The sequence below is a fragment of the Rhipicephalus microplus genome, chromosome 9 (genome assembly GCF_043290135.1).
Source record: "Rhipicephalus microplus isolate Deutch F79 chromosome 9, USDA_Rmic, whole genome shotgun sequence".
Classification (NCBI taxonomy): Eukaryota; Metazoa; Arthropoda; class Arachnida; order Ixodida; family Ixodidae; genus Rhipicephalus; species Rhipicephalus microplus.
In genome coordinates, this window is record NC_134708.1 from 42,426,605 (window position 1) to 42,548,500 (window position 121,896).

The following is a 121,896-nucleotide window of genomic DNA, read 5'->3' on the forward strand; positions in this document are numbered from 1 at the left end:
GCATACCGTGCACCCACAAGCCAATGGCCTGACCGAGCGTCTAAATAAGACCATCGCCGGCCTGCTCGCCATGTATGTCGACGTCGAACACGAGACGTGGGATGCCATCCTTCCGTACGTGACCTTCGCATACAACACGGCCGTGCAAGAGGCGACGTGAATGACACCATACAAGTTGGTCTATACGGAAGGAACCCGGCAACGACGCCATGCTACCAAATGTCACTGGCGAAGAAAACCTCGACGTCACCGTCTACCTTCAGCACGCTGAAGAAGCTCGTCAACTCGCCAGCCTGCGCATAAATAATCAGCAGACTACGGACAGCCACCGTTACAACCTTCGACGAACCCCGCCGCGGTTGTCTAGTGGCTAAGGTATTCAGCTGCTGACCCGCAGGCCGCGGGATCTAATCCCGGCGGTGGCGGCGGTGGCTGCATTTCTGATGGAGACGGAAATGTTGTAGGCCCATGTGCTCAGATTTGGGTGCACGTTAAAGAACTCCAGGTTGTCGAAATATCCGGATCCCTCCACTACGGCGTCTCTCATAATCATATGGTGGTTTTGGGACGTTAAACCCCACATATCAATCAATCAATCACCACCTTCGACGAAGCTTCGTGGAGTACCAACTCGGTGACCGAGTTAGCGTGTGGACGCCGATTCGCCGGCGTGGATTCAGTGAAAAACTTTTGCAACGGTACTTCGGACCGTACAACGTAGTCCAACGTCTAGGCCCACTCGACAAGAAACTTATTTCCGACGGCGTTACGAACTCTCAAGTGCGCTGTGCTCGACCTGAAGTCGTCCATGTCGTGCGCCTCAAGCCATTCATGCGCGAACCACAGGACTGTACTTTAATGTCGTTTTTGTGCTTTATTGCTTGTACCTATTGTTTATTTTCTGTATTATACTTTCGTCTTTTGTTAAAACATTGAGACGATGGCTTTTTTCAGAGGAGGGCAATACCATATTCCCACCTCAAGTTTTGTTGCCGCCCCATTTCTCTGACAGTCATTCTCAGCGCAAACCACGCCTACAGAATTTGAGAAGCTTTAGAAATGCAGTAGATCGTTTTGTTAAGATTACGACCACTTCGTGAACATCACAGATCATTCTGCGAGTGGGAGTCTTTGGCGAGGTGGAGTCGAAGCAAGCGGACGTGTTTTTCTATGCTCCGGTCTACCACTGCTACGCGCTTCTTTGTGCACGCAGCCCTTTCAAGGGCTATCAATGCCACCGAAAAGCCGCCGCGAGGCGAAACAACAGAAAGCCGTTTCGGCGACAGCGGCATCCAACCGGCAGCAGCAGCAGCAGCAGGCACAGCCTAAGCCTGCACGATCTAAGTGCAAACCCCTGCTTCAGCAGAACAGCAGCCATGTCGCTGCCACCCGCTCCGACGCCCAGAACGAAGGGAAAGCAACAGCCGGCCCTTCCTCCTTCTCTGCCATGACCGTGGCTTCCAGCGAGAGACGCAGCTCTCACAAAAACATCGAGGCAGATCCTCGAAAAAATATCGTCTGTCTCCAGTTCGTCATGGGAACACCGCACGCCATCCTCGTCGACGTCCAACAACTTGGATAGAACGTGGAAAGAAGTCGGAGGCCCCAGCTTCCGCTTCCACGTCTTTTCCCCGCTCGCCCTACAAGCGGATGCCGACACACCAACGGCACCCCTATCACAGCCCCCGTCCCCTTCTGCGACAGTAGGAGAGAGCGGTGGCACCGCGTCACAGCCGGGTTTCGACTCACCAGTGGCGTCCGTGCCAAAGCCCCTGGCCCTTCCTGCAGCAGTGGGAGAGCGCGGCTGCACCATCCTCTTTCACCCTGTGGGGAAGAGGGCAAACCTCCTGACGGCAACGCGCGATGCCATCGCGGCCTTTCTGTCGGGCATCCCGTCCACTTGGCGCGTGCGCGTCAATTATCGACGCAACCTCGTCGGAGTGGACATTCAACCCTTCGCCAACCCGGCCCCTCTTCTCCTGGTCAGCCGGCTTTGCAAGATCCACGTCAGAGGGAAGGTTCTCGTGGATAACAATAGCGTCTGGATGACATCATGAGCAATATGGTCTCTTCCGTCACTGTCATTTCCTGTTGCGCCGAGGCGGCAGTCACACTATCACCTTCGAGGGTACCACCACTTCCCCTGGAGTGTTCCTCTACAAGCTCAGGAAGCCGGTGCGCCCTCGCCAGCCACGGCCCCTTCAGTACTCCTGCTGCGGTCGCTTTGCCACGCCACGGCGACCTGCTTGCGGGACGAGCGCTGCCTCCGTTGCGGTGGCAGACATATCACAAGGGAACGTGCTCCACGATGTCCCTACACTGCATCAATTGCAGCGGAAACCACACATCGGATGAGCCGAGCTGCCTTTCCTGACTAATTCAACGCAAGGCTGCCGTCATCGTTGCCTCCTCGGATGGCCCCATGACGCGCCGCCAAGCATTGGAGAAAGCCAGGGCTGCTGTAAACACCAACGACAAGCGTGGTAGCGCGGTGGTCGTAAAAGGTCGCTCCTTTCGCGACGGTGTCGCCGGTAGTGGCCGATCGACGCCGGCTCCTGCCCCTCGCCCTCCCACAAGTGCGCCCGTCACTTCGACGACCCCATTTCCTTCGACTGAGCCCGCTCCAGCCGTCGACCCGATGGACGCAGTGCTAGCTGGACTTGCTCAAGCAATTCGTGCAATACTCGCGACACTCCCGGGGGATGGTTTGTGCGCGGCAGCTCTGCTTGCCTATACGACGCCCTCAAGAAGGATTATGGATTAGCCTCTGGCGTGGCGCTACCAACGGGGCCAGCCGGACTTGCTCTGTGAGTTTGGAGGGCTCTTTTCTTCCTCTTGCCCGTGTTAAAACGTGCACATCACTGTACCCCCGGCTTCTCGGTGGTCTTCCCAGTCGACTGCGTTGGCGTGCGTGTGCTCTCGCACGCATACGTGAGGCAGATCGAATGGGTTTTTTTTTTCTCTACCCTGACCTTTTTCTCCTGTCCTTTTCATTCCCATTCTCCCATCCCCTGCGCGGTGATGTGGAGTTGTCCTCATAGATAGATGCAGTAACGGCACCGCGCTTACTTCTTCAAAAAAACACTTCGCAAATTATTCTTGAACCCACGCCACTGCTAGTGATAGCGCAAGAATATTGGATGTGAATTGTATAAATGCTGACGTGCTTCACCGCTTGTCAATTATTCGACGGCGGACGCTCTGTTCGCCTCTATAAATGCCAGTGGGCATCGCTGTAATCTGACCTTCAGTTTACAGGCCAAAATTTCAGCCGAATAGACAGTTCCATCTTGTAATTACAGTCTGCTTCCTCCGTCCGCGTCACGGCACCACGGCATTAGCGAGCGCAGCAGAACAAACACTAGAGACACATGAACAGGACGGCCGCTAGACATCAACTCAAAATTTGGACACAGGAGGAAGAACAGGGTGGAAAGGAAAGACAGTGATGTTAACCAGTCTGGAACGTCCGGTATGCTACCCTACACTGGAGATAGGGATGAGGGAGTTTGAAAGATGGAAAAAGGGAGAGAGAGGAGAGCACGCACATGCGTTGGGTCCACAAATGCTGATGACTTAAAACATGCTGACGCGCACTAACCGACGAATGTCCGGAAACCCCGCCATGGTGGTCTAGTGGCTAAGGCACTCGGCTGTTGTCCCGTAGGTCGCGCGATAAAATTCCGGCAGCGGCGGCTGCATTTTCGATGAAGGCGAGAATGCTGTAGGCCCTTGTGCTCAGATTTGGGTACACGTTCAAGAACCCCAGGGGGTCAAAATTTTCGGGGTCCTCCACTATGGCGTCTCGCATAATCATATGGTGGTTTTGGGACGTTAAGCCCCACATATCAATCAATCAAGCGCTGCGAGCGACTTCCACTCCACTTTATCTCAGTACCAGCCTGTTTGCAGGTCGCCCGGTTCAATGGACCAGTGATGCATCTATAGTTACTCGCACCCAACCGGTAAAGCTATGACAATCACGCAGTTCCCCTCACTTCAAGTTAGCTGATAGATCGCTTTACCATTGACCTTGGCTTTACTATCAACCGTTCATTTCAATGGTAAAGGAGCAACATCGCAATAGCTTAGGTGACGCGGCCCCATTCGCGCATACAGGTGGTGATTATAGCTGAAATAATTCACCCAAGAAACAAAAATATCCTTCTGTATGAACCTTTTGTTAGCACTCAGCCACCGACTATTCCTGTAAAGTGATGTTAGAGGTCCGAAGGACGGAAGTTTAAATTTTCTAGGGTCATGTCAGTATCTTTCTTTAGTAACCAATATAAGTACAGTTCAAGTTGATGCATTAACGCGCGCAGATAACTTTCGTGAGATTATAATTATTTTTTTCTTTGCCGCACCACACAATCCACGGCTTGACGGAGGAAGCCTTCTCTGCTTTCCTCACGAGCCGCGACTGGTTTGACCAACTCCGAGCTGTCCAGAAGGCCCACGATGCGGCAGTGAGGCTTGGCCTTTCTGTCCCAACGTGGGAGCGGCCCACAGTCTTGTCTTTATAAAAACGGGGTGAAGATTCTTCCGGACCCGAATAAAGTTAACTGCCTATCTATCTATTTGGTGGAAACTAGCGCGCGCCATTTTTCATTTGTGTGAGTGAGGGGGGGGGGGGGGTACACTTGGTGTACCGTGTGCATAGAGTACAGTGACCGTACGTTCTTTTTCTGGTTTGTCAGCTTTTATATTTTTTTATGCTGCACCTTTTCAGGCATGAAAGAGTTCTATGGTTTCATACAATATTACCTAGACAGGAATCTTACTGGCGCTGCCATCGTGTACCCGCGTGACTTACTGTACCAAGGAGCCCACATGATACACACTAGCGCAAAATTCCCCTCTAGGTATTATTTGCGCACAACCTCCGAGATTGCGGACGCGCGGCGTACCTACCGCGCATTTGCAATCTTGAAGGCCATGCTCTGTGGTGCCCATCATGAAGGTCACATTTTTTTTTTTTTTTCGTGTGTGGCATGCTTTCCCGTGCTTGCCGGATTATCGGCGGTCACTTGGGTAGTGGCGGTCGTCGGAACTACGGTAGTGGCGCCGCTCAAGTAGGGGGTGTTTTCAAATGGGTTTTTACGTTTTTGGAGCTTATATGCGACAAAACTAACGTTAAAAAGTTTTTAAAAGGCGTAAACGTAATTATATTTAACTCTACGTAAGTGACGCCGTCATTCAGCAAGCAACTTTTTAAACACGAGACATCCTTTGAAATTAGTAGCAAATGCCGAAATTGCCGATCTCAAAGGCCAAGTACAAAGATCCTTACCTTTACGTAGGCAGCGCCGTCATAGATGACCGGCGTTTCGCGCTCATCCGGCAGACATGAGAAACCTAAGAGGCGTTGGTATTGCAAGCAGAGTCATTCAATTCAATAATTTAGATTGTAAGCGTATTGTCAACCCTGATGTCAAAGTGTCTGTTTAAACAGGCATATGTACCTGACAGAAACTTAGATTGCACAGAATAAATGATTTATTCACAATTTTAGCATTTTTTATAATAATTGGCCAATACATTGTTTGCAGCGCCCTTTGCGCAACTTTCTACAAAACAGCTTGAAATAGTAGTGCTAAATTAGGCTGACTCAATGTTTTATGTTTACAAGGTTGCTCCTTGTCAACGCCTCTTCTAGAAGATGCCTGCCGCATGAGAAGAAAAACGACTGCCACACCCTTTCTCTCCTTTATTTTAGAATGTTCTCGGTCGCTAGCGTCATCTGTGGCGGATGGTGCAACAACGCAACACTTTGCATAGCCTAAAAATTAGCGGTGTTTAGTTGCAGGTCTCGAACAACTCTCGACTGACGCGCCCCTATGGGCCGCCGGTGAAAAACGTTTAGCAGACGACGTTCACGCAGCGCGCAGAAAAAAAGCGCACGGCGTGCGGTTCCGCTTGATAATTACTGCAGACGAACAAGCAAATATATCGTAATATAGCAAAATTGGACGCAGGAATGATAAATAATAAGTTTTAAGACAGTGGAAAGTATTTTGCATCGTCTTTTCAACTGTTTTTGTCGTTTCGTGCGAGAAATCACGACAGCTAGCAGACGTACATTGCATTGCAGCGCGAGTGCTAGGGGTGCGCACGCTTGCATTACTGGTAGTACTTGCATTTTTTTTATTTCGAAAGGTTTGTGCCTACTACTTGTGTTGTGCATGCGTCCGGTCCAACCATATACACTCGGACATGCGCTATTGTTGCGTGCCAAAGTGCAGGTCTGGTCAGCGGTGAAAGCAAGACGGCGTATCTTTTCATGAGATACCGGCTGAGAGCACTTCACGCGAGCGATGGTTAACGGCCATTTCAAGAGAAGAGTGGGTGCCAAACAGTACCTCAAACTACTCAGTGGTATGTAGTCTGCACTTTCTTGCATCTGACTTCAAAGACGGTTGCACAAGACGACTTCTAAAACCGGGTGCTGTTCCAAGCGTGTTTGACGACCCGACTGGCGAGACTGTGGACATCAAAGGGTCGCAGTAAAGCGGGATAGAAGAATACGAAAAAGAAAGCGTGAACCTTCTCCGAGCAACGCCGGCAGCCACGACGACAATGATACCGCAGCCTTGTCGACAGGAGGCAGCGAAATGGAGGCAAGTTGTCCTAAAGCTAACGAGTCTCCAACAAGCGAGAACACGAACCTGAGTGAACCCGTGCAAGAAAGTACCAGTTTACTGAGTGGCAACCACGACGTAGGTTTGCTCGCCATGACAGGGCCTGCAGTGGTGACCAATTTAACATGCACCCAGGATGCGAACAACCCAGATGTGCTTGTCGTGGTTAGCACAAGAAAGAGCACCAGAAAAAAAAGTGACCCTGCCCTACAAGCGCTTTGTGAAGACTCAAACAGCACCAAGCGTGCCTTCATCGCATTTTTTTGTTCAGCGCAAGCGATGGCGCGAAAAGGAACGCGCTCTGAAAGCTAAAATTGAAAGGCTGCGAAAAACTGTGGATGCCTACAAGAACGAGCTCCAAAAACTGAAAGAAGAGTGCTCTGTAAGCGCATTTTTGGAAGTTGTGGCCGATACCGAAGAGGGAAGCACAAAAGCTGTGTTACTGTTAGATCAAATGAAGAATTATAAAAACAAGAGACCGTCGTGGTCAGAAACAACGATTAGACACTGCATTGTCATTCGACATTTTCCCACCAGAGCATATGAATACATTAGGTCCCAGAAATTACTAACTTTATCATGCCGCACTACTCTTCAAAAATATATTGGCAGCAGCTCTAAAGAAGCCGGTTTCAGCGAGCTCGTTCGCCTGCGCCTCCAGACAGAACTGGAACGTTTAGACACGCCCCAGTCAAAGGTTTGCATTGCAGTCTCATTGTTGATGAGATGAGGATACAGCAAAACCTGCTGCTGTATCACAAGCAGCGGGATGACTTTGTTGGCGACTTGGATATGGGTCCTGGATTGGAACAACTAACTCCTAAATCAGGAGAGTATCTGGCCAACTCGCTATTGTGTTTCCTTCTGTGTGGCCTATGCGCCAGGTTCAAGATACCAGTAGGGTATTTTTTTACAAAAGGCTGCACCGGTCAGCAACTTGCTCTGGTCATAAGCCACGTGCTAAAAAAGACAGCAGACGCCGGTTTGGACGTTGTCCGCCTTGTGACAGATAATCACAAGATAAACGTGGCAGCCATGGACATCATGTTCAATGGCGAAGCAGTTATAAGAGCTCCACATCCCGCCGATTCTTCAAAAGAAATCTACCTCTCCTTTGACCAGAGCCATATCATAAAAAATGTCAGATCTCAGTTCTTGGCAAAGCACTTCGGTAGAAATAAGCAGGTGTCATCAAAGTATGTTAAACAATTGTACAGGATGCAGAAGCATTCTTCAATGAGGCCGGTGAGATTTTTAACACGCAAGCATGTCTACCCTTCAAATATCGAGAAAGTTAGCGTTAGGCCTGCTGTGCAGTTGTTCTCGACATCAGTGACTGCAGCTGTCAGCTATCTTAAAGACCAGGCCGGACACACCTGTGACTTGGAATTCGCGTCAGCGGGCCCTACCATCGAGTTCATGAAAATGATGCAAAAATGGTTCGCCCTCATGGACGTGAGCAACTTCCAAAAGTATATTCACTGCAACAACGAAGACTCTCGGCCGTTCACAGACGTCGAAGACCCGAGGCTTGAATGGTTGGAAACTGTCTTCCTCAATTACATCGAAGATTTGAAGAATGAAAGTTTGACAGGAAACTTTTTCAGTAAAGAGACGTATCATGCCATTGTCTTCGCAACTAAATAAAACGTGGACTGCATGCGCCATTCGCTCACCGTGAAGTATTTTAAGTTTGTGCTCACGCGAAAGTTTTCAAGTGATCCAATCGGGTCACTTTTTGGCTTTTTACGGCGAAGTGCTGGCATCGACGACATGTTCGACGTGAAGAGCATTGTGTGTGGTCTAGAGAAAATGTTGAAAACTGGCATTGTTGCTGCTTCCAAAGAAAGCAACGTTCAAAGCTCGACGTCCTTTGCATCGAGACAACTTCTTCTCTCTCGATTAAGTCCTACTACCAACCCGGGTCCAACTGAAAAGATCTTAGTCATGGCAGTTGCCGCATTAAAGAAGCACTGCCTTTCGGAAGGACCATATCGTTCAAATCCCGATGTTGCAAGCGTGGCAATGGTGGGAGGGTCTATTGTCCGAGCTGCAAGTGAGAGTATTTCCTGTCAGAATTGTGTCGCACTGCTGCAAGGGCCCAAAGCCAACACTCCCCTTCTTGGGCTTATCGCGCATCAGGACCGTGGTTGACTGCTATATCCAAGCCAAGAACTCTTGAAGCTTTTAGTAGGGCTCAGGAAGTTTGTAGACTGTTTTGGCGCACAGAAGAGACATCACAAAGCCCCTTGAAGTTTGCGTGAAGCGCACTGTTGAACTACTTGTGGTACTTCCAGTTCTGAGTTGTGGGAACGCAGACGTCGACCACCGAAAGCAGCTCTTCGAGCTCATTTCAGAAAAGTTCATAAAGCCAATGCTCAGTAATTATGCACTCGGTGTGACTGACAGAAATGCTGCTGTGAGAATCTTGGAGAACAAGCCTCTCTCTCGAAAAGTGCTGAAGTTGTAACACAGCTTGACTCATTACCTGTGCGTGTTAATTTATGTTGCTGCTTGTGTTCATTGCTGCTTGTGTTCATTGCTGCTTGTGTTCAGATTTCTGAACATTCTTATAAAAATCATTGCTTTCGTTTTTGAAGCTGTTTGTTGAATCTACACAAATTTCACCTGGTGTAACTGAAAAACATAGACACAAATACGTTCACTCCGATGTTCATTTCAAAGCAACGTATGCAGGCATTTCGAAAGAAAACCTTTTGTCAGTGACGCTGAAAATACCAACGTGGTCGCACTGTTCTGCACATATATTTCAGTGCTTTTTTGGAAGTTGCGTTGACTGTCGCTACGTGTACTATTTCACCACGACCGAGTGCTTGCTGCTCACAGTATGCCATTGCTTCTCCAGAGACATTTAAGCAACATTTAAAAAACGCGCTCATACAATCGTGCAGAGCACAGCGCGCGGCTGAACGTCAGCAGCAGCCGACGCGGTGTGGTACCGCCCGCTGCCCTGATAATAGTCTCTGTCGCGAGTGCCACCGCGCGGCGCTTGCTCAAAACTGAAGGCAGGCCAACTCCGCTGGGAGCGCGAGCCATTCCCCAGGCATTGTTTAGAGGAGGCGTTGGCTGATACCACCCGCGGCCCGCCGTCGTGATAATGGATAAATGAATGAATAAATACGGCTGTACTCTTGAAATTGGGCGGTGGCTAGCGCCATCAAGCCATAATACTTAATGAACCAAAAACTAGATTTATTCTTTCTCTTTAAAAAGTGAGTTTGAGGATTCGTACTTTGCAGTCAAGGGTTTAATTTTCACTCGTGTTTTGACTTTAGCCACCAATCAGATACCCTCCTTCTAGTTAAGTCTACCCGCTTAAAGTCTATTTTGCCCTCCCGGTCCCTAAACCCCAGTGCTTTGAAAAACTCAGCGCCATCATCCTGAACTATAGGGTGAAGCCCTTTACAGAACATTATCAAGTGTTCGGCAGTTTTTTCTTCCTCTCCACACGCACTGCATACTGTGTCTACCCCTTCGTATTTGGCCCGATATGCCTTGGTTCGCAGTGCTCCCGTCCTGGCCTCAAACAGTAGAGAACTACCCCGAGTATTATTATAGATCCTTTCCTTGGCAATTTGCTGCTTAAAGGTTCGATAGATCTCTAGTGCGGACTTCTAAATCATGCCCATTCTCCACATGTCAGTCTCCGTTTCCTTCACTTTCTTCTTAACCGATAGTTCTTTTTGGTTTGGCCACCTGCTGTTTTCTAAGTATTTACCAGTCAATTTCGTGGTTCGCTTCCTCCATTTTGTATCGACATTCTTCATGTGCAAGTAGCTGAAAACCTTCCTAGCCCAACGCTCCTCCCCCATTTCTCTCAATCGTTTCTCAAATTTTATCTTGCTGCTAGCTTCCCTGCCCTCAAACGATGTCCATCCCATATCACCTTGTACTCCCTGATTTGGTGTATTCCCGTGAGCTCCTAAAGCAAGCCTACCTATTCCACGTTGCTTAATTTCTAATCTTGCTTGATCTTCTGATCTCATGCACAAGACCGCATTGCCGAACGTCAGCCCAGGAACCATGACCCCTTTCCATATTCCTCTCACAACATCATACCTATTGTAATTCCACAGTGCCCTATTTTTCATCACTGCTGCATTCCTGTTACCTTTAGTCGTCACGTATATTTCGTGTTCCCTCAGGTACTCGGTCCCATTGCTTATCCATACGCCCAGATATTTGTATTTATCTGTTATCTCTAGCGTGACCTCCTGTATTCTAAGCTCACTACCTTCGTTATCATTGAAAATCATGACTGCTGATTTTTCCTTACTGAATCTGAAATCTAACCTATCTCCCTCATTACCGTAGATGTCCACCAATCTCTGCAAATCTTCCTTGTTGTGGGCCATTAGCACTATATCATCTGCGTACATTAATGCTGGTAGTGCCTGATCAATAACTTTTCCTTGTTTGACTAAAGAGAGCTTCAAGCCCAGTCCACTTCCCTCTAATTTTGCCTCTAATCCTTGTAGGTACATCATGAATAATAAGGGTGACAGGGGGCACCCCTGCCTAAGCCCCCGTTTTACCTCTGCAGGCTTGGATACCTGTTTTTCCCACTTTATAACTACCTTGTTACCTTTATAGACACCCTTCAAAAGATTAGTGACGACGTGTTCCACGCCTAGTGTGTCCAGTATTCCCCACAATTCCTCTTGAACCACGCTATCGTACGCTCCCTTGATATCCAAAAATGCTAGCCACATAATAGTCTCGGTCGCGAGCGCCACCGCGCGGCACTTGCTCAAAACTGAAGGCAGGCCAACTCCGCTGGGAGCGCGAGCCATTCCCCAGGCATTGTTTAGAGTAGGCGTTGTCCTTGTTTTGAAGCGGTTTCTACGAACGACGTGTGGTTTGTAGCATCGAGTTTCTTGTGGTTTGTAGTGCTTTCGCGTACGAAGCAAGTATCCTCGCAACGACAGACTAGCATGGCAGAGCCTGAGCAGTCATTTTCACAGACGGAACTGAAGTGGCCTTTCAGACAGAGAGTGTTGTTCAAGACTTCTATGCTCGATAAGCGTCGAGTGCCTGTGGACGCGATGAAAAGTGATTGTCGGACTCTTTTGCAGGTCGCCCAAGGGTGAGTTACGTCGATGAACTTTTTGTGAAGTGAAAGTGCGCGCTTTTAACTTGAACGGCACGCAGGACGTTCCCCAACTCGCCAGTGCAAGTGGAGCGTTGCTGAATGGGCATTTGTTCGGCGACAGTGCTTTCGGAGCCCACTTCAATGTATTTCTGGTAGTCTAGTGGAGCTCCATAGTTATAGAACAACCTAAGAATAAATACGAGCCCCGTACTGAGAACTGCGCCGCACATGTCATTCTTCGGCGCAAGAGCATCGTGCGAGTCGGTTTTCGTTCCTACCGCAACTACCTTTCGCTGCTAATGTCAGAGACCCGCATATTGTAGATACTCCCATTCATAAAATGTTATGTTGAGTACAGAAAGTCAATTTATTTGCAGTCACCACTATCACCACGCAGTTGACACCAGTTGTGTTAACTTAGCGAGAAAGTCACTAAATTTTGTGCATTTGTAGTCGTGCTAGCGACAATTCTACCTATTTGGAGTAAGATCTTAGCGACTTTTTTTTTTTGTTACTTCTTGAGGTGAATTTGAGGTAGAGTGTTCTAAAACGGACAGCAAATTACAAAACTGTGAGAACAGCGGAATGCTCGGAACGAGCTTCAATAAATGTGGCCAAAGCATACAGGATCAAGCTGTCAGTGGCGCTCATCGGTTCACCATGGCATAGCGAGAAGGTAACAGCGCAGTCTGACTAGCCTTAGAATATTGATTGAATAAAAAATAATCTCTTCACGTGCTTTATCAAGTCCAAAAGTGAGAACCCGGGAAAAAAAATTATCATCATAACTGTTTTGCGATTTTTGACCGAAATTGGCGACTTTTTAAAAGCCTTCTAGCGACTTAGCAAACAAAAAAAAAAAGTCAATACCACTGCTGACACAGCTATTAGTGGCCCTTGCGCTCCGGGTGGCTTCAACAATCATTCGCATAGTTTTGTCGCTGTTCCCATACACAGCAACGACCTCTTTTAACAAAGCTTCGCATCCACAATTGCTACAATTCACAACATGACCATCCCGATATTGGCCCATCTTCTGTTTGCGTTCTATTAGCCTGTCACTCACTCATATTCCCAACTATGTCTGTGCTGGCGCTATCACGCCTTTTGATGTGCACGACCAACTGGCCCAAAGAGCCACGTTGTCGCGATGCAGTCGTCAAGTTGCTTGTTAGGTTGACTAATCCTTTTTCACTGTTTCTTCTTTGTCTAGGAGAGTGCTCGCTGCAAATCCAGAAGCTGACAGCGAGACCAAACAGTGTCTCATCGACACATCAGAGCAGTAAGAGGCTCCTTTACTTCCTTGATTTTGAGCTGTTGATATGACTAACACAAAAGCGCACTACCTGCTGAGTAGAAACATGTAAAATGAGATGCTTTTATATATATCGTGATTGGTACCCTAGAAAGCTGAGCCTAAGATGTGTACACCTGTGATTGTACATTTAGAAGCTCTAGTCTCGTATATATAGGCCACGCTGACATCGTAATGCCTGCTATATTGGAGTAATGGCAAGTGAAAAAGGTCCGACACAAAGGCACACATTTTGCGAAACGGAAAAGAATGCAGCACGTATAATCTGATGAGATATACCCAGTGTCGAAGAGCAAAACAACTGTCGTTTCACAAGAAGCTGTGCTGACACCGTGGGCATGGTTAGAAATGTCTGTGGCATCACAGGAAGCGACTTCATGGTTCATTCAGACGACAGACCTAATCCGGATTTGGAGGGGAGAACGGCTTGTCACGAGACCTACCATCAGTGATTCTCCTCATCAGCTGGTTTTTCTTCCCATCCAGTCATTTTGCCTTCACGATTTCACCAAAACAAGTTACAGTCCTCGACAAGTTTCACGTTTGTTTTGTCTGCCTCGATGTTGATGAATACTCTCAATCTGGTCTGTTGTCAGTGAACACAGGCATGCGCAGAAGCTGCAGTTGCTAGTAATACAGCTCTCCTAAAACAATTTTCATCGTATCTATGCACCTGCTGGGGGATCATTCATAGATTAGCCGTTGGCATTTAAGACAAGTCTGGTTCAGTCCGTCGTCTGAATGCACTATTACAAATGAATGGTTTATATGTTGTTTTCTCAGCTCATTGGCTTTACCACTCATCACTTTTTAAAAGCCTGTTTTGTTCTTGTCTGAAATTCTGTCTGTCTGAAAACCCATAATTCCTATGCTCGCTGAATGATCACAGCACCAGAGTTCCCTCTAGTTAATTTTAGCAAGCTTCATGGCGCCGGCTACTGTTCTGTCCAGACAAGATGGCAGCTGAGTGAAACATTTGTATGTTACTGCTATGGTCGACCTACTCACAAGTAGACTTTTTTTTACATGCCTAACAAAGTTACGTTGTTTTTCATAGAAAACGAATGCATAAGGTAGTTAAGAAATAACTATTTTGTTTATTTGCCATAGCTTTCTCATGTCGCCATGAGCTTGTGTGATGCTGCACGGACGTCTTCCAGTCTCTCACAGACGTTGACAGTCGGCACTCGGTCCTGTGTTTTCACTGCCATTTTTTTTTTTCCCTCTGTCGCCACAATGCCATCTAGGCGTTTTTAATTATCCAGGCAACTTGTGCTTGGCAATAGCATTTTTTGTCAATGCTTGTTTACCGTTTGCTGATACCATACTGTCGTGGTTGGCGCATAGCTTTTTTTGATCTGCAAGACCTATATTAGCCACATCGATCACTTTACACATTGCTGCATTACTGCATCACACTGCTGTATACAATGGGTGTTAGGTGGCTAAAGATTTTTAATATGCTGCTACTTGCCAACCACGACATTATGGTATTTACAACCTTACTGCACCATAAACTGATGCTGCTAAAACACTCTACCATTTTCTAAGATAACAGTGGACTGTCTACGATGTTGACCAGAATTCAAACAAACCATAAGTAGAGAGCTGATCATAGTAGATGGGGTTGCAGCTTGCTGGCAGCAAAGCAGTTGACACCGTCTAGTGTGTAATAATTGAGCATGCAGTGCTCACACATAGATGAGCAATTTCTTCAAGCAAACTGCATCAAACCAGCAGAGCTGTACTGCTGTGCTTACAAATTTTAAATCAGTTAAAATGTAATCGCTTGCCTTCAACGTGTTTCCTGACATAAAACTGCCATGGAATAGTTTTCGATTGGACAGGATGTCGAGTCTTCTTCAGCACACCTACGTTTTCAAAACTTGACTGTATGAAATATGTGTTGAAGAATTGAAAGCAGTGATCGAAACTTTGCAAAATGAAATTGCATTCAGTCAAAGCTTCTCTCTATGTGACGATTGCTGCTCAGTTGTTCTTGAGCACCATGGAAACTGTGCTGCCGGTTTCTATGTCATGTGCCTGATCATTTCAAGCCCTTCCAATTTAACTTCACAGGATCCTTTCATGCTTGGACAAGGGTCTTCAGCTCCGGGTTCTTGACCCTCACAAACTGCCTGCTGTCGTGGTGAGTTGCTGTGTAGTGGTGCACGCAGTGTCCACATATTTACGTCCAAAGCACCCCTGTACTTACTATTTTTTTCAACATTTCAAGTAAATGTGCACACTGAGTTTGGAATAATATGAAAATCAACAGTGCCAAGCGCAGCTATGCTCTCTGTCGTGGGCACACCACAAAGTAAAAAGTGGGATCTTCAGCTCCTCTGCGGGCCTTTGGTGGCCTAGTGCTGGTCGCTACGTCACCTGTCACCAGAAAAAACCTTTTGAGGTTCGCAGGGTACCAATAGCAGAGTGACAGAGGAGGAAAGCTATTCAGACTTTGAGCACCTATCTGCACGTGCCAGGCTTGTGTACCGAGCTTGCACCTTGAGCATGCACTTCCCATCTCTTCTCTTCTTCAACAGCCGGGCCACAGGCACCAGCTGAGGATCTGGTTTTAAGGTGCTAAGGCACTGGCTTTGCGGTCAGTGCCTCAGCACTGTAGCCCTTTTTGCGCTGCAGCCCTTTTTGTCTGCCTCCAGACTCCAGATGCATGCGCTTCCAGATTAGCCTCCTCACAATGCGAGGAGAGACACTCAGCTAGGAGGAAAGACAAGCCAACAAAGAGGAAAGAGTGAAACGAACGGAGAGCACATTTCGATCATCAGACGCGCTATTCGGCGAATATGGGGCTCTTCAGAAATTCTAACGGATACATGTTTGTCAGGACTTATGCACAACCGCAACATTGCATCTAAATTTCGAACTCTGGGTGGTTCAGGGTCTCCTTAAGACCTCACACTTTCAGAGATTACTCTTGTTGGCTTAGGGGCTCAGGTACTGCGCAGCTAAGCCCAAAAATGCGGGCTTGGTTCTTTCTATGTGGCAGTGTCCACATTTCAGTGAGGGTAAAATGCTTAATTAAACACCCATGACTCAGCTTTAGGTGTACGTTAAAGAGCCGTAGATGGTCGTAATCAGATCGCACAGCTACAGTGTACATTACAATTGCATCGTGCTTCTGGTGTGTGGACCTAAAGGTGTTAAATTAGCATGGTATGGTATGGGAAAACTCTATTTGGGTCCATCGGGACGTGAGCTAGTATGTAGCGGGCTTCTCCCACATCGGAACAGATAGGTCTAACCTCTCTGCCACGTCGTGGGTGCGTTGGACTGCCCATAGCTACGTCCTTAAATCCGTACATGATGGCGCGGCATCCCACTTGGATGATAAAGCATCTTCAACCCATAACGCAGGGCACTGCCAGAGCATGTTATCTAAGCTGGCAAAGTCAGAGCAGAGCATGCTTGTGCTTCCAAAAAAATTAAAAATGCAGAAATGCTAGCCTTAAAAGTAAAATATGTTTAGTTAAGGCTGTAGTTCTCTTTTTGGTGATGTGTGGATGTGAATTGGGGACCTTGTGGGAAAAAAAAAAAAGAGGACTTTTTTACTTTTTTCCGACTCTGGTGCTGTCACAGTGGTGTGGACTTCGTAAACTGCCAAACACATCACTGTGCCATGCAACTAAAGTTTCACTATTGAAGTTTCACGTGCCTTCTTAACCTGTAAACATTTGTGAAGGTAGACACTGGGCTTTGCTACATACGGTACGTTAAGCACTGCCTGCGGCACTGAGCAGTGGCCTACCCTGTGAAATGCCTCTAAACGTGGTGGCTGCATATTGCCACATGGTCACGACAGTAAAAAAGGCGGTAATTTAGCTGTTAAGGGTGACACGTACTGTTCCATGTGCAAACTCGTGCCCGGGAAACGAAAAGTACAAGCAGATAAATAGCCACTGACAGTGGTTACCACAGTCGTCAGCCGTATCTAATTAATGGGCTGAGAGGCACATTAGCATTTATACACGTAGCGTCGAAGAATTCAGCGTTATTGTGGGTGGCCACATCAATTCGAGAATGTACTCTACTGTTCGTGTTCCTCATCTTACCAGAAAAGTCTGAAATAATCAAGAAGATTCTCGGACATTCTGGCTCTGCCACCACGAGTCAGTGGTTACATGTGTTATTGATCGGTTACATAACAACGGGAAAAGTTCTCATGGGGGCACTGTGGTGCTTTCAAGTGTAGTCATGTGCAAGCACAAAGTGGGGAGACCTCCCCACTTAATCCCAACTGTGGCGCAGTTGGCACTGTTATTTTGTCTTCAGCTCCCTTTCCTGCTTTTAAAAAAGACGACATAGCTGCCGTGACTTTTTGAACCACGTTAGCACTTCGCATGTACAGTCGCACTGACTTTTGCTAGTATTGACCCTCGGCCCAGTACTACTGCAATTTTTATATTCTTTATGACTGGCCGCAAGGTCGGCTGCAAAACACTGTTTGGATTCACCAAATTTCTTTCAACCTGACAACAAAACATTGTGAACCATCATCATTGTCGGTCTGGCTACATCTACTGCAGGGCAAAGGCCTCTCCCACGTTTCTGCACTTAACTCAGTCCTGTGCCTGTTGTGGCCATGTTATCCCCGAATACTTCATCTCATCTGCCTATCTAAATTTACGCCTCCCTTTAGTGCCCTTGCCTTCTCTTGGAAGTTAGTCAGTTACTCCTAATTGCCAACAGTTACCTTGCCTTCTCCCTACCCACCCAGCTCAAGGTCGTTTCTTTTTATTTCAACTGAGATGTGTGTGTATTAACACGCGCTTGTTCCCTGGCTTTTTCGTCCCTGAAGGTTACGCCTGTCATTTTGTCTTCCAAGGCTTGCTGTGTCAGCCTCAATTTAAGTTTAGCTTTTTTTGTTAGCCTCAAGTTTCTGCCTCATGTAAGGCTCGAGCATGATTGTTCTGCTTTGGATAAAGGGTCAACTCCACATTGTTGCATTCCGAATCACGTTGCGGTTGTGATCATCCAAAAGTGCCACCAGTGTCTATGCAATTGCACTGGTGAAAATATGCTTCGTAATAAAAAAATTTGGGGCAAGGTAGTGATGCGAGATGAACCACAGTGTAACTACCGAGATGAGGGGCGATCAAAACAAAGACATACAAGTCACTGTGATAAGGGCACGCAGCACCTCGCATGTCCTTCTTATCGTCTTCATTTCAGTAGTTCGCGCTGGGGTTCACTACCGCGTGGACGTATCTGTGGGTCCTCGCTGCAATTTTGTGCTTCTCCTCCCCTCAAGAGATACAGAGTTAACCCGCTTCCAAAACTTGTCGCTTCCTGCACTTATAAGTCCTCTCATCCTTGTGCTATGAACATAGTCAAAAGCTCTCCAGTGGCTTGGGCTGGCTTCTGGCATCGCTACTGTGGCACTGTGAGCCCTTATTATTGGTAGTTCGCCGGTGTGCAAGGGTCGTCTTGGCAGCATTTTGTCACTCGGCAGTGAGCGGTTCTCTCTGTCATGAGGCTTAAAACTAGCTCGGTACTCAGGTCCCGCTCCCAGCCTGTAGCGTAGGTAATCATGACGATGGCAGGTTTAACTAATAAGCCGAAACAGGCCAATTAAAATCATACATTTTTTGTTGCGTTCAAGGGGTGACGAACCATCTCGTGCACTTGGTGAAATAACGCACACGGCAAAAAGCAGGCGCAGCTCCAGATGAAGCCTTGGAAAAAATTCTTTTTGTGACTTTGTCTGGTATCTTCATTGATTGAAATTGCTGCACACATGCTCATTAAGACCAGTGGTAGTTTTTCCCTTGTCTGGGTGCACTGCCTGGAACAGGTGACATGATTTACCTATAAGGTAGAGCATTGCGAACAAGTCTCCCATGTGTGTAGCCGAAACGTCATTTTACGAATATATTTTCACTTTGGTCATTGCCACACAGTTTTTTTCTGCACTTGGGGAGTCAGTTGATGAAGTTGTTAGCTCACGGTTCTGGATGGGTGATCTCGACACGCCTGATGAGGGAGCATCTCTTCATCCGGTGTGTGCTTTCAGAACCATCTTTCATATCCATCTGGGATAGAACAGTATCCCTCTAGTAGACGCTAGTATTCCTTCTCGCAGGCCGAGAGATCAGGGGGAAGCATGTGGTACCAAGGGGGAAGTTGGGTGAACAGGACAGGTCGCTCCCTCTCATTGTGGCTCACTTGGCTCCCGCTGCCAGTTCGCGATCCCGCCATCCTTAACCCTTCAAATAGACACTAGAGAGGAAACCTCTTTTTTTTTTTTACTATTAAATCGCTGTTTCACAATACCTAGATTACCATGCTTGGCAGGAGAAGATGCTTGCAAAGCCTAAAAATGTATAAAACGAAAATGCAGGTGGCGACGGCCTATTGAGCGTCCCACATCAATTGTCATGATACCATAGATTTGGATGGTATTCACAAAGGCCCGTGTAGGTCCTAATCAGCACAAATGATGTAGACTGTCCTCTGAGGGGGCAAGATTTACTGCACTAAGCTTCAGGAGATTTTGTGAAGCCAAATGTCTCCGAAATTTGAAAAGTATCCTTTTAAGTCTGGGATGTCACGCATGGATATTTCGGCACAGTATTTTAAAATAAACCTTTCACCTTAGTTTTGTCCTCTATTAATTAACCTATAATTATGAAATAATGTCATTAGAGCTTTCAGAGTACAGTTTATCAATCTAAACTTGTTCGTTGTTTTACTTGAGTGTCCCTTATGGGAATGCTAGGCAAAGTGGCTATAAGGCACTTTGCATACAGTTGTCTGCACCACGTCTTTTTGCTAGTTCTGTCGACTGGTCACTAGAAGAGAGCTAGTGGCATTGCCCAACTTTAAATGTGTCTTCATTTAACTGTGATTTGCTAGCTATAATAACTCTGCTGAAGGCACAGCTATGTACAAGTCATTAAACCTACTCCTTTCCCCAACCAATGCCTAAAAAGTATGATGTTTCTTCACTTGAAATGAACGTACCCGAAAACCAATTTTCACTATATTTCTAGTCTAACGTTTCATTTTATTTTTACAAAAACAGAACTTCAATGTCTTTTGGATAAACAGATGGCTAATCTCAATTTAATTAAAATTATTTGCTTTAAAACACCTACATCAACATGTTAGGATTTACTTTTCTTTTTGCTATATAACATTGAGTGCCTTGAAATAAAGTTGTGTAAGTTCAACACATGTCTGTAAATGCATTAAATATACTCGCGGTTCTTTGTAAGTTACCCATGAAAAAACTAAGATAAGCTAATAAATGCACATTCTTCCCTCGATGTTGTAAGTGTCTGGTGCTTTGTTGTTTATCGTTTTTCTGGCTGTCTTGCAGGAAAATAACAGACCAATGTTGAAGCGACTCAAAGAAAAGAATGAACAACTTGAGAAGACCATCAAAAAGGCAAAGGCGTAAGTACTTGTTTGTTGTGCGCTCTATGGTCTCGGGCAGCCTGCTACGCAGTTGTGGCACTCTAAATTTGACACCTGTCTTGTTTGTCACTGGCAAGGACAACCTCTTTCCTCAATGTATCATATGTCCATTTGTTTTCCGCACTGGTGTGTGTGCTGTTTGCCATAGTTTTTTTTTTAGTTTGGCCACCTGCTGTTTTCTAAGTATTTACCAGTCAATTTCCTGGTTCGCTTCCTCCATTTTGTATCGACATTCTTCATGTACAAGTAGCTGAAAACCTTCCTAGCCCAACGCTCCTCCCCCATTTCTCTCAATCGCTTCTCACTCATCCGGTGTGCTGATCACCAGGATATTTTGTGTAGGGTTGGGGCAGATTGTGAAGATTTCGTCATTGCTAACCCCTGCTTCTTGGCGTATCGCTTCGTCAATGCTGGCTCTGCACGTGTGTCTAACGCTCAGCCTATCCCTTGGTCTGACGATTATCTTGATGTCATCTGCAGGTAGCCTTGGCATCTCGCTTGCTTTTAAAATCTTGCTCACGATGCTCTTCCCACCTCTGCGCTCGGGCTACTTGAGCGGGCGCCTTTCTGTGCTGTCTCTTGGCCAATGCTCACTTTTTCTGGTTGCCCTAAAATTGGTGTCATACAATTGAACCTCATTATAACAAAGCTGCATCTTACATGAAAATAAGTTTGTTATAACTGAAAATTCGTTATAAATGTATATTCCAAACACTACATCTATTCCAAAACTGTTCTTTCACTTATTTTATTATAACTGACATTTCGTTAAGTCCAGGTTCGTTACATCGAAATTTGGGTGTATAAATTGCGTTGCATGTGATCTGTCCGACATTCAAACGCGTTCAAACGTGGCACCTGGGGTGCCACGTTTGAACCTGGGGTTTATTGTACTCGACTGCTGACCTAAAGGTCGCGGGCTGAAATTCTGGCTGCAGTGGGTCAATTTAGATTCAGGCAAATTTGCATGAGGCTCATGTACAATCTCAGCGAAAAAAGATTAGCACAAGTGACCGCTGGCTGGAGTTGTAAAATTGCGACACAGGGCACCGCTTCTCACGAGCATGTGGACAGTGAGAGTGCCAAGCACATTCTATTTTCCTAAGCAGCGTTGGCCAGCGGAGCGATGAAAATGTGCCCATACGAAAACATATATCTTAAAGAAATGCTTGCTCATTTGCAGATGTGATTTCTTCTTTAGTATTTTTTTGCCACAGTTGTGAGCAGTCGTATCTTTATCACAGTTGCCCTAAAAAGCTGCTTGTTGCAGTTATTTCTGCCGGCTACCCACATTTAGAAAAACGGAATGTGCTTTGCGCTCTCGATATTGCCAAGCTTGGGAGCAACTGCACCTTGTGTTGTACGTCCCGTCTCCCCGGCAACTGGTTACTTGTGCCAGTATTTCTTCGTTGAGACTTTACTTTTATTTAGGTGCATTTTAAAATACCTCATGTAGTCAAAATTCAAGAAGCCTCCCACTATGGCATTTGTCATTATTATTGTGGTTCTGGGATTTTGAGCCCCAACTGTCAATAATATTATGCTTGCTGTTAGACAGCCTTTTCTGGTTATCCTGAAATAGGTGTAATACAAGTTGCATTGCCTGTATTATGTCACAATAATAAGGAGAACTAACTGCAGACAGTGATGTCAAGAAACATATTGGGGATGTTATTCGAAATAATTGTAATGTAAATGTGCAGAAGGAGAAGTGGACAAAGAGATGACTTGCCACCCGCAGGTACCCAACCTGCGACCTTTGAATAGCACATCTGATACTCTACCTCTGAGATAACCTGCCGCCGGTCCATACCAGCGGCAGGCTATCCCAGTGGTAGAGTATCAGATGCGTTACTCAAAGGTTGCAGGTTGGAGTCCCTGCCGGCGGCATGTTATTTAAGTGGCAGTTATTTCTGGTGTACTGCATGAGCGTCCGCGGGGGTGCAAAAGGGGCACTTTCCCCCTTCAAGCCTCGCCAGAACTTGTCCCCCCATTAGCTATACTACCAGCTTCCTACTCCTCCCAAAGCCAAGGTGCAACATGGGTTTGCACCCCCTTTAAAAAGCCTTGCCGACACCTCTGCCGTAGTGTGAAGGTTTCTAGCGAGTAGCATGGTGAAGGCATTATAATCTATGCTTTTCAAAACAAACATTTTCTCCTTATCAGACTTCGAAATGGTTGCTCTGGCTTTCTTGCACAGGTCGAGAATGTTTTCCTTGTAACTTGTGGAAGATTCGTTGGCCTGCTGAGCTCATTAGCTTAGACGCGGTTCCACTTGCAGCTTGTAAACGGCAGGGCTACCGAAAAAGTTGACAATGGTCGTCTTGAAATCAAACAATATCTCAAAATCTGATGCGGGGTTGTTGTACCACAGGCCTCCCACATCGACGAGCTAGAAAACCAGGTAGCTCGATTTTTTGACCTTGTGCCACTTGTTGGTTATGCATATACATGGTCACAAATCAAGCGCCACCTCTCCGCATCGCCACCGTCTGCGTCAGTTAGAGCCGTTGTGTTGCGCAGACGAAGGACACCAGGAGGTGTACTTTGTGCTGAAGGCGGCACTTGCTGGGCCGCATCTTGAAGCGTAGTAGATGGCAGTGTACGGGATCGAGGTTCCCTGGGCATCAAAGGGGAATCGAAGCTGTTTTGAGAGCACGGCGCTGCACAGAAGTTGCAAAGCTATTTATTGAACGCTGGCATAAGAGTCGACCATTATTGGTCAAATCACGGACTATGTGCACACTACAGGAATAACAAAACAAATTAAACTTTCTTTCCGGTGCTGGCGTTTGAAAACGGTACCTGCGGTCCGGAAGCTAGTGCCTTAGAACACAGGGCGACACTCCCATGCTTACCCAATGGGGACGTAAATGAAGCATGTTGATGCATTCTATCAACAGTGCAAAACAAAGTGTGACTAGTTTGCACAAAGCTTAGCGTAGTTAAGCTGGTTGGTCCTCAGCTTGTCATGGTGCAATCGCAATGCTGTTGGTGATTGGATCCAGCGGAAGAATCGGCAGCCAAGAGATGGCGCCAGGTGGATCCAGAATATGCACAAAGCGTGCAGTTGTTGATGTGTTGAAATTGCTGTTGCTAAGCCACGGTGTAAAAAACTGTGGCGGTTGCTATGACAGTGGCTTCATAGTGGTTGCTATATTTAGTTGCTATATTTAGCACGAGTGGTTGCTGTAGCTATGGCGCAGCAGGGGTTCTTTTTGACAGATGTCCTACCGCAAGCTTTAAGAGTGAATTCGCTACCCAGGGACTGAGGAAGATAACTTCCTTGGTCCCGGGGTATCTGGCTGGGAACCGTTGTTTAAAGGCTACGGACCATTACAACCGTATGTCCACGTGTCCAAATTCATCTTGGCACAATAAGGGTGAGTTACTTTCACGAAGCCCTGAGAAGTGGCGCCATGTGTCTACTCATTATCGCAAAACGAGCGAAAAAAAACGACTGAGTACTGAACGAGCACTCGGATGCATACGGCACAAGCGCTCGGCTGCATCCTCGTGATAAGTGAAAGCTTTTTTCTTAGTTGTAGCAGAGTCCTTCAATGCTTTCTGGTCACGAAACTCCGCGCAAAGGTTGATATAGGGAGAAAATCTCCCGCTAGTGGCGCCACCAATTGTAAGGGGGCCACAAGTCGCCGCCAGTGCTGGGATTAAATGCGCACTATTGCCGACGTTTCCACGTTATTATGTGCGTGCTGTTCTTCCTGTTACCTTTTATTAAACGTCACTGAACGCAGCAATGCCACTAGATCAGTATAAACGTGATTCAGTGTCGACGACGAATGAAAGCTGTTTACTTAAGAACGCCTGCGTAGTTTGCCTGAGAGGGGCGGACCGACCTTATAAATAGCAGCGCGTTTAAAGTGTTTTAACATCGCGCAATAACGCATTGTGTCAAGAATATAACTAATAGCCCAATTATATGCGCACTTACGATGCCTCGAAGCAGTACGTCGTTGCTCGCCAGTGTTTAAAGACGATGCTAATTGCTCCCGATGCGAGCAGCTACTGCTGGATCTGCTCGACAACGTGCTCGCGCCTGGTCAAAGGGCGATTCTGTTTATGCGGTAGTAAAGCTTTCTATTCTGGCAGTGCCGCAAATACGGGGAGGAAGGTGAACGGAATAAAACACGACTAGGTAAGACAGGGGCAATCGCATTGATTTATATACGACTCGTCTCTCGCGCGCTGCTATCCAAGTAATCGAATGAAAGGAATGGTCGAGCTAGATGTTACAATCTAGACCTTTCAATTGAGTCTGCACCCAAATACGCAGTTGTTCTGGGCACACGTTTGTGAGCGCCGATCGCTTTCTTGACGCGGGTACTTTCGATGTCTTGGTTATAGCAGCTCAGCGCTTTTGCGACCGCTCGCTTCGGTATTAAGGGTGCCTCTTAAAATAGCACGAGTTTCACGTGCCTAACATCTGAGTGATCCCTTTTTTACACGCAATTTAGTCGAGACACCCGTCTCTTGACGTTTCCTTATGTTTACTACTTAGAGCAGCATTAATTACCGGCCGACAACCCACGATTTCTTCGGGAAGGGAAGTACAGCAGCCTAATCTGGAAGTTCCTTTCGATGCCAGTGCTAGCTGCTCGGCGACCTTTGCCACACTACCTAGGTACCATACCACACTTTTTTATGCTTGGGGGAGGGGGGGGGGGGGTTACGATTTAAAGCAAGCCATAAATCGGAAATTTGGTACTAATGATACGCTGCTTAGTATTTACGCGTGTACCTATGAATGGAAGCTTCCAATCAGGTGCATTTAATGAGGAGCAAGTTTGAAAGCATGTTTTGTTTACACAAAATACACAGAGAACAACGCCTTGGAGAAGAGAAGCACTAGAAACTATTATGACTGTATTCAGTAATGTTACACTCTCAGTGCCTTGTGAGGGGAGGGGGGTGGGAACCAGTCAAGTTTTCTTTTTTCTGTCCTACGTCACCTGGATCCTGGGGCATCAAGGAATGGCGGGAAACGAAGCAACGCACGCTGCAGCCCGAGAACATACACAACCATTATGCTTAACACTACGGCTTGCGCCCCCCACTTGCTTGGCATGAACCACGCATGGTTGCCCGCGAGGCTTTGTTTTTTTCGCGCGTGAAGAAATGTAATCTACATTTCTCCCGAAGTTCGGTGCTACTGGGGAAACAGAAGAGCAACGCCTTTTCCTTGTTCCTTCTGTATCCGGTGCTGCAGCCCATCACACAGCACGTCTTAGGCATTGCTCCTTCGGATTTTCATGCCGTCGACCTTGAACGCGGAGAACAGGCCCTTGAAGTTCTCGTGACGCTGATGCAGAAACTTTGTTAGAAGGAATACCGCGAACTGCCTTTACACAACGCCTTCGAGCTGCCGTCGCTGCCAATGCTTTCCACCGGGCAATGGCCGGGCGCAACGGAGCGGTGGCCCCCCTATCCCAGCTTGCGCCACGTAGCGGTCGCTCTTGGCAGCATATCAAGCTCTCCCATAGAGTGACGGAGAAGTTTTGTGACCAGAACGGTATTAAAGGACTCTGGTTGTAGTGTGAACGGCATCGTCTATAGTGCATTGCATTAACTGTGACAACCTTGTAGATCCTATTGAAAGTCATTCGATCCGATATCTTTGTTGCACTCAATCTTTGAGACTTCGAAAGATGAGTAGCAGTAAATGGATACCATTACATAAAATAAAGAAAGAATAGCAGTTCATCAAGCACACCAATACCAAGCTTTGCTAGCCATTACTTTCCCGATTGGGGAAAAGCTCCTCACATGTTTTTTGGGGGCAGCATTGAGTCATCTGAAGTCAACGTAAAACCTTCAGGAGCCGTCTTTCGTTTTCACCAAGATGACTGGTACTGCCCACGGCCTACAGGACTCATCGATAACACCCTTTTTCAGCACATCCTGAACCTGTTCGACGATAACTTTGCGCTCCAACAATGACACTGAGTAAGGTTTTCGCTGGATACTGCGGCGGCTGCGTTTCCGATGGAGGCGGAAACGTTGTAGGCCCGTGTGCTCAGATTTGGGCACACGTTAAAGAACCCCAGGTGGTCAAAATTTCCAGAGCCCTCCACTACGGCGTCTCTCATAATCATATGGTGGTTTTGGGACGTTAAAACCCCACATATGGTTTTCGCTGGATAAGATGAGCAGTGCTTGTATCGATTCCGTGCCAAGCATGAGAACACAGTTGAGATATTGTCTTCTCCTCTTGACCAAAGTCAAACACAGAAGCACGTTGTCCTAACCAATGGAGTAATGTATGCCGCTCGTGTGACTGTAAAAACTTGCTAATCATGCTTAGAATCCTCGACTAGTTGGAGCTACTGCGCTCCTAAGCAACTGACGATTTGTCCCCTGCGTCATTGTTGATGGCATACATAAAGTTTTTTGCATCATCGTTGAGCAGGCCAAGCTTCATTTCTCGACAAAGTACAACCGGCATTGGAGAACAGTTAAGTGACCACAGCAAGGTTGCTCCCTTGTCGACCTATACAACACAAGGCACTAATATGCCTTTCTTAGCACACTCAGCTGTGGCAGGTTCAACGACAGCATCAAAGGCGAATGCGGCAGGGATGGAAGCTAATACCGCAACTGACCTGATTGACCACGGTGGCACTGTCGGTCCATCGTAAATAATCAAAGTGCCATCCTTGACCTGTAGCTCATCAACAAGAGCAGGAACACTTTCACCGCTGACAGAAAATTTACTGATTCTGTACTTGACAAAAGCGCAAGAATCTTGGAGAAAGTCCATGTCGAGAATGACATCATGGGTGCAATGCTTCAGTACCAAAAACTCTTGGGAGCACTTCCCCGGCCAACATGACGTTAACAGCACAAATTCTCAGAGGATGAGGTATTTCACCACCAACGCCACGAAATCTTGCTGATTCGCCCCAAGAAAGCAAGACTTTGTGAGCAAGGTGATTTTTGAAGAAAAGGCTCATGACTGACACTGTCGCACCTGTGTCGACTAAAGCACTAGCACGCTAAACATCTATCAATACATAGTTCTTGTTCTTGAATAACGTAACTGATGGAGGCATCTGAGGCTAATCCTTTTGTGCGACCTCGCTTCCATTGGTCGGGCCGGCTAGTTTCCCAGTGGTGGCAGTGGTGACAGCCATCATCCCGGCAATACAAGGGGAGGCGTCAAGCTACGGTCAGAAGCGGGAGAGCTGTTACATCAATTCTCTTGTCGTAAGGTGCTCCCAGAATAGCCGCGCCAAGGATCGTTGTTGCGACCGTTGCCAGCTCAAGGAGGCGCTGATGTCAAATCATATTGGAATTTCTCTTACTGCCAATGACAAAAATGAGCTGTATGTTCGCTGATACCACAACGGTAACACACGGGAGACTGGCGGTACGCACTGTACTGCTGGAACGCATTTCTCCGACGTGTTGGCACAAATGCATAGTCATTCGGATGCTGATAGGTGGTGACCAGCTTTCGGAGATAACTGAAGCGGTGTTTGTACCTTGACTCTTGGTGGTAGGGATTGCATTTTGGCCTCGAAGGTGTGCCAGCCCGACCGGTAGTTGTAGTCATCGACGCTTGCAGCAGCAATGCACACGTGATTAGGGAAGTGGCGTTGGCATAGCTTCGTACGAGCATGTTGAGGGGAAATAGGGCTAACGTGTCGGGTGAGCTTTTCACGAACTATTGCGCAGATGGTCGACGCGAGATCAAATAATGTATATTCGTCAACACTTGCAACAATTGTCACATTCGGCAGGCAGCCGAACTCTGGAGTAATGCGTCGCATCTTCAGGGTCTCGAATGTGCGGCAGTAGCGAATGACGTCGGCTACTCTGGTAAGGCTCTCCTGCCAGTGGGGAAGTGGTATACATCCTCTGCAATTACTTTTAATAGGTGGTCAACGTTGTCCTCCTCTGACATGGCAAGGTCGATGGTCTTGCAGAGCTCCAATATAGCCTCAATGTATGTCATATATGTCTTCCCGGGGATTTGGGCTCTTTGCAGCAGCGTTTGTTCCGCTTGCTTTCTCTTCACTATGGAGTCCCCGAAACACTCCCTTATTTCGCTTGTGTGGTTTTCACACTACACAAGCGCCGTGTTCGTCAAGGAAAGGACTACCGTATTTACTCGATTCTACCGCGCCCTCGATTGTAACGCGCACCCACTTTTCTAGCTGGCCCGCACGATCACACCACTCGAAAAAACGACTCCTTTCGGGAGCGTCTTCCATTTAAATATGAGGTACGGGCGAAGCTTGTGCCCATCTGACGTGTAACAGAGCATTGCCGTCACTGTTGTTTTACCGTGGACCGATGTCTGCACGCGAACTTGCTTCGCCCCCTTCTTCTCGACGGTTGTGGGGCCAGGCATGTCGAAGTAAAGAGGCGTCTGATCGGCATTCCCGATTTGCCCAAGCAGGTAGCCGTTGTTGCGCCGCAAGTTTAGGACGAACCTCTGAAAACTGTGAAGCTTTTCATCGTACTCCTCCGCAGAACTTTTTTTCGCATATGCATGTTCCCCTTTGGAGGGAAAAGCCTTTCCTCTTCATAAAGTAGTTAGCCAGCACCTGCTCGCTTTAAACTGGCTCCGCATGAGACCTTTTTCTAAGACTAATTGCATAGCCCGCACTTGGAGCAGTTCTGTCGTCACGGGCCGCTGTGCCGCTCGCTGCCCAAGCACATACTCGCCGAGCAGCTCATTAATTTGCGGAAACCGACCCTGCTGTGGTCCACTGAAGCCTTTGCGTGAAGCTTTGCTGTCGACAATCTTCTGCTTTTGTTTCCGCCGGTCCCGCACGCACGTTTCGGGAACTCCGAACGACCGCGATGCGGCCCGATTTCCGTCTGTTTCTGCACACGCGATGACTTTTCTTTTAAAGGCGGCATCGAGGTGCACTTGAGTTTTTGGAGTCAGCCCTTCCACGCCGTCGATGCTAATGCACTACTAGATGACGAACTCCTCAGCACACGTACGAAGTGTCGCACATGGGAAACGCATAGGCAGAAATGGCCGACGCGCCATGCTGACGCACGTAGGGGGCGGCCATTTTGGATTTGCCGATGGCAATAGATTGACCGTACTTTTTTTGTTCGTACTCGATTCTAACGCGCATGCGATTTATGAACTCGCTTAACCGGAAAAAAGGTGCGCATTAGATTCGAGTAATTACGGTACGTTTGACAGCTGGCTCACCTCGTCCCATTGATAGTATTCGCTCACCTGTTTACAGTGTTTGAGCCAGTCATCGACATCCTTGCCAGATTTGCCACCGGACGTGCTAGGCTCTATCAGGTGCTGACTCTGCTAGGGAGCAGCTATGGCTGAAGTGGGTACTGACAGTGCTGCTGGGATTGATACACGGTCTGCAGCTGTGGGAATCTTGGTACCGTTTTCGCCGAGAGACATCTCAGCCGGTAGTGGTAGTGGTGGCAGTCCAGTGAGGCGATGACTTCATCATAGATCGGGCATTTGCAGAACTGTGGTGCTTGGTCAGTCACCCAGCATCTCCACCAAAAACTATTACGTTTGAATTAAGGTTGAATGTGTTTATTTACGGGATGAGAAACGGCTAGGTCAGGCATTGGCAAGCAAAGATGGAGTTCACATGCCGCACCAGGCAACTTGGTCTTCCTCTTCGTCTTGCCCCTCTCGTACCACAATCTGGCTCATACCATAGCAATATTATCACTTGCGGGGGGCCTGAAATGTCAGTAAATATGCTTTTGCTTTGGTAGGCATCTGTTCTAAGTTTTCACCAATTGACCAAGCATAATTTCACCAGCTCTTTAACTTTATTCAGTGTCCCTGTGCTTGAAATTCCTCACGCGGTAACCAGCCTCCTCGAAAACTCAGGTGGCAGAGCAACTGCCTGCTCCGGCATGGAATTCTTCCTGGCTTCGAATCCCAGAACTTCAACTGGGAAACATTCTTTTGATAAATCTGTATAGACTTTGTTTCTAGTTTCACGCTAACAATAGCTAGATGACTGTTACTTATTTGGTCTTGGTGACTGCACCAGTGTTTTGATTGTACAATGTTCTTGCCGTTTTCTCTTTATCTTTACGGGCAGGCTTCGAGATGAACTCATGCGGCAGGGCAGGCATGAAAACGGGGACGTGTCTACGGAGAAAATTTCAAGCGATGGCCCTGGCGCATCAGGACCACCTGACAAAGTTTAACTAGCATCCTTCACATTATCTTCCGCATCAACTTAGTTTTTTTAAACATTCATCGGCGTCATGATGCGTGTTTTTCCAGGTCATCGAAAAGTGACTCATGGTGTTCGAACTAAGTGGTCGTATTCGGTTCAGACAGTCATAACCATTCATGCTGCTCTGGTTTTATTTTCTTTTTGTTATTTAAAGTGTATACTAGTACAAGTTGCTGCTTAGTTGTTGGGACATGGAGGTTTGCAAACAGTTGTCTCTGGCCACAAGTAGAATACAATTTATACTGTCAGAAATAAAAATATACCACTTAAACATTGAACAATTTTACATCCGGTATTGTGCTGCCAACTGCAGATAACATGAAATTGTGTTTACACCATAGTTTTGATCATTCTGTTGTTAATACCAAAAAGAGAGAATATAAGATACAAATGAGCAGATTCTTTGTGTGCATGGAACTCTTTCCAGAATTGGAAGTGTTGCTACCTAGTTGGTAAATTATGTCTGCCTGAGTAACATAGTCCTCTACACAATTATGTCTGTCCTAGTAACGTAGTCTTCTGCATTACTGAAGCACTTGCGTTTTTCAACTTGCCTGCTGAGGATTTGTAAATTTACTTCAGCATCTTCTTTTTATCTTGTTGCAGCCATGTTACTTGTGGAACACATTTGTCAACTATTTTTTATTTTTGAAAAATATTCATCTCCACAAACATCAATCATTTGACTCGAAAACAAGATCCAAGACTACAGTTGAATTTAACTATTAATGTTTTTCAAGTTCAGATGCTTCTATTGTTTTTTGCCATCATCAATATATACTACACTACTATTGATTTTATCTTGCCTGTGCTGTACTATGTTACTGCATTTTTGTACTTGTATAAGTGCTTTGCACATAAACAATGAAAGCTGGAGCCACTACTCTGTAAAGCTGGGATGGCCAGTGAAGCTTACAAATGCACTCCTGTCTTAGCTCTCATTGGCGTTCTCCGCAAGTGCACCACTGCTTAGGCATTCTCGCTATGAGTGCTTGACCCATACTTGCCACGCGCGACCGCACCAACATAGCGCCTAGACACGACTGATTCAATGAAAAACCCACAAAAGGCATGCCTTTTGCACATAAATTTTAAAGCTAAGATATGTGGAACGGTGCAAGCTGTGACCTCTCCTTCTCACACTCTCTCAGCAATCAGGTGATGACAGAGCATTGCATAGGAACAGTTGCGCCATTACAGCTATAGCCTCTCCCCCTTACACTCTCAGCAATCACGTGATTGCCTTAGGTGGCATAAAAACTTTATATTTATATATGTGAGGGAAAGAATTGTGTGCTTGAGGCCTCGTTTTTCTACGTTTTGACACAGTCATAATGAGATCTGATAGACAATAATGCCAAGAAAAGTAGGGGGGAAGCTGTTGAACCGAATAGTAATGCAAAACGTTAAAAAAGAAAAGTGGGTGAAAAGATAACTTGCCGTGGGCAGGAACTGAACCTGCGACGTTCTAATTCCGCAGGTTCGAAGGTCGCTGGTTTGTTCCTGCCCAGGGCAAGTTATCTTTTCACAGACTTTTCTTTCTTTACATTTTGAATTACAATATAGTCCAATAAATTCCCCTATACTTGGTGTTATTGTCTGTTAGATCTCATTATATATATATATATATATTGAAGAAGTTTTTCCAATGGGCCAAACGTACATGGGAAGAAAGGAGACACAACTTAGTGGTTGTCTTAATTTTATTTCCATCGGTTTCAACCGGTTGAAACTGTTGTAAATGAAGTTAAAACAATTGCCAAGTTGTGTCTCTTCTCTTCCTATATATGTATATGTATATATAGTCAAGTAGATCCTCCATGAGCAGTCACAACGTGGTTTATTTCGACGTTTCAGCCAGAGTCTGGCCTTCTTCAGGATTGAGGGTACAGTTTGTTGGTGCTCAGCTTTATATAATCTTAAATTAGAGGAAAAAAGAAACAGGAGAAAAAAAAAGTGAGAATGTAAGGTTGACTCCCCCGGGCGCCCCCAAGAAAAAAAAAAAAAAAGGTGAGAATATGAGGTGGACTTTCCCTGGCGCCCCCTTTCACTCTTTCTTCTCCTTCCCCCTCCCGCTTTTCTTCTTTTCACCTTTAGGATGTCTGCAGTGTGCATATCCTTCCTTTCACTAATGTATTGTTACCGACCAGATGGCACCGCATGGCTCTGGCGGTTCGGTCTGGGGGAAAAGAGCTTTTTTAAGAAGTTTAAGCCTTTAACTACTCAGCGCCTCTTCGACATCTCGTTGTTGAAAAGAGGGCACTGCGTATTGCCACAGAGGCTGGCAAGCGGGTGCAATCTCAATTGTTGCCCGCTTCTGGATTACGCATGCAGAAGGGGCCTCTCGATTGTGCACAGGGTTGCTGTTGGGCATGTCATGCTTGGCACAATGGATTGGATAGTAAGGTAAAAACAGAAACAGGCGACAGGTGTACTTAGCAAGAGTAGTTACACTTAGAAATAATTTGAGTTGTCCAGTGCCATTCGCAGCTGCAGTGGCGTGAACTCGGTTATTATTTTCATTATTGATGCTATTGTTTTCTAATGCTTTAATTGCTGCAAGTGTACCCAGATTCTCATTTATCGAGGGTGTTGAATCGGTGGATAAGGTATGACTCTCGTTGTTCACGTTCTTGGTTAGATTTAAATCCCTTCTCTAAGAGTGTTATTGATAGTTTGTCGAATGCATGGTCGGGAAGATTGAGATGTTTTGATAGAGGTAGACTTGGGGCTCGTTTCGCATGGGCTCTGTGATTATTGAAACGAATTTTAAATGGTGTTTCTATTTGTTTGATGTACTGCATACTGTACACGTTTCATTCGAGTAGGTATACCACGTTAGAGGAATAGCATGTTAGGTTTTCTCGTATGGTAATCGAAAAATTTAATTGTGTGCTTGTTGCTTTGTGTGTTTCTCGCATCGCTTTACATACAAGACATTGTGACTTTAACCAAGGTCGGCATGAATTATTAGGGGGTGAGGTATTATTTTGAGAGTGGACAAGTGTGTCTTTGAGGCTGCGTGGTCGTCAGTAAACGATGCCAGGAGTGGATGGGAATGCACGTTTCAGACGTTCACTATGTTCCAGAATGTTGTAATGACGTTTAAGGATTTTGTTTACATTGGGGAAGTTTGTGCTGTAAGTTAAGCAAAGATTTGTTCGTTGCGGGTCTTCTTGCGCTGGTCCCTTCATAATTAAGTCATCACGCTTCAGTTTTCTCGCTTTTTGAACGGTGTCATCAATTACATATGGGGGGTAATTTTGTTTATCGAGCATAAGTTTTAGCCTCTGTGAGCCCGTGTCAAAATCAGCGTATCTTGAGCAGATTCGCTTAAACCGGTGAGCCTGGCTGTTTGGAATACTGTTTTTACAGTGGCACAGGTGATCGCTTTGGTAATGGAGGTATTGTTGTCGATCCGTTGGTTTGCGATATCGCGTTGTAGAAAGCTTGTATTCTTCTATCGTAATGGTAACATCAAGAAAATTTACGGTTGCTTGCGAGTAGGTTTGTGTGAAGTGCATGTTCAAATGTACGGCGTTGTAAGTGTCGATAAAGCTGAGAAGTTCATCCTCGCTGTGGATTCAAATACGAAAAATGTCTTATATGCATCTTCTGTATAACAGTGGTTTCAAGGAACTTTGTTCAAGAAATTCTAATTCTAGCTTTCCCATAAATATGTTGGCATAATTGGGTGCCATTTTGGTGCCCATAGCGGTCCCGCTGATTTGTCGAAAATACTCTTGGTTAAATTCGAATAAATTTAACCGAGGACCATTCTCGTCAAAGTTGTGATGGCAGAGAAATATGGGGTGTTAGATTGTCTATAGTCTGTGTGCATGTTTTGTAATGCAGCTATGCCGTTATCGTGAGGAATGTTTGTATACAATGAAGAGACGTCAAAAGTAACCAGGTACTAGTTTTTCGGCACACGCAGACCTGCAATGTCTCGAAGAAAATGTGTCGCGTCTTTTATGTACGACGCGAGGGTGCATGAAATGTCGCTTATTAGTTTGTCCACGTACCCTGATATGTGTTCAGTTATTGTACCAATGCCTGATAGTAGTTTATGAATTTTTGGCAGGATGTAGAAACGACCTGGATGAGGGTATGCTGCTCACATTAGTTTGTGGTCAGTGTTGGTTATCTTTTCTGCATACAACAGCTTCTTTAGTTCTTTTGATACGATACGTTTGTATTCGTCTGTGGGATCACCTGGGAGGCGTTCGTGAAATTTTGAGTCGTCTAGCTGGCAGTATGCTTCTTTCAAGTAGTTGGTTGTATTAAGGACTACAATTGCTCGTCCTTTCTCAGCCGGTTTTATTATGCCTGTCCTAGATGCCAGATTCCTCATGCTCATTTTTTCAGATTTTGTCAAGTTTTCTTGTTTTCCTTTCTGTCTGTGGTATTCGTGTACTATATCTTTCCGTACTTCGGTGATATAAAGGTCAGGCACTTGTCTCGATTACTGTTCGGTGTCCAATCATTTGTTTTACCACGGTGAATTGTTTCGTGGGTAGAAGGCCTGTTCAAGAAATATTCGCGCAACCTGAAGCTTCTAGCGAAGTTGTCGAGGTCTCGGAGCAAGTGCAATTGATCGAAAAATTTTGTGGTTGTGCAGAAGCTTAGTTTTTTAGATAACAGTTTTTCTTCATCAGGTGACAAACTCGTGTCCGATAGGTTTACAATCACAGTGTCACAGGGTGTGTTCATAAATGGGTGCTCGTTTGTACCGTTAGTGGTTTTCTGGGTGGGGGTGTTGTAGTGATAAGGAACTATCTCAGGAAACGCGGGGTTGGGCACATGGTCTCTTTTGAGTTTATGAATTTTTGTGGTCATGATGGCTTGGTATTTATTCTGTTCAAATTCTGTTAACCGGGTGATTTTTTCGTTCGATAAAGTGTTGTGGCGGAGAATGGTTTGGTTATAGCGACCAGTTTTTTTATCTGCTTATCACTGTGATTGAGAGTGATTTCTGTTAATTTAAGAGACCTGCTTATCACTGTGATTGAGAGTGATTTCTGTTAATTTAAGAGATGCCTCAAGGAGGACATTTTTTCATGTTATTTGGTCGTGTTCATTTAGGTTTGTAGCGACTGGTGTGAGGAAGAGTGTCATACCCTTGGGGGCTATTCTAGCACAAACGTACACTTGCAATGTGGATTTATGCATTTCGTGTCTAATTCGTTTGTCAGCAATTTTTCATACTTTAAGGAAGGTAGCATTGCAACTGGGAAGCGATGAGCTGGACTTACATTTGAAAGGTCAATCTTCTTTTGAGTGCGGGGATGGCACCGATGAAGTCCCCAGATTGTAGTTATGTCTGGCAGGCCTTCCTCGTTGTAGGAACGATTATGGCATTGGGCTTTCGGCGAACGTGTTGGTAGGGAGTTCCGGTCCCGGGGTCCTCAATAGAGGGACGCAGCCTTGTAGTTCGGCAGGCTTTCTTTTGAGGAGTGGTGTAGTGGTGCTGTCACGTAGTGCTTTTGGTCTCGACATCCGCAATGAAGGGACGCCTGTTGGCTGTCCCGCAGACTTCCCCCCTAGTAGTGGTGCGCTGTTGATTATGGTGAGGGGGTGCTTGTGGCTCGCGGGATTCACAGTTTCGCTGATCGTTGGGAACTCGTCTGTGATGTTGGGTGGGTGCGGGGCTCCTGGAGTATGTTGATATGCAGAGTTCTTGTCGTGGGTGTCTTGTTGTGATGGACGGATATTGACGGGAGCTACTGGTTGAGTTGACTACCCCATGGTAGCTTCGAGGTCTCCGCGACCGAGTGCACTCTTGAGAGAACCGGCAATCAACGCGACACCCATAAAACTTGGATGAAGCCCATCCGCAGGAAGAAAGCGTCTTGGTGGCAACTGCTCGTATCGATAGTTGATGCATGACACTTTGCTGGGTCTTTGGCAGTAGGCCTTGACTGTCTCGTTGAATTGACGAGCGTCCTGGTTCAAGTGGTGCACGGATTGTTTGTTCGACCTTTCCAGGTGTTGGTTGAGATAACAGGGCAGCACACATGAAACAACGAGCCTTTCGTGTTCCTAGCATGTCCGAAGCATGTTGTTTACTAGGCGATGAAGGCGGCATAGCGATACCTCTAGTCCTTACGACGCCAGCTCGCTCGTACCAACGTAAAAAACGAGCGTGGTTACAGATCATGGTATGCCAGCCAGCTCTTTCTCGATGTCGAATGTGGAGGCTCCGCGGATGGAAATGATCGCAGGTGTCGCCTTCTCATGGGGGTTGAAATGCCAGTGCAAATACCTTGTTTGCAAGTTTACAATGATGGCTGATGTTGGTGCGTGTTCAGGGAACTTCTGTGAGATCTGCTCGACTGGACCTGCGCCTGTGGCCGGTCTTGTGTAGGCAGGCATGGTGGTTGAGTGGCCGTAGCGTTGCAAGTAGTCAAGTAGATCCTCCGTAAGCAGTCACAACGTGGTTTATTTCGACATCTCAGGCAGAGTCTGGCCTTCATCAGGATTGAGAGTACAGTTTGTTGGGGCCCAGTTTTATACAATCTTAAATCAGAGGAGGAAAGAGAAAGGGGGAAAAAAGTGAGAATATAAGGTGAACTCCACCAGGCACCCCGAAGGGGAAAAAAAAAAGGAGTGGACAAGTGTCTTTGAGGTTGCGTAGTTGTCGGTAAACAACGCCAGGAGCGGATGGGAATGCGCGTTTCAGACGTTCACTTTGTTCCAGAATGTTGTAATGCAATTTAAAGATTTTGTTTACATTAGAGAAGTTTGTACTGTAAGTTAAGCAGAGGTTTGTTCGTTGCAGGTCTTCTTGCGATGGTCGCTTCATAATTAAGTCATGACGCTTCAGTTTTCTCGCTTTTTTAATGGCGTCATCAATTACATGTGGGGGTTATTTTTGTTTATCGAGTGTAAGTTTTAGCCTCTGTGAGCTTGTGTCAAAATCAGCGTCTCTTGAGCAGATTCGCCTAAACTGGTGAGCCTGGCTGTATGGAATACTGTTTTTACTGTGGTGCGGGTGATCGCTTTGGTAATGGAGGTATTGTTGTCAATCCGTTGGTTTGCGATATAGGGTTGTAGAAAGCTTTTCTTCTTCTATTGTTATGGTAACATCAAGAAAATGTACTGTTGCTTGCGAGTAGGCGTGTGTGAAGTGTATGTCCAAAAAAAAATATATATATATATATATATATATATATATATATATATATATATATATATATATATATATATATATATATATATATATATATATATTTGCAATCGAAAATAACTACCGCAGTTGTAACAGCAGGGAAGGCACAAAAGAAAAATTTACCGCCCAAGCACTCTGTACAAATGGTTTACCAGCGAAGAGAACTGTGCGGTCCTGGTGTTTAGTAGCGGGTTCAACCGGACGCTGCGCCGAAGCCTTTTACAATTTTAGATGTGAAGCAGCTCGTTGACTAACCTGTGTGATGCTGTCCCTCCGTCCGCACCGCGCTTCCGTGGCCGCAGGTGTTGGGGCGGTTCCAAGTAGGCTACGCCTTCCCTCGCAGTGCGTGCGTGTTGACGTCGGACTCTACCTAGCGCTTCGCCGCTTGTCATCTCTCGCTTCACCCTCTCCACCGCTCGCGACGTTCGAGCGCACATCGAGTGAACATTGTTTTGTCTCAGCGCTTCAAACGAATCTTCTAGCGCTCAACCCGTGACGCCACTCGTTCGCAACGCTGCTGCTTCGCATCCCATTAGGGTTCCCTTTGGGAAGATGTCGTTAATTTTTGTTTACATGTTCGTGCTTCGAATTGAAGTTAGACACACGCTTGGCTTGAGTTTACGACAGTGTGTATATTTCACATGCCGCACATTGTGTCTCGCATGATCACGGTCATCGAGGTGTGTAATGAGCGGTAAATGTAAATGCGTTTCGCACTGCGTTAATCACAGTAGTTGTTCTCGAATCACAGACGTCGCAGCCGAAGCCAGAGTGCCGCTGGAGAAACTCCCGCCGAAAGCTGGCATTTCCCCGCAGTGAGCGTGCGCTCGCAATCATCACGTTGACGCTGTCGTGCCGGCAACGGCGCTTGTCCGGCGAGTGTTGCGTGCGGTTGACATCGCTAGTCAACTCGGTGTCGCGGTGTGCAAGATCCACTCTCCACCGTCGCTTGCATTCCGCTCGGGATTTAGCGCGGCTCGGAACGCTGCCCGATCATCAATACGCAGTTTCTGCTGGCACCCTGCCTCCGGGGACTTTTTCTTGTGCCCTGACTGCAGCATTGGCCAGGCGAATGCGAGCCCTCCCACGTTTCCACTGTCGGCGCTCTTCTAGAGTTGTCCGTGGCTTACCAATGTGGAAGGTCTCGGTAGAAACTGATGCACGCGTGCTCGGCGCCCCGGCTGCGACGGGATGTACGACGTCACTCGCAACGCAGCCAATGGCGCGTGTGCTTGGGTACGACGATGGGAACGAAGTAACTGGTAGTACAGCCAATGGAGACACCGCTGCCGAACAGTTTCTCCGTTTCTCGTAGCCATATACAGCTTCCGCTGTAAAATATTTTTTATGAGTACAGAAATTTTAGCGAGGGAAAGTGCGGCAAGTCTTGGTGGTATGCTCTCAGTGCTTGTAGTGCTTCTTCGGAAGTTAGGCGACGGCTGGTACCAGTCGTCTACAATTCTGGTGAGGAAGGAATAATTACATGTTCCGATACGGAATGCACTTGACGAATGAGTGTGACGATGCTCGTGTAGTTTTTTCCACATATATTTCTGACGCTTTTAATACAGTCGACCAACATTCGTAAGAAAGTTCCCTGGAAGCGTTTTTTTTATTTACGCACGCGTCTCGCATTGCCAACAACAGCGATAGCTTGCGAAGCTGAGCTGGGGCGCACCTCGAAAGCCAAGCCACGTGCAGCGGCTTTCGAAACGGTGCGCGTAAAGTTTGTTTTACAGTGGCACCGGACGCAAAAAAAAATAAACGCGAAGCCGGCTGGCTTTTCCGGACCGGCCGGCGCCCATGTCGGAACCACTGCTGACGCAAGACACTGTTTTGCTCTGTCGGGACGCGCCTAAGTTTGTGCACACAGCTCAACGCGGTGTTCAGGCGTTCGTTTCCTTGTTGTTTTTTTTTCTCCTGCCCCGCAATCCATTCTGAGAAGTCATTCTGTTTTTCTCGCTGAAGATTCCACCGCGCGGGGCCGCCGTACTCGCTGATTTAGGGGCAGGTGGGTTTCTTCAGTGTTTCAATACAAACAACACGTTTTAAGCGTGATTACGCGGAGCACAAGAACGCACCCATGTTTCTACCCGCCTAGCCCCACAATAAGCGAAAGGGGCGGGAAAAACGTACTCCACTTTTCCGTCGGTATTGCAGACTGGGACGTTATGGAATGATAAATAGTAATGAGCTATTTTAGAAAGTTCGCTTTATTCTATTGATAGTGCGTCCCCCGAACGTCAGGTTTGTAAGCGCAGAGGCAATAATGTGTTACAACCCTTTAGTAACTTTTGAGAGAAAAAAAAAGACAAGCATTTGTGTTGTCGTTCCTTCGATGTAATTAGGAGCAGCAAAACCACGAGCGAGAACACTGAAGGAGTATGGTAATACAAGACCGCATTCCCGCACAGTATGACTGTACCTTGCTAGGAAGTCATAAAAGCAGATTATTAGCTCTAAAGTGGCAGTGATAGTTAACTAGCAATCAACGGTGAGCAGACATCAATTATCAAATTGATGGAGATAACTGTCAGTATAGAGTCAAACATCAGTAGAACAAACTCCAAAGTACCCAAAAAAAATGTTATAGTGAAAGTTCGGTGCATTGAAATAGCTATGTGGCAACTTTTTATTCGGGAGCTAAAATAAAGAAGCAGCTGTTAAAAAATTTGAACCCCTTTATATACATTGCTGCTTATTTTTACGTCAATTTCTGCTAGTTTGGTTCGTTCAATTGAATAGTTCGTTTAAGTGACGTTCATTCAACCGGTATATTACTGTTCTCCGATGTACCGCTCATAAGTTGGAAGTGAGAAAAATAAATTGAAACGAAACATGAGGATAACATCGCTCGTTAAATAATGTGAACAATTCGGGCCTATAAGTTCTAATGTCGTGCGTTGATACGCTGGTGATAGTGGCCGTCGCCATTTCTCTGTACTCTACACCCCTCTCTGTCTGCTTCTCTGTAAGTGCAAAAGTTTTAAGGGGGTGCTCGTTTCTCTGTGAGACAAACCAATAGAACCCGCAGACAGTAAAGCAAAGGAAAGCGTAAGAAGACATTACTGGCTGTGTTTAACCATAGCGTTGAGATTACGACCTATACTGGAAGGAATTGAAGTGTGTGAAAAAGCTCCTTATTTTATCAGTGGCATTCTAACGCACAACGTTCGACTTACTTGGAGCATAGACAGAAAAGACACTTTGTTCTCCCACTTCGATTCCTTTCAGTTGAGGTCGTAATTGTCACGCCTTGGTTAAAATCAACAAAAACGCCATAATACGCTTTCTTCGGCCATGTTGTCGGTTTCTTTCATCGACTTCTCTGCAACAAACACGTGTCTGGTGATGCTTCTCCTGCGTAACACAAGGCCTGCGGTGAAGTATCTTTGCCGTTGTCGCTTGATTGTTTGGATGGCCAGGTAGCGCCTGCTTGCTTGAATGCTTATTGTTCGTGTATGTGTTTGTGTATGTGTGTGTGTTTTCATGCATGCATCAAGCTTTGTTTTCTGTGCAAAAAAAATGTTTTCAAAGGTCCGGTAAACTTGAACGCTTGTTCCGAATGAAAAAAAAAAAACGGGTATGGAGAATCTTTTTCTTTTACGCAAAAAAAAAAAATCATAGAGAGTATTAACAAAGCGCCAAGGTCAGAACCCGCGCATTGTTTTGGGAAGTGAACGTAACCGCGTGTCGATTGCTATAAATACTTCGTAAAAACAGCGAGTGTCTTATCGGTGCTGACAGCCAACGATGTTTCCTACTCTTGTTTTTTTTTTTTTTGTCGTAGTTCTTTCTTTTTCCGCCAGGCGTCTTTAAGAAAAAACGCCACACTTATGTGTTTGTGTTGCATAAATATGTTTTTCCCGTGTTGCTATGACACTGCTGAGGCACCATTTAACTCTCCTTTGAGACCTGTTCTCGTCTTCGTTTTCTGCCGTGCCTTCGAACATTTTACTTTCGCTTTTGTAAACGAAAAAAAAAACAGTTTAAAGCTGTTTGGATGCTTCATCCCGCATGCCACTAACTACCGTTAGATTGTATACCTTTTTCCTCTCTTTTTTTGTTAAATCTTACCTATGAGTGACTATGATCGTATAATGGTATGTATGTTGGTAAGATATGATGGGTCAGTGTTGTACAGTTAGGTTTCACAGTTTTGCGTAGATGTTTTGCATGTATGAATGTTTGTGTTTATATTTACATTGCCATTTATAAAAAAATAACTTGGTCTGTTAGTTTGCATGATTTTTTTCTTTCGTTTTTTTACTTTTATATATTTGTAGTTTTGCGTCCTTCCTGCAATAATCCTTGATGGTATTGGGAGTATGTACTGAATGAAAATGATGAATAACTAAATAAACAAATAAGAATCGTTGCTGTGAAATCAAGAGATTCCCCCAAATGCGCTCTTTCTTTGTCTTTCGCCCTCTTTGTACAACCTTTACGTCACCATCGTCTGCACGTAGCACATAATCGCAGTTGCTTTGAGAGAAGGAGAGCCATCTATTGTCCGCTGTGCTGTGGAAAGTCGTGTGTTCGATTCCGCTCGCGGCGGTCTCATTTCGATGGAGGCGAAGTCCCAGAGAACCCACGTGCACTGCGCTGTGCCAGTAAACACCAAGTTGCCGAAATTTCCGGAGTCTTTGACAAGCTGTGCCTAAAAAGCATATCGTGGTTTTGGCTCGCTCGGAACCCACGTATTGTTACTGTAACACTTTTTGTGTTTGCCCAGCATACGCACGTGAACGACAAACACTGATTTATTCTACTGAACTATATCGCAGTAGGTCATTAACTGATGAGATCATGTTGGGCCCTTGGCCAGACACCAACAGTGCAGCTGCGGTCACAAGAGCAGTTATTACCTTTTTAGAAACAACTGGACTATGTGCGCGGCTATAAAATGTGTCTCAGCTAGAAAGAACACTACATACTCACCTCTCTATCTCACCATCGTCATCCATTAATCTTTCTTTTCCCCTTTCCCTTCCCCCAGTGTAGAGTAGCAGGCTAGAGCAAGCTATCGCTCAGGCCGACCTCCCTGCCTTTCTGTAAATAAACTTACCTTCTCCCTTCTCGAAAAGCAGGCAGTTTTGCCGACTTATACAAATCGCTCACACGCTACCCTCGGTGGGAAAGGGAGGCGGATAGAGAAGCGAGGAGGGTAGACGCGTCAAATCGAGCCGTGAGTCTGAGTGAAGTTGGTTGAGAAAAAAATTTGGTGAGCCTGAGTCCGAGTCGTTCCAAAGGGCAAAATACATATCAATAATGAGTACGAGTGAGCTCCGCATTTTATCGCCGACTTTTGATCTCGAGTTTCGCGTGCCAGAACCACGACACGATTGTGAGTCGCGCCGTAGCCAAGGCTTCCGGGAGTTCCGACCATCAATCTTCATGCTGGAAATTCATGTAAATCGCTGTATATGTACATACGATATGGTATTCTGTTTTACTTGTTGGTTTTCTCGTCACTGCACCGGACTGCTTGCTGTTACTGCCCTGTATAGTCTGGTCGTTGGGTCTCGTCATGCTACTTATGTAACTTTTAACCCAACGCAACCATCCAGTATGTATAAACTGGAAAATAAAATTGAATTGAATTGAATCTGTTGCTCTTCGACATGCACCTACATCGTATACAGCACGTGGTGCTGTATCAATTCGCCTCCCGCGAAATGCAACCGCCGCTGCCGGCTTCGAACCCGCGACCAAGCCTCGAAACGAGAGCCCCCATTTACCGAGGTGGAATTGCTTTCGCTTCGGTAATAAACGTTAATTCGCTATCTAATCCGCGTTTGCTCATGTCGCGCTTTAGTAAGGAATACTGTTTCAGTTTTAACTGTGTTTGCGTTCACAACATTCTGGTGGCATATTTTCCTTTAGTTGTGTTGTTACAACTAATTATGCACAACTGTTTCTTTTTGCCTTGTTTTCTTCGCGCTTATTTCTCCTCCATTTCTAACAGGAGGTTCATTTTAATGGTATGAGACCGCTTTTTGAACAAGTACTGAAAAATAAAGGTTGATTGTCTGACTTACTTATTTGATTGATTGATTGATTGATTGATTGATCAAGTGAACTATGTGTACATACAACCCTTACTTAGATCCAATAGGGCTTTTCAGAAAGCGGGAACGTGTTGTCCAAACGAGCGCCCGAAAGATGGCGTTCCTTTCCAGACTCGGAAGCCAGGGTCTCATGGTAAAAAAAACTAGCGCGGTTCTTCGATTACCGCGTTCATCGCAAGGCGGTTGAGAGAAAGGAGGAGGAAGAGCGAGTGAGTGACCACCGGCCGGGCGTTATAAAAGACCCCCCCCCCCCCCATCATGCGCCCTGTCTCAATTCATCTTCGTGCTCGCCCTATGCGCCTTTCTCCCTCGTACGTGCGCCGGAGTTCGAACCCGCTTCAGGCCGAGTCGAGAGAAGGAAGGCGTGCGCATCGGTTCGGCCGTCGTGCGAAGCGGCAATTCACTCTGGGCTGCGCAGTTTCCAAACCGCGCGCGCCAGCGTCGGCGCAACAAAGAAAGGCGCTTTGACGGACCGCTCCTTTGTTGCCGCGGCGCCCGGCATTGTTTTCGCGCGCGCTGTCGGACCGCGCGGTTCCTCGTGCCGGACTTTTTTTTTTCCGCGCTCTGCGCTGAAACGGCCCTGCTCTCGCTTCTACCCCGAACAACAACGCACGCACGCCGGGACTTTCTCCTGCGGCCCGTCGCTGCTGGAAAGTGCGGCGGGAGTTGAAATCAAACAGTTCGTTTGCGTAACCGAAAATAAGGTGAGTGTGAGTATTTATTGTATAAGTGTGTCCTATATTTAAGTGACGTCGTTTGACATGATCTTGCTTATAGGTGCAGTCATCCGCGAAAACAGAGGAACATACACACGCACTAAAGAACTGATGGATAAATGTGGGAACTCGTTGAATAAGCGTATACAAGAAAAAAAGTACGTAGGAAATATGACTTATGGTCATTCAGTCTGGCTGATAGATGGCGTGAATTATATTGCGCGATCAATGGAATGGAGTGGTTCAGTGGTTTCAACCCCCCCCCCCCTTTCTATACCACGGTGTTTCCCACTGCCCCACTTTTATTTTAATTTTTTCACCGAGAGTGTACCTCCCAAGGTTTTGTTGACGTTGTCATAAGAATTGCTAGGAGCAGGCAAATCGCTCTTCTGATTATCCAGAAAAGGTAACTTAGCTGCATGACTTCATGATATATTGATTTTCTATTAGACGCTTATTACTCATAGTTACTGAAAGTTGAACAAAGCAGCAAATCATTTACCATCTACGAAATGTAATGTCGGGTGCCTCAATTGGTAAAATGTTGCGTAAGTTTGAAACATTCTCAGCCCGTCATAATACAGTCGCTGAGGTGGCTCTCACAGCAGAACCAAAGTTAAAAGGTTTTGTTGTCGTCAATTGACCTCGACTTTCATTGCAGATTTACCTGTTTTATGACTCAGATATTTTCGTTCGGGGGTCGTCCATTCTAATGAAGCATATTTCTGCGATTAAACGTAAATGAATTGGCAGACGTCTTGGCGCGAGCATCACTTGATGGACCAGTGATTTCGGTACTTCCCGAGTCGGAATACTTATCAGCGGTTAGATATAAAAAATTCGCTATTTTTACAGATAGTTTGGAAAATATCACAAAATGGACAGATTATCAGCACCTCAAATTTCTATGGAAATCCCAGTGGAGTCCGTCAAAAAAACTTGAAATTATCATCTCCAGATTCCGGAGCAGTGTTCCCCCAATAAATTTTTATTTACACAGAGCTGGTCTGATAATTTCCCCCCTTTCTCCGTTCTGCGAAGAATTAGAAACTATTGAACATTATTTTGGTTCATGTTGGAACTATGCAGTTATTAGGAAAATAATTCTGGCTTTTCCATTTGCGAAGCTAGGTTTCAATTTAACCACAGAAATGTTCCAAATTTTGGTGCGTCTGTTGTGAGAAATTGCCACAGAGATGCATCTGATGCAGTGTGTAATTTTATTCAAGACTCTAAACGTTTTTCAACATAAAGCCCACGTTAACAGATACTCAAAAAAAGAATAACGGGTCGAGAAGTAATTTTCGAATCTGGATAAATTCGCGACATACCAAATTAATCGGGTTTGGTAAAACCAGCTTTCTGGTTGCCTCCGAAAATCAAGGTATAGTTACTAGTGCCCACTTTCTAGTTGACTTTTTTCTCACTCTCTGAATCTTTGTTTTTTTAATATACTGTCTTCATTTTACAACTTTTTTTCCTTTTTTTTGTTGTAAGAAATACTGCAGTTATCGTCCATATGAGACTATATGTTCTCTTGGCTAATCCCCCAGAGTGGTTATAAGCCATGGATTCTAGGCTACAAACAAACAAACGTTTTCGATGACCTCCACCGAAAAGTGTTCCGTTGCCGCTGTATCACACTCTCACACGCGCGCGCGCACGCGCGCACACACACACACACACACACACACACACAAAAAGCGCCATACTTGTAAAAGTCTGCTTGGAGACATGTTCATTCGAATTTCGTCCCTCGAAAACACCGTAGCTCGATACTTCACTCCCTTATTCGCCTCTCTCTTGCTCCTTCATTGTTTTCTTCCTGCAGCAACTACAGAATAGCGCCGCGACCTGTCCTTTGCGCACGTCATTGTCACGTGATGACGCATGTGACGGGGCGAGCCAATTACTGCTGATCGTTCGTGCCGGCCATCCCCCCGAGTCGCGTAATTACGCGCATCTCCCGATTTTTTTATCTCGGTCGATTGGTCCGACTTCCGCTCGACGATTGCGGTTTCGATCGACAGCTTCCCGTCGGAGTTCGAATTCACAAGCAGATTCTATATCGGGAAGTTATAACTGCACTCGCGATGAACGCTGCATGCACGGGGTGTGTTAGTAATTCAGAATGAAAATAAGACCCCTGCAAGTACCCTGCAGGAACAAGCGAAGGTAGCACTCCAATATTGCATGCCTTGCACTTTTGCACTCGTTGTTGCATTTTGTGGTACGCTTATGTTGCACCTTTGCTGTTGCAAGTCAGCGTGCGTCCTCCTTCGCCTGTCTCTTACGATGACCGTGATGAAGATACCTCAAACATGGCTCATACCCACTCAGGGGGACCGGCCGAGAATCGATTTCGTAAGTCAGTGAGACATTTGCAGCATTAATATTCGACAACCCCTCCCCCCCCCCCCAAAAAAAAAAAAACACCAACGTATGTAAAACGGAAAAAGTTCAATAGATGTTTTTTTCCTGTTCAGATGAGACAGAATAATCATTATCCTGAGTACAAATTGGCTTGGTTAAAATTATAATAAAAATTACTCTCGTGATGTTCTCGTCTTCTTCTTTTTGTGCTTTGGCAATGTGAGCTGCCCTATCACAACCGCATCGCTGAAAAAAAATGTACGTTTGCTGGACAGCTGCTTCACCACTGGACAATGGAGTTGTTTTACCTTGTCTTTGGGACCTTTTTGGTGATTTTATTGGTGGGAAACGGTTTCAGTTTCAGGTGACACTTTCAGGACACACGATAGAGGGTCCGTTGCTGCTCTTTCCCCGAACTTGTTCATCCGCCAATTTCAAACCCGCTGGTTGTGCTTTTGCTCTGCTTCTCTGGAGGTCGCAGTTTCTGTTCCCAACCGCGGCGACCGCGTTTAAAATGGAGGCATGAAGGTGACAAAATACATTTAAGCTGGTGTCAATCGTTAGCGTTAATGCCGGTAACACCGCGTCTTATACGATTGTGAACACGTTGTGAACGTCTCATCGCTACTTTGGGCGACGGAATTTACTGATATCATCAGGGTAGTGTAAAAGACGCCAAGCTTCTGAACGCCCTTGTTTTCTCAAGGGACGTTGTTCAAAAGCGTCCCACTGCACGTATTACAGCACAAGGGAACGCGCTTACAGTATTAGGGAAGCAGTGGAAAGCTCGCGCGATAGAGAATACAATGGGGCAGGTATCACCATTAATCAGAGAGACAGAGCAGAGGCATTTCTCTAACAACGGATAGTCGGTAATTGGTCGACAGTACTCTGCCCTCCTGTGTGGCGCACTTTGAAAATAAGTACGACAGACTTCACAAAAGCTTTTCACTGTTTTTTAAGAATAATGAATGTTCTTATGCATATCCCTTGAATATGGTCTTCTTGGATGGTTCTTAAACTTTAGTTTGCATCACTACAGCTTTTTTTTTTTCAATGGCCTGAGCAACGAGTGACTTCTTGCTTCTCTTAAAAGAGCCGAGCACTTTTGGTTTACTGAATATTCTGAGAAAATGAAATTGCTGGTTCTGGTTCAGGTTATCAGTGACACCGAATACGATAACAAAACGTTCGTTTACATAAGGTAAGGGCCAATCAACTGCCAGGATAATAAATTAATGATTAATCAATACTTGTCTAATTAGTGAAAAACTAGGTTGCCTTTAGAGAGAGGACCGTCTTACAGTTATCCTTAGTGGGTACGTGCCACAGGCGGGAATCATGATCAAGCATAGGGCAGCATTAAACGAGTATTTCACCCGTTCTTTCTCCAAGAACATTCGCGGACGCCTAAGACTTAGCGAGATGGACGGCTCGAGTAAGGCTACTCAATGCGAGTGTCTCTTTGAGTGTCCATAATTTCCGTGGCGCCTGTGGACGGAACTTTTTCACAGAAATATGCCGTTGCGACGAGCGTAACTATATAAATGCTGTGCTGGACAGCTGGCTTCATATCGGCCCATCGGTTAAAACGAAGCTCGGGGTTCCCCAGTGTCTGCTTCTCTGAAGACCTACGTTGTGACGCCATTGCACACCAAGCAAGGCCTCCTTCGGGAAAGGCAGCTACTATCGTCGCCGAAGTGCCGTGTGGAATGATTTCTGTTCCGCGACGACACCGTTAGGCTTAGCGACGGCTTGAAATGGCGCAACTGTCACTCGGCCCACTATTGTCGTGAATGCACTGTGAGTTTGTTGAGACACACGATCACGCCATTAGGCTTAGCGACAACCCAGGACGCCGTGACCGTCAATCCGATGGTGTTGAGTGAACACATCGTGACTTTGTTGTAAGCTTAGCGATGTCCCTGGACGCCAAGACCGTGGGCCTGCGATCAGCGAGCTCACGTTGTGACGTTGTTTAGCGTCCCCCTTTTTTTGCGTTCACCACCGCGGACGCCCTGTGTCGAACTCCTCAAGGCATGGATTCGTTCGTCTGGATTCAGTGAGTGTCGGATCAGCGAACACACCGGAATCTAAACACCGAGGCGAACCATGATCTTCAGTCAGGAGGTTAGCCGCTACAGCGTCACCCACCTGCTGCCAACCAGCGACAGCGAGCTCTTTAAGAGCCAAGATGGCGGTGACTCTGACAGGCACTCAACAGGCCAATCCGGAGATCACGCGTCGGAGCAGAGTCGACAGCGCCCTCCTCCTCGCGTCGAAAAGAGGCTGTCGTCGCTCAACGCTGCCCTCTTCTACGCCACGGTGGCTGTGTTCGCCCTATTTGCGATTGTTTTCTCCCTCTACGTACTGTATGCCAGATTCAAATGATTGAGCATTTACGCGAACTAATTATCATACTCGCTGCTGATTTGTTCTCCTGACCTGTCGGGAAGGGTCTGCGTGTGTGAGCAGTGTGTTTTTGAAACGATGTTCTAATCGTGCTCCCACAAACACATGGATGTGCATTAATGGCGTTCGAGCTTCTGCACGGTAGTGCTGATTATCATAAAGTAGCTGAGCATTTCGCTTTGGTCACAGACCATTTTTAACGGATCTGTGTCTAGAAAAGTTTAGTTGAATGTGTGTACTTAGGATTTCATATTTTTAATTGCAGGGGTACTAGTGCACGACGCGTCTACAAGGCGCATCTGAAGTGACTTAGAAGCTAATGTGCGCTGCTAAGCACCAGGGCGCAGGTGTTCGCGAACTCTTGACTTTTCACTGATATGGCAATATGCGGCAGGTCTTCGCATAAAAGACGAGTTTTGATGCGAAGTGCCACACTCGAAGAAGTGCGCAAAGTATGTGCTGAATGATCCGCGTTCTGATAGAAGGACGACTGAGTGGTGGGATACGGATTAGCTTCGACCAAGTTCCTCGACGTGCATCCAATACAAAGAAAACAGGATTTGCTTTTAATATTACTCCGGTCAAATGCAGTTGCCGCAAACGCTGGTGTCGAACCCGTGACTTAGTGCGGAGCATGTAATTGATTGATATGTCGGGTTTAACGTCCCAAAACCATCATATGATTATGAGAGACGCCGTAGTGGAGGGCTCCGGAAATTTAGGCCATCTGGGGTTCTTTATCGTTCACCCAAATCTGAGCACACGGGCCTACAACATTTCCGCCTCCATCGGAAATGCAGCCACCGCAGCCGGGATTCGATCCCGCGACCTGCGGGTCAGCAGCCGAGTACCTTAGCCGCTAGGCCACTGCGGCGGGGCAGCGCGGAGCATATAGTAACACTGCAATCGCGCCAACACGTTCTGTAAATGTTCAAGTGCACAACGTACGCATGTGCTCGTTGCTATCCCTTGCGCATACATTGAACAGAAATGGGGAAAAAAAGGGGGGGGGGGGGGTATTAGTATTTGGGAACTTCGCGAAACGTTCAACTTTGTATTTTGCTTCCTATTTTATCGACAGCTTACTCTCTCCCTCTCTCTGTCTTACGTATTGATGAAGGAGATAATAAGGATGAGAAAAAGGCAGGGAGTTTGATTAGGACTGAGCCCTGTAGGCTACCCTGCACTTCTTCTCTAACTTTCCTTTCCTTTCCTTACGCACTGACTTTTTCAAGGGATGATAGCGATGTTACCAGTGTTATAATCTAAACAAAGCCGGTTCCACGCCTGCGCAATCGGAGTAAACAGCGGAGCCGGCATGCCAGTGCCACCATTTTCCAAAAGCATGTTGAGTTTTTTTCATCGGTCTCGATGTTCTGCTTCTTTCTCCCAGTTTTCGTGTTTCTTTCATTCTCCTTTTCTAGATCATCTTCTTCCTTTCGTCTATTTACTTACCTGTTTCTATATTGCCTTCTCTTCTTCTTCAGGCGCTAACCTAAAAAATATGGCTGTCTGGCTCGGCGAAATAACGCGGCAAAGGGTCAAGAGAAGCGCAAGCTTTCCTCTGTCTTCGTGATATCCTGCATCGAATTTTTTAGGCATGCACATGCGCAGCAAGCAAAGCACACATCGATCTCATACCACCTTAATCACAACCTGTGAACTTGCTCTCTACCTGTGAGAGAGACGATGAATTGTCACCAACACGTAAGAAACCTCGAGCCTTCATACGGCACGCCTCCAACGATTCTTGAGCCGTGGATGTCCCTGCTCCTGCCCGATAATCTGAACGTTATTCAGGCTTGGCTCACACACACGAGAACTGCGGCGCATCGGCAAATATCTTCGATCTTTTCCTGTTATCGAAAGCTCGTGATCCCGCGCACGCTCGTTCACGCACATTCCCGTCTAGCCGACATTCGTCTTGCCGTAGAATAGCGGAAATTCATAAACGACGCAGCTGGAACATTTCGTGTACGACTTGGCGGGCAGCATGCGAAGAATAAACAGTCGAAAGTTTGTGCTCTCCTCGAACTCTGCCCTCGTTATTTCGTCGTGCGAGGCAGCCACACCTTTGTGGTTTGCGCAGGAACATGAGCCGACTAGCCCAGCACAGAGTACTTCTTCCATTCTCTTCTCCTAACACCCACATCTCTTTCCCACCCCTTCCTATGCTGTACAGTGCAAGGTTATGATATGGTTTAACATTTCACATGTTCCTGTATCTCCCTCTCATTCCTTTTTTTTTCGCCACCCTGCTAAACTATACTGTACAACTGTACATCATGGCATAGCGTTGTACTATACAGTACAAGGATATGCCATGCTGTACCCCTTCTCCTCTACAACCCGTCCTCGCCTTCAACTATACTGTACAACTGTACCGCACGGCATAGCCTTGTACTATATTGTACAAGGATATGCCATGATGTTCCCTTTTTCCTCTACAACCTGTCCTCGCCCTCAACTATACTGTACAACTGTACCGCATGGCGTAGCCTTGTACTATAGTGTAAAAGGCTATGTCATTCTTTACCCTCTCTCTTCTACAACCTGTACTCGGCCTCACTTCCCCTTTCCACTATACTATACCATGCATAGATATGCTATGTTAGGAGCTGCATGGCGCCTGGCGGCTTTCCGTGGCACAAACTCGCTTTTTTATGGTCACGCGAACCGGCGGAACGAAATGCTTAAGTGGTTAAATGTATAATTTATGCTTGTAACAGACTTTTTCAGTGCTGTAATGATACATTTCATTAGTCTTTTCAAAACAGGTAATACATTGTATGCAGTCTGTGTCGGGGGGGGGGGGGGGGGCGTGCGTGTTAACGCACTGAAAATAATTCTAACGTTTTCTTTTGCGGTAGTTTTTTGTGGTTGTGTTTCGTTGCTCTTCGTAGTTTATAAACAGATACTTCTGCTGCTCCAGTGGGGCAGAGGAGCATTACTATTTGTTGTTGTTCAAATAAATGAAAAATAAGATCAGTAAAGGATTCGCAACGCCGCACTGCGATCGATAACCGTGACAAGAGCAGTCGACGAGAGTATACATCATTTCTAACATCACGTTTCGGAAATGGCGCGAAAACGTTTTATTGTCTACGGTCTAAGCGGTACTACGTGCTCTCGTCATGCTCTGCGTGCGACATGGCTTTGTGTTGCTTGACTTTTCCTGCAGGCAATTCTGCGATATTCGCCTCCATTTATATATATATATATATATATATATATATATATATATATATATATATATATATATATATATATATATATATATATATATATATATATATATATATATATATATATATATATATATATATATTGCGATCGAATCGCAAGCGAGATCCTGTTCTCCGTGACCCCATTATGGCGTAAAGAGAGGAACAACATTAACTGAAAAATCGCTCGAAGGGAGGGCTTTGCTGATCGAACGACGTACGGATGCAAGGCACTCTGCATACCCAGACAAGAATTGTCGCGATGACCTGGATGTATAAAAATAGCTCCGCGGCACATAAATAGAACGTGCAGTTTTATTTTTTTTATGCGAGAACCTTAGCGTAGACGCTTTTTTCACCCAGCCCCTCCTATTTTTTTTTTTACTTCTGGTGATAAGTGACAATTATGTTTGGGGTATAGTGCAGCGAGATAGAGCACCGGCATAATACTACACGTGGAATAGCACAAAGGCCGCCGTCTTATGCTGGCTTACGTCGCGCTATGCACGTTTTTTTTTATTTTAAAAGCCTGCTCGTGCTTAGTTTGCAAGTCTAGATCCGCCGGCTACCTACACCATCCTTAACCTCTTTTTCCTTGATTATCGGAGAACGATGTCCGGTTTCCTGCTGTACCATATCTGCTCGTATACTACTGAAACATGTTACCACCGACTTGGAGTAATGACTAAACGATAATATAATTGTTTAGGCTTCGCGTACCTAAACCGTGACATCATAATGCTGCACGTCGTAATCTAGCGCTCCGGAAATTTCGGCTCCACGGAGTTTCGTAAATACGCGGGCCTCAACCGTTTCGCCTCCATCGAAACGCAGCCGCCGTGGCCAGGATTTAAACCCGCGACCCCAGGGTCTGTATTTGAGTGCCGTAATTGAGTACCGTGACGGCTTAGCCGGTGGCTGCTAGTGCTCAACACATAGGCATCCGGCAATGCAGTTTACGAGATCTGATGGTAGCGCCAGAACACACAGCCTAGCGAGTAGGCGCAGCAAAACCTAGTCTTCCAATGCGTAGCCTAGCGAGTAGACGCAGCAAATTTGAACGTGCACGTGCATATAATTATCTTTTTTAGCTGTGAGCAAGGGGGTCACGGCTGATTATGTAAGCGCCCAGGAAGCGTTCTTTGAAAACGTGCCAAAAAGAGCACTGGCGTTTCAGCGTGTCACTGTGTTCAGCGAGCATTCCATTTTCTTAGTATTCATGGTTGTAGGTACCAGCAATGCTGAGGTGGCCCAAAGAGCTTCGTCGCGCCCTCTGATCCACTGTCGGGTGCCTATAGCGCTGGCTATAATGGAGAGTCAATATGGCTAAGTGACTACCAGTGTTTCACTATTGGTAGTGACATATTCACTAATGTTCACTTATTATTGGCAGATAACCTATCTGCTTTAATGGCGAGCATTGTATACAGTCGGTCTAGATCCATTGACACTTGTGCTGACGTCACTGCAACCACTATATAACAGTATCCTCCGCATGGTGAGACACGAAGTCTCCCCCCCCCCCTCCCGTCCGCACAGTTTCACGAAATGTTTAATGGTTTACCTCCTTGAAAGAATTCTGGGATTAACCCTGCTCCCCAGGAAGTTTTTTCTTTCAAGTGGCGTCCTATGGTTTCTCTATTCTCTTCCATGTTTACCGATCGCCAAACGTGACCTGGTGTAGCGTGATTTCCAATAATTTCGTGGCACGTCTCTTTTTCGTGTCATCGCCGGCCTCTCGATTGCGGGTCGCGATAAAAGGGTCCGGGTGAGCCATTTATAAACCCGCTGCTCTTTAAAAAAGGGGGAAATATTACCACTGGGCACGAATCGCTAAATATAGCCAACCGTGCTGTGCTATGAACGCCGACTCCCCCTTTGAGAAAGGAGGTCGTGTTGTCCGCTTTCTGCCGTTGTTCGAACCATCGTCGACGGAAACGTGGCGCCGAAAGCTGGTGTCACGCTGGCGTCCCAGTTCGCTATAGGCGAGAAAGAATTTTTTTTTTCGATTCTGCTGGTCGGGAGGGGGAAAGGGCAGACGCTATTTATAGCGCCGGTGGTAGGTCACGGCGATACGTCACTGTAGTCGATGACGTCTTGGCCGTAGGAATTACGTCCGTAGGAGGAGAGACGACCCGCAGCATGTCGATGACCCGAAAAAATCTGGAGTTGGGTCGAGGTTGTTCGTGCCACTGTGGGGTTTTGATTTTGCATCGCAACTGTAGTCGACGCCCCACAACTGAACAAAGGGAGCTTCAGAACATCAAGTCGGGAGTGCCATATGAGTGAGACAGAGGAATAATAATAATAATAATAATAATAATAATAATAATAATAATAATAATAATAATAATAATAATAATAATAATAATAATAATAATAATAATAATAATAATAATAATAATTGACATTTCACGCGCTAAAATTGTAATAAGATTACGAAGTACGCTGTAGTAGAGGACTCCAGAAATTTCGGCCGTATGCTGGTGTTTCACATGCACAGGCATTGCACAGTACATGAGCCTCTAACATTTCGCCGCCACCCTAAATGCGACCGCCACGGCCGGGTACAAACCCGCGTTATTTTGGTGAACAGCCGAGTACCGTAACCATTACGCCTCTGTGAATGAGTGAGTATATGTGTTTGTGTGTGAGTGAATGGAATGAGTAACTTAATAGGAAGAGTGAGTGAAGCGAGCGAATGGGTGAGTACGTGTGTGAGTGCTGCGAGTGAATAGAGTTGGTGAATGCATGTTCGCGGGTAAATAGAACGAGTGTGTGCCTGCGCCGAGTGGGTGAATGGGAGAGTACGCGTGTTTGAGTGATCGGAGTACATGTGAATGTGTGTACGAGTTAATACAATGAGTGATTGGCGTAGGTGAGTAATGTGAGTGCGTAGAGTGAGAGAATGGGCGATTGTGTCATCGTAGCAAAAGTGCGAATCACTGGGTAAGTGAGCGAGTGGTGGATGGACCATCGGAATGTCGAAGTTGTCAGCCGCGCGAAGCAAGAAACGGAATAATGACTAAACGCTACTCGGAGGACGTTTTTTGACACCTGTCGAAGAAACGTAGTTCACCTGTGTTGATGTATGAAAAGTGTTTAGTAGCGTGCTTTTGATTTATTATAATACATTATTCAATTCGATTTACTGCGTACTGAAAGAGCACCCTTGAACTTGTATAGACTAGTGCTTGGCTTGTAATGGCGTGGTAGGTCGTAGCAGCTCGTTCCTACAATATGTTCTGTCGCAGTATTGCGTGGTATCACAGTGTGATGGTAGCATTGATGGTATCGCGCTCTCGGTCAAGTCACCTGATACACATTGCGCAGTGACGTGGGCTGTTACAGTATATAAACTTTCGGCACAGACCACGCGAAAACTTTTCGAACACCACTACTGTACCGCAGAGTTGCTTGACGTTGACCTACATGTACCAATCTGCAAACATCGTGCATTGCTGCTACGTATAAATGAAAATAGTTGTGATGGCAGGATGTGCCTTGGCAGGTGAGAAGCAGTTGTGTCTGGCGTATAGTGCCTGGTTCGACGAATCACGTGCGTGATTTTTAGCGCGATTAAAAAGGCAAATAGAAGATGCATCGCGCAATTTTAGTGGCCTAGTGATGCTCCGTTCTTTTCTTGGTGCGTGGACTAAAGATATCGCTTTCTGTACTGTTCAACCCCTGTTCAGAACGCGAGCTCCCGGGGGCGCCACACCCTCAAAACATACGTGATCCAGGTCATCGCTGTTCGTTGCTTATCGCCGTGACCCCGCACTGTCGTTTTGTTTGGGAAGAATGACGTGTCTATGAACATCACTACGCCCCGTGTACGCTTTCTTACGGCCTTCGGCTTTCATTCCCATTCTCAAGTGACCTAGTTCTCCTGCGCGTACGTGGGGTGTCCATAATAGGTACTGAGAATGCAGACGTTTACTTCTAGGTCCCTCTACTTATGGAAACCGGTGTTAGCATAGGCGTGCGCGTTTCGCATTGGGGAGGGGGAGGTTGAAATTCACTACAACGCCCCCCCCCCCTCCCTATTCCACTCTTTCGTCTGTTGAGTTCGAAGGAAAACCGGCTTTGTAATGAATGCGACAAAGAAAATTATAAAAATAATGTGATGACACGCTTCTCACAACGGGATAGCTTTAGTCCTTGACTTTTTGGGGTAAGGATGAGAAGTAAAGCCTTAAAATCGAACATCAGGGACCCTTGGCTCTGCCATTGTCGTCAAATAGTGCGTGTTCGTAAGCAAGAATTTTAAAAAATAACGACAAGGCAAAGCTAGGGTGAGGCGGATTTGATGCCTCCTTTCGGGTGATTTTTTGTTTTGGGGGGGGAAGGGGTTATTTGAAGCGCTCCACCATCTACTGCCGGACAGTGCCGATATGCTCGAACGCGCTTTCATTTAATTTATTTTATTTCATTTATTTTACCCTCAGGCCGCATAAAGGCGTTACAGGTGGGGGTGGGCTATAAAAAAACAAAAATATGCAAACGATCCAACATAGAAATACATCATAATAATGAAAATACGTGTTCAAACAAACTAAGCTATGACAGACTGAAGATGTAATCGGTTAGTACAGCTTCGGATGATGAAGCGTCCGCGATGAAGGGGGGGGGGGGGGGGAGGCAATTCCCCTTAAAGCTCGTCTTTGGCAAAACTGAGTCTGAAAACCTCATTTCAGTTTGATGACAAATGCCGCTCCGTTTGTTCCCTTGTTACCATGCAGTGCTGCGCCAGTTCACCCTGTACTTGGAATCTACAGTCGGGACGGATTACCGGGACTTCGAGAACGGCGCTCTCGAAACCGGTCCTGATGGTGACTCGCATTGCCGCCACAGTTTCTCGGCTCGCCGCGACTCTCTGGTGCGAAATGCGTGTTTGCCTCGTGCACGCAGGCGTGCAGAAGATAAGCACGGCGGCTCCCAGAGTCCCGGGGGCAGTTTTCGTCATCACGCGCCGACGGTCAGACCAGTTGAGTGAGAGAAACGGGCAGGCTTTACAGTGGGCTGATGGAAAAGTTAATTACTCTGGAGACGCTTGGAAGGTGAAGAGGCGGGGGGGGGGGGGGCGCACTGCTGTCGCGTAGCGCGGCCGTGCACGCTCTGGGCGACTCTCTTATTGCTCGGAGCACGTCGTCTCTTCGCCGGAGAAGCCGTGCGGAAAGAGACGTGAGTGCGCTGTTTGTGTGCAGTGGGGGGCAACGGAAGAACGACTCTGGACCTATTTGTCAAGGCGGAGCCTAATGCTACACACTTATACGCGTCAGTTCTGTGCAGCGCTGCGTCAGGTTAAGGCTTGGTTACGGTACAGTGTTCACAGGCAGAAGAGACGGCACGAGAAATTAAGGAAAGTAATGGAGTTTAACTGCTGTGTTTTTCACTGTAGACGCGAGAAGAACGATTGATCGATCGTCAATCAATCAATCAATAAAAAATAGCTTTAATTCAATGGTTGAACAGATGAACACAGTGTAGTTAGACCAATAGCTTTGTGTGGCTGTATCACCTCTTCCAATACAAAACACACATATAAGGTCAACCACGCTCACATTTACTAAACGATTGAAAATATTTTTAACGCGATCAAGCAGTGATTATATAATGTAAGAGGTATGAAGTTCGACCGTGCGAGAAGGAGCGTTCACGTGCAATGTCGAAGTTCATTTTTACTTTTCTCTTCCACGGGAACACCAACTTGTAGCGCCAAACAACTCGAATAATCGTTCTCCGCAGACGTTGTGACAATATCCAAAAAACTTACCTGAGCTCGTGCTTTGCATGCCAGGTGTCTGAACGGGAGAATTAGGTCACGTACAATATTGGTGGAGGAAGCGGAGAGTGAATTACGTGTGTCTGGAGGATTCACAACCGTGGTACAGCGATCTACTAGGAAGCACTTAGGTCACTGGCCCACTGATATTACTAAAACTTGCTTATTCATTTCCATCAGCCCTTTCATCGCGCTCGCAGCCAAGTTGCGAAAGAAGGTTCTCTAGGTGTGCTAATTTATCGTCTTCCTTTACTTTCTTTCTTTTTTCTACGACAGTTGGTTTGCCAACGAATGCTGCTCTGTCGCCCACTGCAGTTGATTTACAAAAGACGTGTCGCGAAATATTCATTACGCTAATGCGCGATATGCTAATATAACAATAACAACAAGTCGTTAGCAGTTCACTAACATCCGCTATGTCTTATCAGAGCTTAACGTGACTTGCAATACTATAGCAGTTCTGCAACGACATTGCTGTAAATAAGCTGCAACGATCTGAACAGCGTTTTGGTTACGACCACAGCTGTACGTTCAGCTTCGGCCCGGCCTTATTGTAGGTTTCTTATTTTTTTTTACCGTTTTCGACTCTGTTCGTTGGCATTTTTCTTTTCGAGCACAGCTTACACCAACTTGACAAACCAGTTACCCTAATGGACTAAGAGATCGACGATCTGCTGTTAATTACCAAATCCAGTAAAACTTGCTGCTGGGCGATCGAGTTGTTAGTTGTGCTTGTCCGTGTCTGTCGTGCCCTTGTGCTCTAAGTGTGCAACTATAGCTAACCTGCTAATTACCCAGTCTGATGAGTAGCATGAGAGAAGTAGTGTAGCCAACAACTTCCCTCACTACTAGTTTCATATCAACCGCTGCTTTGTGCAAGCAGCTTACGAAGAGGGTGGAAAGTTCAGCTTGTCTGCAATGCGTACGAGAGAAAAATAAACATATATGCGGAGCGATTTTCTGATATGAACAGCCGTAATGCACAAATTATTTAATGTTTTTGATGAAGACGAAAATGCTGTAGGTTCGTGTGCTCAGATTTGCGTACAGTTTTAAGAACCCCAGGTGGTCGAAATTTCCGGAGCCCTCCACTACGGCGTCTCTCATAATCATATGATGGTTTTGGGACGTTAAACCCCACATATCAATCAACGAATCATTTCGTGAAGGGAGCGGAAACATATTAGTGCGCATGTGTTGTTTCAATACATTGCTATGATAGCCGTTCAGTCAACGATTAGTAAACGTTACATTGTACCAATATTTCGCTAATAAGTACGACACTCTTCGCAATAGATCTACACTGTTTTTCAATAGTAATTCACGTTGCGACGCTCATTTCTTCACTATTATAGGTTGTTTAGATATTTCGTACATCTCGATGGACATCGATAGACACGTTCGTTTTATATTTTGATTCTGAAAGTGTTTTTTATGCTGACACGACAATTAACCTATAACATTAACAAGGCACCTAGCAGAGCATGCCCATTTTCCCTCTGATCTCTTCGCAGTCTCTATTCTTGCGATGCGAACATGGTATGATGATGATGATGACGACGACGACGGCTTAGGGTGTTTACTGATTCCAGCCTTGAAGTGACATGAATGCGATCGTGTCTTGACATCATAATCGAAGCGTGTTTCAATCATGCTAAAGTAAGCTATGGTGATCTGCGCCATGTAAGTTAATGATCGCTACAAACTGCACTTGTCAGACTATAACGTCCTTCAAAGAAGCAGAGCGTGTTCTGTGCTTTCCCTGCATAAAACCGAGCCTGCGGTGAAGCACCCTTGCCGGTGTTCATGTCTCATGGTGCGTTCGAAGGTGGTGCATGTGTCTGCGCGCACCGAGTGTGTGGGGTCTCGAATCGGTGACCGAGCGCCACGCTCTTGAAGTGAACGGACACAGTAGACACGGTCGGTACAAACTAAACAACACACACACATTTATTTAACTACTTTTGAACAACGATATCATCCGCCGAATTGTTATAAACAACCTAGGACATCCGTACACAATATGACCATACACTCCATGACAAACACAATAACACGGCAAACACAATGACATGACAAACACACAATAACACACCCAAGGCGGCGTCGCCAATGCTTGGCTTACCACGAGGGCCCCCCGACGCGCGGCCCGCGGCGCCACGCGCCGAGGACACACGCTAGAGACAACCGTTTGCGGCAACCACCACGTGCAGAAGGGAGCCTTGCTCAACCCTCGCCCGCCACCAGGGCTTGCCTTCCGCCAGCGGTTACCACCGGCGCTACCACTCTACCAACCATGACGATGATAGTGGTGCTCAACGCGAACACAACGCCATCTATCGCCTGGTGGTTGTAACCCGAAATGCGGCTTTTGGGCGAGACACGTGCGCCACGAAGCACAAACAACTTTACAGGGGGTGTCAGCACCCCACAAGTGTTATGGTTGGTCTGTTGTTCCGATCGAAATCTTCAGTGTCGCCTTACGAAACAGTACCAGGCCAGTGTGTTTCTGTCATCCGATTTTCTTATTGTTTTCCTTGTTTGCTTCTGTACTCGCCTTGAGTTTTCGTCTCTTGCGATTACTTTGCAATTTATACGTGATCGTTGTTTAATATGTGGGGGAAAAGCGAAAAGCATAAGTTGCAGCGAAGCCGTCAAAATAAATAAATGGCGTATTAATGACGTAATTACAATTATCGATTGATATTCTTCCGATGAGTGCAATGCAGTGCGGCTTAGAGCCACGCGAATTTACGTCCTTTTACGTTTTGTTTTTACGTAACGTTTTGTTCTGTTTACGTTTTGTTTTACGTCTTTTACGTTTTTATAATTTGTTGCCTCACATGTCAGGTTGTCTTTAAATTCCGCTGCTGATGCTGTGGGCCTTGGCAGGAACCTTAAAGATATTTGCGTAATGTTCATAAAAAAAGCAGAGGGAGAGGTGCGCAGCGCATAGAGTAAACTTCAACTCTGATCTCACAAAATGACAGTTAGACGTCGTGTTTGTCGTCACTTCGCCTATGGTACAACGTGCACAGATACTGCATCAAACAGCGCGACCATGCTCTTAGAGTACTGGCCTCGACCGAGGGGACTTATGGGGGGGGGGGGGCATTCAAGCTCTTTAATACACGAACTTGTATGTATGTAAGTATGTATGTATGTATGTATGTATGTATGTATGTATGTATGTATGTATGTATGTATGTATGTATGTATGTATGTATGTATGTGTATGTATGTATGTATGTATGTATGTATGTATGTATGTATGTATGTATGTATGTATGTATGTATGTATGTGTGTATGTATGTATGTATGTATGTATGTATGTATGTATGTATGTATAGACGCACGCACATACAGACACACAAGGGTGATCTTTTCTACTTCAAACTCTATCTTCCCCCCTCTCCCCCCGACCCGAGAAATATTCCCCATATGCATTAGCCTAAGGTTACCCGAAGGCGAAAATAATCTTTTTCTTCTCAGTAGCTGTACTGATCCTCCCCTGCCCCCTCCAGAATCTTTTTGCGCCCAACGTCGCTTCGCACTAGCTTCATGATCGGAGACTCTGCAAGCTTTCGGCTTCACACCTAGTCTTGCACGAGCTCCATCCGTGATCGGCCTACATTAAGTGACTGTCATGTACGTAATCGTGCAGCGTCTTGTTGTGTGACGTCATGATGACGTCCTAGGTGACGTCATTACGTGACGAAGATGTCTTGCATCAGTCGTGTTGTCACAGACACCGCGGGATGCCGATGGTTCATTTTCGTGTTTTATCAGGCATCTAAGGCTTTCTACATGATGAAATCCTAGAAATGCGCCTGCATTAAGTCGATTATTGGCTGGTGCCACGATCTGCGAAGCCGGTGGCGAAGTTTGAAAGGTAAGACAGACAAAAATACAAACAAATTGCCGTTTCGTTGCAATTCACTAACGGAAGTGCTGTCTCCACGCTGAATTTTGTTTCATTTTCTACATGAATTTTCTTTGTGTGCGTCTGTATTCATTATTCGACTAAAAGCACAGAAATTTAGTGCACGTACGGCCGCGCTATACGTTTTCTCAGCGCTTCTTGTCCCTCATTACAATTACGACACCAAGCTTTACGGTATTAAAAATTATTAGTGCGTAGGTACTATACTTGAAATCCTGAAGAAGTCATCCCTCAGTTTTTTTAGGGAGGACCATGTCGGGACAAGCTAGAAAAAAATTACACCATCTCCCGCTAAACGAAACCGTGCGTGACTACGAAACAGCAGGGAGATGGTGAACGGTACCCACAGAAACGCGTCTAGCCTCCTTAAGCGGGTGCGCCCTCATTCAGAACCTCTACCTGACCAACGCTGCCGATGACCGTAACTGTAGCACTGCTAAACAACCGGTCCTTTAACGCACAAGCCAGTGACATTAAACGTGATCCCGTGCTAACCAAAGCGGACGTGCTCTTTTTTACGGAAAAGTGGAACGCCGCAAAGCACGACGCTCAACGGCCTTGCGAAATGACCGCGTGTACCGAGGAAGCATTTCGTTACCTTCGCCGCCTACTCGGAAGAAGGAGGATAATCGTAGGAGAGGATAGAGAGAAGGGGAGGGGGATGCGCATGGGGGGGGGGGGACACGTGAAGGAAGGATAGAAACATCCCTGAGCAAAAGATGCTTCACATCTAAAAAAAAATACTTGATATTGGCGCGTTAGCGTGTATACTTCACCTGCAGAAGAGTAGGCCCGCCGTAAAGCACGCTTGCAGGTGTCAGTTAGTGCATGGTTGATTCTATTTATTTATTTATTTTAATGCTTGGTTCACAGCAGTCAAGTAAACAGAAACGAATTCAATTGACGTTAATAGCAATAAGTGTTCCATTATACAGAGTGCCTCAGTTATGTAGTCCCGATCCTCAAAATATCCATGTGTGCGTTATGAGTAGGAAACTGACTTAGTATTTTTTTCCTTTCCTTTCGAGCTCATCGATGCGTTTTCGTTCCACAATTTTCGGTTATCGCCTAATCGAATACAAACTACTAATATAGGCTTAAAATATTGAGCGTATGTGCAGAGAGTAGAGAGCAAAAATAGAGTGGTTTCTTTCCTCTCAGCTTTAATTTTTTTCAGGCTTTTAAGTACCAACACGAGACGAAAACGACATTTCACGCAACTAGGCGTTGGCGCGCAGCAATCTTACTGCGTCAACTCGTGCTACGTACGAATGATCGATTCTGGACGTTGGTTGATGCCATGAACAGGCTTCGGCCAAGAGAAGTGGATCGAACAGTTTTAGGAACAAGGTGGAATGGTGTGCGAGTTGGAATCGATGCATACACGGAAATCCAGCGCGAAAACAACGCCGCTTTATCTGTGTGTGTAGCTTTCGTTCTGTATGCAGCCCTTTTTTTGTATGCTGTGTCCCTCAGCGTTGTTCTTATTGTTTGATTGTCACTTTGTTATGCTTTCTACTTTGTATTCCGTTTCATTGTCTTGTAGTTGATCAAATATGCGGTATCAGACGCTTAATTTTAGACGTTTATTTGAATACCACTCATTCTGACACGTTGTTATAACCAATAATAAAGTAAAACAGAATGCAACTGTAGTGGCGCTCACTTTTGCCAAGATGTGTTATCTGTCAAAGCAGCCAAGTAAATGGTGCGATAATGTGCTATAAAATAATGCAGGTGATATTTTTCCTGGCAGTGACGTGCACTGTAGGGGCCTGGAGTGGTTTGTTGGGTGGAAGGTCGTGCATCGGTGACTACTTGTCTGGACACGTGTGCTTTTTGCGCTAGGCCTGCTGATAACTGTGGTATAACTTCGACTGGGCAGCGTGTAAGTTATACATCTATACCAACCGGCCCAACTTGCCGCACTTATCACCCCTGCCGTCTTCATCAATAATTTGTCGAAAGTGGGTGCGCAAGTCACGTAGTGATCTTTTTTTTTCGAAATCTTGTGCATGCACATTTCTTTTTTAGCCAAAGTATCTACAGACCAGAACGTTCATGGCTTGAATATACAATGCCGTCTGGATTTTTACGTCCCGAAACAACGGTATGATTGCGATATACGTCTTAGTGCAGGGTTGCGGTAATTTAGATTACCTTGTTCACTTTAACGTGCGCCAAAGTCCAAGCACATGGGCATCTAGCATTTTGTCTCCCTCGAAAATAAATCGTGGTCTAGATTAGGTCCCGCGGCTTTCGAATCAACAGCCACGTGCGGTAACCACTAGAGAACCGAGGCGCGTTTTCGTATGATGGTTCGGCGAACTGGGAGCGCGGGCGTAAACACAGACACAAAGCAAAGGGGAGGCGCACAGCACGAGCGCTCAACTAACAACTGGTTTATTCTCACGTTCGAAGGACTTTTCGTATGTTGTCGGAGGCAGCTATCTTTGGCGGGGGTCTGTTATTCAGGTGGAATGAGCGACTGCGGTAGCGTCCGGCCCATTCTAATCATGTACGAGCCACCATTGCTCGTTGGCCATCTGCAGTGACGTAATTGAGTCCCACAGCCCACGCGCTAACCACGCCGAATGGTGGTCTTCATGTCACATGACGACTGAAAAGAAACGTGAACAGAACTGTATCGACATTCACTGCTTTTCCACATTTTTTTTCAAGCGATTGTAGCCTGAATGGCAATACGGAGCCATAGGGGCCATCTGTAATACAATCGAGAACTACTCTGGCATCCTCTTGCTGCCACCAAAGTTGGATTTCAATTAATGCAGTGTGCCGCGCTGTTCGCGTTTCTTCAAGTACCTTTGTACGCTTGCTCTTACCGCGGGTGGGAGAGTGAAATAATCTATTGTATATAACTTAGAAAAAAAATCGGCAGATCCCACATACCTCAGAATCGACGTTATGCGAAGCATACGGAGGGAAGGTGACCGTGTTGTAATTTTTTTATTGAACGACATGTCATGAAATGAGGCTAATATATATGTACAAATCTTGCACACACAGACATATGTTGAAGAGTTGCAGATGTTTATATAACCAGTTGTTCGCACTTGCGCAACGATGCCAGCTGAAACATGCGTATTAGCAACACCAGAAACTGATATGAAGAGCTGATGCGCTCGCGAAGATGCTGGCCCTGGACACTGCTACATAAATCAACTTCAGCGCATTACACCTAACCACAATTGACGTTAACCCGACGTGACGGCTTTATCACATGAGTACATATGTAATGTTTATAAAATTGGGTAGGCAGCAAAGCAACCACTATTGACGTTTCACGAAGATTAGCGTCTATTTGATAAGTAGTTCCCAGACCTGGCGTAGCCCTTTGGTAAAAGCTTTCGTTGCCACGCAGAATGCTTGGGTTCGATTCCAGCTGGAACCCTGACATTTATTCTTTGCATTCGTTGGGTCGACGCTACCGACGTCGGGTATTTCTTAATGCTCGCGCGTTAAAATTGTCCATGTGCGTTCTCGTCGTTCTTGGGTAGATACTGTCAATCACCTGTGGCACATACCTGCACTGTCTAACGGTAAGTGTTTGACGACACACGCGACGGGATTGTGACAATATTGATGTCTTGACCAGCGCGTCATATTCTTCAAATCATCTTACCCTCCCATGCTAATTTTGGTTCACGCCAAGTTAAGGGTGGGGGAGGGGGACCACGAGAGCACCGAAACGTAAGCGGCTAGATAGAGAGATAGATAGATAGATAGATAGATAGATAGATAGATACGCTCAAAGTCAACGACGTTCGCTAAGAATTGCTTCGCATTTAATAAATATCATTATTTGGGCCAGAATGCACCTCCTACACCCATCGTACTCGAGTGGGTAATATCATTAGCAGCAGCAGCATCCTGACTACACCCACTGCTGGGCAAAAGCCTTTCTCATATTCCACCAAACAACCCGGTCCTGTGCTAGCTGCTCCCCGATATACCGGCCAACTTCTTAATCTCATCTGCTCACCTAAATTTCTGTCTCCACCTCGCGCGTTTGCCTTCTCTTGGAATCCATTCAGTTGCGCTTAATTACCAGCGGTTATCCTTCCAACGCGCTTCGTGCCCGGCCCATGCGTGGGTGATGCGAGGCCAGCAAAACTATCGCCTTCGAACTGAAGGGCTGCCAACTCATGCGTGTCGGCAAGGTCCCTCTGTTGCGGTCCACGACGCGGTCAATGACATTTCCTGGGAGGAGAGGAGAAAGAGGAGCGGCGGCGAGTTGCTTAAGCGTTCGATATATGCCGAGTGGCGGCGTTTCACCCGTTTTCGCGTTCCTTATTTCCTATTTCTACTGTACCACAACAGCGACAACGTCGAACGGAGACCCCGGAAGCGGAAGCACTCCGCAAGTTCGTTACAGTACGCGCTGAAACCAATGGTGTGTTGCCGACCGTCTGCGCACACTCTCTCTCTATTCTTTTTTTTTTCTTTCTCAATCTAACGTGATGAAGTTCCAGTGAATCACACAGGTGCGCTGCGGTCATTCATCCTTCCCTTTCCGGCAAACGTGGAGAGGAAAACGAGCGTCTGACACAGCATCGATTGCTCTATTGACTATATTTTAACTCTCTTTTCTTTTAACCTTCTCCGCGTATAGTGTTTGTAAAACTCTCCTAAGCTCCAGCTGGTGGGAGAAGGGATGTAATGACCAGAGCCCTCCACGCCTTCGTATACTAAACGCAGACGATTTTCGCCGCCGCGTCGTCTGCTTCGATAGAAGGTGAACGTTCGATGTGGCTGCGTTGCTTGCTCCCAGTTCTACGAAAGCCGTGGCTGTTAATGTTATAACGAAGGCTACATTGCACGCCATTTTCAGCCCCGAAACGAACCGAAGTTAAGCCACGTCAGTGGTACATTGCAAGGACACTATGGTGCAAGCTTCCCAAATGCGCTCATCTGATTACGTACGCGTAGTTCGTCACAAATATGGGAGGAAGAACGCAATAGCACGAACTTTACATGTACGTATGGCTACATTGTAGTTGGTGTCCGCTTAATTCGGCCGGTAAGGTTTAATGCACTGTTTGAATTTTTTACTTCACGTTACCACGACCTGATGGTTGCCTGTCATTTCATATATAAACTGTGGAATGAACGTGGGAGATTCAGGTCAATCGCTGCCATAATGTTGGAGCTAGTCGACTAGCTGATCTAGACACTTGTCAGTCGATAGGCTGGCAATTAATTTAATGATGGTTATATTCACTGGTAGGCAAATGGCCCGACTAATTACGTAGTCGAGTCGTCCGTAATCCAGCCTGTGGTGAACATTTATTGTGGCAGAGCAGCGCAAAGTACGGGTAATGACCCCACGCCATCTTGATCAGTACTTTTTTTTTGCGGCAGTGTTTCGGACCAGGGTCAACGTTTTCGCCGTGTTCAAGTGGTTGCAATTATTGCATCGGACCGAATGCTATAGGTACCCCTCACTTCGTGCGGTACGCGAACTTCTCCAATAGGTTGAAGCTTGCGCTCAGTGTCTCGAATTTTGCGCTGCTCTACCTTTTTTTCTTTTCTTTCTTTTTTGCGCTGCTCGAGAACCAGCTGGCCGTCTGCCTTTTGATCAATGAATCGCCGTTTCGTTCCAGACATGACTCCGCTGGAGACGCCTGCGACCCACATAACGCCGGGCAGCTTCAGACCGAGTCCCATAATATTCTACAACGAGACGCACGGTGGAAACGGCATGGCCGCCTGCCACAATCAAAAGGGACACGGTGGGCTCGGAGGCACCCTCTTGCACCCGCCCACGGAAGTCCACGGCGCTCACCCTACCAACCACTTCCTCGGTAGCCAAATAGTCGTTGGTGAGTAGGGATCGTTCCAGAAAAGTAGATAAGGGAAGAGGGGAGCGGGGCGGCCTCGTGGTGTGAGTGGCAAGAATGTACTTCTGAGGAAGGGATGGTGGTCAGACGTGTTGTTCATGATCCTAGCGAAAAGAACATATGATAAAAATTTGCAGGCCACTTCAGATTTGCATCTAAGAGCAGAAGGCGGTAGAGTGATCGGGTCCCGTTCACACCGCTTTCTCAATCGCTATAGAGTGGCCTCGCGTCTAGGTGGACACGTCTACCGTGCTGCGAGGAAATGCAAGTTTTGATCATGCAAGGTAAGGCGTAAAGAATCTATGTTGTTTATTGGAAAATTCCAATGTGATTTCTTATTTGTTTTGTTTCTGGCCGCATCCCCGGCCCACCATTGTCGCAGTCTATTGTTATTGGTGCTTCATTGCCGACCCGATGGTCGCGGGGCCGAATCCCGGCTGCGGAGGCCACATATTGATGCGGGAAAAGTGATTTCCCGTGCGCTTAGCTTTAAGCACACGTTAAATAAGCCCAGGTGGTCGGAATTTTCCGGACCCCTCTACTGCAGCTTTTCTCATAACCGTGTCGTGGTTCTGGAACGTGAAACCCCCATAGTTATTAATGACATCTTCAGGCCGGTAGGTCTTGTGAAGTTGCCCCGCGCGGTGGTCTAGTGGCTGAGGCACTCGGCTGCTGAGTCGCGGGATCGAATCCCGGCTGCGGCGGCTGCATTTTCGATGCAGGCGAAAATGCTGTAGGCCCGTATGCTCAGATTTGGGTGCACGTTAAAGAACTCCAGGTGGTCGTAATCTCTGGAGCCCTCAGGCCGGTAGGTCTTGTGAAGTTGCCCCGCGCGGTGGTCTAGTGGCTGAGGCACTCGGCTGCTGAGTCGCGGGATCGAATCCCGGCTGCGGCGGCTGCATTTTCGATGCAGGCGAAAATGCTGTAGGCCCGTATGCTCAGATTTGGGTGCACGTTAAAGAACTCCAGGTGGTCGTAATCTCTGGAGCCCTCCACTACGGCGTCTCTCGTAATCATATATTTGTTTTGGGAGGTTAAATTTCACATATAAATCAATCAATCAATCAATCATGCCTTCTGAATTTGGCATCATTCTCAACTGTACGCACTGCAAATGGTGATCGGGTGATACAGACATTTTTAGCCAGTGTGCTGGCTGTTCCCTGTCCGACATTTTAGTGGAACACCGTAATGTAATGAGCTTCTGTTCGTTGGCTTGACGAGATAAAGATTATCGGCAAACCTGTAAAACTAAAGCACGTCTCGTTCTAGAAGTTTTTTTTTATATATCAGAGGAAAAACGCCCTTGCATTATGGTTATCTATCAGCCTGCATAACAGAGAGACAATTTGAGTCGACAAGCTCGTGTACATAATGCTTTGACGACGCACGCGTGATCTTAATGCCATACTTCCCTGCTTAGCGCCACATACCGTGAACAAACGGTGCTAGTATACGACTGCGTAAACCCTTCTGTGATGGTACCAGCCTGTTTACGCTATTCATGGTCACAACTATTCCATGCCCATCTCCGGTTGACTTGCACTGACGTAGCCGAAACCGCCGTGTTGGTGCACTGCATCGGAGGACAAATGGTTCGTGACGCCACGTTGATGTTATCATTGCATCACTTCCCAGTTACGTTGTTTCTGACGCACAAGGGCTAGTAATAATATGGCTACAGCCTTACAGTACTGACGCATGCTGAGCGTAGTGTGATTACGCTGTTTTTTTTTTTGCGTCGTAAAAGCCGCCATTTTGGTGAAACACTACGCTATGAAGCTGCGTCAATGACGTGACGTGCTAGCTATCTATTGCTCACACATTGTCCCTTATTGCTGTTTTTTTATACGTGCGCTGAACTGCCACGTCCTCAAATTGCGTATCTCCTCCCCTATACACTCTAACCTAATTATAATTCAATTGTATCTTACACGAAATTAAATTTGCTATATCCGAAATTTTGTTATAAAAGAATATTTCTACCACTATCTATTGCAAGACTATTTTTCACTTACTTCGTTATAACTGGTATTTCGTTATATCCGGGTTAGTTACATCGAGGTTTGAGCGTAGCATTACTGTACCTTACAAGCTGGGCTAAAAAGGTGTGATAAAGAGACGTACAAGGTGCGCATTCCTTCCCGTGTTATCGGCCCCGCAGGCGTGAGTCCTTCGGCCAACGGCTCCGGTCGCGTCACCGCCGGCGGCGCCTCCAACGGCGTCGGCAAGAAGCAGAGCAAGAAGCAAGGTGGTCGCCGCTTCTCGAACCGCATCATCGAGGCAAGCCTGTGCGTGTTCCTCAGCCTGTGCATCTCCCTGGCAGGCCTCTTCCTGGGCCTGCTCTACCAGCCGCTGCTTCTCATCGTGTTCGCGTGTGGGCTGGTGGCGCTGGTTGCCTACCTCTGCTACGGATTCATCCACTACAAGCGCTCATGGGTCAGTATGTGCACTTCGCAGCGCGAGCTAGTTTGAAACAGTTGTTACGATCACATGCGCATGCACACGGGTGTAGCCGCACCGGCAAGTCGCAGTACTCTGCAGCTTTATGCGTAACATCTTTTAATCGCGCAGGAGAAGTGAACATGACGTATAGGAATGTGCTAAACTAAATACATCAATTAAATAATTATTTGGATAAAAAGACGTGGTACTTTTTAACGTGCACTTTTGCTCATTCTCTGCCTCGCCATGTCTTGTATTATGAGACATGAAACCAGATTATGTATTCACTGCTTGCATTGCGAGTTAGAACCCATCATATTAACTTCTGCGGCAATAAATGGCATCCACTGGCTAATTGTTATTTGGTATTTGCATTGCGGGTAGTATGCGAGTAAATGCAGTAGAATCAACAAAAAATATCATTTTATCTCGAGCTTACCTCTGATTCTATAGAGATTATTAATGCTTCTTTCATATATATGATTCTAGCATTCTTATTTTTCGCAGCCTTGAAGTAAGGCTTCTTTTTGCGCATTTAAGCGCAAGGTGGTGCACGCTTTACAGGAAACGCGCGCGAAGTTGTGGTTGCGCATTTTATTTCACCCCAAAAACTTGCACTATTGCACGAGACCTCGTGATCTGCTGTGATGCTCTTAAGACTCGCTTCATTTTTTTTTCATTTCATAAACAAAATTGCACAAGCGCGTTTGTTTGCACGGCTTCTTTCCTGGCGCACGACTGCCATATTCTGTGAACTTCTCACACTTTCGCACTTACACCGTGTAGGAGTAGCCAGCTGCACGCCAACGCTTTTCCCGCTAACTGCGAACGAAACGTGACGTACTTGCAGCGGAGACGTAACTCGGGCCTGGCGTCCTACTGGGCGGGCCACCGCAAGATCTCGGTCGTGTCGGTCGACCGCATGCCGACCATCAACGAGGTGCTCATCGAGGACAACGTCTCCATCACTAAGGGTCTCCCCGAGGAGACCTGGAGCGGGAAGACGTTCGTCGTGCGCAACGCGTCGCCCGACAGCTGAAAACACACGCTGCGTCAAGTCCTGTCGCTCAAAAGCGTTTGCATCGAATCCGTGGTGATGGGCTGTCACGTGACATTGCGCCGACCGCCATGACGGCTGTTTCCGAGTGGGGCTGGAGCACAGTCGCGTTGTCGTGGCAACAGGTCGCACTGTCGTGTGGCGTGGCAACGTTTTAGCAAAAAGCAAGCTTACTATCGGATAACTTCGCGGCTTCCTAAAAACACCTGCTGGGAAGTTGTATAGAAGCGATGGCTTAAAAATGGTGCTCCCTACTTGTACAAATTATCAGGATTTAGAGATTTTTGCGACACCTGTCGGTAAAAAAGTGAACTAGGAAGCGCAAGCGCGTGGTGTTAACATTAAAAAAAGAAAAAAAACGCTCGCTCGTTCCTAGCTTGAAGCAAAAATGGATCAGTCTTATTATAACGTCATATGTCCTATCAGAAGTCTTCATTTTCTAGCGTGCGAGTAATGGAGGCCAACCACAGAAACTTGCAATTTCACGAGTTTCTGGGTGCCTTCTCCATCTTACTAAAGCAAGCAGGAACCGTCATTAATTAAACAATTTTAATAATTTCTATGCACAGAGCGCACATAATTCTAAGGAACACACAAGGTATTTTGAGCACAGTATAGGATACACAACATCATCAGCATGATGAGCGTAAGGATAATAGGAACCCTAGCTGGTAGAATAACAAGTAATGAACAAACAAATGTTCAGTTAACTTGCAAGTATATCTCTGGAATGATGGAAAAAAATATTTAAATTCCATTCACCCGTAAGAAATGTTAAAATTGGCATGAGAATATGCACACTGAACTCGAAAACCAAACACATGAATGGTCTGATGACCCCTGTCATTGTCGACTGACAACATACATGGTCACGTTCATTCAAAATGTATTTTGGGTTATACTAAAATAATCCTAAATTATGTGTGACACCTACAATTAAGGAACTGGAATGCAGTAACAATAACCTTCTATCAAAAGGTCGAAGTTTTTGTCTGTGTCGCTCACACTGAAATTGCAGGATGACATGACCTTTGGCGTAACTTGCTTTTCGATCTTTAAAGACATACATCAAGAAGCATCAGTCCTATTTGAATAAAAACACGCATTGAAAAATAAAAAAGCTATGCAACTAAAGAAAGCACCAAACTTGTAAATAGTGAGAAAACACTGCCACTTCAGTATCAATCAGACACTCTGACTGGAATGTTGTGCTACATGACTACATGAGCGGGGGTAAGCCTAGTGCTTTATTAACCACACGGATCAAACTTTCCACAACAAGCCAACAGCCAAATGCACCTTTAAAGACCCACATTCCATGACTGCATGGAAATATGGAGTGCCCTTCAAGACACATTAAGAAGCTCTCAGACAGAGCACGTAACTATGCACAGAGCACAAGAGCAAGCAATGTATCTGCCTGTGAAACTCTACATGACCAAATGAAATGTAATAAAATCACGGATGATGTAGTAAAAGAAACAAGTGTCAAAAGGTATGTCCTTTGGCTCAAATGAATCTCTCACATCAATGCTTCAAATATACACAACTTGGGTTTCACTTCAGCTATATTGAGCCATGAACTGTCAGCACGCTTACAAATCACAAGAGCTAAACATGAGCAAAAGTTCGTTGGCACATCATTGTGAAGCACTTAACAAAGTGAACCAATAGAAAGGCTGGAAAATGTTGCTGTAAACAGTTATAAAGCAATTCGTTGACTAAAGGACTTGTTATATTCTATCTGTACGACCGCACATTCAGTATGCAAATCACATAGCACTTCAGGAATGTCACCATTACCAAATGGGTTGTGCGCATTGGCAATAAAAAGGCGAGGCATTTGTTGCAAGCAAACCCAGTGTCTGCTCTCTGCATTCAATGGGCAAAAGGTTTTTTTTTCAATATTGATATAATTAAAACAACGAAGATTAAATTACTTACTGTGTGAAATGACTGGTGCAAGAATATCTACAAGAGGAAAGGATACAAAATTTTGAAAGAAGTAGCCACCTCTTCAAGCCACCTCACTTATTGCTGTAAAGGGAAGCTAAAGTGGTTTTTGAATAAGGTAAAGATTTGTGGTTAACAAGAACAGTCGTTATAGTCGTCAAAGCTGTAACCTTTCTTCACAGTTACTGCAGCAGGAGCTTCAACTTACATAAAAAAAATGCTCATCTTGCCTCACTCACAGGCCGTGCTACAAGTGTGGGCATGGAAACGAACCTGAACTACGTCAACTTCGGTTAATTTGGCACAGCTGTGCTAAATTACAACGTAAGGTTGCCACCACTCGTTGATCCGAACTTGGAGATTGCTGTTTATGTATCAGGGGCTCAAGTAAGTTTACAGTACAGAAAAGTTTTGCCGCATGGTAACGAAATCTGATTGATATGTGGGGTTTAACTTCCCAAAACCACCATATGATTATAAGATTATGAGAGACGCCATAGTAAAGGACTTCAAAAATTTCGACTACCTGGGGTTCTTTAACATGCACACAAATCTGAGCACATAGGCCTGCAGCATTTTTACCTCCATTTTCACCTCCGCCACAGTTGGGATTTCATCCCGTGACATGTAGGTCAGCAGCCGAGTACCTTAGCTACTAGACCACTGCGGCGGGGCATAACAAAATCTGCCGTACCGACAAACAGTTGAGGCGCAGTGTGAACAAGAGTCTCTCGTATGTTCAAATGTGGCCTTCGTGACTAGCTGTGGCTGGGCGCCGTTGCTGGAGCTGATCGCAGAGGCCACATTTTCACAGAGCTGCTGTTGCACATGACTTTGCATAGCGAAGATAGCATCTCCTCGGGCCCTCAGCATCTCAAAAAGGCCGCAGTGGCCGTTTCCTGTCCCTAAGGTGATATTTGTGTCGACTTTTGACAACTCACATCAGTTTTCGAATTCAGCAGGGATCAAACTGTCATTACACACACCAAAGTAATTTGTTTTAAGAAGTAATCCAGGTTTCCTTTCAAGGGCCATGACACTTATTTTTTATCATAATCTGTGTTTTGTGGCTTAATCCTTGAGCACTCACAAATAAGGTGGTAAAATTATAGCAGGTTTGGTTGGAGCTCTTAATTTACAATTGATTATTCCTATAAAAACGTGAGCATCCCGAAAATCTGACCACACAGGCGTACTAGCGAGTCCTGACGTAACAAGCAGCTCGCTGCGCGAGTGTCTACATTCTGGTGAATGATCTTTTTTTGTTGTGTGCTGCATGTGAAATCGAGATATTTTAGCTTTCTTAAGTTCAGCCTGGAAATCGAACGATTTGCAGCAGCTTAAAACTGTGGTAGGATGTAACTGCACCACTAATTGCTGCACGTTACAGGTGCCTCGGCGAAAAGGCAGTCGCTGGCGGTGAGCAGGATTTGCAACTGGAGACTTCTAGGGCCTTTCTTGCACTGAAGTATTCTTTAATGGTTGACTTTTCATATCTGCATAGGTGTAATAGCCCTACTTCTAGTTTTTTGTAGAAAACCAAAAATTCTTGGGTGACTGTGTCATGGCCCTTTTAAGCACCATGGGAGGGCTGTATTCATAAAATGTTTTGCAGAAACTAGTTGGCCGTGATGAATGTGTCGCTATGTCATGATTTACCAAGATTAGACAACATAGGGCTACAAGTTCCTGCCCCCTATTTTAACATTGTTTCAAGACTTCTTCATTTATTCCAACTGGAGAAAAACTATTTTAACTACAACGTATTGAAAAAGAAAAGGTCTGCAAAAAAAAAAGGTCACTACTGTTGGATAGCACAACTGTAAAATACTTGGATGGCTTTCAGTGGATCTGAGAAAAACAGTTGATAATACATAATGGAACATAACAGGGTACCGAAAACATAATTTTCGATAATGATGCCTTGTACCTGAAAACTTACACCACAAGCTTCTTTCCACTTAATGTCGGCATCATGAACCTCTGACAAACTTAACGTTTAATTTGACAGTAAGCAAGATTGTGGTTTACAAATATTTCCTAATTCATAAGTTTTTGTGTGACCCAAGACAAGGCTATGATTGAAACTGTTTTATACAAAAATGCCTTGTTAAAATCTAAATAGTGGTTGCATTCAAAATATAACGTAATAGAGTATGTGCCAAAAGACTTTCAGGGAACAAAAAATATGTGGATATAGAAACTTTCCATGTGGAACCTACGTATGTAGCTGACTAGATAATGTCACGATAAACAAAACAATTAGAGATCGCAAAAAGTATAATGATGATAAAAGAGAAATTTAGAGGCACGAAACAGAAGTTGAAGTAGCGGACTACGTTGCCATAGCAACATTAGCAAAAAAATGTAAGGCTAAGATGTCATTGTGCAAAAACTGCCTCCAGGTTCTGCAACATAAACAGGTTGCCTCCATGATGGCAGACAACTCATTCATCCACTAATGAGTTAACCGCGGTATCCTGCTGTGTGTTCATCAGCTCACAGCCCGGATGTGCTGAACATAAACGTCGCAGGAAGTAACAATTTGACTACTATAGTTGCACAACACCACCTAGAGTGCCCAAGTTTCTTGCACTGAGCTTTGTTAAGCAATGCACAGATATGTAGTAATTGGCACATTCAGTCATGCCGTTATTCTTTGTGCACCTTTGTCCAAAGGGCTGTTGTTGTATAGTACTCAACAAAATACCCTGTCCTCTCAGCACTGAAGTAAAAAACACCGCCACAAAATGTATGCCTGTAATTCTAGATTCGAACACGCATCAATACTTTACATCCCTAACGTGAACACAATAATTAGGTATTGGCTGATATGACAGCTCGGACTCACTCATTTAACTCACTCACTCTGATTGAGCCACGAGTATGAGTATCAGTGAGCCCAGGTGAGTGATATTTCTGCAAGTTTGGCTTCAAGAGAGGCTGGTTGAGAAAACTTGAGAAACCTTGTGTCAGCCTGAATGAGCTCCACATTTCTTTCCGACCTATGGCTGCCATATCACCAGCCTCTCTGCAATCTTCCTCCTGATTTATTAAGCTAACCACCTAACCACAGCTTTTTTGTCGCATCATACGAGACCCGCGCAATATAGCGTCATTTAGCAAAGGCTGAGGACGGCTACACCCATGATTCCTGATGCAATGCAGAAAAAAAAAGACAGTTGGCAGGAACTTTTTCATCTGCCCCAATAACGATTGAAACGCAACTTTGGCCATAAAATGAAAAGGCACCCTTCAGTTGAAATGAACTTAGCTGATCATAATAGGTGCCCCAACAGCTGTCACTAAAACCACATTTTGCAGAGATAAAAACAGAGAAGCTGAGTATCTCCAGAAAAACTGGGAAGGCATCAATAAGGTGAACTTTTTGTGACACTGTTGTGACAAATCATTTGGCATTCTGTGAACATGAGCATTTCCTGACATGTGAGCAGTAAACACTCCCAACTAACAATCACCTGTTATGTACGAACCCCTGCACATGTCGGTCCAAACTCTTTCTAACCTAGTGAAGCAGTAACACTGACCATCAAGTTTGTTCACCACACAGAAACATTAGCAAGCTTTAAAGAAGCACTGCTGAGCAGCAAAGTGTATACATGAATGCTGGCATTTGAGTCACCGCAGTCTCATGAGTTCACCATATGATTCTTTACTGCAATGAATTTGTTACCCAGAAACCATTGTTGTGCTTCTAGCAAACAAACCACGTAAGCACATAGGCCTAGTTATTTCTACAGGAGTATGAGTTTGTTCTGTACGAATTTTTGGCAGCGATTGCTTGCAAGATGCTGTAAAAAGTTTATACTTATTCTTAATCTCACAATTTGATTATGAGAAAAAGACAGAACTATGAAAAAGAGCACGCACTTCACACCAACCATCCGAGATCCTACACCAAACAGTACCAGTTGGACCTCGAGAATAAACGCATTCTTCACTTTTCACAAATTGAAATGTGGGGTAAGTAATTTCATTGGTTATGCAAGAGTCCATTTGTAAAAACATGTAAAAAGGACATCATTAAGGCACACAACACGCAATGACAATATCCTCCCGCCTGTCTCACGTACAAATGGCCACACTTGGTACAACAATGAGATGTACCTTCTGTCACAAAAATTTCTACGTCGGAATGCCGATGGCCAGAATGGTCATCAAATCAGCGGGAGTGATGTGATACCCGTCAAGTACTTGCATAACGAAGTTACAGTAATGACCTTTGTGTTCTGTCATTAAACTGACGTGTCCTGTCACATTCAGCACTCATGTGGTGGTTATCGCACCAGTCCAAGTGAGACATAGATCAATAGTATTTACGTTCACAAATCACTTTCCTGCAGATTAGTTTAGCAATTAGTCAAACAATCAGTTCAACAACTTACTAAACGTGGCTTGTGCAAACATCAAGGGGTAATCTTGTTGACCTTATATCTGGCAAAACTTGAAATCTTTCATATTTTTTTCACATTATCTTGTGGCTGCACAGTAATGCCTACTGGATTGAATGCTGTGTTGATTACATGCATAAGCTGCCTTTCTATAGCTCTGACTGATGAGGAATGGGCTTTCCTGAGACATTCACTGTTTCAATCTATTATGCATGATAATATTGTTTTGATCATTGGTTATCTTTTGAAAGGTGTACTTTTTTATGTTAATTTCTCCTCCTATATCTTCTCCTATATATATCTTTTATGAATACTTCCATATATTTTTTTCCACAAATTCTTCTATATACATCCTAGGTACTTATTTCAATAAATATTCAGTTAGTTGTTAGACAGCACCTGTGTCGTGTACTTTTGTCTTCTGCGCCCCATTTGTGCTGGCCATCATGAGTAAGTGTTAAGGTGAATTAATACCTCACAGTACTATTTAGTCACAACTTTCACACCCCGTAAATGCATGCTGCAGCGAAAGTCACTCCCACGCTGCAAGCATGTCAAAAGAATGTCCTCTGCAGTTCCGACATGACAGTATCACATTAACTTGCATTTGGTTTGGCTTCTAGCAAATAAATCAAAAAACTTTTGCAACTGATAGTGCATGAAAACACCAGGCGTTATGCACACAACCAGAGCTTTCATGACCATGGTAGATGCTACATGAACAATAAATAATTCACTAAAGACAAATGGCACGTTTAATATATCGGGTCTCAAAAACACGACATGATTATGAGGGACGTCGCAGTAAAGGGATCCAGAAATTTTGAAGACCTGGTGTTCTTAAATGTGCGCTGACATTGCATAGTACATGGGCCTCTGCCTTCACCGAAACCTTCACCTCTACCGAAACTTCTACCGAAATGCGACCACCTCCGCCGGGACCAACCTCGTGACCTTTAGGTCAGCAGTCAATCACCGTAATTGCTGATCCATCATGTAGACTAGTAGCTGTCTACAACTGACAGGGGACCCTGTCGCTTAGACGTACTTGTAGCAGAAGAAGCCAGCACAAAATGAGTCATATCAGGTCACAAAAAAACGTAAGCTTGCACTCTGGCATGGACACAAATGACGGAAGAAGGCAATGACAAGCTGAAAACTTTGAAACATTTAACTTTTAAAACATCCAACATAAACTTTGAAAACATAAAACATAGAAAAGTGGCATGTGCTGTCCACCATAAAAAATGTAAAAACCTTGTTGCTAAAAAAAAAAAACAGCATTGGAAATGTGCCTTGCTTAAGCCAAGGGTTCCTTCTGTGCTAGTTTCCAATTTTATCAACAACAGGGCACCGAAGGCTATAAATAATCAACTTTCACGGGCCCAGTTTCACAAGCATTTGGCCCATAATGATCTAAGAAGTTACTGCAGAGTAAAGTGCACAGCTGTTAGTTAGCCACGCTAAACAGCAGCCTCAGTCAATGTGACGTCGAAAGCTAGCCAATGCATCATGACGAGAAGCCAGAAAGCACTTGCTTCTTGTCAACATGATACAAGCAGAACACGAACAATGACCACATGATTTAATACATTAAAAATGAAAGTTAAAATTACATACTGATACCACTATTACTTTATGAGCACAAACATAAACAAAAATGGACATTGCTTAATCGAGTGTTCTCTTGGCAAGTCAAGGCTGTAAACCTTCGGTCACTTTAACCTAACCTAATGTAGAAACTTAGGCTAAAGGCTTAGTTCATGAAGTCCGAAAGAACACATCACAAATTAGCTCGTTCTAGTTAGAGTGTTCACAAAACATTTTCAGAAGCCTTAAAAAATTTTGACATTTTCGTTCTGTTGATGCACGAGTTGGAACATTATATGTTCCAAGTGACAAGCAGACAAACAAACACATGTCTCAGTTCAGTGATTTCTTGGATGATTAATGAAGAAATATTGAGCATTGAATGAAGCCAGTCACAGCGTTCCCACATAGTCAAAGTATTCTTTTCCGGCCCAGCCTAAATGCAGCAATCACGGAAGTCACAACTTGTGGGTCATCAGTCATGCATTAGGTGCAATGACCATAAGAAGAATATGCAAACCAATTTAGCTGAAAACTGCACTTTTCTGAATGTTCCCGCCTTCAAAAAAATGATTACACAGCTTTACTGCCAGTACACCCCAAAGTATTTCCAATTACGGCAACTCTTCAGCGATAGCTCAGTAGTACAAGGGGCGGCTGTTTTGTGGTGCTTCGATAAAAAATGTAAGTTACTGAAATGTTATGTATGAATTCCAGTTATGTCAGAAGTGCAACTTTAATACTTGCACCCAAAACATGTAGCCACTTTCAAAAACTGGTCAGGCTGTCATTCTCATGTCCTTCCTTGATATCAGTTCACATCTAAGTACAGTTGGCTTCAGAAGTACCAGGCCACACAATCACAGGAAACATTATTTTCAGTTCACATCAAGGATCTCGGGAATCATCAAGCAAAAGTTTCTTAAGAGGTCGAGCGGGTTTAAAATTTGCATGCAGGACTAGTACTTATAACGCTTCCTAATTGTGGGGAAAACCCCACAACCTTGTAGTTGAGCATAGTTTTCAAGCTTCTTTATAGCTGCTAAGCCAACTTAACACAATTTTTCTTTGTGACACGGCGTTTAGTTTGAACCATGCTCGCAAGGTATAAGCACGGCATGTACACTAACTCAAGAATCACATGATGACGACAAAGGCACTGTGGATGTCATAATCCAATTACGCAGGCTAACTGGAATCGCTCTTTCCTCGACACAATGTCTAGACTTGAGTTACGTGTACCGCCTATTCATCTGCAGGCAATCACAATTTCTAACAAAGCCAGTCTTCTTCCAAAGTGCAGCCAATAATTCCATCAAGAATTGCCAATAAAACCCGCTCATGGGGCCTTCGTGCTTGTATACCTAGATGTGGGTAATATACACAAACTACTCATTCGCAAGCAATCACAATCTCAAACTGCACCAGCCTTCTTCCAAAAGGCAGCCAATATATGTCACTACACAGTCACGCTGGAGGCAGCTTTGGGCTTTCATAATTTCTCACTTGTTCCATGAGGGCTTGACTAGTGACTTTCTCTTGACGGGCAAGTCAAAACAACCTCTTGCCATGAGGTCAGCACCATACATTGCACACTTGCAATTTCAGAGCACGACTACAAAGTTTTCTCCCACTTAACTGTACTCGATTGCATGCGAATCGCACAGTGTGTGCAGAGGTATCGCAATGTCGTTGGCTCCTCCTGTATCTTCAAAAGCCAAGTCACCTGATGTCTCTAATGGGTCGCTGTTGCAAACGCTTTCGGTGAGGTGCACACAGGGTGATGACCCGTGTTCCGCATTTGGCAGTTCCACTGGCGAGTCTTTTGACCTTTTAGACACGTAGTCAATCCACTTGTTCAGGTCTTGCATTACAGACTGAGCAATGCTGGAGGCATTGGGGTGCAGCAGAAGGTAGTAAATGACCTGCGACGATGGGACGGCGAAAAAAATCAAACTTGTTAGGAGTATTTTTAGGACCGCGTGAGGCGTCTATCACAAGTAAATGACGCCAGACTGTGTTGAAAAGAAAGTGACAGGAAAATTTCGAGTTCTCGTTCTATATTGTGTTGAATGAAAGGATAACCCCCGTATTCTAGAATGTCCCTTCACTCAACGCTTCACTTTCACTTGAGAAAGCCGGCAGAAGCGCCCTCTTTAGGCACGGTAAGTCACTGCATATCACCGATAATGTGGTGCGATTCTTGAGCAGCGCAGCGTCATTCAGCCGAGCAGCAGCGCAGTGCTCAACTCTGTCAAGCGAAGGGTGAAAGTCGAGTTGAGGAGAGTTTGTGAATATGGGGGTAAGCCCTCAACAGTCTAGAATATGTATTTGCAAAGGTAAACGCATGCTGAAAAATTATCTTCAATAAGTTTTCAACAGCTAGAGTCAGTTCCTACAAGGGGCGTAGGAATTTTCAAACTTTTGAATTTTTTTTTAGTGATGATTGCTATTCCATTCGCTTCGTACCATAATTTTACTATTTGAAGCACTCAAACTTTCAGAAAATAAATACAAATTACATTCTCTCGAAATAAAATCACAGCACTTCTATATGATGCGTGCAAACCCAGTTTTGCCAGTGCGAAATATGACAATATCTTTGGCATGCTGCTAAATTATGAGAAAAAGGAAAGGCAAGCAAAATGCACCCTCATATAAAGTCGTATGTATTGTGCTGCCAATTCCTTTCCTTCAGTGATCCAGTTTTGTTGACTTTTGGCCGCTTCTGGACACACCTCCATCAGGTGCCGTTTTAAACTTTGACAAGCTTCGTCTCCACTAAGCTTCTTGAGAACGCCTGCAAACTTGTCGTCGAAGTCCAGATACTCCTTGGTTTTTGAACAGTAGAAACTCTTCCTGGTCAGCACGGAGCCGAAGATTTCCTTCATTTGTTTGCAACACTCCCAGACACAGGTTTTAGGCACGCAGAATAGACGCGATGTAGGTGTGAAATAACTTTCGATCGAAGTGGAGTTTTATAATGAAAGGTGTGTGTCACCATTTCTGCTTCACAAGGAACAAATATGAGGAACACAGAGTGTGATATAGCACAGAATGAGTTCTTGCCATTGCATCTGCCATTGTTGGTCGGCTGTTGCTAGCAGCGTGAACGTGGCTTCGGTGCACAAAATAAGAAATGTTTAAGGGGTGAAACTCCTGTCAGAACGGGCGTCCATAGCCATCCAGATAAGGTCACATAATATAGTACAAAAATAACATGCTCTGATGGAGACATTTCAGTTGACGGTGCCTTGAGGTGTAAAGCCGCTATGAAAAAAATAAAACGCCACCGGCTGACACGGAGGGCACCTGAACGCGCGGTGCGTCCTTGCTCTACGACTGCGGTCAAACACAAGCAATGCGCACGACTGGTTCGCTCAGAAAACAAAACGGCGGCAATTCCCTTTTCTGTCGCAAGACGCCACCAGCATAAACTGGCACTCAAGCAATGTAACATTACCTGGTTGCCTAAAGGAGCGGAGTTGCACCTCCTAAGTGTTTCTTCCTTTGTATTTCAGTTTCGTACTGAATAGAGCCTATTGGCTAGGCGCCTTGTCCAAATTATATCGCGGCACCACGAAATCAGCCCGCCAAGTAAAATTCATTAGTATCATCCATAAAACAGTGAAGTATCAAGACAGATGATCCAGACTCTTGAAAATACTGTACCTTATGACACGTGCATCAATAAGCGACAGCCAGCAGCACATTCGAGACTGGGTGTGAAGACTAGATCGTTTTTGCCACCGCCAGGTCTACTGGTTAGCATGCCGATAGAATCATTTTGCACTAAATTTTAATGCGAAAGCGTTGTTTGGCCAGGTTTGTGAAAGTGCATACTTGTCTGGTATTCGCGAATGCTGTGCCTGAAAGAAAGTGACCTCTCTTACCGGAATGCCGGCACTACAGAAACACTCACAGCTGCACAATAGAAGTGGGAAACACGTGCAACAGATGATGAGCTCCCAACTTGAAAGGAGAGCACCCCTGTCCATCACACCACTTGGGTTTCGACGAAAGTTGGAGGAGAAGAAGAGATTGAGGAAATAACATCTTTTTCTTGCACGTGTAAAGCATTGTCAACCCCACTGTGGTTGTACAAAATCACGTACACTCAAACCAAATAATAGCAAAGTTGCATGTTACACAAAAGTAGGTTTGTTATATCCAAAATTTGTTATAAAAGTATAATATAAAAGTACATAATAGGTATTTCAAGACTATTTTTTATTTGCAAACAATCATGACTTTTCAACAAGCACTCTGCTTTGTGGCTTTGCTGTTGAATCGCAGGTGATGATTTCATATGTTTTGGTGCCCTACGTTACTATAACTTACAATACTGCACCAGAAACGTCACTGTTCACACCAGTGTTGAAGTCAGCGGGCGCACCATGTGTGAATATTCGAATGCTTCAATGAATTTTGCTGTGTTCGAAATTTGCTTTGTTTCGAATTTAAATTGTTGAGAATTTTGAGGTATTCAAAGTATATTATTACGCACATAGGCCCCTGTATAGGTGGTTTCACTGCAGTGAAGAGGTGCTAAGCTGTGAAAGCATTAATTTAAATGTATATTATTCTGCATAACGTGAAAACACGTTAAAAAAAAATTCCACACTACTGCCACACCTAGCATCAAGGTGAAATAATATATTGCTCTCACATCGATTTGTCCTTTTTTTTTTAGTTTCAGAGCTTGTTATAACGGCTTATATTGCCACTTGGCCGCTAGTTACGGCGAGCGCAAGCCATAGCTGCCAACAAGAATGGAAGATGTTCTGGGGCAGCGTGTGCTCTGGCTAGTTGTTTATAATTGAAGCAGCCATCTTGCCAGTTTTCGGTGCGTCTCCCCGCCGGCTCAGTTCTTCCTAGTTGAAGACCTTTTGTAGCACGTGACAACTGGTGGAGCTGCTGGGTAACCCCCAGCCGATGTTCCAAACGCCTCCAGGAAGCCCTGTATCTACAGTGACAACACCTGTCCACCGCTCAAGCTGAAGACTCCGAGGACTACATCCTGAGCATGGACCTCTTCCCGAGATGACGTCTGTCACACCCCCGAATGCTACGGAAGGCGCTGTAGCCTCCAATGCACAGGAAAGCGCTGCAGCCACGCATCATACGCTGTGGAAGACACGTGTGCCGACGGTGTTCCACGGTTCCGTCTTGGAGGATGTCAAAGACTGGCTGGCCCAGTTCGAACGGGTTTCAGATGACAATAGTTGGACCGACTTCGACAAAATGAGAGACGTGGGATTCAGCTTGGAGGACGACGCTCGTACTTGGTACGAAAACCATGAGCCTTTTCCCTCGTGGAGCGTCTTTCGTTGATACCTGCTGGCAAGTTGGGCCAATCCCGATCGCCGCGAACCAGCCGAGCGGGCGATTCAGTCGCGCCTCCAAATGCCGAATGAAAGCATCGTGATGTACGTCGAGGACATGACGAGCCTCTTTCGTCGAGCCGACCCCGACATGGCAGAAGAAAAGAAGGTCCGTCATTTAATGCGAGTAGTGAAGGAGCAGCTTTTCGCTGGCCTCGTTCGCTGTCCCCCAAAGACCGTGGCGGAATTTTTGACCGAAGCCACAACCGTAGAGCAAGTGCTGCAGCAGCGCTCTACTGTGTACGACCGGCAAGTGAGTGCCGCTTCGTCAATAGGTCAGATCGGAGGTGCGGCAAGCAACATCAACATCGAGTCTCTTTGCGATCTCATTCGATCGGTGGTGCGCGACGAACTACAAAAGATTCAGTGCCAGTCCCAACCTACTGCAGGGTCTATTTGCAGCCTTGTCAGAAACGAAGTATGACAGGCTCTCCAAGTGCCGCCTTCCAGCTATGTCTGGCCTGTCCCGGCGGAGCCACATCGTGCATCATATGCCGAAGCTGTAAGCCGATATAATCCTGCTTCACCGCGCTTCATTAATTCTATGCCTTCGAATGCACTTCATTCGCTGCAGCCAATTCAGCACTTAGAAAATCGACAGCCGCTTCCCAGAAAATCTGACGTATGGCGCACACCAGACAGACGACCACTGTGGTGAAGCTGGACATGTGTACCGGGAATGTCCCTATTGTCGCCTCGGACTACAGGGTTTTGCCGTCGACGCACCGCGGCCGAGATTTGGCAAAAGACCGAGAGCTATTGAAGATTACCTCTCATAGCAGCGCATGCCACTGCGACAGCAGTCGCGGTCCCCATCACCAAGGTAATCTTCTCCAAATTTTCGGAGCCTCCCAGGAGCGGCGCCGGCGCGCTCGCCAAGCCCTAGGCGGGAAAACTAACGACAGCGACCTTCGGGAGCGAGGCCGCTGACACTCGACGCAAGCAAGGCCTCCCACCGACGCAAGCACGGACACGAAGCGATTCCCCGACGACAGTGACGAAAGCCAGAAGCAGATTTTCTCTGGATATACATGTGGTAGTCGACGGTCACCACGACGTTAGTGCATTATTGGACACAGGTGCGGACTACTCGATCATAAGCGGGAAACTAGCAGCGCACATAAAGAAAGTTGTAACGCATTGGTACGAAGCACAAATTCGTATTGCCGGCGGGCACGTAGTCACCCCAAGTGGCATGTGCACTATTAGAGTGAGCATTCTGGGACCTACGTTTCTCGCCAGCTGCCTCGTACTTCGTGACTGTTCGCGAGACCTAATCCTCGGAGTCGACTTTTTGTGGGAGCACGGCGCTATTATCGATCTTCGAGAGCGTACCGTGACGTTTTTGACAGCTGGATTCTCCGACAAACCTGACGATATCCGTGAAAGCACGCTTCGCGTTTCTGCCGACAGCATCACGTTGCCTCCGCGTTCAAGCGTCCTAGTCTGACAAGTTACGGGATGGTGAGGTTGTCGCCGAAGGCAACTTGACGCTTTTGTTCGCGCTAGGTGTCTGCGCTGCATGCAGCTTCGTCACGCGTCATGACGGACACTCTGCCCTACTTGCGACTAATTTCAGTAACGAGTACCGGCACCTGTTTCGTGACACCGCCATCGCTTTCGCCTACCCTATCACAGACGTTTCTGAATGCTTCGCATCTACATCAGCCAACGACGGGCTTCGACCGACACAAGGCGACGTGACTTCACTACTTGAAAAAGTTGATGTCAACTCGACCCTCTCGGAACAACAACAGACCGACCTAAGTGAACTGCTATATCAATTTAAAGAGTGCTTCGCGTCCACCTCGAAGGTTCGTCAGACACCGATCACCAAACACCGAATAATTACGTATAACGACGCCTCGCCCATAAAACAACACCCTTACCGCGTTTCGGCAAAGGAACGTAACGTGATAAATGCTCAAGTCAAAGAGATGTTGCAAGATGACATTATCCAACTTTCGAAAAGTGCCTGGTCATCTCCCGTCGTGCTCGTGAAGAAAAAAGACCGATCACTGCGCTTCTGCGTGGACTACAGGAAACTTAACAGTGTGACTAAAAAAGACGTCTATCCGCTGCCTCGCATCGACGATTCCCTCGACAGACTGCGGCGAGCCAAGTATTTTTCATCGATAGACTTGAAAAGTGGCTACTGGCAGATCGAAGTTGATGGATGAGATCGTGAAAAAACCGCCTTCGTTACACCGGATGGCCTATATGAATTCAAAGTGTCTCCCTTCGGCCTCTGTTCTGCACCTGCGACACTCCAGAGAATGATGGACACTGTTCTTACCGGTCTGAAGTAGCACACGTGCTTAGTTTACCTCGATGATGTTGTCGTGTTTTCTGCCACCTTTGAGGAGCACCTGAAGCGTCTGAAGAATGTGCTGGAAGCGCTTCGCTCTGCTAACCTGACACTGAAGCCAGAAAAATGCCACTTCGGTTACAAGGAACTTAAGTTTCTCGGCCATGTTGTCAGTGCGGATGGTATTCCACCAGCCCCTGACAAAAGTACCACCGTGGCCTCGTTTCCTGTTCCACGTGATAAGAAGGCAGTGTGTCGCTTTCTAGGGCTCTGCGCATACTACCGCCGCTTTATAGCCAATTTTTCTAGGATTGCTGAACCGCTCACTCGACTCACTCGTGAATATGTTCCATTCGTCTGAGAGGAAGAACAGGACGCAGCTTTCTCTAAACTATGGGAGCGTTTGCAGACACCACCAGTCCTCGCTCACTTTGACCAAGACGCTGATACTGAAATTCATACTGACGCCAGCAACGTGGGTCTTGGTGCTGTCCTCGTACAACAACAAGAGGGCACAGAGCGAGTGATAACGTACGCTAGCCGCACTCTTTCCCGCGCCGAGGTCAACTACTCCACGTCAGAGAAAGAGTGTCTCGCTGTTGTATGGGCCACGATAAAATTTAGGCCTTACCTTTACGGACGCCACTTCAAGGTAGTGACCGACCATCAATCCTTGTGCTGGTTAGCCAACCTACAGGACCCGTGTGGGCGACTGGCACGATAGAGTCTTCATCTGCAGGAATATGATTTCACGATCACTTACACATCGGGCCGCAAGCACGAAAATGCTGATTCATTATCCCGTGCACCTGCCGAAGTTTGTGGCCACGACACCGAGGATGACAATGGTTTCCTTAGGGCCCTTACTACAACAGATCTGATTACGCGACAGCGTGCGGACGATGAAATTCGCGCAGTTATCGAAAACCTTGAAGGACGCAACTCGTCCATACCTCGATGTATTTATCGAAGTCTGTCGTCGTTCTGTCTGCGAGATGGGGTCCTGTATAAGAAAAACTCCAATGGCAATGAGAGAACCTATCTTCCAGTTGTGCCAACTGACATGCGTGACGACATTCTTCTTGCCTGCCACGATGAGCGCACATCTGGTCACTTAGGTTCCTTTCGAACTCTTGCTCGAGTTCGACAAGCATACTACTGGCCTAAGCTTTCTGCATCAGTTAAGCGATACGTGAAAAGCTGCCGGGAATGTCAACGCCGCAAATCCCCACCACTAAAGCCCGCGGGGCTTCTTCAACCAATAGAACCACCCAGAGCGCCATTTGATCAAATAGGAATGGATTTACTGGGGCCCTTACCGCTATCATCTGCCGGCAACAAGTAGATCGTAGTAGCCACCGACTATTTGACGAAGTACGCCGAAACAAAGGCACTACAACGCGCTACGGCTTCCGACGTCGTCCAATTCTTTATGGACCAGATCGTTCTTCGAAATGGCGCCCCGTCGTGCGTAATCACAGACAGAGGAACAGCATTCACGGCCCAGCTCATTCATGAAGTATTCAAGCTCAGCAACACGAGCCATCGCAAGACCACGACATATCATCCGCAGAGCAACGGCTTGACAGAGCGACTCAACAAGACCATCGCTGACATGTTATCTATGTACGTAGATGTTCAGCATAAGACCTGGGACTAGGTGCTTCCGTGCGTCACATTCGTGTACAATACTACGAAACTACACGATTCACGTCTTTCCGTCTTGTCTATGGACGTGAGGTCCAGACTATGCTGGATGCGATGCTTCCACACAATTGCGATCCTTTGATCACTCCTGATGCTGTGCAGCTTACCCAGTACGCCGAAGAAGCACGCCAGTTAGCACGCCTACACATTACGCACCAGCAGAGTACAGACGCATGCCGCTACAACGCTCGCCATCGACAAGTTGAATACGATCCAGGTGATCAAGTTTGGGTGTGGATTCCAGTCCGATGCCAGGGATTGTCAGAAAAACTGCTCAGTCGCTACTTTGGACCATACAAAGTCTTGCGACGCGTGAGCGATGTGAACTACAACGTAGTCCCTGATGGCGCCTTCTCACCACGACGGCGAAGGCACTCCTCGGAAATTGTCCACGTGGTGCGCCTGAAGCCGTACTTCACGCGGTAGTGCGACTGCGCATGAAACATATCGCTGTTTTTGTGTATGCGCGTATTTTCTGTTGGTTCGCCTCGACTTTGCCTTTGTACTTTCTGAGCATCAGAATGATACCTTTTTTTTTTCTCAGAGGGGGAATAATGCCACTCGGCCGCTAATTACGGCGAGCGCAAGCCATAGCTGCCCGCGAGAATGGAAGACGATGTTCTGGGGCAGCACGTGCTCTGGCTAGTTGTTTATTATTGAAGCAGCCATCTTGCCAGTTTTCGGTGCGTCTCCCCACCAGCTCAGTTCTTCCTAGTTGAAGACCTTTTGTAGCACGTGACAATATGCTCTAAGTAAAGTAAATTTTATAACATAACACATTTTACAGGTTATCGCTTGCATTCTACCAAAAGTCAAATCCAATTCTGCTACTATTAAAAGTTGTTTCCACTTCCTTTGAATCAAGAATAGCAGCATTTGCAGAGGCCTTGATTAAATTAAAAAAAATATATTGCGCAGATTATTAGGGTTATGACAAACGTGCCTTTTTCTTTACGATATGTTATATATACTCGGCGAATTCGATTCAAAATTATTCGACCAAAATCACTATTCGCTTTGAATTTGCTTCAAACATAAAATTCTCCATTTGCACAAGCCTAACAAATGGTCTTTCTTGTTAAAATAAAACATTTCAACTGCATTCATCGAAATCGACATTTGTTCAGAGTGGTTGTGGTATATGGAAAAGTTGTACGACAGAGTCAACTAAGGTTCGTAATAAGGTGCCAGCACCCCTTCACCCACCAGCCCGCCGTGGAGCTTCTGGATCACCCTCAGTACCAAATAGAGCAATGAAGACAGTAGCGAAATTCGCCGAACTCACCAGACAGGCCATGCCTACACAGAAGCTCAAGAAGCTACCCACGAGTGCGAGAGTCTCGTACCATGGGCTACTCTGGTTGTAGCAGTACCACAGTCCGAGCAGGAGAGCATTTTCGCAGAAGGTGAAGGCATAGAAGAAGATGCCATTGTACCGGCGGTCTTTTTGGGCAAGGTCGATGAAGCACGAAATGTATATCAACGCCAGCACCACTTTGAAGCAGAACTTGTCACACCTGAAGTGAAAAATAAAAAAAAATTCTGCCAGTTCCACCGCGTATGTATGAGCATATATACCACATCTACACATTCTAAAAAAAAAAAAAGTTGGGTTAATCTGTAGCCTAGGGGAATGAAGCTCTTGCTGTATATATAGGCTTGTATGCTGATTTGGAGTACGCAATTAATTTTATAGTAAGTTGTACATTTTAAATTTTGTGTCATGACAATGTGTAAAGTATAGTTAATTTTGGACAGACCTTTTATGCCACTAATTATCATGGCTCTGAGCCATTAATGGCTTATATTTCCCCATATTAAGTATAAAATGTAAATAACTATTGGGAAGTGCATGCAAGACATTTCAATGGACAAGAAAAATTGTAATGTAAGAATTTTATAAATCCTGAGTCCATACTAATCGCTTACTTTATGTTCATAATAATTGTACAGGTGATATAAAGTTTTAAAGGAAATACTTGCACCCTTCACATGTTAGAAGTACGTGGGCGAAATTTCATCCCGATTGGGCTATCAGAATTACCAAAAACATGATGTCCAAACTCACTCAAGAAGTTGCCCAAAAATTGACTTCGAGAAAAACACACTTCAAAGGTGTAAGTGAAAGCTCATTTGTGTAGAAAAGTTATGTTTTTATGATAATTTCTTCCATCGTTAGAGCTTGACAATCATGGTTACTTTGAGAATGTGGCTTTTGAAAATTTGCTCATGCAAAATGCAAAGGCAAGCAGCCAGGTAATTCCTGCTCCGACGTAGAGGCTATGCTACAGAAATTCTGCGCTTTATTTTTAAAGGCCGTAACATCTAGTACATCAACTGTTAAATGCAAAAAACGGTATAAATTTCCCCACAATCCATGGATGACAAACGGCTTATTGACAAGTGTTCGTAAAAAAGATAACCTTAACAAAAAAACAAAAAGACAGCCTTTTAATACTTCGCTTGCCGGCCGATACAGGAAATATTGCAACAATTTGAAAATTTTACTCCGAGAAGCAAGAAAGCGTTATTATGAAAATGAGTTGACCAAACATCAGGGGGACCCTAAAAAACAATGGAACCTTTTGAACAACTTTTTAAACGAATCATCTGGAAACTCACCTATATCTGAAATAATATATAATAATATTTCTTTGCAACAGCCAACTTCTATTGCAAATGCTTTCAGCGATTTTTTTTCTAGCATTCCTACTACACAATCAGTCATACCAAAATGTTCCGTTTCTCGGGTCGCTTCTTCATTTTTTCTTTTGCCCGTAACCGCTGACGAAGTATGCTCACTTCTCTTGAATCTAAAAAATGAATGCGCAGGTCTTGACAATATTTCTGCGTATCACTTAAAACTGGTTGCGCGTAATATTTCTGGGATACTTAGTGATATCATTAATCTAATGTTTCAGCAAGGCGTATTTCCTAAACTTTTAAAGAAATCTAAAATAGTTCCGGTATTCAAGAAGGGTGACAAAAGAACAGTTTCTAATTATCGGCCCATATCAATTCTTTCTTCCCTCAGCAAAGTTATTGAAAAACTGTTCGTTGATCGTTTAAGTAATTACCTAAGCAAATTTAATATACTTCATCCGTGTCAATTTGGCTTTCGTTCAGGCAGTTCTACAAGCTTAGCACTAGTTTCATTAATAGATTACTTAAAAAAATCGATTGACTCTGGTAAATTTGTTGGATCTGTCTTCCTAGATTTCACCAAGGCCTTTGACACCATTAATCATGCCACCCTGTTTAACAAATTGGAGGCCTATGGGGTAACTGGAGCTCCATTAACCTTCCTGAAAAATTATCTGCACAATAGAGAATGCTCGGTGTACGTATCAGGCGCTTCTTCTGAAACTAAGCTAATCAATCAAGGCGTGCCCCAGGGGTCTATTTTGGGCCCTTTATTATTTATTATTTATATTAATTATCTTGTCGATGCAATTAAATCAACTCACTGCGTGTTATACGCAGACGACACGACTATAACTGCAGCTGAGGACTCTCTAACTGCTCTTACTTTACACTTGAATAACACACTTCTAGATATTACTAAATGGTGCTACGAGAACCAACTTATTATTAACCCAGCCAAAACCACGTTTATGATATTTAGGTCCACTCAAAGGCCATTGCCTTTTCATCAACCCTTAACCCTAGGTCCGCACTCTATACCCACCTGTGATACTGTAATTTTTCTTGGTGTACATCTTGACTGCCATTTAAAGTTTAATCTCCACACTGATCACCTCAGAAAGAAAACTGCATTCGGAATTCAGGCTATAATAAAAGCTCGTGAAGTTTTTCATATAAACGTACTTATGTCTCTGTATTTCGCCTTCCTTCATTCCCATATCATGTATCGTATCGCTGCTTGGGGAAACACGTATGATTGTCATCTATCACCCATTCAGAACATACAAAATCAGGCGATCCGCATTATCACTAATAGCTCACGATACTCTAGTGCAGGCCATCTACTCCAAGACAACAAAATCCTACCTGTTCGTAAGTTATTTTTTTATAGCATAGCCGTTCTTCTGTTTCAATTGCGCAATGCACTGCTACCGTTTGAGTTAATTGATTTAGTTTTCTTACAAAACAACAATGTAACCAGATTTGCAATGAACCTTAACTTTTTGCTACCCGCGTCGCGCACAAATTATGGAAAAATGACCTCTGCCTTTGCGGCCATTACTTTTTGGAATAACATGCCTCTTTCTGTTAAAACGATGCCCACATTGTCATCATTCAAAAAGTCGCTTAAAAGTTTTCTGTTAAATTACTAGCTGCCTGTATATGGGCTTTTTGGGGGCTTTGCGTTTTTGGTTATGCCATTTAGATCATTGCATTTCGATTGACAATGTCCGCCACTGAACGAGATGTTTTTTTTTCTTTCTTTTTTTTCCGTTCTTTCTTTTTTCTTTCCTTATTTGCCTTGCTTTTTGTTGCCTGATGTGTCACTTAGCCTATAATAATTACTCATCACTCTATATTGTATAATTGATTTCCATTCACTCGTTGCTTGTTAACTTGATCTGATTTATTGATTGTTATAATGTCCCGTTACAGTTTTTACTGTAACGGGACGAGGGTCCCGTTACAGTTTTTAACTTTGGGACCCTCGTCTGTATATTAATATTACTGTACTACTTTTTTGAAATGAATAATAAACTGAAACTGAAACTGAATTTCTAGGTGACTCTAGACAATGACCTCTTTTTAATTTTAGTAGCCACCTTGGGCTCTTGAAGCGTGATTTTAAATTACTTCGAGTTTAATTATATTCTTCAATTTTTTTTTCGTGAAAGTAGAGAAACTAAACTTGTGAAAGCAAATAAAAATGAAATGTATATAATTTTGAAGGAAAAAAACTTGTTTTTCAATTCTCATCTTCCTTTAATAACGAGAGTTTCTTCTTTATAATTTTCATTAGTCGAAACCAACCCTTACATAGGAGATGAGGGCAAGATGATATATGGTGTTTTTTTTGGCGCAAGGGCCATTTGTTGGCCAAAGAGCGCCAGTTCATCTTACTAAAAATATGGACAATGATTGTGATAAGCGGCTGTATAAGGGCCATAAAATTCCTCGCAATAAGGCGGGTAAGAACATACAAGTAATAAAATCATGACCATGCCGTGAAAGGTGTGTGTGGTGTGAATAGATGACAAAAGTTGGTGATAATAAAAGACGATGGTGGATATGTATGGCATTAGCACAAGTGCCTCACTCGTTCATACCCTTGCGTCCAAGGACCGTGAGGCAAGTGCTTTCTTGTGTAACCGCCACAGCAAAAACCTCTCTAGAGAGGCCATGCTACGAATGCCCGGGTATACGATATGAAAATTATGAATTTCTTTTAAAAACGCTAACAATGATTTATGACTAAAAAGCGGTCCCCTACCAACGAACATTGCAGGGTGTAAAGGTATATGTTGTCGGTAGGGTAATGGAAAATGTTGTTTTCTTAGAGTTTCTAAGTGTTTACACTGGATTAATATGTGAAGGACGGTTAATGGTTCACCACATCTGTCACACAATGGTGGATCGCCACCAGACAAAAGATATGTGTGTGTCGTGTATGTGTGTCCTATCCTGAGTCTCGTTAGTATTACCTCTGTATGACGCGATTTCGATACAGGCAGCCAATGACCAAGGTGTGGCTTAATAACGTGTAGTTTGTTTTGTGTGTGTGTATCCCACTTGCTCTGCCAGTATAGTCTGAGGTTTCGTTTGAGAGACGGCTTAAGATCAAGGGCCGGGATTGATATGGGTGTAGGGGCAGTGCTTTTGTGGACGGATGCAGCGAGCTGATCCGCCCTCACGTTGCCTTGAATCTCACGGTGCCCTGGCACCCAGCACACTACAACATGTTGTTTGAGTGTGTAGAGTGTGCATAAAATGGAGTAAAGTGAGACAAGGACTGGGTTTTTGTGTTTTTTAAGAGTATGCAGAGCCGTTACTACACTGAGGGAGTCTGTATAAATTACTGCTTTTTGTATTTGTAATTGCTTGATGTGTTTAGCCGCCACAAGTATCGCATAGGCTTCCGCTGTGAAGATACTTGTGCCTGGATGTAGAGGGCCAGCATCCGAAAAGGATGGACCGACAGCAGCGTAGGACACAGAGGAGTTAGACTTGAAGGCATCTGTAAAGAACTCAGGACGTGTGTATTTGTGTTGAAGTTCCAGGAAGTATGTTCGGATATGGGCAATAGGCGCATGTTTTGTAACTTCTAGAAAAGACACATCGCAGTCTATAGTCTGCCATTGCCACGGTGGTGGGTATGCTACAGGAGCCATTAAACTGTGTTCTAGTGAGACTCCAGTTTCCTCAGCTAGACTCTTCAGGTGAATTGAGAAGGGCTGCCTCATCGAAGGCCTGTTTCCAAACAAAATTGAGCTCGACAAATCATTAATAGTAGAGTATGAGGGGTGCTTCTTGTCTGCTTTCACCTTAAGGAAATAAACAAAGGACATGTAAGTTCTCTGCAGATGAAGCGACCTACTCAACTCAACATAAAGGCTTTCTACGGGGCTGGTGCGAAAAGCACCCGTAGAAAGGCGGATGCCCAAATGGTGCACGGGGTCCAGCATCTTCAAAGCACTTTGAGTCGCAGACTGATAAACAACGGCCCCATAATCTAAGCGGGTGCGAATGAGGCTTCTATATAGGTTCACGAGACATTGCCTGTCACTACCCCACCTAGTACGTGACAACACTTTTAAAACATTCATGGCTTTTAAACATTTTGTTTTTAGATACTTGATGTGCGGTACGAAGGTCAACTTGTTGTCCAAGATTAATCCTAAGAATTTATGCTCCGTATTAACAGACAGACGTTGACCGTTCAGTTCAATGTCAGGTTCTGAGTGCATGCCTCTCTTTCTGGAGAACAAGACACACGTGCTTTTTTGTGGGTTCAGTCGGAATTCGTTTTCCTCTGCCCATTTGGAGACCTTGTTTAAACCTAACTGAACCTGCCGCTCACACATTGCCAGATTGCAAGACCTAAAGCCAAGCTGGACGTCATCGACATATGTACAATAAAACATATTGCGAGGAACGGACAAGCGCAAGGAATTCATTTTTATGAGAAAAAGTGTGCAGCTAAGTACACCACCTTGTGGCACGCCTGTTTCCTGGACAAATGTTTGGGAAAGAACCGTGCCCACTCAGACACGGAATGTCCGGTTTGACAGGTAACTTTTGATTATGTGAAACATTCTTCCGCACACGCCAAGGTGGAACAGGTCTCTTAGAATTCCAAAACGCCATGTTGTATCATAAGCCTTTTCGATATCGAGGAACACAGAGAGAAAATATTGTTTATGGACGAAGGCGTCTCTGATCTGTGCCTCGATACGAACAAGGTGGTCTGTCGTGGATATACTCTCTCGAAACCCGCACTGAATGGGTCGAGCAAATTGTTTGTTTCAAGAAAGTGTACAAGTCAGCAGTCTATCATTTTTTCGAAGACTTTGCACAAGCAGCTTGTAAGTGCAATAGGCCTATAATTCGAAACTAAAGAAGGGTCCTTGCCCTCTTTCAAAATGGGAATAACAATAGCCTCTTTCCAGGAGGTAGGAATAGTGCCAGAAGACCAAATAGCATTGTACAAACAAAGTAAGGTTTTTCGGGTTTCGTTTGGTAGGTTTTTTAACATTTCATACATCACACGGTCAGAACCTGGGGCAGAAGTACTGCAGGAGTTTAGAGATGTTCGGAGCTCAGCTAGACTGAAAGCTTGGTTATATGCCTCATATCTAGTGGATTTGTGTTCGAGTTTCTGCTTTTCTATTCTTGTTCTGTATTTTTGGAAAGTGTCAGTATAGTGGGACGAGCTGGATACCTGTTCGAAGTGTGCACCGAGGAAGTTTGCCTGATCTTCCAAGGTATCACCCTGAGTGTTTACGAGTGGAAGTGTGTGTACTTGTTTTCCTGCTATCCTACCGACCATGTTCCAGACTTTAGCTTCCTGTGTGTATGAATTAACCCCTGATAAAAACTTCTGCCAGCTTTTTCTTCTGGCCTGCCGACGCGTTCTCCTGCCTTGAGACTTTATTTTCTTGAAGGTTTGAAGATTTTCGGCTGTCGGTGAGTTCCGAAGCAGCCTCCAAGCTCTGTTTTGCTGTTTGCGCACGTTTCGGCATTCAGAGTTCCACCATGGCACATGTCGTTTTCCAGGGTGCCCATTTGTTTGTGGGATGCATTTTGTTGCAGCATCAATCAAAAACGCTGTGAAGTAGTTCACAGCAACATCAATGTTCAAAGTACAGATGTCATTCCAACATAGACAAGCGATAGTATAAAACTCTTCCCAGTCGGCTTTGTTTATGAGCCACCTGGGAACACGTGGTGGACACTCAGTTACTGTCGTTGTGCTCAAAACTACGGGGAAGTGGTCACTTCCGTACAGATTACTGACGACCTTCCACTGGAGTAGAGGCACAATAGATGGAGATGCTATGCTCAGGTCTATGGAGGAGTAGGTGTTATTGGCGAGGTTATAATAGGTTGGTTCTTTTCGATTTAGGAGACACGCTCTTGACGAGATAAGGAACTGTTCGTTCAGTCGACCTCGCGCGTCATACCGAGAGTCACCCCATAGCCTGCTATGCGCATTAAAGTCTCCAAGGAGAACATAAGGCTCCGGAAGTTCATCAATTAGAGAGTGTAAATCGCGTTTTTGCAGCTGATAGCTAGGAGGAATGTAAATAGTGCAGATTGTGATCAGTTTATCAAAAAGAACCGCTCGAACAGCCACTGCCTCAAGGGATGTTTGGAGTTGTAAGTGTGTGCATGCTATTCCTTGATTCACTATGATGGCAACACCTCCGGATGATGTCATAGCATCAACACGGTCTTTTGGGAAAATAACGTATTTACGAAGAAAATTTGTGTGTTTTAAATTAAGGTGTGTTTCGTGTACGCACAGCACTTTTGGTGAGTGTTCATGTAAGAGTTCTTGGATGTCGTCAAGGTTTCTGAGAAGGCCCCTGACGTTTCATTGTATAATTTGAGTGTTCATGATGAATGTGAAATAGTGCTGTGTGTACGAAAAGCGAGTGGCTGTTTAGACAGGGAGTTTGAGTTCACTTAACAGGGCCATCACCAGGCCCTGTTATCTGCTTTTTTGTTTTCTTGACGCGCTCCAGGGAGCCACGCCGCTCTTTCGGCACCAAGGGTGCCGACGTATCCATTGCCTCCTCGGAGGCACTGGATGCCCGCACGTGCGGGCTGTTAATTCGAATTTCGGGCCTCGCCTGGTGAGGTGAGGCCTTGAGACCGGAGGACTCTGGAGTCTCCGGTCTCTGTTTGGGAGTAGGCGGTGTAGCCTGGGCTACAGCCGCCCTGGTGGCAGGTGCCACAACCACCGGCTCGGTATGCGCGGGCCGGAGGAGTGGCGAGGGCTGGTGCGGCGGTGCCCCCTGACGCACCGCATCAGCGTATGTAGGTCCATAGAATGAAGCGACTCTTCGCCGTGCTTCCTTAAATGTAATGTTCTCCTTCACCTTCAACGTAATTATTTCTTTTTCTTTTTTCCAGTATGCGCAGGAGCGTGAATATGCGGCATGGTTTCCTTTGCAGTTTACACAGTGTGGCGGTTGTTTGCAGTTCTCAGAGACGTGGCCAAGGACTCCACATTGTGCACAAGTCTGGCGACCACGACAGGTTTTATAGCTATGGCCATGCCTCTGGCATTGGAAGCAACGACGAGGGTTTGGTATGTACGGCCTGATAGATGTCTTTGTGTACCCTGTTTGAATAGATTCCGGTAGTTCACTGGATGCAAATGTGAGTATTAAGTGTTTCGTCGGTGTTTCCTTATTATCTCTTCTAATGATGATTCTCTGTACATTAGTGACATTTTGGCTCTTCCACCCCTCCAAAAGTTCAGTCTCAGTCAAGTCAAGTAAGTCCATGTCAGATACCACTTCGCGAGTTGTGTTCATTGATCTATGTGGTGTTATGGTTATTGGTATGCCACCGAAATCTGAAAGACGGTCTAGCTTTTCAAATTGTTCTTTGTCACGGATTTCGAGGAGAAGGTCTCCGCTAGCCATTTTGGTTACCTTGTATCCTGTGCCAAGAGTTTCGGTAAGACATCTAGAAACCAGGAAAGGAGAGACGGTTCTGGCTTGCTTTTCAGTTTTTTCACAGTGGATAACATGATAGTGAGGATATGTTTCTTTGGGCTGGTTAAAAAAGTTTATATCATCAGTGCGTACCCGCTTTAAGCCGGTACGATCAGACAGTAAGGGGAATGCTCTGTGCATGCCTGTCTTATTTTTGTTCAGCAGCGTTGGCGCCCACCCACCACAGAGCCCAACGAGGGGACGCTACAAGTTTGCGGATGCTGAAACCTGCAGACGCCAGCCATACAACGCCACTATAACCCAATGCGCCTAGACCAAGGTAGGCTATTTGCACAGGGTTAACCCTAGCCGCCAGGAAGTTTGGAAGTAAACTGAAGAGAGTAGAAGACAGGACAGATAAATAGTAAGAGATAAAGACGAAGATGTAGGGAGAGAGAGATAGGAAAAGGCGACTGCCGATTTCCCCTGGGTGGGTCAGCCCAGGGGTGCCGTCTACGTGAAGCCGGGGCCAAAGGGGTGTGTTGCCTCTGCCGGGGGGCCTTAAAGGTCCAATCACCCAGCGTCAGCTCAACCCCCAGGATCCCCTTTTCCCCGGACACGGCAAAGCCACGCACGGCTAGGCGTGGGAGGGAGTCAAAACTCCCCCGTTAGCTCGGGTCCGTGGTGTCGCTACACACCAAACGCTTACTTGCGCAAGCGCCCCTGCGGGGAGATGAGGGCAAGAGACTACACCAATATCTTCATTCTCCTCCCTCTAAGTCACTCCATCGCTTTGATATAAGCAGAGAAAACAAGATGTTATGTTGGATTGCACACAAGGGTACAAGAGCCGATGTCACAGCCTCAGCAATGCGTTTTTTTGGGGAGGGAAAAAGCTTATTTAGTGAACTTCAGAGAGCATTATGGCAGCGCCCAGGGAGCCATCATTGAAAAAGTCTATAGTCGAATACAACTTGGGAATAAATGTAAGCTTTGCCTACAGCTATCACTGTCCCACCCACAGAGAATTGGCATTAATTTCCCACCTAACTACTGCTACTTATTTATGTGACATCAAGCACATCTTGCTTATTTCAATTAGCTAACTTCCCCATCCAAACACACATTTATTTCAGTCAAAAACACCGATTTTCTGGCAGATTTCAGCACAGGTCAAGACTTCGGTGCTGTGCCAAATGAACCATTTTAAGAAAAGAAAAAAACTTTACTTTTGTTACATGCATAGTATCTGCATTAGCAGCGAAAAAGTACTTATAGTTAGAATGCAATCTGTCAAGCACAATGCTGGTAGAGATGAATTACAGGTGGGCCACAGTACTGGGGGCGGAGCGTCTTGTTTCGTTGTCTTGTTCAAGTGGTCGACTGAACACTGGCCTTTTGTTAACGAGAATTAACTGTGTTTAATAAGCATTGGGGTACAGGAATAGGTGTGGCTACATGGAGGTAGGAATGCAGAGTGAGAGTGTTCAGAGGCAGGGGATCCTACTGCGAACCGGAAGGCCAGGCACAACTTGATATTTCAGCTCTGAATGCAGAGAGAAGAAGGAGATGAACATAAACACTGGAGGAAGCGGAGAATCCTGAAGCAGCGTGCGACTTGACACTGCAGGCGACGGTTGTGCCACCTCTGGATGCTTCTTGTAACACGTCTACTTATTCTTGGGCTGTAATATTTTGCGTCAACTGTAGCGCTACGGTGCCCACAGGCTGTGGCAATCCCGGCTGCTCACCTGTTCTCGTACTGTTTGATGCGCACACACATGATGAGCCAGGTGTACATGACCAGCCAGCGAATGCCACAAACAAGCAGCGTCCACCAGTGGAAAACCGACGAGAAGAGGGCAAGGGCGGTCAGCCGTGGCGTGAGCACCATCAGGTGCGAACAGTAGCAGACCACTGTGGCGAGCCACGAGACGTTGAGAGAGTCCTCACGTGAGAAACGTAGAGTCCGCACGTAGGCCACCAGCGACCAAGCTGCTGACCCGACACCAAATCCTATCGATCCTACCTGCGCCAGCACTGCGAGGCAGAGGAAGTAGTTGGCAGTGCGTACTCACTGATGGACGGGCTTGCTTTTTTGTAAGACATAACCGCACAATACAGATAATGAAGTTTCAGCTGCTGCCATGTACTTGCGTATATGTAATTTAAAAAATCACACTCCACAAAATTGTGCTACACTAGCTCATTTAAAGGTAATTTACCAAATAATGCATAAGACGCTATTTATAGATATAGCTCCCGATGTCTGTCTATATCTGAAACTGTGCAGACACATAATGAACATTGCCAAGCAATGCAAAACTATTAATTTTGGAAACATTTAGATGCGCACACAATAGATGAAAAAACGAAAGGTGTAAGGACAAATGGGCACAATATTACATTTTATCGGTTTAGTATCAAATCTTCTAGATTTTTATTCGTCGGCTCACAACTATAGGGTGAAACAGCTTGATAAAAGAAATATACGGTATTTTCTTTGTGCGCAGAACGTCTCAGAGAGCAAGAGAGATAGTACGGTGTGTACACTTACCACCACTTTATTGCTCAGATGGCAGGAATATATATACAATCAAGAGGGTGAGGAAATGACACACAGAGAAAGGGAAAAATGATGGCGCATAATGGCAATTTTCTTATCTGGTCAGCACATGCAAACTGTGATATGCAAGTTTATCTGTATCGCCTTGCCTAGGGGCCTTTTGCTGTGACAAGCATTCCATGTATCATCATGATCAGCCTGACTACGCCCACTGCAGGGCAAAGGCCTTCCTTATGGTCCACCAATTAACCCGGTCTTGTGCTTTCTGTTGCACACAGTCCCTATCTTGTTCTAGCGACTGGTTCACCCTGTATTATTACAACTGAAACCATCACAAATTTTTGTTATGAGGTGCCAGCATTCAGGGACACTGCTGGTGTATGCGTGCCCTTTCTCAGAGCTTTCATGGAGAAGTAGGTGATGTGACTCCAAGCCCACTTAGCCCTACCATGGTGCAGTGGGTGATGCGGCTAGCATTTTAACATGTCAATATAGTTCAGGGGTTATGGATAATACTGAACTCCATGAGGCTATAGATAATTAGTAATTTTATTACTAGGCACATCACACATGAGTACAGTGGTGACATTTTTGGCGAAATTTTAAGAAAGATTGCAACTTTTGGTGACTTTCTGCTCGTCGTTTGGCGAATTTCACTTGAAAGTCAGTGACAACTCTGAAAATCAGCACATGTTTTCTGGGAGTTAAGCAGAAGATGAAGAAAAGGACGAAGACAGCATGCCTGCTCATGATGACGATAATTTCTGTTCACAATTGATGGGGCTTCTCTGAGCATAACCATATCTGCTGTCAACAAGCAAAGAAACAGGCACGAATGATTGTGGTTTGCAGTAGTACAAGAGAACACTCACCCACTGACGGTTCCTGCTCTTGTGCGGTGATAAGCACGTAGGACTGCAGCAACACCTGGGGCACCGATTCGAGGGCAGACTCGACCACCCGCAGCAAGGATGCATCATTGCCCTCCCACAGCATGAGCAGGTGGTAGGCGCAACGATCCGCTTTATTACGCGACCTGTCCTGGCTCTTGAAGCCAAAGATCAATGCACTCAAGTACCTGCCAAATGATGAGGAAATTGGACGAATTTATACATGACACATTTACTGTACCACTATGCATATATGGTAGCCATCTGTGTGCTACGTGAAAAGGCTCACAGCGTGCAAGTAGTTGCACCCACTAAACTGCATGCATCAGCAGTTTACATGCATTCCCATTGAAATAATCTCTAAGGATCTACTGTTTGCAGACTCTCTTCTCTGCCCAGCTACACAGTAAAGGTGTACCACATCACTGCACTATGAAGAAAAAAATATATATATCAGCCCATGAAGAGCGCAATGTCCCTGATAAAGAACACTCCATGCTTCCTTTCCCAGCGCTTATGGTTTGGAAAATCTTATTGGTAAGTATCACCAGTATGCACTCTAGTCAGTATGGAGGTTCTGCAAACAGTGCCATAGCAAAGTGGGCCAACACTGACGACAACGTAATATAAAGCTGTCGGACCTGCAGTGACTATAGAACATGAGAAGCTTTACAAGTTTCAAGAAAGGAAGTGTAGATTTAAGGGCTAATTTTCTTTGTTAGACACAATTTCAATGAGATTTAGCAGACAAACGTGACAAAAAAGTATAGGGAATGTTATTACAAGTAATTTTAATGTAATTGTAAAGAAAAAAAGTGGACGAAAAGATAACTAGCCATGAGCAGGGACCGAGGCCACGACATTCTAATAACGCATCCAGTGCTCTACCAATTGAGCTACCGAGGCGGCTATCCCCCGTCCACTTTATAGGATATATATATGCATTAAACACGGGAGCGCCAGTCAGCGCCACTAGTAGCCATGGCGGCTAGTGTGAGACACTATGTATCTGCAGGTTTCAATGACACAGCAAGTTTGGTAAGTTGCTATCGGTTCATACTGGTGCATAATAATGCACAACAACACAACCAGCATTGAAAGAGAAGAAACAACACACACTACAACTGCTGACTAGTCGCCGAACGATTTATTGCACCTTACATGTAAATATAAGCAACACAAAAGTTGTACACTGACATGGAATGACATAATTGAGATGTTGGCAAGCACAAAGTAGGGGTTCCTCGATTAAAACCAATTATAACAGTATTTCAAATGTAAGTGAACAGCCAGTACAAGGAATAATATTTTACTGTTCATTTCACCGCCTTTAGTAGTGGAGACTAAACCATTTCACAAAAGCCTTTAAAGCAAGCAGTATGAAAACTATTTGGAAAGTCACACTTGACATTTTATGCTCATGGATTGAAGGAAGAAAGAAATGTAAGCGTTGTGAATAATAGGTCAGCAAGCCAGAGCAATGTTATCTTTATTTTTATTTATTCTGCTTTTCCATAAGGCATTACAGCAGGGGAGTACAGTCCATATAATCAAACACATAAAAAACATTCATAAATCATGGAAAAAATCATCACTTGAATCAATACAGACTATTTTTGGTGGCAGAGTGTTCCATTCTCTTATAGTGCGGACAAAAAAACAGTAGCGAAAAGCGTCACCCCCAAAAGGAATCTCGCGTATTTTTAAGTGATGATCATGTCTTTGAGAAACATAGTTGGGTGGTTGAATATACAATTGCCCAACGATCCCTGTTCTCGAATAATAAATGCTATGAAAGAATTTTAATCTGAGGTTTTGACGACGGTTTTCAAGGAGATCCCAATTTAATGTTTTTCTGCTCTCTGTCACACAAAGCATCTTGTCGTAATTTCCAAGGACAAATCAAATCGCTCTATTCACTTTTTCAAGTTTATCTGTAAGTTCCTTAGTATATGAGTCCCAGCAGACGCACGCATACTCCAGTATACTGCGGGCGTGTGTAAAATAGAGCTGCTTTCTATTTTTTTGTGGTAAACTACTGATGTTATGTTTCAGAAAACTTAATGTTCCTACCCCCTTGTTGTTAACGTTAGTGACAAATTTATTCCATCTCAAATCAGCAGTAAAAAATACACCTACATATTTATATTCCATGACATGTTGAAGATTAGGGTTATTGATCGTGTAATGATTTCTGCAGTGCAAGAGTTCCTGGTAAAGGTGACGTGGATGCTTTTTTTCACATTCAACGGCATTTTCCATTTATCACACCATGTGGCAATTAAATCTAAATCGTTTTGCAGTGCTTGTTTGTCAAGGTCGCTATTGATGGCCCTATATATTATACAGTCATCTGCAAACATTCTAAATGATGATGTGATACCAAAAGTGATGTCATTTATGAATAACAAAAATAAAAGCAGACCTAAGACTTATACCTGTCGTACACCAGAGGTTGCAGCAACATATGTAGAGGAACAACGGTTCAGAGCCACAGACATCTATCTGCTTTGAGCGAAGATACTCATCTATCCAAGCAATAACCCTATCATCCAATTTATAATATCGAAGTTTAGCGATCAAGAGACTATGCATAACGACATCATAAGCTTTTCTGAAATCCAGAAATATACAGTCAACACTTTGCTGCTTGTCGACAGCTGAGGCAAGGTCATGAGTAAATTCTACTGATTGCGTCATACAAGAAAAGCCCTGCTGGAACCCATGCTGACTAGGATGAAGAAGGTTATTGGCAACAAGGTGAGACATGATGCTGCTATAAATCACATGTTCCATAACTTTGAATACAATACTAGTTAACGACACTGGCCAATAATTCTCAACTCTGTCCCTCTGTCCACTTTTATGAATTGGTACTACGTGGGCCAACTTCCAGTCCCCAGGAACAATGCCGTCATTTAAGGAATTTTGAAATAAACGACAAAAATATAAACACAGAGTGCCCGAACAGTCAATAAGAAACACTGCCGGGATATCATCCGGACCACTCGCTTTCGTGTGTTTCAAGCCTTTTAATAATCTCTCGACTCCCGTCGCACTAAACGCAACCTCAGACATTTTGTCGATTTGGACAGAAGTATCAACAGTTGTAACTGCACTAGCATCTGAAAAATCAGACTGAAATACAGATGAAAAGTAATTAACAAAAATTTTGACCTTACTCGGATCATCATTAATAATTCTGTCGGACCAGCAGTGCAATGTTGGAACAGAAGTGTCCTCCTTACCGTTTCTTTTAACGTATTTCCGAAATTCCTTCTGATCGTCTACCAGCCTCTGGCCTAAGTTAGTGAAGTATGTTTGTTTGGCTGATCCAGCGAGCTTTCTAAAACTATGTTTTAACTCTGCTAACTGTATGTAGTGACTATCCGATTTCTGATTCTTGCTAAGCCGATAGATTCTTCTGATTTTTTTTAATAAAGAACTGAGTTGCCTGTTAAACCACGGTTTATCTTTTTAACTTTTGGGAGAGAACTTTTAAATGGGAACAAATTAAGCACCCAGATCAAAAAAGCTTCTCTTTAAGTACTCCCCATAACTCTTCCCCGTTTAATTCATCTGCCAATGTGTGTCAAAAGTGGGAAAGTAAGATTCAAGAGCTAGATTTAGTGCAGCGTAGCTAGCCCTGTCATATGCATACACTGTTCTAGGGGCTTTTTTCGATACACACACATTTCGAAATGTAGCGTCCGCTACAATAACCTTATGATCATTTATGCCTGGCAAAGCACATATCTCTGAAATAATATTCGGCGCATCACAAAGTAACAAATCAAGCACGTGGCACAATATGGCGCTAATAGCCAAGCAATCTGGCGCTGACATGCTAGCCTTAAGTGGCTAGCAGGCAACACAAGGAGCAATGCGCCCTAGGCATTGAATTATTATTTTTATAAAGACGCAAGCAGCCCGAAAGTTGGGCAACACTGATACACATGTGAGCCAGGAAATAACAAGCTGCTTGCTATGCGAGCATCTGCATTCCGGCAAACTCTTTTGTTTCATGATTAGCTGCGTATGCCAATCAAACCATTTTAGTTTCTCTCCAGTTTGGCATTGAAAATGAACGATTCTTGGCGAATGCAAATTTGGTAAATCATCACGGCTTTGCTCCGTGCAGTACACGACGTTAATACTGCTACACACCGGCAGTTGCGTGAATTTTTTGCATCTATGTTGTAGCTTTTGCATTCATATATCTTGATTGTGCAAACTTTAGCTTACCTTGTCAAATCGCGCTTGTCTTTTCTGACTTGTCATCATTACACGATATGCTATTCTGTGAAGTTTTCATACTTTCAGTAAGCCTTCAGGTTTACAGAATGCTATTATTTTTTTTTATCTTGCAGTTGAAGACATTCTGTATGGTGAAGCTTGAAGCCCTTCTGTATTATGACGTTGTTTATGCTGTACTAAATGGTTCAATTCCAATTTTGCTATTTTTATTGCTTGATGCTATTTCTGCCCCGCCGCGGTGGTCTAGTGGCTAAGGTACTCGGCTGCTGACCCGCAGGTCGCGGGTTCAAATCCCGGCTGCGGCGGCTGCATTTCCGATGGAGGCGGAAATGTCGAGGCCCGTGTGCTCAGATTTGGGTGCACGTTAAAGAACCCCAGGTGGTCAAAATTTCCGGAGCCCTCCACTACGGCGTCTCTCATAATCATATGGTGGTTTTGGGACGTTAAACCGCACAAATCAATCAATCAATTGATGCTATTTCTTGATGCTGTATGCTATTTTTATTGCTTGATGTCATCCTAATTGCAAATCTTACAGTATTACTCGTGTGAGTTTAAGTATGATATTATATGTCCATTTGTACTGTTAAACGTCATATGCTGCCAATGTAAGGGTCTTCAGGGACCAAGTCAAGCTGCCTAGAGCAGCTTTTAGCCCAGAAGACTATCCAGAATTTTTTCGGTGAAATAAACTTTGATATTTTATGGCAAAACAGGGGTCGCCAGCAGTAGATGGGGTTTATAACTGGCAACTTCAAGGGCTTATTTTGTCCTTAAATATTTGTACGGTGCCCTTTTCTTACATGACAGACTTTCACTTCTATTTTACACAGGTATGTATGCCTGCAAGTTGGGCGTGTTGGTAAATGTTCATGATGAAACAAGCGCTAAAAATTACACACACTCAGAGAGGACTCAGACAAGCGATTACTATCAACTGAAAATTTTATTTCAAAGCAAACACTAATAAATACATAGCACGCATGTACGTCATTCCCAATTTCCCCCTGTCATCATCAACAATGCGATATACCAAAATAATCACTCCCATAATCGATGGAACACAACTGGAAACAAACACGTGTCAAGAACTGAGAAAAGAAAACATAAAAAAAAACAGAAAAGAAAAATGCACTGGGTTATGTTACATCCAAAAAAGCAAATTCCACATCTGTTAGTAAAACAGACAATTGACTGACGCAACTGTCACCTCCTTTCCTAATTCTATACGCTTCCATTGTTTCCATCGGCGTCCGCTTCTTGTGCCTCTCAACTATTCGTGTGTCTGAAAATTTCGGTTCGCAGGTGCACTCCTTGCACTGCATCGCTAAGTGTGAGTAAGGGGCCCCCTTTAGTGAACTCTCATGTTCACGGGTGATGTTCACAGGGACGGGGACATGTTCACGGGGACACCTCTGTGTCCTCTCTGAGTGTGTGTAATTTCTGGTGCTTGTTTTTATCATGAACAGGTATGCATCGACGTCATCTACGAGAAGCGCTAGCGGTGCGGGATCGCCAGTTTGGAAGTTTATGCATTCGTCACGCACACAAATAGCTTAATCTTGCTGTAAGCACTGTCCGTGAGATCCGTACAGTGACTTGGGTGATTAAAGGCCTCCAGAACAACTCTTACACGCCAATGCAGGGACAGAATAGACGATGCGTACGAGTGGACCCCACAAATGGCATGGCAATGATGGTGCCACCTGGTGGATCAAAGCTCACAGCCTACTCTTCATAATAGACCTCTCACTTCTATTTTACACAGAAAATCACATAATTTTGCATTGCAGGAGGACCATGTCCTGGCCCCTTTAAAGCACTCGTGCAGCAGACAATAAATAGATTTTAATCTAGCATGCCTTGCTCTCACTGCCAGTATGTGAAGTCCTGAAGACAATAAATGTTCTGTGGGCGTATCAATATGTTTGTATTTGTAATGAATATACTGTATTGCTTCTCTTTAAACATTGCCAGTTCAGTTGTGTTGGTCGTTGTGGAGTAATACTAAACCAAATTAGCATATTTTATTACTGGCCGCACAAAGGTTTTCTAACATTCTATTTGGAGATAACTGAGAGCAGACCCCAGACACCGTTTACAAGAAGTACAACTTATGAGTTGCTGCTGATAATGTGTTTGTTCTATTTTATAGTTTGTCTTACATACTTGCGTTGATGAACTTTAGCTAGTGAAGAATCATCAATGAAATAAGTGAATTCTGATGCAATCTTTTTCAGCCATTATCATCACTAACACCGGCTTGTTGGTGATGACAGTCACTTGCCATGGCTAGCACCAGGTGCTCAGAACATTCGGTTAACTCTTTAGAGTGAGGTGATCTTCATAACGTTCTACCTTTTTATATGTAATGCAATCATCTGCTTGAAAGTTTGTTACATTGAGTGTGAATAATGATGATGCAATTAAGGATAGCAGGGGCACTAAAGCTAAGCCTTGAGGGACTCCAGATGTGACAGGAATGATATTGCATTATGGTTTATCGTAAAAGCCAAACTTTGGAATAAAAAAATTTCAAATCTAAACTGTAATAATGCTTCCATTGTTAACAATTGCCTCTAATTTTGCATTTACCTCACTGTGACACGCAACTGAACACTTCGCTTAAGTTCATAAGTATATGCTTCGCTTTCAATCAATTGTGCAAGGTCATGTTTATCTACGGCTAATGTGTTACCTACTAATATCCCACGTTGAAACTCATGCTGATTAGAAGTTAGTACGTAATTCACTGAAAATAGATGTTCTAGAATCTTGCATAACAGTTACTATATTGTATTGTATGCATTAATCCTGATATGTTAACTCTTTACAGTTGTCATTTACACCGATGAGATATTTGGCTCCGAATAGAGCTCCAAACCGTAGGCCGTCAAGGCTTTCACTCACTTCAAAATATATATTCAGGTGTTTAAAAGTTGTGTTCTAAGATCTTGCATCATGTAACAGTTATTGTATTGTGTAATATTTCGTTATACGAATATCACTTGCACTGATCGTCCACAAAACAACGAGTAGATATTACATCGCGAGACTTGCGAATAGTAAAACATACAGATCGGTGTACGAAGGATGAAGGCATGTGAGTCATGCGTCGTCATAGTACAGTACGTAGTACACATTGCTGCCTCTGTGGTACTGCATACCTGTAGACGACGGCGAGCAGGAAGACGTGAAGCACAACGGTCAGCCTCGTCGACATCCTGAACTCTTCGTGCCCAGGAGGGCACTGCTGGATGAACCACCACCTGAGGCTAAGCAAGGAGATGACACACGAGGGCACGAAAATGAACGCGATTGTCAGGCCGAAGTATAACCGCTGGCCCTGCTGCCAGTGCTTGTGCGCGACCCAGGCGTCGGTGCAGACGTCCGCGATCACGGTCGTCATGGAGAGGACGAGCACAAACTTGTCCCAGGGCGTGAAGGGGAAGGACTTCGGGTCCACCTCGTCTGCGTCGTCCACAGTCCTGAGGCCATGCGTCTCCGACGCTACGTCCGGTGGCGAGTACGTATCGCCGTTCGGCGCGCTCGGCATCGTCGCGGCCAGCATAGCGGCGCACCGGTGACTAGACCCGATCAAGGAATTAAATGTGCGGCATGCGCGCGCGACCGCACGCACGGGTTTGTTTACCTCGCAGTCACCACGATGTGCACGCCGTTGACGGCCACCCAGCGCAAACCTGGAGTAATGCTGCACGCACGACGTCGTGAGCGCAGACCGGAAAAGGCTGCACGCACGACGCGGCATAGTAGCGACATCTAGCGGGTGACGACGGTGACGATGCTACTAGCACATGACTAGCACGTGGCGGCCCGAAACGCCACCGACGCCACGCCGGCCACGCTCACGCGTAGTCAACACAGCTGTGTCAGTAGTGGTTGTGCGCAAACCGCGCAGACCTCCTCGGCGGCGTTTATCACTCATCTTTCACGCGCGTGCCTGCGGTCTCTGTGGCGGTGCGCGTTAAGGAGCAGGCAGCGTGCGAGTTTCGAAGACATGGACGAAGGCGCGAAGTTCGACAGCTTCGTCGAGTTTGACCGAGCATTCAGAGATTTTCAAGTGACTACGAACACTCTTTTTGTCACAAAGGCAAGCAAGACTGTGGACATTGTGAACTCCCGGCTTTCTGCCGGTCTAACTAAGTTCCATGCAAAGTTGAAATTTGCGAACATAACCTATGCTTGCAAGCACGGTGGTGCCGTGAGAAAGACGGGGAGTGGAATTCGTCCGCAGCAAAGGTAAGCGCTTCCACTCTCGCCTTGAATGAAGGTGCCCCATTCGCAGAGCGTGAACTTTGGAGCTGAAAAACTTCTCTCTTCTCCTAGGACTATGAAGAAGGACTGCCCAGCCAAAATTATCGTAGCGGCGCGCCGGGCCAGCCAACAGCTAGAAGTCACGGCTGTCAACCTCGAGTATAACCACGAGGTCAGCCCGGAAACATATAAGGCGTACTCGGAGTGTCGCCAGCTGAACGAGGAGGAGGTGAACTTCGTTAGGCCCCTAATAGAGCTGAATGTCCGTCCTAGCCTCATCGTGGAGAAGCTGAGACAGGAAACTAATAAGAAAAGTTTTTTTTTCTTGCGAGATTAGTCGTTTAATTGACTTCTTTATTTTGTTTATGCAGGGAAAGCAGTAATCGCCAAAGACATACACAATCTGAAGTGTGCGCGGCGAGGCCAGGATGAGGCGACCCAGTTAATGGAGGAGCTGAACTACTGCAAAGCGAAATATGGCGCGAAAGTACTTCCCATCACAGATGAAAACAAGGAATTGCATATCCTGTTCTTCCAGACCCCACACATGCAGCAGGCATTCAAGTGCTTCCCAGAAGTCCTCCTCCTTGATGCAACATACTGCACAAACAAGCTGCGCATGCCTCTTTTCGTAATGGTCGTACAAGATGGGTCCGGCTTGAGTCATGTTGTCGCGTATGCATTTGTGGCGTCTGAACAGCAACATGTAGTTACTAGTCTTTTAGAGATCTTTGTCCAAGAAAACTCTGCAGCAACGAATACAAAAGTTGTGGTCATAGACAAGGATTTCACTGAAGTGAACGCTGTCAATGCAGCCTTCCCAGGTTCCCCAGCAGTGCAACTGTGTGAGTTTCACGTGAAGAAGGCCTTCCAAACAGCTGCTGCACAGCTCGGAAAGTCACCTGATGAACGCAAGCGTTTGTTGGGTAGCTTTAGTGAAATGCTGCATGCTCCCACGCCACAGAAATATGATGACGCAAAAGCTGAATTTGAAAGGTATGCCAGTTCAGAAGCCACCAGCTATTTCGCAAAAAACTGGAGCAACATCACAGAGATGTGGGTACGGTACCATTGTGATCAAGAGTTCACAGGAGGCAACAATACCAACAACCGTGTTGAATCTCACAATGCGAAGATAAAAAATGTTCTCTCGTCATCCTCAAAACTTCATGAAGCTCTTCGTGGCCTCTTAAAGTTGTCTACAAGCTTGTCCCAAGAAGCACATCACAAGACCATACTTCTGAAGACCTGCGACTTCTACAGCTATGAAGGACATGAAGGTGTGCAGGAGCAGTGTCACAAAGTTCTCACACCGTATGCCTGCAAGCTATTGAGCAATGAGCTGGTGAAGCTTCGTGATGAACCTCGAGAGGTTAAAAAGTTGTCGCCACGTACCTATGCCGTGTTTTCTACAACTACTGATGTCTGGCATGATGTTTCCTTCGAAAAACATTCATGCAGCTGTACCACGTATAAAAAGATGAAGCTGCTTTGCCGGCACATGCTCGCAGTTTGTGCTAGATTTGACATCAAACCATGTCTGGAGGAAGCTGTCAGCAGACGATGGTTCAAATCATATCAGCTGGAGTTCCTTGGAACCACTGCAGATAACCATGAACAAGATGACATTGACTCTGAGTCCACGACGGAAAGCTTTGCAGAAATACAAGCTCTGTCAATGCCAGGGCCTTCCTTTCAGAAAATGAACAGAAATCAGCGTTTCAATTATGCAATGCGGACGCTTAAGGCTATCGCAGACAATTTGGCTGACTGCCAGCCAGACGTCTTTGCAGCAAGACTCGGTTTCTTAGAGTCTGTGAACGCAGCCTGGCTAAGGCAAGAAGATGTGGCACTGAGCCATCATGAAAAGGACAAGGTGCAAGCACCAGAAAACTCTACTGCACAAGATGTTTGCTCGGCAGATATGTTGCATGCTGATGAAGAGCAGCAGCTGCTCGACAACAATCAGCCCAGTGGATCTATCGAGCCCTTGATCAGCAGCAGTGAGACTGGAAGCTCTACAAACCAAGAGAGCACCACATCCAGCTTTGTAAGCGAGATAAGACTTCCCCATGTCAAGAGCCGAGGCCGTCCAAATAAGCGGGTGCTGCAGAACAGGTTCAAGCGACCAAGAGAACAAGATGATGGCAGACCTGTGCCATTTAGGCAGCTAACTGAGAAGTCCCAAACAAAATGTAAGGAAGATTGAATTATGCTATTTGATACTTGCGTTTATTCTAATAACTGCACTTGCATAAACTTTTGATTTCTTGCATTATGCTTTTTTTCCTAGTGATATTGTCAGGCCTCATCGATGACAGCCTGTGCCAAAGGGTGGTGGATGGTGCGTACATCCTACTGGAGGATGACCTGGAAGTTTGTCCCGAAGCCCTCCCCAGTGCTCTGCTGGACTGCAGAGTATCCCTGCCAAAACTTAAAAAATACTTCAGTCCTGACGCATGGGCTCTTTTAAGTTCCTCGGGTAAATGATTCTAACATCTTCAATGCCTTTATGCTTTAAACATGTGTAATTATTATTTTTCTTCACAGTTGCTATAAAGAAGGAGAAAGAACTGTGGAGTTGTGGCCTGTGCAAGCAGATCGACGATGGGCAAACTAGCATGGTTTGCTGTGACCAATGCCTAGAGTGGTTTCACTGGTGAGGGCATGCTTTCTGGAAACTTCATTGCTAAGTTTGCAATGGAAAATGTTAAACTGTGTTAAAGAGCAAGTGTTTCTGCCATTTGAATATTTTTTTTCTTCTGGCTAAGGCCCCCTTTCTATAGTTAATGAAAAAACATTGCATTAAAATAATAAAAGAACTATTTCCAACAGTTTCAAGATAAACAGTTGCAAAACTTGTTTTATAATGAATTTCATCATAAAGGGCCACATCTCTTGCTGTCAATTTGCATCAAAATTAGTAATGGTCCTGGACTTCATTAATTTAATTTAGCATAGTAAGTTATCGATAATTTTCACAGTAAATAAATTTTCATTTCAGGCCATGTGCTGGGATCACCCAAGAAGCTGCGAGGAAGTTGTGGTACTGCACTCAGTGCACTTCAAAGAGTTTCACAGCTGCCTCTGATTGAGTTAATATCGCCTGACAAATACCATGTCCCTGGGGCGCTTCTGTTAACTCCAAAGCAATCAAAATCAATAAAATTATTTGCCCCTCTCTGTTTTGTTGAATTTTAGAGGAAGATGCCACAGTATCCTTGGTGGTTTTGACATCTAATATATTCTAGCTTTGTTAATTACTTTGAGAGTCCAAAGTGGTCCGCTTAGCAGAATGATGCAAAAGCGCACAGGCAGTCCTAGCTTGCAAGAAATAAGCCAAAAAGACAAAAAAAAAAGATTTTCTTTTCACGGCGTCTGGTTTCATTACCAAGCGATTTCGACTGCAGACGTTGCCTCGCGGTTAACACTTAAAAACATTTAACGTTTCAGTTGCTTGTCTGCCGAAGAGTCCGTTTGTGTGCGCTGTTGGAAGCAGTTAACCGTGGCTATCAATCGGAGCCTGTTGTCGAAGGGCGTTTCATCTCCACCCTTGTAGCCAGGGCCGGGGGGTCGTTGACACCCCCTGCCCCTGGCTACGCACCTGCTTGAGAGATGATGACTGACACGGCCGCCTGGATCGGGCGCGCGCGGCGGTACACCGCCGCGCGCCCCCGATCCAGGCGGCCGTGTGACTGGGATCTAATTTGTTTTTCGCGCCGCTTGGGGACATATTCACACAGTTAAAGTGCTGTGAGAACTTAGCTCCAGTCGTACATGAAATGCATGGATACGTGCTGAGGTTGGGCGCGGAAAAAAAAAAAAAAAAAAAAGCCGTGGCGCCGCGTCAAGAGAACTTTGCGTGTGCTTTTGTAGCGAGTGCTGAGGTGCAGGCGATGCTAACTGCTTGGTCTAATCGCTCAGTGGTCTGGTGCATGCGCCCGCTTTTCGTTTTAACGCGTTTTCTTTTCTCGATTTTTTTTTCATCGTCAAAGTTGTAAAACTCGTCCAAAGCACAACGTGGCCATAAACGACGTCACTTACTCGGCCTGCCAGAGCGGATAACCGGGCGAGTCCTCGCTGCGAATTTCTATCCTTTCGCGCAGCGCTGTGCGCATCTCGACGGCCAGGACCATACGACAATATTCTGGTACACTCTAAACCGCCATGAGCTAGATGTCGAGAATTTGCCGCGTCCATGACTGTGCCGCACCGCGCTTTGCGGATCTCAAAGGCCACATTAATGCCACGCTGATCACACGGATCACACTAAGTCGCGTCGTCACCTGCTAGATGTCGCTACTAGGCCGCGTCGTGCGTGCAGCCTTTTCCGGTCTGCGCTCACGACGTCGTGCGTGCAGCATTACTCCAGCGCAAAAGCCAGCGATCACCTATCTATGGCCCAGTAAGTGCAAGGCGAGTGCTGTCGGAAGCCAGTTTATGCTCCAGCTCCTTTCCCCCAGAGAACGACGGCGAGCGGGGCACCCCTTTCGACTGCCGCCTGCTCTGGAGTTGCCCCGCTCGCGTGATGGTGAATCGGCAAGGCTTTGTTTGGCCAACGCCTCTAGAAAGATGCCTAAGGAATGGCTCATGCTCCCAGCGGAGTTGGCCTGCCTTCAGTTTTAAACAAGCACCGCGCGGTGGCGCTCGCAACCGACACTCATCATCATCCTCACCAGCCTGACTACGTCCATTGAAGGACAAAGGCCTCTCCCATGTTCCGCCAGTTAACCCGGTCCTGTGCTTGCTGCTGCCAATTTATACCCGGAAACTTAATCTCATCTGCCCATCTAAACTTCTGTCTCCCCCTAACCCGCTTGCCGTCTCTAGGAATCCAGTTAGTTACCCTTAACGACCAGCGGTTATCCTGTCTACGTGCTACATGCCCGGCCCATGTCCATTTCCTCTTCTTTACTACAACTATGATATCCTTAACCCCCGTTTGTCCCCTAATCCACTCTGCTCTCTTCTTGTCTCTGAAGGTTACACCTACCATTTTTCTTTCCATTGCTCGCTGCGTCGTCCTCAATTTAAGCTGAACCCTCTTTCTAAGTCTCCAGGTTTCTGCTCTGTAGGTAAGTACCGGCAAAATACAGCTGTTATATACCTTCCTCCTGAGGGATAGTGGCAACCTACCTGCCATAATTTGAGAGCGCTTGCCAATGTGCTCCACCCCATTCTTATTCTTCTAGTTACTTCAATGTCGTGGTTCGGCTCCGCGGTTATTACCTGCCATAAGTAGACATAGTCTTTTACAACTTGAAGTGCACCATTACCTATCTCGAAGCGCTGCTCTTTTCCGAGGTTGTTGTACATTACCTTCGTTTTCTGCAGATTCATTTTAAGACCCACCTTTCTGCTCTCCTTGTCTAACTCCGTAATCATGAGTTGCAATTCGTCCCCTGAGTTACTCAGCAATGCAGTGTCATCGGCGAAGCGCAGGTTACTAAGGTATTCTCCATTGACTCTTATCCCTAACTGTTCCCATTCTAGGCTTCTGAAAACCTCCTGTAAGCACGCGGTAAATAGCATTGGGGAGATTGTGTCCCCCTGCCTTACACCCTTCTTGATTGGTATTCTGTTGCTTTCTTTATGAAGCACTATGGTAGCAGTTGATCCCCTGTAGATTTCTTCCAGGATGTTTATATATACTTCATCGACGCCCTGATTCCGCAGTGTCTGCATGACGGCTGATATTTCTACTGAATCAAACGCCTTCTCGTAATCTACGAAGTCTATGTATAGTGGTTTGGTTATATTCTGAGCATTTCTCTATTACCTGATTGATAGTATGAATGTGGTCGATTGTTGAGTAGCCTGTTCGAAATCCTGCTTGTTCCTTTGGTTGATTGAATTCTAATGCTTTCTTTACTCTGTTAGCAAATTACCTTTGTAAGTAGCTTGTATACTACAGAGAGCAAGCTAATCGGCCTGTAATTCTTCCAGTTAATGATAATCTCTTGTTAATAATATATCTCTTGTAAACAATTTTCTAGCTCTGCAGACTCATTTTCGATGAGAGCTGCTACGCTTCGCTCATCCACTCTTAAAACTGCGGCTCGAGAGACCTGGCTTTCACTTGTTCTTGGGCCACGCAATTTGTAGTGTTTGTTGTGAAAGCGAGATAATGGGCCCTCTAGGTCGTGACGGGCAACCGGTGTGCGTGGCGGCTGGTATACGTGTTGCTCATCTTGATTTTCTGCTCTTGTATCGAGTGAACAAGCGAGGCCTTGCTGAACCGATGAGTGCGTTAAAGTACGACAAAAAAAAAAACCACAATGCTTCCATTTGAACATCGCACACAGCAACAGATGACAAGCCCCCAACTAACCGTGCTGCAGCACGTGAACTGCTGTAGGTGCCCAGGGGAGTACCCGGGAATCGTGGGAGAAGGCGACAACGATGGAAGTGACATCACATGAACATTTACCCCCGTATTTCCAGAAAACCACCTTGGCTTGAACTTGACTTTCCGTCGCCTTAATCAATGCATTTCAAACGCGTTTCAAACGCGCGATATCTTGGGGCCGTGAAAAGACAAATTCAAGTCATGGAGCGTTTCTGAATATTATGAATACAGAGGCTATGTTCAATGGTTATAGAGTGACCAAGAATGTGTGGTGGGCGCCGTAGAGTTAATTCTATGATGGCCACCAGCAGCTCAAGGCGTTGCTCAAGGAGTCATGCCGCCATAAGTAAAAACCGTCGCTAATACACTGTAGTGTCAAAGTACTGTCGCCAAAGTGTACGTGAAGAGTACGAAAAAAAAGTGAGGGGTAAGGGGGGTTACTGCGCAAATATATATATATATATATATATATATATATATATATATATATATATATATATATATATATATATATATATATATATATATATATATATATATATATTGTCGCAGTGCAACGCGAACAAAAGATGACAGCAGCTTACGGAAGCGAAAAGAGCGTATTCAGGATCAGCTGTACAGCAAGACGCCTGCTTCGTTGTCGTCCCGAAAAACCACCTGACCCACTAGCTGGAATCTACAAAACATTCCTATCATCGTTCTTTTTCATATAAACACGTGTCACTTGCCCCTCCTTATAATAGCACCGCCCCGATGCTGATTCAGACCAACAGTATTTTTTAACGTGCAGTCAGTCACTCACATACGGCTTCATACGCACTACATGAACAAGTTCAGGCTGGTGCTGGCGACGCCTCGGGCAATGGGGACTGTCGGAGATGACCTCGTAGGTGACGTCACATAGCTGGCGCGATACTCGGTATGGCCCGAAATATCGCCTTAGCAGCTTCTCGGACAGTCCACGTTTTCGTACGGGTGTCCAAACCCACACTCTGTCACCGATTTTGTACGTTACAGTTCTATGGCGAGCATTGTAGCGGCCTGCGTCGTAGTCTTGTCGCTGGTGGATCCGTAAGCGGGCGAGCTGCCTAGCTTCTTCCACGCGTTCAGTGAACACGTCAGCGCCTGTGTCGGTAGCGTCCCATTCATGTGGCAACATCGCATCCAGCATAGTCCGTACCTCCCGTCCGTGAACCAAGTTGAATGGAGTCATGCGAGTCGTTTCTTGTTTAGCCGTATTGTATGCGAACGTGACATAGGGTAAAATTTCGTCCCAATTCTTATGTTGGACATCCACGTACATCGACAGCATGTCTTCAATCATCTTGTTGAGGCGCTCCGTTAGTCGATTCGTTGGCGGGTGGTACGCAGTGGTCTTACGGTGAGTCGTTCCACTAAGCATCAGGACGTGGTCTAAAAGAGCTGCCGTTAATGCTGTTCCGCGGTCTGTGATCACGATAGTAGGGGCACCGCGGTGTAGCACAATATTTTCTATGAAAAATCTCGCCACTTCCACTGCGGTGCTCTTTTGGATAGCTTTTGTTTCGGCATACCTGGTTAGGTAGTCTGTTGCGACTATAACTCAGCGATTCCCTGCAGTAGAAGTAGGAAGGGGTCCCAAAATATCCATTCCTATCTAGTTAAACGGTGTACGTGGAACCTGAACTGGTTGCAGCTGACCGGCGGGTCTCTTTGGAGGTGACTTGCGTCGCTGGCAATCGAGGCAAGTGTGAAAGTGGTGCTTGACGGCTGTTGTGAGTCGTGGCCAGTAGTATCCCTGCTATACTCTTGCCAATGTGCGACTGTAGCCTAAATGGCCAGACGTCGGCTTGTTGTGACATGCTTAGAGCACTTCAGTTTGAAGGGGTGCAGGAATAACGAGCAAATAGGGAGCTCCGATGGAAGAAAAGTTTCTTTTGTAGAGGACGCCATTGCGTAAGCAAAACGACGATAATGTCCTTGCAAAGACTCTAGGTGCTATCGAAGAACGTCCGTCCACGTAATTAATCTAATCAAGCAATTCAGGGTCACCTCGTTGTTGTTGGGCAATCGTGGACGCGTCGAGAACACCAAGGAAGGCCATATCTTCGTCGTCAGAAAGAGAAGCTGACTGTACTGGTGATCGAGACAGGCAGTCGGCGTCCGTATGACGCTTCCCAGACTTGTGTATGACCGTCATATCAAACTCTTGTAACTTCAGACTCCACCGCGCTAATCGGCCGGTTGGATCTTTTAAATTAGTCAACCAACAGAGTGAATGATGGTCACTTATAACTTTGAACGGGCGGCCATACAAATACGGGCGAAATTTCATAACTGCCCAGACCAAGGCGAGGCATTCTTCTCATTGAATAATTGGCCTCAGCGCGTGTTAGCGGCCTGCTTGCGTAGGCGATCACTCGTTCCGTGTCTTCTTGCCACTGCACAAGCACAGTTCCGAGGCATACATTGCTTGCGTCAGTGTGAAGCATTGTTGGCGCTTGCTCGTCGAAGTGAGCAAGCACTGGAGATGTTTGAAGACGTTGACGGAGGTCATTAAACGCTGCTTGCTGTTCGTGGTTCCACTCAAAGGTGGCGTCGTCTCTAGTGAGGCGGGTTAACGGTGACGCAATCCGTGCGAAGTCGGCGATGAACCGGCGATAGGCACATAGGCCCAGAAAGCGCCTGACAGCTTTCTTATCGGATGGTACTGGGAACTGTGCCACGGCCGCAAGTTTTTCGGGATCAGGCTGAACGCTGGTGCAGCTGACGACATGACCAAGAAACAGCAGTTCTTCAAAACAAAAGTGGCATTTCTCTGGTTTCAATGTGAGGCCTGCGGAGCGTATGGCTCGTAAAACAACTTCTAGCCTTTTGAGATGCTCGTAAAAAGTTGGGGAAAACACTATGACGTGGTCTAGATAAACTAAACAGGTCTTCCATTTTAACCCTGAAAGTACAGTGTCCATCAGCCTTTGAACAGTAGCGGGCGCTGAGCACAGACCGAAGGGTAGAACTTTAAATTCATATAAACCATCCGGCGTCACAAAAGCGATTTTTTCCCGATCTCTTGGGTCTACCTCGATCTGCCAATATCCGCTTCTGAGGTTCATTGAAGAAAAGTAGCGAGCGTTTCGAAGCCTATCGAGGGAGTCATCAATACGTGGAAGCGGATACACATCTTTCTTAGTCACTTGATTCAGCTTCCTGTAATCCACGCAAAAACGCAGGGTACCGTCCTTTTTCTTAACTAATACTACAGGCGATGTCCACGGGCTCTGTGATGGCTGAATCACATCATCTTCAAGCATTTTAGCGACTTGTTGCTGTATCACTTCCCGTTCCTTTGGAGCCACGCGATAAGGAGGAGGAAGGAGGAATAAATGAGGAAGGACAGGGAGGTTAGCCAGTTCTCAGACCGGCTGGCTACCCTGTACTGGGGAAGGGGGTAAGGGGATAAAGAATGAGAGAAAAGAGACGTTGTAAAAAAGAGAGAGAAGGTCATCAGAAGATCCACGACGCTGTTTACGGTCTGTCTCTAAGACCACTTGCCCGCAGAAAGCGCAACAACGCTCTCAATGCCTTGCGGGCAGAGGACGGTCTCAGCCAGTGTCCTAATAGCCTTTCTTCCGACAATTGGGATTCTGGTGTATAGGCCTTGCTGCGTCGTGGGTGGGCCTTGCTGCGTCGATGCTTTGTTAGCGGCGTTCGACCGACCCGTGATGTCGATGAAAAGCAGTCCTGGAATTCAGCTAGCAGCTCAAGAAGTCTCGTTCGTTTGTCCCTTGACAACGTAGTACCAACGTCAAGATTAGGTACTGATTCTTCTTGAGGTGCTTCGTCTAGGGCCGATAAACTGCCTTGGATTTCTGCAGTAGTGTCAAAGTAAGCGACGGCTGTACCCTTCGGTAGATGTCGGCGCTCAGTACTGAAGTTAGTGAGCAGCAAGTTTGTGCGCCCAGCAGTGACAGTGACTAGATCTCGAGCAACTGAAATACCGTGGCTAAATATCAGCGAGCTTATTTGATCAGCAATATCGTCGCCGTCAAACGGCTCATCCTCTGCCACCGAAACAAGCGTACATGATCGTGGCGGGACGACCACATCGTCATCCGTCAGGCGCAAGGGCCCTGAACAAGACGTATCTCGGCTCTGAACAATCGACTAAAGTAGGGCTGTTGTTGCGAAACGTAATGACACTGTCAGGGACGTTGATGACGGCGCCATGTTCTCTCAAGAAATCCATTCCGATAATCAGGTCTTTACAGCATGAAGCGAGAACGACGAACGTCGCCACGAAAGTAGCGCCACCGATGTCGAGCCTTGCTGTGCACATTCCGACAGGCATCAGTA

General features: G+C 45.5%; 5 protein-coding genes across 8 annotated transcripts; 4 read left to right on the top strand and 1 right to left on the bottom strand.

The window, feature by feature from the left end:
• The first annotated feature begins 11,457 nt into the window (after positions 1–11,457).
• On the top strand, positions 11,458–30,994 carry LOC119163754 (uncharacterized). The gene is made up of 5 exons (XM_037415821.2): positions 11,458–11,748; positions 12,968–13,036; positions 15,149–15,218; positions 20,412–20,488; positions 30,583–30,994. Exons 1-5 carry the CDS (start codon positions 11,597–11,599, stop codon positions 30,689–30,691), a joined length of 477 nt encoding a protein of 158 aa, XP_037271718.1. The 5' UTR covers positions 11,458–11,596; the 3' UTR covers positions 30,692–30,994.
• A 13,303-nt stretch (positions 30,995–44,297) lies between these two features.
• Positions 44,298–73,639, top strand: LOC142771692 (uncharacterized). 2 transcript variants are annotated; one of them, XM_075873501.1, is made up of 4 exons: positions 44,298–44,669; positions 68,044–68,262; positions 70,445–70,719; positions 71,576–73,639. In XM_075873501.1, the coding sequence occupies exons 2-4, from the start codon at positions 68,046–68,048 to the stop codon at positions 71,762–71,764; spliced, it is 681 nt and encodes a 226-aa protein (XP_075729616.1). In that variant the 5' UTR covers positions 44,298–44,669; positions 68,044–68,045; the 3' UTR covers positions 71,765–73,639. The 2 variants fall into 2 exon arrangements, with proteins under 2 accessions (XP_075729616.1, XP_075729615.1); XM_075873500.1 differs by lacking the exon at positions 44,298–44,669 and having other exon boundaries at positions 67,223–68,262.
• LOC119163755 (XK-related protein 6) lies at positions 72,318–115,379 on the bottom strand. 3 transcript variants are annotated; one of them, XM_075873499.1, is made up of 5 exons: positions 115,260–115,379; positions 102,666–102,871; positions 100,979–101,267; positions 90,422–90,653; positions 72,318–81,662 (listed from the first exon to the last, which is right to left on the bottom strand). In XM_075873499.1, exons 1-5 carry the CDS (start codon positions 115,349–115,351, stop codon positions 81,372–81,374), a joined length of 1,110 nt encoding a protein of 369 aa, XP_075729614.1. In that variant the 5' UTR covers positions 115,352–115,379; the 3' UTR covers positions 72,318–81,371. The 3 variants fall into 3 exon arrangements, with proteins under 3 accessions (XP_075729614.1, XP_075729613.1, XP_037271719.2); XM_075873498.1 differs by lacking the exon at positions 115,260–115,379 and adding an exon at positions 110,593–110,720; XM_037415822.2 differs by lacking the exon at positions 115,260–115,379 and adding an exon at positions 110,108–110,712.
• Positions 110,940–111,723, top strand: LOC142771693 (uncharacterized). The gene is made up of 3 exons (XM_075873502.1): positions 110,940–111,200; positions 111,288–111,444; positions 111,587–111,723. The coding sequence occupies exons 1-3, from the start codon at positions 110,959–110,961 to the stop codon at positions 111,596–111,598; spliced, it is 411 nt and encodes a 136-aa protein (XP_075729617.1). The 5' UTR covers positions 110,940–110,958; the 3' UTR covers positions 111,599–111,723.
• LOC119164995 (zinc finger SWIM domain-containing protein 3-like) lies at positions 111,661–114,396 on the top strand. The gene is made up of 4 exons (XM_075873497.1): positions 111,661–113,410; positions 113,509–113,697; positions 113,766–113,874; positions 114,220–114,396. Exons 1-4 carry the CDS (start codon positions 111,661–111,663, stop codon positions 114,308–114,310), a joined length of 2,139 nt encoding a protein of 712 aa, XP_075729612.1. The 3' UTR covers positions 114,311–114,396.
• Positions 115,380–121,896: the final 6,517 nt, after the last annotated feature.

Coding starts and splice junctions, on each gene's coding strand:
- LOC142771693 (XM_075873502.1), top strand. CDS start 110,959: ATGGACGAAGGCGCGAAGTTCGACAGCTTCGTCGAGTTTGACCGAGCA. Junction 111,201..111,287: donor GGAATTCGTCCGCAGCAAAG/GTAAGCGCTTCC, acceptor CTCTTCTCCTAG/GACTATGAAGAAGGACTGCC.
- LOC119163754 (XM_037415821.2), top strand. CDS start 11,597: ATGGCAGAGCCTGAGCAGTCATTTTCACAGACGGAACTGAAGTGGCCT. Junction 11,749..12,967: donor CTTTTGCAGGTCGCCCAAGG/GTGAGTTACGTC, acceptor TTCTTTGTCTAG/GAGAGTGCTCGCTGCAAATC. Junction 20,489..30,582: donor ACCATCAAAAAGGCAAAGGC/GTAAGTACTTGT, acceptor CTTTACGGGCAG/GCTTCGAGATGAACTCATGC.
- LOC142771692 (XM_075873500.1), top strand. CDS start 68,022: ATGAATCGCCGTTTCGTTCCAGACATGACTCCGCTGGAGACGCCTGCG. Junction 68,263..70,444: donor CGGTAGCCAAATAGTCGTTG/GTGAGTAGGGAT, acceptor TCGGCCCCGCAG/GCGTGAGTCCTTCGGCCAAC. Junction 70,720..71,575: donor TCCACTACAAGCGCTCATGG/GTCAGTATGTGC, acceptor ACGTACTTGCAG/CGGAGACGTAACTCGGGCCT.
- LOC119163755 (XM_037415822.2), bottom strand. CDS start 110,709: ATGCCGCGTCGTGCGTGCAGCCTTTTCCGGTCTGCGCTCACGACGTCG. Junction 90,654..100,978: donor ATCAAACAGTACGAGAACAG/GTGAGCAGCCGG, acceptor TTTTCACTTCAG/GTGTGACAAGTTCTGCTTCA. Junction 81,663..90,421: donor GTGTAGGCATGGCCTGTCTG/GTGAGTTCGGCG, acceptor CCATCGTCGCAG/GTCATTTACTACCTTCTGCT.
- LOC119164995 (XM_075873497.1), top strand. CDS start 111,661: ATGGAGGAGCTGAACTACTGCAAAGCGAAATATGGCGCGAAAGTACTT. Junction 113,411..113,508: donor TGAGAAGTCCCAAACAAAAT/GTAAGGAAGATT, acceptor TTTTTTTCCTAG/TGATATTGTCAGGCCTCATC. Junction 113,875..114,219: donor TGCCTAGAGTGGTTTCACTG/GTGAGGGCATGC, acceptor TTTTCATTTCAG/GCCATGTGCTGGGATCACCC.